We start from the raw sequence: 117,109 nt of genomic DNA on the forward strand, positions 1-117,109 counted from the left end.
TTTATTACATGCTTCTTAGATTTTGAAAATTGTCCTGGGTATATAGATTCAAGGAAGCAAGAGAATTCCGATCCTTAATGAGTTTACTTTCTAATGAGATCAAGATAACACATAAAAGGGAGCTGGAAAGGAGCAAGAAGTAAAAGACAGCATGGCTTGGAGCTGGTGGACCAGAAATATGATGAAGGCTGGTTTTGGGCAAAAGAAAGCCAGAGGTATCACCTATCAGAGCCCAGGATGTTTACAGATATGAAGTAATAAGAATAAATCATATTTATATATGGTTTTAAGGTCTGCAAATAACTTTCCATACATCACTTAATATGATCTTCACAACAACCCTTTATAATAATAGTAACTGTTCGCTCTCATTTTATAGATGAAGAAAATGAGACAGACAGATTGTGACTTGCCTAGGATTTGGAGGGACCAAATTCACATCTTTCTGAATCCAAATCCCCTAAAAGATCACACTGCCTCTCTTTCTGTTTTTTTTTTTTTTTTAATTTAAAGAAACTTGATAGAAAACTAAAACATGAAATCCAGATAGGATAGTTTAGAGTGATATGGTACAGCCCTTAGGAAGAATGTAACAATAATCCTAAAACCACCTGGCCTTGGGAATGGTATAGTTAGAAATGATATATTTCTTCCCTCAGGCTATGTTGCCCAGGTTACTCTATATTACCAGGATGCTAAGGCTGCAAATATTGCTGGCTGTTACAAAACAACCAGCATTAGCCTCGGCAATAAGAGCCAAGAAAGAGATTCAAGGAATTAGAGTAGGAAATGAGGAAATCAAACTATCACTCTTTGCAGATGACATGATGGTATACTTAGAGAACCCCAAAGACTAAAAAGCTATTAGAAATAATTCAGAATTTTAGCAAAGTGGCAGGATACAAAATAAATCCACATAAATCCTCAGCATTCTTATATATCACCAACAAAATGCAACAGCAAGAGATACAAAGAGAAATTCCATTCCAAACAAATGTTGAGAGTATAAAATATTTGGGAATCCATCTGCCAAAGAATAGTCAGGAATTATATGAGAAAAATTACAAAACACTTGCCACAAAAATAAAGTCAGATTTAAATAATTGGAAAGACATTCAGTGCTCTTGGATAGGCCGAGCGAATATAATAAAGATGACAATACTCCCCAAACTAATCTATTTGTTTAGTGCTATACCAATCAGACTCCCAAGAAACTATTTTAATGACCTAGAAAAAATAACAAAATTCATATGGAAGAATAAAAGGTCAAGAATTGCAAGGGAACTAATGAAAAAAAAGTCAGAGGAAGGTGGTCTAAGTGTACCTGATCTAAAGCTATATTATATAGCAGCAGTCACCAAAACCATTTGGTACTGGCTAAGAAATAGAATGGTAGATCAGTGGAACAGATTAGATACAAAGGACAAAAAAGGATACATATATAGCAATCTAATCTTTGACAAACCCAAAGATTCCAACATTAGGGACAAAAATTCATTATTCGGAAGAAACTGTTGGGAAAACTGGAAATTAGTATGGCAGAAATTATATATGGATCCACACAACACCATATACCAAGATAAGATCAAAATGGGTCCATGATTTAGGCATAAAGAGTGAGATAATAAATAGATTAGAGGAACAGAGTATAGTCTACCTCTCAGACCTGTGGAGGAGGAAGGAATTTATGACCAGAGGAGAATTAGAGATCATTATTGATCACAAAATAGAAGATTTTGATTACATCAAACTAAAAAGTTTCTGTACAAACAATACTAATGCAAACAAGATTAGAAGGGAAGTAACAAATTGGAAAAATATTTTTAAAAGTAAAGGTTCTGACAAAGGTCTCATTTCCAAAATATATAGAGAACTGACCCTGATTTATAGGAAACCAAACCATTCTCCAATTGATAAATGGTCAAGGGATATGAACAGACAATTCTCAGATGATGAAATTGAAACTATATCCACTCACATGAAAGAGTGTTCCAAATCACTACTGATCAGAGAAATGCAAATTAAGACAACTTTGAGATACCACTACACACCTGTCAGATTGGCTAAGATGACAGGAACAAATAATGATGAATGTTGGAGGGGATGTGGGAAAACTGGGACACTGATACATTGTTGGTGGAGTTGTGAAAGAATCCAGCCATTCTGGAGAACAATTTGGAACTATGCCCAAAAAGTTGTCAAACTGTGCATACCCTTTGACCCAGCATTGCTGTTATTGGGATTATATCCCAAAGAAATACTAAAGAGTGGAAAGGGACCTGTATGTGCCAAAATGTTTGTGGCAGATCTTTTTGTTGTAGCTAGAAACTGGAAGTTGAATGGATGTCCATCAATTGGAGAATGGTTGGGTAAATTGTGGTATATGAAGGTTATGGAATAGTATTGCTCTGTAAGAAATGACCAGCAGGAGGAATACAGAGAGGCTTGGAGAGACTTACATCAACTGATGCTGAGTGAAATGAGCAGAACCAGAAGATCATTATACACTTCAACAACAATACTGTATGAGGATGTATTCTGATGGAAGTGGAAATCTTCAACATAAAGAAGATCCAACTTACTTCCAGTTGATCAATGATGGACAGAAATAACTACACCCAGAGAAGGAACATTGGGAAGTGAATGTAAATTGTTATCACTACTGTCTATCTACCCAGGTTACTTATACCTTCGGAAGCTAATAATTAATGTGCAACAAGAAAATGGTATTTACACACATATATTGTATCTAGGTTATATTGTAACACATGTAAAATGTATGGGATTACCTGCCATCGGGGGGAGGGAGTGGAGGCAGGGAGGGGATAATTTGGAAAAATGAATAAAAAAAAAAATTAAAAAAAACAAAAAACAAAAAACAACCAGCATTGCTGGTCAATGATAACAGAGTTTCTGACACTAATGAGCAACAATTATGAGGTATTTAAAAGTTGATACAGGTACAGAACAAAATTGACATTTGACATTTCAGGCCTAAAAACACACCTTTGGAAGATTCTCTCCATCTCACACCATTCCCCACTCCGGTTCTGCCCAGAGAACTATAGGCACAAAGTAAGCATCAGACCTCTGCTCAACTTTACCTCTAAGCCATAAAATTTGCATAAAAGGGACATGAAGCACCTAGTTTCTTGTAACTTTTCCCTATAAATTTATTTTCTTGCTTCTGGTTCTCTGTTAACTTATTTGTTTGCTTTTGTATATATATATATATATATATATATATATATATATATATATATATATATATATATATATATATATGTTCATTTCTTTTTGCATATTTTCTTATGAAGCATGTTGGGAGAGAAAAATCAGAACAAAAGGGAAAACCATGAGAGAGAAAAAGACAAGAAAAAGAAAAAAAAAGTGAACATAGTATGTGTTGAATCAGTCTCCACAGTTTTCTTTCTGGATGTGAATGGCATTTTCTATCTAAATTTTATTGGGGTTGCCTTGGATCACTGAACTGTTGAAAAGAACAAGTCTTTCATAGTTGATCATTACACTATCTTGCTGTGGCTATGTATAATGTTTTCCTGGTTCTGCTTATTTTGTGCAGCATCAGTTCATGTAAATCTTTCCAGGCCTTTCTAAAATCAGCCTGCTCATCATTTCTTATAAAACAATAATATTTCATTACTTCCATACACCATAACTTATTTAGCCATTCTCCAATTGATGGGCATCTATTCATTTTTCAATTCTTTGCCACCACAAAAGGAGCTGCTATAAACATTTTCCCTCTTTTATGATTTCTTGGGGATACAGACCCAGTAGTGACACTGCTGGATCAAAGGGGTATACACAGTTTCATAGTCCTTTGGGCATAGTTCCAAATTACTCTCCACAATGGTTAGATCATTTCACAATCCCCCAACAATGCATTAGTGTCTCAGTTTTCCCACATTACCTCCACCATTTATCATTATTTTTTCCTCTCATTTTAGTCAATCTAAGAGGAACATAGTGGTACGTCAGAGTTGTTTTAATTTGCATCTCTCTAATCAATAGTGATTTAGAGCATTTTTTCATATGACTATAAATGTCTTTAATTTGATTAACTTAAAATTATTTGTTCATATCTTTTGACCATTTATCAACTGAAGATCTTTGCTAATTTCTTTGGGAATTTAGCCAATTGTAATTGGCATTACAATTATAGTAAATATTGCTCCTTGACTTGATGAGTCCAAGCCTGCAAATTTTTTTTGAGATATCTTATAACATTGGTCTGGAACCCCAACATTTTTGAAGACCCCCTTGAACCTTAACCAGAGGAATCTGCTATAGCACATTTTTATTCTTGCTAGGATTCCCTTTGAACTCAATATCTTGCCTTCCTACAGCCAAATGAAAGTTTAGGAAACTATGGCTGATAAGAGGGAGAAGGTACTTGAATAAGTATTAAATATCTAATATGTGCCAGGCATTATTCTAAGTGATTTCAGATATTTCATTTGACCCTTTTAACAGCCCTGTGAGGTATGTGCTAGTATTATTTCTATTTTACAGATGAGGAAACTGAAGCAAACAGGCTGAAGTGATTTGTCCAGAGCTACATAGTTAAGTATATGAGGCTAGATTTGAACTCAGAGTTCAAAGTTTTCCTTACTCCATACCTGACATTCTATCCACTTTACCACCTATAACTAGGAGGAATGGTGCTCTTGATCATACCAATTTTAAAACTCAGGTCCTTTCATTGCTTCAACTTATTCACAGCAATCAATTACACTCAAAAAGAAAAGTCTTTTCCTTGAAAAGGAGGTTCTTTTTATTCAAAGAGTTAAAATAACATTATCATTGTTTAAAATAATGCTATCAATAAAAACAGCTCTAACTTTGGAACAGAGGTCTGATAACTGCTTTGCTGTATTGCTGGCCATGACATGTACATGAGGAAAGCCATACTTTTAAAAAGTGATACAAATTTGCTGACATAAAGGTACCAAACTTTGGCAACTTTTAACAACAATTTGAATGTCAACCAGGCATATACTTTTTTGAAAGATGAACATACTTTTTTCCCTGAAATACTATTTAAATAGGAAGACAAGAATTATATTCGAACATAGCAAACATATTTGTAACCTAGGCAAACTATCATGAAATAGATACGTGCATTTCCTTTTAGCATTACAGAAGCTGTTAGAAGTGCAAGAGGTTTTGAGGATCATTTAATTTATACAAATTAAAGTAAATGCCTCAAGCTTTACTTATCAAACAGAAACTGCTTATTTTGTGACTAAAGAAGGCTTTAATCATTTCAGTAACCAAAAGACCAATTTTGTTTTCTTCCAAAAATAGTTCACATTTGTATAAATCTTTAAGATTTGAAGAACCTTTTACATATATTATCTTACCTGATCCTCACATCAACTCATCCCCATTTTCCAGATAGAGAAACAGGTTCAGAAAGGTTAAGTGATTTGCTCAGTGTCACATTCAGCTGGTTTTTGAGGCAGGATTTGGAAGCAGATCTTATTTTTTTAAGTTTAGAGCTTTATCCACTGTGTCTTCAAACATACTGCCTTTCTGGCTTGTTTTCAATCTTGGATTTCCAAGCGCATTTTTCCATCTCTGTGCCATTTAGATTATCTTCTGTGCAGAAAACATTCTGATCATGTGGTTCTTCTAGATTACATTGTATGCTTCTAATATTATTTATATATTTATAGGTAGCATGTTCCTCCCCACCCCGCCTCCCTTCTGCCATTGCTTAGGCATCAGTCATATTTCTTAACCCTACTAAAAATGCCCCCCATTTTTATTTATGATAAAGAGTTTGTGCACAGCACAAATCAATGCATATAGTATAGAATTTACAATTCATTGTTACTGTACTAATAACCCTTGCCAGTAGCTTATCTTTATTTTAACATGGCATATGTTAAAAATCAAACTTATGCAGAACATAGATCTGTATAAATTGCTTTATAATTCTTAATACAGTTAAATAGCTCTATAAATTGGAAAGAACCAAAGAATGTTTTAAAAAAATACAAATACAAAAATAAACACAATAACAAACTTGCAGCTGAAATGCTATCAAAATAGATTTGAAGAGAGGTCAGATAGTTCAAAATGTGAACAGACTTTAGTTAGCCCCCTTGGTCTTATCAAGCGGCTGCTACTGCTCAAAATGTACAAAGAATTTTTAAAAAAATTTCATCAGTGCAGAGAACTCCTTGTATGCAATTTACTTCTTTGGAAGTAGATCCCGAGCCTTAGACACGAAGAGGTTGAGATCTGCCTATGTCCCCCAGCTAGTATGGAGCAGGAACAGGTTATCCAAACCTGTTTTTTGCCTCTAAGGCAAGGCTCTTCATCCATAATGCCACACTGCCTCTCACAAATAACACTGTTTAACACATAGAACCTCTGTCAAATTGATTGTTATCTTAGGAAGAGGGGAAGAGAGAGAAAGAATTTGGAATTCAAAATTTTCAAAAATTAATATTAAAAATTGTTTTTACATAAAATTGGAAAAAAGTAAACAGATAACAATGCTTAGAAATGCATAACAAAACAATTATCCAGTTCCCTTTATTGTGAGAGACAATTAATATCACTCTCATCTACCTTATACAAAGTGCCCTAAAAGTCTTAAGAGGCATTGTAAACTTTGATAACTTAAAAATACTTTATCTAAACTCCAATTTCAAGCATTGACATAATAAACTATCCTAAGTATACAACACAATATTTCCTCCCTTATTATAACAACAATTGTTCTTTCTACTGGCCTTTCTAAATTCTGTCTTTAAGTTAAAAAAAAAAAATCCATCACAAACTGTCATGGAAAATAATTACAATATAAATTCTTCTTGAGGTCAAATTACTCTTTCCAATCTTTCTTCCTTATTTCTCTCTAGATATTCCTGAGATTTTGAACAGTTTCTGCCTCAACTCACTGCTTTAGATTCTTTCTTCTAGTGAACTAGGCACAGTTCTCTCGGATATCTGATGCCAAAGGAAAAGGGGGCATTCTTAGAATATCTCAATACTTATCTATTGCTTCAAAAGCTGTAGTTATGAAATGCTTAATATTTAGCTTGCCAAGGAAAATGGGAAAACCCTACAAACTCTTGGCTTGGTATCATTTTAGTCATCATCATTATCATAGTTATTTCCATTATTCACTGTACCCATTTTCATTTAGAGCCTGGGTGGCACTTTTCTATGAATCTAAAAGGACATTTGTTTCACTGAACCAGGTATACAATTTAAAAGGTCCAAAGCAAGACTCAAGATAAAGCTTCAGTATCTTAACAACTTACCTCCCTCTGCATTAACTTATTCCTCACACCTTCCAAAAAATTTTGATTTGGGACTGAAGTTTGTCTTAGCCATCTTATCTATTTCACTCTTAATTTGATTTCTCCAAATGAATCCTGAAATTAAACCAAATCCTGTGGATCTTAAGTTTTTGCCCAGAGTGATAATATATATGCTACTTGATGAGAAATTACCAATAATATATAATGCTATTTTAAATGAAAACTTATACTGTAGAAAATAGATTTGTGTCATTAATGGTTTGTTCAAACAAAAGACAACTATATGTGGTACTGGCAAAATTGTCTTTAGATTTACTATTATAACTTTAATTTTTTTGTATTTATTTGGATGAAGTCATCTTTTGTGATCAAAAAGATGACTTCTAAAATTTAACATGGGCCACCTTTGTTTTGAGAAAGCAATTATTTAAATATTCAAAATCAGTTTTAACATGTAAAAATATGATTTATTTTTATATTCTGGTAGTAGAATCTACTGTGGTGATTCTGAAATTAATTTTATTATTTAAAAAATCAGTGCATATTTGGCAACATTTTTCAACTGCCTGAGGCAATTATGTTTTCTCTATGAATACTCCCTTAAGGACGCTGTACCAATTTGCTCCTGTTGCCTTCCTGCTCACTAAGTTTAAAATGAGTATAGGTGAGAATGCCAAATAATGTGCATAAAATGCCAAGTCCCTGATTAATTGACAGTGGATCCTTAAATAAAACATATCCTCCAAATAAAGTAATACAGAATTTGAAGTGTCCAAACATGTTATACCTGTAGTTTTGGTTAAGGATGACATGCAAATTTCTGACACATTTAAATAAATTCATTCATAAAAAAAAACAACCTCAAATTGATATATCAATTCCTGAAATTTACACAGCCCATCATTTCCAAATGTTTATGTAGCTCTAGGGACTTCTGAATAATAATCAATCTACATTAGGTTAAAGGTGAATTTTTCTTGATGATTTAACAAGCTATTTATTCATTCAATAAGCATTATTAATTAGGCATCCATCAAGCAGGGCTGTATTCTGGAAATACAAAGAAAAAAGCAGTGCCTTCAAGTATCTTTCTACCATGGGCAAACAACACATCCCCAGAGAAGTAACTACAAAATGTACAAACCGGACACAATTTGGGGGTGAGGAAAGAGGCTGGGGAGGCCAAATGAAGACATCAGGACATCTTTTAATTAGATGTGGTGTTTGATCTAAGCTTTGAAGGAAATTAGAAAAATGAGGGAATGGATTCCAGACACAGGGAATAGATAGTATCTGCAAAGATATGGAGATTCAAAACAGAATGTCCTGAATGAGAAGCCTGTAAGGCAGGCTGGCTTATTCCAGGGGGTCTGTGAACTTGAATGGGAAACAATTGTATCTTTATTTGATATAATTAGTTTTTTTTGTAACTATACATTTTATTTAAAAACATTTTAAGAAAGGGTCCATAGATTTCATCATACTGCCAAAATGAGTCCCATGACATAAAAAGTTTTTAAAATTTTTGGGCTCTCAAAGCAATAGGAAAAGGTCCAACACAAACAAGAATATTTATAGTAACTCTTTTGGTGGTGCCAAGGTACTAGAAACCAAGGGGACGCCCATTAAATTGGTAATGGCTATTATGGTATCTAAATGTAATGGAATACTGTTTGTGCTCTAAGAAATCATGAAGGAGACAGTTTCAGAGAAACCTGAAAAGACTTGTGTGAACTGATGCAGAGTGAAAACAATTTATTCAATAACATCATAAAGACTTTGGAAGAATTAAGAATTCTTATCAATGCAATAAGCAACCACTCTGCTAGAGGACCCATGATAAAACACACCATCCACCTCTTGACCAAGAGATGTGACACAGGATGCAGAATGAAATATTTTATTGGATATAGCTATTCCAGGAAGTAGTTCTGCTTGACTATATGTACTGATTATAAGGATTTTTTCCTCTCCGACAATGTATGAGGAGACAGGAAGGACAAAATATAAAGTTCTGTTATTTGAAGAAAGATAAAATGGAAAAAAAAACAAACCACCTCTGAGATAGAATGTGGAGTGTGTGAAGGAGTAATATGTGCTGAGTAGGCTGGGGCCACATTCTGAAGAACTTCAAAAGACTAACAGAAGAATTTGGAGTATTTTATCCTTAAGGCAAAAAGAAACCAATAAGATTTCTTGAACATACTTCAGGAATATGAATTTGGCAACTATGTGGAAGATGGATTGAAGAGGGAGGGAACTGGAGGCAGAAAGATAAATTAGGAAACTACTATATCAGGCCACATAAGATATAATGAGAGCTATGAACAAGGTGGCCAGGGAAGGAATAGATGTGAGAGATATTTTGGAAATAGAATTATTAAACCTTGATAACTGATTGTGAGTTGAGGATGATTCTTAGGATTGCCAACTTTTATAACTAGAAAAAAGTGATGCCCTTGACAAAAGGTATCTAGGTATGGGGGGAAAGAACAGTTCTGTCTTGAATATATTGAATTTGCTTCTTCTTAAGGTAGATGTAAGACATGCAAACATATTTACTGCTCCCTTTGTCTGCCAGCTGCTAACAACACCAATGTAGAATTTGTCAGGACCAGAAAAGCCATAATTCACATTTATTAGCTATAACCAAGAGATCACCAACTCTGGTAGATTGTGGTGCCCTATCTATTTTTTTCATGTATGTGTAAGCAACTAAACAGTAGCACTGTACTTATTCAGATTCACCAACAGACAACCCAACACTTAGGAGCTCCAAAACTCATAAACTTTTCTTAATTTTAAAAGTAGGCCACTGAATGGAAAGAGCACTAGACTTGGATCAGGAAGATTTGAATTTTAATTCTACCTCAAACATTCAGGGTTTAAGAATCAACGATCTGATGTATGCAGAGAGGATTGCAAACTTTAAAAAGCAATATAATATAAATGTTAGCTATGATCATTTTTACTATTCAACAAATATTTATTATGCACTTTCTTCTATGTAAAGAACTAAGCTCAATACTGAGCCATAAAAGGTGTAAGGGCTGTTCCAACCACTTATTTAATTTGTATGAGAAAAAAAATTTGACAACAAATTATCAAATTCCTTCCTTAACCCAGGGAATGGTCAGTAGCTTGGCTTAAGTTTATACTGTGAATCACTGAGACATTAGGCTGTCTCTTCTAGGAAGGTGTGAGGTCTAGTAAGGAGAGCAAAGATGAAGAAACCTGGATGGTTTCCCAGATATTTCCCCAATATGCTATGATTTCATTATTTAGTTTGAAATGAAAACAGTCATGCTCATATAAAAACTCATCCCAAATTGAAAGAGAAGTAGTTTAGAGGCTAAGGAAGGGGGTAGCTACTTTCTTGGCTTGGCCATACCTTATTCTTTAGTGTGGAAAATTCAGAATTCTACTTAAATCTATTATTATGCTTATATTGGAAAAAATGGTATACTATTTAAGGTGATTGAACCAGTTGAAAAATATGAAATAACAAGTAGCATTTTTTGGTAATCATTCACAACATAATTGATAACAGTTATTGGCCCATTTTTCTGAGCAGACTTTTTAAAAAATTACCTAAATCTACTGACTCTTCAAATGAAAACATAAAAATATCTATAAATGTGTAGTTGGAAATCTCTCTAGAGCAGCTATGCCATGGAATAGATAAATAGCTAGACTAGAACTCAGGAAAACCAGAATTTAAATTCTACCTCAGATCCTTATTATCTGGGTGACTCTAGACAAGTCGCTTAACTTTTACCACCTCAGTTTCTTCATCTATAAAATAGGAATCATAATAGTCCCAACTTCAAAAGGTTGTTGTGAAGCTCAGATGCCTTAAAGAGGTATAACAGATGCTAGTTGTTATGGTAATTATTATATTTTATATTTATTATTATAATTATGATCATATTTATTCTATTACTATGAATCAGGAATTCCATCAACAGAAACAGCTTTCTATGTGACCTTATACTGCTTAACCTCTTAATAACTCAGTTTCTCCACCTATAAAGACTACTATTCCTACTTTTCCTAGTTTAAAGTATTATAATGAGGAGCAAATAAGATAATAAATGTGAAACATATTTGTAAAAATCCTAACATATCATACAAACTTTAAAAATTGTTACTATCATTATTAAAAAGGATACGTGACTGGTGAAGTATTTCCAATGATCCAGTATATGGATAAATTTACCATAAAGGCTATTATCCCAGATAGCAGAACCATAAGCTAGGAAAACAAAGAGAAAGTCATTATTATAGTACAGTCATAAAGCTATTGCAAGCATGTTTGACTCATCTTTTTGATTACTTTCAAATATAACAAAAAAGAAATTGAGTTCAGTTGAGACAGAGTTGAGTGCTCATTCTAGAGTATAAAAAGGAAAACTGAACAGCATCTATTATAATATACTCAAATACTCTAAAAGATTTGTGATTTCCCTTATAGATTCCACTCCAACAGCCAAGATCACATCCCCAACATATCTTGGAAAACGTTTTTTAAAAGTGCTGTGGCCAACTTTTTGGTGATGATCCTCACAAACCCATTCCCTTGTCTATTCTGACTTAGTTAAGCAATCCTTGCATTGTATTATAGTAGCCTATTTATTGAGCCTTTCCAACTTGAAAGGACCCGGGAGAACTTCAGCTCCAGCCTTTTTGAAGCAATAGAGTGGAAATATTTTAGTAGAAATTATTCTCATCTATGGAAACCCAACTTTACTTATGAAATTAAAATCAAAATATTGAAATATCTATTTAAATCAAATCAACAAGTGTCCATTTGTGTATCAATTAAACCATATAAAGTTACATGGGAAACAAAAATAATATGACATAATTCCTGTCCTCAAGAAAGTTACCATCTAGTTGGAGAGCTGTAACTTTTAAAAATTAAAATGTTTTAAATAATAAAGTGACAAAAGACCTGTTACAGAGTAGCAGTAGCACATAACAGCTAAGTAAACAACATAAACAGTAAATGCTCTAAGAGTTCACAGTGGGGAGGGGTCACTTCAGGCTTAGGTAGATAGGGAAAAGCTTTTTTGAAAGAGATTTTGACCTGATATTTGAAGAATGGATAAAATTTAGATAAGCAAAAAGAAGGCAAAAGGAATTCTTGGCAAGGAAATTGAGAAAAAGCACAAAAATAAGAAAATACAAAGGTTATTTTACAGGCTAGTCAGTAAAGTAGTACTTACTATATGTTGTGTTAAGTACTAGGAAAACAAAAAAAGACTTTTATTAAATATTTAATTTGTTATGGTGTTATTATTGCTCCCATCTTATAGATAAGGAAGCCAAGGCAGAGAGTCATAAAGTGATGTGCCAAGGGTCAATCAGTTCTTAAGTGTCTAATTTGGAATATGAACTCAAAAAAGCTTCAGTACTCAAGGCATTTATATTCTAATGAAAAAAACATCAAAACAATTTGGTACATAGAAGATGCATAAAGAATAGATGGAAGGGAATCTTAGAAGGACAAGTTCTTCAGTTTAGAGGGACGACAAGGCTAGAATGAAAATATTGGCTATGATTTAAACCACTGAGAAATTAAGTTATAAGAGACATAACCACATATGCTGGTCATTTCTGTTTCACATAGGTTTACTCAGTTAATTTCATCATCATTTTCTTCCTTTCCTTTTTTTTTTTTTTTTTTTTTTTTTGCTAAGGCAGTTGGGGTTAAGTACTTGCCCAGGGTCACACAGCTAGGAAGTGTTTAAGTGTCTGAGGCCAGATTTGAACTCAGGTCTTCCTGACTTCAGGGCTGGTGCTCTATCCACTATACCCCCTACTGTCCCTCATCATCATATTCAAAGCAGTATTAATAAATGTAACGTATCTAGGAGTCCACAAAAACTGCCCAGCAAAAATATGGAAAACTTCAGATCCCCATCTTGATTCATTAGAGTTGCGTTATGATAAAAAGCTACACAGTTACACTGACATTAAAAGTAAAGCCTCCTTCTACATGGCAGCCCCCTTTTCCATTGGTGAACCCTTTCTAGAATCCCATTTGGGCCTGTGGGCCTATACTAGCCGTCCTTCATGCACTAGATTTTCCCTTTGCCCAACAATCCTTCTTCTTTTTCTGTTCTCTATATCCCTTTTCTTAAGGGTAAAGATGATCTTTCTTTTTACTTGTGTTGATATCCCCAGCACTTAGCACAGGGCTTGGAACGTAGCATTTAATAAAGACATTACTTTAACAGGGTGTCTCATTTTTATTATACCCTAAACCAGGGATGAGGAACATCTAGGCTACAGGCCTTATCATTTGCTAAGGCAACCACAGGCAATGAGTTGAAAGCTAGGTAAAACAACCTCCCACTGATTGAGTTCTATAAGTTGGTAATTTGCATAGTCAGTGAATGATATTATAAGTATCCAAATGGCCTCTGGAAAAAAAGATTCCCCATTCCTGCCCTAAACAGTTTCTTATTCTGCCTCTCCTAGTCCAATTATTCCATTTCTGTAGGTGACATCTCATTCATGTAGCATCATTAGGGAAATCATGAAGTTTCTAGATCACTAAAATTACCCCATTTAAGCTTTTTTTCCTTAACTATTTTTTGATAGGCAGCTATTTGAAATATGCTATAATCATATTAAAGACAGTTTGCTGAAAATAATTCCTTAATAATTCAGGGTCATCATTGTGAACACCAATTATTTTATTATGCTTTTTTATGAAAGAGCTGTAGGGCTTTGTAGTATTTTTAAAGTTTGCAAAGCACTATACACAGATTATCTCATTTGATCATTGCACAATCCTGGGAAGAGACAAGAAAACTGAGGGAGAGAGTAGTAAAATAATGTGCCAAGAGTCACACAGCTATATCTGAGATGGGACTTAAATTCAGGTCTCCCTGACTTCAAACCCAGCATTCTAGTCACTTTGTTACTGAGCTGCATGATAGTAACAGCACTAAGTCTCCCTTTCCCTATAACTAGCTATTTTAACTCCTTTGGACACTGGAAAATCTAGCATTATTGAACCATCTGCTAAACAAGAGCAAGATGACTCTGAATGAGGCCTCAAAGGCCTCATTCATGGAGTCTGGCTACACAAATTCCAGGATGACCATTTTGACTACTGAGAAATCTTATCTATTTTACTGTTACTTTTTCAGGAGATTAAGGATGCCATAAATAATCAATAGAAGTAGGATTAAACTGCTTAAGAAAAAGAACACTTCTCAAAAATAACTTACCAAGGCAGAAAATGACCAGGGGCCAAAGATTCCTCCTTTCCCAAATACAGGTTCAAAGAAGGGCACGGCCATTAATAACATGGCAGAGGACATTGGTGCTTGATAGTATAGCAACTGCATGGAGTTCACCTGCAGCTCATGTTGTTTGGCTCCTACCCACTAAAAAATTAACAAATAAAATAATTTAATATAGAAATAAGACATCATTATTCAACAGTGCAAAATGGGCTACAAAGATGGAAGCTGGCTAGCATTATACTTAGCTACCTTGCAAAACAAGGAAGATACATAAAATATGTGAAAAGACATTTAGCCTTTTGGAGGAAGGAATCCATCCAAGACTTAGCCAATTATTTTATTTGGTAAAGAATAAAGAAAATTATGGTTTTTTTTAAAAAATATGCTTCTGATTCAAAAGTTAGTTCAGCTCATCTGCCAAAAGAAAAAGAAAAGACAATAATGGGATCAATGATCATTGGAGTTCATTGAAAGAGATGCTGAGAAGATAGCTGAGCTATAACTCCTTTTTTTAAAATGGCATAAGAGAGGAGATGAGGCTACAGAGAGTCTGACAACAAATTAATTTCTCATATCTTCCAGTGGAGGCAATGATGGATTTCTCAATGATTTGATTAACTGCTACTGCCTCTGTCCTTTCAGTTAAGACATCAGATGATAAATTAGTCATTTGAGGTCACAAATCCAATAAGTATCTGAGGCAGGCTTTAAACTAAGGTCTTCCTGGCTCTAAGTCCAGAGCATTCTCCACTGACCCATCTTGCTATCACATATACAAAGCTTATTCAACTGCATGCCCAGCCAGAGTTTGTGTATCACTGGTACTGACTCTAGAGAAGTCAGCCACCTTTATGCCACAATGAGGCATCAGAAGACAATCTGTCATAATTGTTTAAATAATATGATCACCCATCAAGTTTTAATGTTTAATGACTACAGTAAAATCTGGCAAATTCTTGGGATGCCCCAGTTAATTTTTATATTGAGATGTATTCCCCCCCCCCCCCAGAAATTGTTTTTGTGCAGAAAAACAGAATATGAGAAACAGGAAATTAGGAAACAAATCTGATATATGATTTCAAAAGATCTTAACTAATGAACAATATACTATAAAGGACTGATAGCAAGCTCCTACTCCTTTCCCCAGGCACCACACCATCTGTAGCTTGCATGTCAACTCCCTCTTTGTGCAGTTCCCCACTGATCCCCAAATCTCCCATTCTACCCTCCTTTTATTGTCATTGTAGGACATGTGGGAACACATTTTACAAATCACAGTGGGATTCAAGAAGACTGTATGATCTGATTAACAGTAAATTTTGCAGGATCATACTATTCTATGAATAAAAGCACTTTACTGAGAGGTGTTACCTTTTCCCCAGTAAACTGCTCAAGGATTAGCCCTTTTTCAATCTCATCTCAAATCTCCTAACCAGTGTTTTGGCTCCTGGCTCTTTGATAAGAAGGATTCCCTGTACAAATGACCTTTTATAGAATTTAATTGTAACCCACTGCAACTTTGAGTTACATAAACAGAATGACCATTATGAGAATGACTTGAAAGCAGGATTGCATTTTCTACTGTAATACAATGAATACAATAATAAATAAATTTCAATGTTTTTAACAGATACTGGGAAACATTTAATTTTTTAATTAATTAATTTTTAGAATTACATTCCTAATTTAATTCACTTCACTAAAAGAATACAATGTCTTAGCATCCCTCAAGTATCTTCAAAATATTACTGGTTTTAAATGACAAAACTAAGCATTTCCAACCATTCTCTTTAGTAAATGACATTGGTGTATAACTGATGTTATGTGTAAAGTACACAGGAGCTACTTAGTAAAAGCATGATGACTGATTAATACAAAGAAGTTTGAATTGTGCTGTCTACTATGCTTGTCCCTTATTTTTAAAATGCACCAGACTTATAGTGACATGGGTGTTACACAATATTAAGCAATGCCTCAGAAACTATGATCATTAAAAAAGTCCATTACTTCACTTTTAACCATACAAAATGATAGGTTGAGGGCTAGATGGAAGAATTCACTGGTAAAAACCAACAAAACTACCTATACCATGCTGGTCTATATCTTTTCTGCCCTGTAATTTTAGAATTGCCTAGAGCACTAAGAAGTTAAATGACTTACCCAAAATCACAGCAAAAACTGTCAGAGAAGGGACTTGGGTCCACCTATTCTACCTGTGAAGATGGCTCACTATCTACTACTAAATGCTGCCTCTCTCTCACAAAACTGGTAATGTGTTCATTTTAAATTTGTAAGTCTTTATGGGAAGTCACGTTTGAAACTTTAAATATTACATATATTGAATCTGATTCCTTAGGCCAATACACTCAGAAATTTCACTGCCAGAGATTTTAGTAAAAAGAGATTTCTATTTTGCAGGACACTCTCGCCCAAAACGTATCAAGTGGCAATATTTATTATCTTTAATAATAACAATAATAAAAATCACTATCATTACTATATAGTGTATCATGCAGATAAAAAGTAAAATTTTTACTTATAGAATTTTTATTACTGTTACCTAAATTATTAGAAAATGAAGTCAGTCTATAGTTGTAAAAGCAACATGATTTGGGAATGTGACTACTAATTTGAAATTTCTTTATAATTCACAATATATACTAAAGGATGCTCCCATATAATAATGTTGAGTTGAACCAGCATTTCTAACTATAGAATCTTCTCACCCATGTTTTATTGCTTCTTTCTGTTTTTCACTTTGTATCCAACAAAATTTAAAATTAGATTTTCTTTCCAATAGTCTGTGTCCTATCCTTGGAGTTAATAGCTTCAAAAATTAAAATCTGCTAAGGAGTTACAAAAGAAAAAAAAATTACCAACCACTTGATAAAGAGATGTAACTACCACCCCAAGGGCAGCAAACACCATTCCAAGAAAATTAAACTTCACATCGTAATAAGAATTTAGGATGACACCTAAAGTTATGGGTATCTGCAAAGAAAAAGATGTAAATATTAATTAGACAAAAATCAAAGAGATCCAAATTTAGTTCGTCATGAGATTTTAAATGCATGTATATTAATGCTTTTACAAAGAAAATTTAGTCCCTCTCAATAATTCGGGTTTTTAAAAAATGGCCCTATTGATCATATTTTTTTTTTTAAATGGAAAGATAAGACTTTCCTGAAAACTGTTTTTTAAACATAGGAGAGTAGCCACTATAATTTTTTTTTTTTTTTTTTTTTTTGGTAAATTCTCAAAAATCCATGATATTCTGTTCAGTCTCCTTGGGTTCCAAGGTCCAGGGACCCTAGTGACATGTCATCATGAAAACAGGTTATTATACAGTCAAATGCATAATTACACAAACTGATTGTTGTAGAGCATGTGTCTCCCTTTATCAAAAGCTCTTCCCTCCAGCTAGCCAATGAACAGCTCCAACCCCTGCTACTCACTCGGGGGTTTTAGCAAAATAACGACGAATATACTGCCACAAGGTCAAAACATGGATTTCTCAGTTCCCAAGGGAGCCAGTTTTCAAAGGGAGATAATAGAGGAAGTTGCAGCTGGGAGAGCCACTCCAGCCACCAGGAGCTGCAGCTGGAGCTACTCACCAGAGTGAGCTGTATTTTGGCGGAGAAGGTTTTCTTGTAGAACAGAGTCTGGATGACTATGATCACAGGGGTGGTCATGGCCTTGGCCAACTGATAGGTGCCTATCGTGTTGTTTTGGAGAGAGAGGTTGGTGAAGACCACAAAGCCACAGAAGCTGAGGGCCAGGAGCAGCAGCTTGGAGGGCTGCAGACTCTTAGGGGCAAAAATGTCCAGTTTCTGACAGATGTACAAGCCCAGCCCGGTCACCACGAAGTGCACCAGGGTCAGACTCATGTTGGGGAAGCCGTAGTGCACATAGATCCATTTGTTAAGAAAAACGATGCAGATGGAGACCAGCAGGTTGAGCAGGAGCCCGGCAGCTATGCGCCCATTCTCCTGCACAGTGTGGACCAGAGATGCCATGATTCCCTGACCAAGGACAACAGCTACAGTCGCCGCTCCTGCCACCTTCCGACCGCTTTCTTCCTGCTGCCGCTGCCGCCGCCGCCGCCGCCGCCGCCGCTCCTCCCCTCTCAGCCGCTGTCCTCACCACCCAACGCCTCCGCGTGCAACCCGGGACAGGCAGGCACTGGCCGCGACCCCAGCAAAGCGCCGCAGCGCGCTCATCCCGCCGCCGCCGCCGCCGCCGCCGCCGCGGCCACCCATTCGGCAGCGCCCCGGACGCGGCGCGCTCGCTCTCTGGCCCGCCCTCTGCCACGTTCCCGATCCTGCCGCCACGTGACTCGGGCGCCGTCGCTTCCGCTTGCTAAAGTGCACGCCGAGCCTTCTACCGGGACGGAAAGCGCCGTGGCGTGACCGCCGTGTCCGGGGAGGGGATCGCGGCCCGGGCCGGGAGCCTGAAGCCGTCCTTGTTATTGGCAGCACAGGCTCTTAACGGGGCGTTCCGAGAACTGCACTTCAGGATCAGTGGGCTCCCTTCTAACTATTACCTGTGCGCGGTACTTAAGAATTAAAAGCCCCTCCTCGGAGAAAGGGCCTTAGGGGGTCGCGACAATACCAGAACTCCTCGGGCGCCTGTTGTGTGCCCACGGTCGCGCTGCCTAGTTTCAGCTTCCATAGGTCACTTTCTTCGCCAAACAAGCGTTCGGCAGCACTTACTACATGACCGGCACGGGGCCAGATGCCGGGATACAGAAGCAAAGCTGTCCCTGCCGCGAGGAGCTTGTATTATAAAGTGGGGAAGGGCACATGCACGTATCTGCAAACAGTTATCCTTGGCCGGAAGAAAGGTCTGGCAAAGGGGAGTGGAAGGGTCTCAAGCAGAAGCTGGGATTCCAAAGCTAAAGTCAGGAGAACCTTCTAGGCCCGAGAGATCTGGGAGACGGGGCACCATGTGAGGGAGGCCCAGAAAGCGAGCTTGTGCAGTAAGAAAGGCAGGATGGAGCCAGTTTGCAAAAAGCAGCAAACGCCGAAGAGCAGAGCTTTTATTTGATCCCAGAGCTTCATAGGGAACCACTGGAGTTTATTGAGTAGGCTCAGATGAGCACTGTGGGGATGCCATTTTGGCAGCTGTGCGGAGGGCGGACTGAATGAAGAGGACTGGATTGGAAACTGATTTGGATTCGGATTTCATCATCCGCCTCCGAGTCTGGAGTGATCCAGGGTCAGAGCCAATGAGCAATGTCAAGTGAGGACCAGATGGGTTCGGAGCTGGCAAGGACTTCGGAGGCTGGATAAGGACACCCAAGTGAGGAAGGGATTTCTCCGGTATCGCAGGGGCAGAATTTGACTCATTTCCTCTGAGTCTGAATACACCCCATTTTCCATGATCACACTGCTTCTCAATGGGTGTGCTTTCTTGCCAAGGTGTAGGAAAAATTGGAATAAAGGAGCTGGAAGGAATTGTAAAAACCATCTAGTCATTTTCTAGATGAGGAAATAAGCCAAGAGAGGGGAATGACCTGGCTAACATCACCCTGATATGTCAGGCTCAGTCAGCCCTGCGGGAAGGGGAGGGGAGAAGGATTTCAGGGAGCAAGTCAGATTTTATTGCAAGGAGCAAGGTGGGTTTATCCTTAAAGAGATTAGCAGCAAGCTAGACTTAGGGTCTCACATTCATACACATTTCTGGGCCAGGTTTCAGGGGCTGTTAGTTCTTACATGGGCAGTTAACTACAAGGAACAGAAAAACAGGATGTGGTTGCCCATCCAGCCAGGTCCAGGAGGTTTCAAAGACCTGGGGCATGTTTGCCCCAGTCCCAAAAACAGCCTTTGTAACTAGGAAAAGTTTCTGTTGTTGCTGGGCAAGTTTTCCACAAGATAGGGTACAAGGCAAAGGCCAAAGCCAATCTGTTCAACCCAATAGTGATCTCCTACCTCCCCCATGAGTGGGAAGGGAAACAGGACTTCTCAGAATAATAACCTTGGGTAAGTCAAGACTCAACACCAAGGGTCTGTTTAATAATTAAGGCTCTGGGAGAAGAGCAAAGATTTACTCTTCCAGCATTTAGACCCTTGTTCAACTACTTAAAGAAGAACAAAAATCTGACTAGTTGTTTAATAGCCCAGAAATATCCAAGAAGTCTCCAAACTGGCAATCTCTATCTGTTAATTGACTATTTACTAAAGTAAAATAGACCAGCCTTTAACCCCTCTGGTTTAATTATTAACCTTTGAAGCAAAACAGATCCCAGACCCCTTTTTGTTAACATTTTGAAACCAGTATTCCAAAGAAAAATAAAAAAGATGGAGTTGCTCAATAATTTAAAAAGGATTAACATAAGATGAGTGGGCAAATAGTGTTTCTGTAAACCTTGACTATATAACTATCATTACTTCTGTAAAATTGGTTTTCCCTGCTCCAGACATGCTGGTGAAGGGAGTGCCCCGCTTCTCCAGAGAATTGAAATAAAGAAACTTTCTGTTTTGTACCATGCTTTTGAGCAGTCAGTTTCAGTTAGGATCTTTGCATCTCACACACCCACGATCTCACAGTGGCACTCTGAGGCTCTTTACACCATTCTGCCTCCTACAGACATGAAACATGAAAATTTATTCTCAGTTTTGTATTTAAGACTTTTCACCACAGTAATGAATTGAACCAGCTACACCCAGCAAAAGAACTCAAGGAAATGAGTGTGAATCACGACATAGAATTCCCAATCCCTCTATTTTTGTCTGCCTGCATTTTTGATTTCCTTCACAGGTTAAGGGCACACTATTTCAAAGTCTGATTCTTCTTGTGCAGCAAAATGACTGTTTGGACATGTATACATATATTGTATTTAATTTATACTTTAACATACTTAACATGTATTGGTCAACCTGCCATCTGGGGGAGGGGGGAGGGGAAGGAGGGGAAAAATTGGAACAAAAAGTTTGGCAATTGTCAGTGCTGTAAAATTACCCATGCATATATCTTGTAAATAAAAAGATATAAAAAAGATTAAAAAATTAAAATAAAATAAAATAAAAGACTTCTCACTGTTTAGCTCTGCAATTACCTATATCTTAAGTCTGTGTTTTATAATGCCTGCCCAGAATGTTATATAGTAAATTAAGTCTGTTGGATGGAATGGAATTCTCCCTTTTTCATAATCTCCCATTATCTGCTATATCTTTTATTATAGTCGGAAGACTTTTTTCTTCTTCCTCTTAAAACACCGGGCTTATTACTGTCTCCAAGACTCCTTCCTTGTCTAAAAATTCCTTCCCTATTTCATCTACCAGTCCAAAACTTATCCTCCTCCAAGGTCCAGCACATAGTATTACTTTCTTCAGGGGTCCTTCTCTAACCACCTCAGCGGTTTTTGATAACATTTTGATAAATGTTGAACTATCATTTCTCTGGAAACAAAAAAAATACCCATAACATTTAAAAAGTTTTGTCTGCATAAGCATTTTCTCTGTTAGTTAAGTCTAGGCATTTAAAACAACAAAATAATCCTGATGTATAGCCTTTGCCAGTTTCTGAGGTGTAAATACACTGAAATTGTAACAACTACTATCAACTCTCAATTGATCTGCTGTCTTCTGTTTCCTGCCTGTTACTCAGCATTTAATCACATACTGTTTTGTATTAGTATTTAATAGTTCCATATCTATATTTCCTATCATCCCTTCATAGAGAATTTTTCATAGATTATTAGAGGTAGAAAGAACATCCAGGATCATCTAGCCCAACCCATCATTTTATTTTATTTTTTCTAAACAGTATTTTATTTTTTCTAATTATATGTCAAGACAATTTTTTTAATATTTTAATTTTTGTATTTTTATTTTTTTCCATTTTCCAATTTATCCTTTTATTAAACTACTAAATTAATAATTCTAAAACACAGTCCTAACCATATCACCCCCCTGCTCAAAAATCTTCAGATTCATTATTGACTCTAGGATAAAACAAATACTCAGCTTTTCTTTTAAAGTCTTTTACTCCTTTCCTACTCTTCATTCCATTTTAATTTCATTTAACTTTATTTCTACTCTCTGCTCCAATAAAATTGACTTTCTAGCTGTTTCTAATACATGACACTCCATCTCCATGTCAGAGTCATTCCACCAATGGTCTTCCATGCCTGGAATGCACTTGTTCTGCATCTCTCTCTTGTAATCTCCAGCTCTCTGCTACCTATACAGATTTTTCCTGATTCAAAGTATAAAGCAATAAATTTTCATTTCAATAAAGCCTTTATGATAAATGCTAAATATTGTGTTTGGAGCCGTCCATCTTTTCTTTACTTCTTTGTAAGTTTCTTTTTTTTTTTTAATTAATTTTATAATTATAACATTTTTTTTTTTGACAGTACATATGCATAGGTAATTTTTTACATTATCCCTTGTACTCCCTTCTGTTCCAAATTTTTCCCCTCCTTCCCTCCACCCCCTCCCCTAAATGGCAGGCATGCCCATACATATTAAATATGTTATAGTATATCCTAATTACAATATATATGTGCAGAACCGAATTTTTGTTGTTGTTGTTGTTGCAAAGGAAGGATTGGATTCGGAAGGTAAAAATAATCTGGGGAGAAAAACAAAAATGCTCACAGTTTACACACATTTCCCAGTGTTCCTTTTCTGGGTGTAGCTGATTCTGTCCATCATTGATCAATTGGAATTGGATTAGCTCTTCTCTATGTTGAAGATATCCACTTCCATCAGAATACATCCTCATACAGTATCATTGTTGAAGTGTATAATGATCCCCTAGTTCTGCTCGTTTCACTCAGCAATTTTTGTATTTTTAAAATTAGTTTTCTTTTTATTTGCTGATTTATTTTTCTCTCTTTGCATTTTTAGAGAGAAAGTTATTGACACAGAGCAAGCACTTTATAAAAGCTTTGGACTAACTGTTGACCCAAAGTCAATAGTCTACATACTATTGGTATTTTTACCTGATTAACTATATTGGACCTTGAAAAAGGAAATAATTCTTCTGATCAAGGCTATAACATTTATTTATTATGTAAAATTTTGAGTTCTAAATGTTCTTCTTTCCTCCCTCCCCCTAAAATGATATGACAATTTGATATCAAGCAAATTTGCAATCAAAAATCAAAATACAATTTGCAATAAAGTAAAACATATTTCCATATTAGTCATGTGAAAGAAAAAAACAGAACAAAAGGGAAAAAAACATACAAAAAAGGGAAAAGAGCACACTTTGATCTGCATTCAGTCTCTATCAGTTCTTTCTCTGGATGTGGATAGCATTTCCATCATGAGTGTTTGGGATTTGTCTTGGAATACTGTTGCTTGCATTGCTTAAAGGAGCTAAGTCAGTCATACATAGCTGATCATTGCACAACATGGCTGCTGCTGTGTACTGTGTTCTTTTGGTTCTGCTCATTTCACTTTGCATCAGTGCCTCTAAGCCTTTCCAGGTTTTTCTGAAATCCACCTGCTCTTCATTTCTTATAGTACAGTAATACTCCATCACATTCATATACTAAAACTTCTTCTGGGACTCATTTGACGAGCATTCCCTCAATTTCCAATTCTCTGCCACTATAGAAATGAGTTGCTATAAATATTTTTATACTTTGAGAGCCTTTCCCCTTTTTTATGACCTCTTTAGGATATAGACCTAATAGTCAACTCTATCACTATTAGGAAACTGTAAGTACCTGAAGGTCAAGAACTTGCATATCATAGAACTAGAGATCTGGAAGAGGCCTTAGCAGCCATCTAGCTATAGCTCATACAAAAAAAAAAAAAAAAAAAAAAAGGAATCCTGGATAATAACCAGCAAGGAGTCATCCAGTCCCTACTTTAAGACCTCTGAGGAAAAAGGACTCACCACCTCAAGAAGTGCATAATATTTTTGAATAGTTCTAGTTATTTGGAAGTCTACCTGACTCAAACCTAAACCTCCCAAATGTTAGTCCACTGTTCCCAGTTTTGTCCTCTGAGACCAAACGGAACAAATCTAGTTTCTCCTCCAAATGCCAGCTCTTCAAATACTTGAAAATATTTATCATATCCTCCCTAAGTTGTCTTTTTTTTTTTTTTCCTAAGAGCTAATAAGAAAAAGCATCTTTGTTTTGGGGTTTTTTTTTAAAGACACTTTTTATTGATAATATGGTATTTTTATTTGACCTTAATTTCCAAATATATACCGTTCCTTCCCAGAAAGTTGTTGTTCATCCTTTGTTCTCAGAGATAACCAATAAAATCATCAGAATGATAACCTGCCTTGCAAATGAATTGGATTTAAGTGAGGCAGCCTTACTCTCTCTTCTGGAGTCATTTGGAGTTCAGGGCAAGATGAGTATGGATGGCCTTACCCACAGAATCAGTGTTGTAACAAAAAGAAAAAGAAGAATTCAACAAATCTAACAAAATCTGACCGAGTCGTCCATCATCTCCCACTTCTGCAAAGAAAGGAGGCAGTCTATCTTTTGTATTGATTCTTTCAGCACACAACACAGTTCTACAGATAGAGTTTGAATTTCATGCTTCACTGTGGCACGGTGCAGCTGAGTTCTGGAAGACATGTCCAGTTGCACCAAACATGAACTGAAATGATAAACTCTATGGTCTGTTATTCAAAGACTGGCCTAGGTAAATTTAGAGAAGATCATTATCAAAGCAACCCTCAAGGACAGTCTTAACCAGGGGTAGATGGCTTAGATCTGACACCATTGAAATCACACATCCTTGAATTGAAGTATTGTTGAATGAATAAAGGATAAAATGGTACAAGAAACATATAAAACTAAATACAACTAATTCTAACTTAAAATAGGTTGTCTTGTATTCTGAAAGTTTCTGAAATATGTCTTAGGAGAAAGTTGCATAGAACCTAGAAATCACCCCTCAAATGACTGGAATTTAGGATTCATTTTCTCATGGAAATAAACATAAAATTTGGTTGTTTACAAAAACCTGTTTAATTCTTAACATAACTGAAATCGAAATATTAATTTCTGAGCCTCAGCTCTCTTAAACTCAGAATCTCCTTAGTCTTAAATTCCACTAAGCTCCAAAGAAGCAAGAAAGCTTTCATTTGGACAGAGGCTGATGAGGGATAGACATACTGGTGGAAGCATAAGTCATAGATTTAGAGCTATCATCTAGTCCAATCTCCTCATTTTCCTGATGAAGAAATTGCAGCCAAATGACATAAAGCCCAAAAGTAGACAATTGTGGTGAGAAATCTCCAAAAATCAGAGACCTGGGAAATGGAAGTAAGCAGAAATTCTGAATGTGGAATTCTGGTAATGATTTAGTGGCATCTGGACAATGCTGTTAGCAGGAGCAACTACAGTTTGGGAGAGTTTGAAGAAAGAACTCTGGCAACAGGGAAGAAAGGTTTCCTGTTATGGATACAGATATCAGTGAGCCATTCCATACCCATAGTCCCCTACCCCATATTGATGTTGTTGTGGTGGTTGAGTTATTTCAGTCATGTCCAAATGTGTGTAATCCCCTTGAGGGTTTTCTTGGCCAAGTTACTGGAGTCATTTGCCATTTCCTTCTCCTACTCATTTTACAGATGAGAAAATGAAGGCAAACAGGTTAAAGTGACTTGCTCAGGATCTTACAGTGAGTATCAGATTAGATTTAAACTCAGGATGATTCCCGGCCTGGCACTGTGCCACCTAGCCATTCCCCCTGCCTTCCCTCGCCCCTCCATAATAACTAACATATATCAGGGATTGTGCTGAGTACCTTACAATTATTATCTCGTTTGGTCATTATAACATCTTCAGGAAGTAGATGCTATTATTAACCTTACTTCATAAATAAGGAGACTGAGGTAGAAGTTGTGACTTGCTTAGAGTTCTATAGTTGATAAAATCTGAGGCCAGAGTGCTCTTTCCTCTATGATACCTACCTGGACCTCTTCTCCAGAAGAGTCAATCATCATATTTTAGGGTGTGTCTACATAAAATCGAATGGCAAAATGTATAGAGTAGACAGTAAAAGTTTTAAATAGTCATGATACAGAAAGACTTGCTTGAGCCAGAGTAGGACCTTCTTGGAAAGGACAGAATTCAGTATTGGGCCTTCAAAGATAAATAAGATTGGATAGGCAGTTGCAGAATCCAGAAAAAAGGAGCATGCATACTAAGTCAGATTCTAAGTTTCATGAAGCTGCCTTCAGAGAGGCCAATTATCTTTGGATCTCCAGGGCCTAGGAATAAAAATAATTGATATCTATAGAGAGCCACAAAGGTTACAAAGCATTTTTCAGACATTATCCAATTTGATTCTTATAATAGCCCTGTGAGTTTGTGCACAAACTCAGTATGTACCTGTGTACTGTGAGGTAACACAGAAAAGTGACATGATTTGCCTGTTGTAACACAGTTACTAAGTGCCTCAGTATTTAAACCAAGGACCTTTGATTCCAAGTCTAGCTTCCTTTACTATACCAGTACTTTTGATTATTATTATCTATCCATAACAGCTGAGTAGTAGGACCCTTAGATACTTACTAGCTATGTGATCCTGGGCAAGTTGCTTAACTCTGTTTGCCTCAGTTTCCTCATTTGTAAAATGCGGTTAGTAACAGCACCTACCTTCCAGGATTTATCAGAGGATCAAATGTGATAATAATTGTAAAGCACTTAGCACATAGTGACTGGCATGTAGTAAGTATTATGTAAATATTAGCTATAATTAATATTAAATCAAGCCAAACTCACCTTAGCATTCGAAGACTTCTTAAATTCAAATAAATTCAATTCACATGAGCAACATTGGTTACGTTTCTTTTACATACATCTTTGCCAGATGATGGTTCTATCTAACTTTTTCAATTGTATTCTCACATTACTCTCCAAAATATATTCTTCTGCTCCATCTGACCATACCCATCACTGCCCCTTGACTACTGCATGCTCGTAGTGCTCTAAAAAGGTTTGTCCCCTTTTTAGTTTTTCCCTGTTGTGATACTGGTTTCCCTTTCCCCCCAAACTTCCTTGCCTTTAAGTAGAAAATGGGAAGATTCATACCTGAATCCACAGATATTTCTTTTTTCTAAGGTCTGACTCCTCCAGGCCTATAAGGACCCTCAAATTATTGGGGGGAGGTAAGACTCCCCTGCAAGGATAAAGGACTTGGTATTGCTGGAGAATAGATCCCCTTCCCAGAACCTATATAATCAACCTAAAAGCCACTTCTAATGAAAGGTTAAGGCCTGCTTTCCCATGACTTTGCCCAACTGCCACATTCTTGTTTCTGGCACTCACTTAATGCAAAAATTCCACTTCTTTCTATCAACTCTCAGCTTGGCTCGGGTATGTCACAGTATTCACTCACTGCCTCCATCTACTGCAACTAATCGGGCCACACGGTTTTCCATTGGAGAGGGGGCTGATGGTGTCTATGAATTCTTCAATTACTCTAGCTAACACGTATCCCTCTCCCCTTTCTCATGCATCATAGCACATTGCACATTCTAATACCTTGTGCTTATCTGATATTTTTATTGTTCTTTGTTTCATTTGTGGGTTCTGTATCTTCAACAGAGTATAATAGAAAGAACTTCAAATTTCTATGCTGATCATTTTTCTGTCCCGTTGGAAGTTGGCATCTCAGGCAAAGCTCTGCCAACCCTGCCCTAATTATGGACATGTTAAAACTCAACCTCTGTTCTAGTATTCTCTTCATTATAACATATTCTAATATGGGACAAAAACATGGAACAGTGGATAGTATGCAAGATCTTAACTCAAGAAGGCCTGAGATCAAATCTGGCCTCAGACACTTACTAGGCTGTGAGATTCTGGCTAAATCATCTCATTTTGTCTGCCTCTGTTTTCTCATTTGTAAAATGACCTGGAGAAGGAAATGGCAATCTACTCTAATATCTTTACCAAGAAAATCACAAATGGCTCATGAAGAGTTGGACACGATTGAACAAAAAAAGAAAATGAAAAAAAAGAAGACTCCCACTTGTCAACCACTGTAGGGCAGGAATGATGTCACACTTTTTGGACACCTCACTATGGTGACTTGCTAGTAATAGGTTAGTAAACATGCTGATAATTTTGTAAAACAATCCCCATGTTCCAAGGAGTAAAGTCTTTTTATTCTTCTTTATAATTCAACAAACATTTATCTTTTAAATGTCCCCACATGAATTAAATTATTCTAGTATCTGTAGCTTCAGCACCTTCCTTTTTCCAAGCTTTTCCTATACACTACTATTATCTGCCATGTACCTAAGGATTATTGAGCATTGCCCTATGTTGCTTCACTTTAAGGACCCTAAGGCTTTGTCATCTACCTTGTCCCTTTAGAACAAGGCCCACAAGATCATTCCTTCCCCCCTGAAGCTGAAATCTCAGCTTTATCAGTATTAAGTGACTTTCCTAGGATCATACAAGTGTCTGAGGCTACATTTGAATTCAAGGCTTCCTGACTTGAAGGACAATCAATGTGTATCCACTGGGCAACCTAGCAGCCTTAGGCTAATGAATTTCAATAGTATTTTTCCAAATATACATATAGTTTTCAACATTTATTCTTGTAAGACTCCGTTCCAAATTTTTCTTCTTTTCTCTCTTATCACCTCTCTTCTTCCCAAGACAGCAAGTAATCTGATATATATTAAATATGTGCAATTCTTTTAAATATATTTTCATATTTGTCAAGTTATACAAGAAAAATCAAATCAAAAGGGGAAAAAAACCACAAGAAAAAAACAAAAAAAAAGTGAAAATACTATGCTTAGATGCACATTCATTCTCCATAATTCTCTCTCTTGATGCAGAAGGCATTTTCCATCCTAAGTCTATTGAAATTGCTTTAAATCACTGCATTATTGAGAAGAGCCAAGTCTACTACAGCCGATCATCATATGATCTTTTTATTGTGTATAATGTTCTCTTGGTTCTGCTCACTTTACTCAGTATCAGTTCATGTAAGGCTTTTCTGAACTCATAGGCTAATAAAATCTTAAAGCTGGTTTCAATACCTCTGAAGGAAAAATTAGATTTGCCTCAGTTGAACAGGAATTTACCCAGTGGCTTGTTAACCCATCAACCTATAGAAGTCATGAGTTCCTCCCTCTTACCAGCAGACCAGCACGGTCAGCACAGAAGTGAGAAAGCTATGCTCAACTGAATCTCTGCAATATGTCCTTTCCCAGAGACTGAGTCAGGTTCAGTCTAAAGCATTAGCACCAGTTTTCTTGGCACACAGGATGGGGAAAGGGCTAGACCTGTGGTTTTGCTAGGTTAAGATATCTAAGTCTGGGATGGGGAAACTCTTGTCAGTGCAGTTTGGCATCTTCTATGGACCTTACAGACTAGAGAGCTACAGAGAGATGCTTGAGCAGAGCTTCAAAGGATACCTTTTAACCACATAACTAAGGGTAAGAGAGAAGCTTATTATTGCAGTTGAATACTATCAAATAAGTTCTAAAGTCAAAGCATAAGATTCTAGAGTCGCAGCCTTTTATTTAGGTTGGCCAAATTGGATGTTGGAGGAGTGAAAAAACAAGGAGGAAAAACTTGAAAGGCGTCTGAATCTCCTTCAATTTGAGGATGTCATTATAAACACAATAACAGCAGAAGTTCATGTCTGCCAAACATGCACATAGACATCTGAGACAAGCAATGTGACCAGTTTTTAATTCTCAAACAAAGGTCAACTCAAATTATTACGTGAAGTTGTGAGGCAGCACAACTTAATGGATGTTAGTTTCAAAGTCAGGAAGATTTGGGTTCAAGTTCTGCATTGTACATATGTAGCAGTTTTACCTAGGACAAGTCATATCAAAACTTCAGGGCAAATCACAACCTCTCCACGACTTCACTTCATTTATATAAAATGAGAAAATTGGATTAGACGAGCTCTAAAGGTCTCCTCCAACTCTATGGTCCAAGATATATTTTGATATCAAAAGATTAAAGAAGATGTGAAGAATATTAAATCAAGAGATTCACAAATCCATTCAAAGACATTTTCATAAACTTAATAACTGGTTAGTAGTTAATTCATAATTGATGGAGAATTCTTACTCGTTAACAATTAGTGTCAATATGCCCTTGCTGCTATAAGGAATTTTACCAATGTTACACTTTAAAAATGTGCCAATCAGAAATTAGATATGGATCCACACTTAATACCATATATCAAGATAAGATCAAAATGGGTCCATGCTTTAGGCATAAAGAATGAGATCATAAATAAATTAGAGGAATAAAGGATAGTTTACTTCTCAGACTTGTGGAGGAGGAAGGAATTTGTGACCAAAGGAGAATTAGAGATCATTATTGATCACAAAGCAGAAAATTTTTATTACATCAAATTAAAAAGCTTTTATACAAACAAAACTAATGCAAATAAGATTAGAAGGGAAGTAACAAATTGGGAAAATATTTTTACAGTTAAAGGTTCTGATAAAGGGCTCATTTCCAAAATATATAGAGAACTGACTAATTTATAAGAAATCAAACCATTCTCCAATTGATAAATGGTCAAAGGACAAACAGACAATTTTCAGATGATGAAATTGAAACTATTTCCACTCATATGAAAGAGTGTTCCAAATCACTATTGATCAGAGAAATGCAAATTAAGACAACTCTGAGATACCATTACACACCTGTCAGTTTGGCATCTTCTATGGACCTTACAGACTAGAGAGCTACAGAGAGCTGTGAGAGGTCACAAAGTCTTAACTTACCTACCTCTTCATCCCTTGCTAAATTCCAGCCAGATTACCTTCCCAATCTGTTTCTCTCCTCTGTTCTTATGTGCTGATGCATAGATTTGGAGGAAGTTATAACAAATTTAAGGTATTAATCCACCACCTGTGTCTCACTCTGGTAGGGAATTCTATTACTTTCTAACAGATTCCCTCTCATTTCATACACAAACTTTTTTAACCCTTCTCTCTTCAAGTCTCTCATACCACCTTTTCCCTCAACTCTCTCAGCAGAGGATCTCACTTTACTTTTATGGAGAAAACTAAAGTAATTGTTGTTAGTTTCCTCTTCCTCCCAAGACAAGGTTAACTTTATCTCTCACTTAAATTTCCTGCTGTTCAGCCTAATTTAGGGGGCCTTTTCCTTTGACCTTCTACATGTTTTTGACCATCCTCTCCTATCTTCTCCATCAGATTGTTCTTTCCTCCATCATTCTCTTGCTCCACTATTCATTCTCCGATTCCTTCTTTACTGCCTTCAAGCATGTCTCTTGAAAAACCTCCCCACCATCTCTCTCCTCTCATTTTCAACTAAAAAAAAAAAAAAACCAAAAACGGTCAATACTCATGACTTCCAATTATGATCCTCTCTTCAATCTTTTGCAATCTGGCTTCTAGCCTGTACTCAACCAAAAGCTTGGTTAACAGTGGCATTATTAACTGCTAAGTCTGATGCTTTCCCCTCCTCCCCCAGTTCCCCATCCCTATTGATCTGTTTCATTTGACACAGTTGATTACCTTCTCTCTATATATTTTTATATACACTATTTTTTGCAGGTCCCTTTGCTGGCCCATTGCCAGCATTTTACCCCCTAACTTGGTGTTCTCCAGGTTTTCCTGGAGTCTCTTTTGTGTAATTTCAATGACCTCATTAACCAAGATGGTGGGTTTAATTATCATCTCTATGCAAAGAATAGTGATTTTCTTGGTTAGATTTCCTAGCAAGCTTTCTGAAAATTGGTTTCACTCTCCACTGATTCTAATCAACTATTATCTTTGCTCACCAGATTTTTACAAATGAGTTTACATACAGTTGTTTAGTGTCCCCTTTGGTTCTTATTTCTCTGCTTGGGAACTAGGCTGAACATTTCCTCACTAAAGATGCTTTTTAACTTCATTTGGTTTCCTTCTTATGGTAATAGATTTATAGTGGTTGAACTTATGTATAAAACTTTTAATCAGTGTGGCCATTTTGGCTATGAGCTATTTTTAAAAATCAAATACTTATCTTAAAAGTTCAGGATTGAGTGGTTATTTCAGTAGCAGGTCATATCTTTTTCTCATGATCTTTTTGCTAAATTTGATATTTAGGGGGGAAGCCTGGTGGCAGAGTGGATAGAGTACTGTATCTTGAGTCAGGAAGACTCATCTTCCTGAGTTCAAATCAAATTTCAGACACTTGCTAGCTGTATGACCCTGTGCAAGTCCCTTCACTATATTTGTTTCAGTTCTTCATCAGTAAAATGAGTTGGAGAAGGAAATGGCAAACCATATCTTTGCCAAGAAACTTCAAATAGGATCATGAAGAGTCAGACATGACAGACCAACAAATTCTGATCATTTACTTTAACAAATCATTGGCCTCACTCTACCCACAAAGCTGGTTAAAACAGAATTTCTTTGGGAGGGGGGAGAATTTGTTATAGTGTTTACCATATATGAGCTTCCCAATTTATTTTTCCAATAAATATGACATAAAATTATGAGACTTCTTTTCAACCTACGGCCAAATTTTCGGCTGTATTCCTTCCTTCTGATCTATATTTTGCAAAATATTTCTCTCATCTATTCCTATATTTCCATTGAAATCACCAAGCATCAAAGTATATATTGGCTTCTTTGGAGAGTTTTGTCAAATTCTTTATAGGATTTTTCTATTTCTTTAATCAATGTTGAGGCATAAGCTAAAATAACTTTCAAAGTGGCCTATTTAAAAATGCTTGCAATGTGAAATAAATATCCTTTGAAATACTTATTTCCTTTGTGCATATGATAAAATCAACCCATATCAACAGCTTTGCTTAGCTTTCCAAGGAAAAGGAAGTATCTTTTCATTAACCACAACTTCCTTTCTTTTATTTTTATTTCAATTAGAAAAAAATTTTAATTCTTTTTTTAAAAAAAAAAAAAAATGCCCCCCCCAATCATGATTGATATAATTTATCTACTTCCAGTAGTATATTTGTAATTGCTAACATGTAGGGAACACACATCAATATTTATAGAGCATTTAACCATAGGCATTTACTATCTCTCATAGTCCTCACATTGTCACTGAAAAAGTAGAAGGGGCTAGATAGGAATGAGCACCATTTTGCATTTTTGTGTGTATGTGTTTCATGTGTTGCCATGGCCAAATGTTTTATTACCAACTGGCTATAATATTAGTGATGAGCCTTTGAATACTTAACTAGGCTGATCCTTAGAAGCTGCCTTTCTTTCTGTTGAACCACTTCTACCATGGTAGAATATGGCAGAGCTCTTAGAATAGCTTTCCAGCTTTAGGTCTGATCCTAAAACCTATTTAGAATGAGAAATTTAAAAGGTAAGTGCTGCTTGAGAAAAATTATCCCCTATCTACTTTATTTAACAAAAATTGACCTCTCTAGAAAGATATGAATGTATATGTGTGTGTGTGTGTGTGTGTGTGTGTATAGATATATGTGATTATAGATATCTATGTATATATGTACATATTTGTGTTTATATATATATGTGTGTGTGTGTATGTTCATGTGTATGTCTACAAATACAAATATATCCTCTTTTTTTTTTTTTTTTTTTCCCCCTGAGGCTGGGGTTAAGTGACTTGCCCAGGGTCACATAGCTAGGAAGTGTTCAGTGTCTGAGACCAGATTTGAACTCGGGTCCTCCTGAATACAGGGCTGGTGCTCTATCCACTGCGCCACCTAGCTGCCCCCAAATAGATCCTCTTTTAATTATATTCTTTTTGGGGAGGAGCAGGGAAAGGAGAAAAAAAGAATTAAAATAAAAGTACACAGCAGAAATTTGGAACTATGCTCAGAGTTATCAAAATCTGCATATCCTTTGATCCAGCAACATCATCACTGGACTTATATCCCAAAGATATTTTAAAGGGAAAGGGACCTGTGTGTGCAAGAATGTTTGGGGCAGCCGTCTTTGTCATGGCCAGAAATTGGAAACTGAGTGGATGCCCATCAATTGGAGAATGGCTGAATAAATTGTGGTATGTGAATATTATGGAATATTATTGTTCTGTAAGAAATGGCCAACAGGATTATTTCAGAGAGGTCTGGAGAGACTTACATGAACTGATGCTGAGTGAAATGAGCAGGACCAGGAGATCATTATAAACTTCAACAACAATACTATATGATGATCAATTCTGATGGACGTGGCCCTCTCCAACATTGAGATGAACCAAATCAGTTCCAACAGAGCAGTAATGAACTGAACCAGCTCCACCTAGCGAAAGAACTCTAGGAGATGACTATGAACCACTACATAGAATTCCCAATCCCTCTATTTTTGTCTGCCTACATTTTTGATTTCCTTCATAGGCTAATTGTACACTGTTTCAAATCCGATTCTTTTTGTATAGCAAAATAACTGTTTGGACATGTATGCATATGTTGTATTTAACTTATACTTTAACATATTTAACATGTATTGGTCAACCTGCCATCTGGGGAAGGGGGGGAAAAGTTGGAACAAAAGGTTTTGCAATTGTCAATGCTGAAAAATTACTTAATCATAAAATTACCGCAAAAATAAATAAATAAATGTTTTAAAAGTGCACAGCAGAGAACAAAAGAAAACCTACTAGGCAGCAAAGAAAAGATGGACAGCTCTGAATACAATGGATAGAATTTATTACACAGACTTTCTTGAAATAGAAATTTGTTGCTTTATATTTTATGTCTTTTCTTATGTTCTCCTGTGCACATGGCAGTGGTTTTTTTTTTCTTTTTCTAGTTTGTATTTAAGTTAAAAAATTTTTTTAAAAAATTATCCTCCTTAAACATTTACAACAATGAGGAAAACATGATAATTTTCGTCTTAAATATTGTGTTACAGGGCAGCTAGGTGGCGCAGTGGATAGAGCACCAGCCCTGAATTTAGGAGGGCCCGAGTTCAAATCTGATCTCAGACACTGAACACTTCCTAGCTGTGTGAGTGACCTGTCTGGGCAAGTCACTTAACCCCAGCCTCAGAAAAGGAAAAAAAAAAATATTGTGTTACACTTTTCTAATCCCTTTGCACCAACTTGAAAATGCTAATGTTCTATAGCTATAAAATAGAGATGAGGGAAAGAATCAATTAACATGAAGCTCATGGCTTCAATAGAAAATAGAACAATTTCTTCAGCCTTAATTTCACTGTTTGTTGTTCAGGAGTGTCTGGCTCTCTGTGATCCCATTTGGCCTTTTTTTTTTTTTTTTTAGGTAGAGATACTACAGTGGTTTTGCCAATTACTTCTCCATCTCATTTTACAGATGAGGAAATTGAAGCAAAGTTAAGTCATCTGCCCACAGTCAGAAAGCTAATAAGTGTCTCAAGCTAGATTTGACCTCAGGAGAATGAGTCTTATTGACTCCAGGTCTGGCACTTTATCTACTGTGCTACCTAGGTGTCCTGGATTTTCACTGGAGAATCTGAAGAAAAAATTTTCAGCTTAGATACAAGTTTATTAATAAACACAATTAAATAAATACGGTTCTATAATCACTTGAAAAAAGACTGCCATTATTTTTATTTAAAAGTACAAAAAAAAGTTAAATTTTACATCTTTTCCTAAAAATAACAATAACAATGACAACAAAAAAACAAACCATAAATGTGCATATTTAATGAAATCTGCATTATGGTGCTGTTAGGAAATTAATGGAATTATACAATAGAAAATTAAGATTGACTCTCATATCCCAGTGGATCAAATCCCTGATCTAAAAGCATTAATGATGATTCTCTCAGTTTTTGTAACAACTTCCTTAGTTCTTCCTTAGAAAATACCTGAGAAAAAAACAAATATAAATTAGAAAATTGGCCTTAAAAAAAAAACAAAAAAAAAAAAAACCTGACTACAAGCCACAAACTCAAACTTAGTTAATGAATCTAAATGGCATATATTTTCCTGGTGCTATATTTTAAAGAGAGGAAAACTATTCTTGAAGTTTTTATTTTATAGAATTCACTTTCTATAAATGTGTAACCAGAGTACTGCTTTAACAGACATTGTAAATTTGAAAAAAGCATGGTCAGTCTAAAGCTGCAACAATACTTTTGTTAAAATTCTCAAGTTCATTACAAAACATAAAATTTTTTTTAAGGGTATTTGTTTTTAACAATCACAAAGTGATAGGACATTTAATAAGAACTCCTAACTAACAAAAATGGAAAAATATTCAATGACCTTATTAAGAGGTTTTCCTTTTTGAGTGTTTTCTCTCCAACTCACCGTATAAAGCTTGTGACGCTCTGAAGAAATCATATCAGCAAGCTGCAGACATTCCTGATACTGGCCTGTGCTGTGCAAAATTGTGTGAAGCAGGAAGCATAACATTGGCAAACAAAGCCTTCTTAGCAAGACCATCTGATGGGCTCTTTCACGGTCATCTTCAACATCCTTCACACACAAAATGAAATCAGACATCAACTAAAGACTGGGCACTAGTTGAGGGGGGCTTAGTGTGTTCCATTATTGAAACTGAGATGAGCAGAGCAGTGCTCACGTGGGGACCCTGCCCCTGCCACCCTACATGACCTCAGGCAAAGCACTTAGTCTTTGAATTTTGTCTAGTCCTTTTCCTCATCTGCATAATGAGTTGCGTCTGATTTCCAAAATTTTTTTAAGGTCAATAATATGTGAGCAAAACCCAATGATTCTTTAAAGTTGAATCATCTCTCATACTTGAAAAGGCTTCTGAAAATTAAACTTGATCATCTTTGATGCTTCCTTTCTGATGTACTATTTAAGCAAGTGCCAGGTCCTGCAGCTTTCTAAATTCTACCCTATCTTCCTACTCCCTTTACTATCACTCTAGTCTAGATCATTCTAAACTGGTTTTTCTGGCTTCTATACCGCTATTAGTGTTCCTAAAGTACAGCTTAGATCATGTCACTCTTTGGCTCAGAAAACAAATAACTCACTATTCCTCAGCTCAACTCCCTAGAGAAATAATCTGTATTCTGGTTTAAGCATCAAGGTCCTTCACAACCTGATTCGATTTGATTCATTCTATTCTATTCTATTCCTTCTTTCCTTCCCTTCCATCCCTTTCTTCTTTCTTTCTTTCTTCACTCCGACCTCTATGTTAAGGTGAAGCTCAAGTATTATCTCTCAGTAAGGAAATCTACTTTCAATCTCTCCATAGCATGTGTGGTGAGAGAGAACATTATATATAGAGGAAAATTGCAGCTGCTGTGTGATATGGCTAGCTCTACAGGCTAGCTTTGTTTATTAAATGTGTTTAATACTAGGATGGGTTCAGTGGTCAGGCTAGAGAAGAGGGAAGTAATAGGGCAATATACCAGAGTATAAAAAATAAAAACAAACCCTCAGAAAAAAAAAAAAAAGTCGTTCTCTTTCATGTTTTCTCCGATTCCTTGAATGAGAAGTAAGCTCCTTTTCACTGAACTATCATAAAACCTTGTATTCACTATAATTTCCATGACAGGAGGGATTATATCTTCACCTTTATATCCCTCACAACAGTAACCCCTGAGCATAAAGTGGAAGGCATTACTTGCTTTTTGGACAGGCTCAAGCTCCATTATATAGACTCAGTAAATCTTCTAGGCTTACTGCCTCTATTTCTTTGCTTGCCTCTTCTCTACCTCTTTCAATCTAGAATCCTATTCCTATCACTCTACTGATACTTCTCTGTTTATGGTTGCCAATGAGTTCTGAACTGCTCAATCCAATAAACTTCTTTTGATCTTTCTCCTCCTTGACTTTTTGGGTCACTTTTAACATTGCTTACTACTCCTTACTTCTGGACATCCTTTTCTCTCTCCACTTTGGTGAGTTTCTTCCTGGTTCTCCTATCTGTCTGACTACTCTTTCTCAGGCTTCTGTGCTAGATTTTCAACCTATTAAGCAGTAGTGTCCCTCAAAGTCCTCTTATGGGCCTCCTTTCTCTCTAGACACTCTGTCAATGGTCTCAACCAATTACAGATTTCATTATCCTTTTAAAGCAGATGACTCATAAACTGTTCTCTCTAGTCAGCATTTCCAATTGCCCACAAGCCTCAGGCTAGTCCAGTTGGATATCCTTCTAGAACCTGATATGCAACATGTCCAATATGGAACTTATTACACACACACACACACACACACACACACACACACACACACACACACACTCCAAATCTGATACTTCCTTTCAACTTCCCTATTGCTATTGATAGCATTAACATCCATCAAAGCACCTAGGCTCAAAATTTTGGAATCTATTTGCACTCTTATCTCTCTCTTGAATTCAAGCAATTGGCAAGTCCTGTTTATTTTACCTCTACACCATTCTTCCCTCTTCCCTCATAAAGTTATGAGTCTGGTCTAAGTCTTTAGAAAACCATGATAACTGGTTTTCCTTTGTTCGGTCCATCCTTTACAGAATTTTAAAAAGAATTTTTTAAAAAAGTGTACATGTCACTTTATTGTTCAAAAATCTTTATAGCTTAAAAAGTATAAATTCCTTGTACTTGGAATTTAATGTTCCAGATAATAATGACTTCTACCTACTTTTAAAGTCTTATTTCCTATTACTTTCCCCACACTCTATACTCCAGAGACTATCAGATCTTACCTGATCTCAACCTGCTATCTCTTGCCTCCCTATATTTGTGCTGGGTATGCCACAGGCCTAGAATATACTCCTCCTCTCTTCCCAGTTCATCAAACTTTTTTAGGCCTCAGCTCAGGTGCCGCTTCTTCCCAGAGCCTTTTCAGTTGACAAGAAGATTCTCAAATCTTTCTGTAGTTCTCTATTAAAATCCCTCCTTTACCCCACAAGCTACCTTTTCTTATTCTTATTTGTGTGCATATTTTATCACCCCAATAAAAGTTAAGCTCCACAAAGAAGAGATGGTCTCATCTCTATAATCAAAGAATATACATGTAATAGATGCTTGATAAATGTTGGCTGATCAAAGCCCAGAAAAGGCTGTCTCTGTACAAATTACATTAATGCTTGATGCTGCTTGTTCTTCTGGATAAAAGTCATATTTTGTTTAGTTCCCCAAATAAGCATATACAATACATCTTAAAGTTCAGTTTAGAGTCTCCAGATCCTTGGAAATGGAGGGAACTCCAAGACTAGTAATTGAACTCCCTGAAGCATGAAGTCTTCTATTACTAGCAGCAAGGAATCATCTGGCCTCTACTTGAGCATCTCCACTGGTTCTCACTACCTCAGGAAAAGTTACCTGCCCTATCTTGGGACAGCTTTAATTAGCAAACTCCTCTTTACATTAAGTCAAAAAACTTATCTATTAACTTATGCTCACTAGTAATTTTTCATAGGATTAAACATTTTTTATCATTGGAAGGGATGTTAAGAGACTGATGAGGTATAACCAAATGAGGCGGTCTATATCTAAATAAAATTAGGATTAATTGAGGCCTAGTGGCAGGTTTGGGGTACAGGAAGTCAAATGGAGCTCCCCTGCAATTCCTTTGGATTCAGCCCAAGGATACAGAGTTAAATGAGGTCTAGCAGTGGTGAGAGTCCTCTGTAAATGAATTTACAGGCCTGAAAACCTAGATTGATAAAAGAGGTTTATTGTATGGTTTGGAAATAAGGTTAAAGTCTGGTTAGTAAAAGGTATTAGATAGATGAAGAAAGACACCAAAAGTGGCGGGACAGAGAGTCTGTGATGCAAAGTATGGTTGCCTGCATGTCTCAACTCTCTGCCAAGAGATGATTCCAGCTTGGCTCTTTTATTTGCCTGAAGGAGCCTAGAGTGGAGTTCCAGGTTGATTCCTTGAGGGCCAGAACCCACCAGGTGGGGATGGGCTACCTGAGCAGATCATTAGAATGGGGGCTGGGTACAGCCCAAACTGGCATAGATCTGGATCTCTTCCCTTGGAATACAAAAGGGTGGTTTTGACCAGATCTTGTAAATCAAAGGTCAGTCCCAAAGGAAGTTGGAGATCAGAAAAGGAATCTTAAAGGGGCCACAGCCCCCATCAAGATCACTTTACAGATTAAAGAAATGAGACTGAGAGAAGAGAAACATTGTGTACAAGGATGCTTCCTGGCTGAGAACACAGCTCAGACTCTAAATAATGTTATTTTGGACCCAAAGAAATTCAGACATGGAAGGCTCTGCACAGAAGGCATCCAAATCCAACTTCCTAGGGCAGGGTGTTTGCCCAGCAATTCACTGATGGAATCACCTGGCCTCTATTTGGACAATTCTAGGGATAGAGTTCAAAATATGCATATTAAGGCAGCCTATAGCCTATTCTATGTCTTTCTGTAAGTGTCCCTCTTTTTTTTTTTTTTTTTTTTTTTTTTTTAAATCCCGTCAGTTAACTAGCTAGTATTTTCAGTTTAAGGTCAAACAACGGGATTTACTCATTTGAGAATAGGCTGTGAAAGATTATTAGTCTTTTTTCTAAGAAGACAGAATGTCTATAGTTTTATTTATGGACAACAAACACAACTTACCTCTCTGACATCTACCATCCACCCTCCATCAACAAATAGTAAGACATTGTACATTTTCTCTTTTACTTCAGAGGTTAGGGCATCCAAATGACCTTTCCATATACCATAGTCCATCTGCAGAAGAAATATGATTTAAAGTCAATGCATAATCTGGATTAGAGAGCAAGATGTTGTCTTGGGAGACAATAATCCTAAAAAGCATATAACTCAGCCATCTAATAGTTAATACAACAAATTAAAGATTATATAAATATTTAGAATTCTTTTATTCATGAATGCTCTCTACCAACTGAAGAGGCTTTTTCCCCCATTCTATTTAATTATTGGAAAAAATATTAGCAGATGACAAAGCAATTAACAAAAAGATTAGAGTATTTCTTTTAGTTATTAACAGTTAATTTATTGTTAACTAATAACTAAACATACAAACTAAACAAAAATAATTAATAACTAAATAATTAGTGACTTCTATTAATAAACTGACAAGGTATTTCTGTTCCAATGGGTAATATACCTGTTGAACATATAGCATCTTAAAAAAACTATGTAGTTAAATTTAATCAAAAATTATATTTCATTAAAAAATACATTCTTACATCCACATTTTAACTTACTTCATATTTCTTTTCTTTGTGCTCATGAGCTACTTTCTCTGTGAAAGAAGCTTGTGATATCAAAGTAGGTTTTTGCGGAGCTGAATTCATATGCTTGAACCACTCATTAAAGGTTTCATGAGCTTCCTAAAAGTCAAGAAAAGGCTTTCAGAAACTTATTATCATTGGTTTTGAGGTTTAGCAATTTTAATATATTCTTGCAGGGTCCAAGTTAAAGTTTAAAAAGGGTATTTGTATTTGTATTACTAAGGAACTGCTCTGACAAACTGATTAGGTTAATATCATCAAAAATATTTAGTGTTTTCTAGGTGCTATTATTTTTGGGGGCACACCAATCACTGAAAACCTGAAATCTACTGCTGCTCAATTTATCTGACCAAAAGCGCAAACATCAAGCTAAGATTAATATAAAATCATCCAGGGGCAGCTAGGTGGTGCAGTGGATAGAGCACCAGCCTTGAATTCAGGAGGACCCGAGTTCAAATAGGGTCTCAGACATTTAACACTTCCTAGCTGTGTGACCCTGGGCAAGTCACTTAACCCCAGCCTGGGGGGGGGGGGGGAATATATATATATAAAATCATGCAGCATATTAACACTGTCAACTCCTTTTTTTTTTTTTTTTTTTTTTTTAACCCAAGAATAAGACTTAGTTTTTATTTCAGAGAAAAGAATTTTAAGGAAAGACTAGAATGATTACGTCTTCCTTGACTAACATTCATTATAGACTATGCTTTACTATTTGTGTGTGTCATATCTCCCAACTAGATTATAAATCCATAAAAATGAAGACTGTGTTTCATTTAACCTATCAGTCTCCCAGAACCTGGAGCACAGTGCTCTGCACATAATAATTACTATGTAAATATTTTCGGAGCTGCACTGGACACCAAATTCTGGTTTCACAACACCATGTAAAATGGCATCATGTTGATTAGGTCAAGGTGAGATGGCTCTATGGCCAAAGGTTGTATCCTTAATTCTAGTTTCAAAAATATTGGGTTGATCTCCATTGTTCCTGGAAAATTTCTAAGAGTGAACCAATAGTGTCATGTCTAGGAAGGACAAGACATTTGTAAGGGTTTTTTCTCTTCAAATTCTCACCAAATAAGCTCTAATGCATAAGTGTTCTCTGATAGCATTGTCATCTTCGGCTGGAAGTGGACTTTCCATCCCTTGTTCTTCCCACTGATTATAAATTTCTGCTATCGAATCCTGGGGAATTTTTACAAACACTTCTTTTGCAGCTTCATGTTTTTTAGATGCTACATAAAGAACAAAAGTGCAGAGCATTTTAATATTTATCCAGTCTTTTCAGCAAAAAAAGTTTACTAATAAGCTAAGGTTGTACTTATCAGTTCATTAGTAGGCGATTTTATTCTGATGGGGAAAATGACACCCATATATTAAAGTCCCTCGTGAACTCCTAATAGACGGTGACCTGATTTTCCTTCATTTCACTTCCCAATGGTGCTCTTGCCCCACCATTGAAATTGGGAAAGGATCCCAAAAGTTTAGGGTCACAGAACAGTGTCCCTAGGTGTCTCAAAAGAACCTGCAGGCTTGAACCCATTTCCTAGTCACTGGCAAAGTTTATTGTAATTGTAAAGTTATTACCGGTGGACTAAATTCCAAGAGAATTTAGCAAAGAAAGAGGATCAAAGAGACAGTTTATCTAGTTCTTCATGTTATAGATATTCTAATTTTATGGCCCAGAGTCCGGACTAAAGAGTGGTCTCAGCAATTGGTTCTTACTGACCAACAGGTTATCACTATTGTCTCAGGAGTGATCTGTGGAACTCTCCTGAGGCCAGAAACTGTGGGACAGTCAGCAAAGAACTGAGGAGTGATCCATTCAAAATCAGATAGACTGTTATTCTTAGATTGGGTGTGGGAATTCCCTGAGGCAAACTCCAAAGCCAGAAAATTTTAAATCACTGACTTATTGTTAGAACAGAAGCAGTGTAAGATCAGGGAGCCTCAAAATCATTGCTGTCTCCCCTAGAAGCTATATTACATCACTACCACAGTGCACCCTTGTAATAAATAAGCAATCAAGTGAAAAACAAAACAAAACAAAACACAATTGTCATGTCTGAAAACAAAATGTCTTGTTCAACTATAGCACACTACTTTCTGTGAAGAGGAAAGACTACTGACTTACTGAAATCACTGCTAAGGACTTTTCTTTTTTCTCAGGTATAAAAAAACAACAAAACCATAAAAGAGAATATACTGTACCCAAGAATTTTCTCATGATAGCATTGCCTTGCTTTAGAGCCTCAGCCCTTTGTGCAGGATCAAATACCAACCAGTCAATCACATCAATCTTTAGGCGGTCCTCCTTAAAAAGAAAAAGGCAGTGATTTAGTCTAAAATTCATGTTCTTCTCAAAAAGGTAATCCCTTCCATGATTTGGGTCATGCACTCAAAAGTATATTTTAAAAGTCTGGAAATTAGCTCTCTGGTCTCTCTATGTGGTCCCTTTTTTCTAAGTTGGCTCAGAAGTGCTACCAAGATTCTGATGGTTATTTTTAAAAATGAGAATGATGCTTCCTAGTTTCATTATAAAATGAAGGATTTTTATTAATTAATTTAGTGATTGTAATGACTTAAGGAAGAGTAATCACCAGTATTTAAGAATCAATTCATCAGAACAATGCTGTATTTCTTTAAGATAAGCTTTGGCATCTCTGGTATTTCTATGGCCATGGGCAGTAGAAGACCAAAACTATATTTGTTTCACCAATAATTTGTAAATTACTTTTCTCATTTAGATGACCTAATGGCACTACCATTCAGCATGTGCAAAACAGAACTTATCACCTTCTTTCCAAACCTCCCCAACTTCCCTGCTGACGGCATTAGCATTCTTTCAGGTGTCCAGGTTCAAAATTTTGGAATTACCTTTGACTGTTCACTATCTCTTGATTCAAATCAGGTGCCAACTCCTGTTGAATATATCTCTACAATGCTGCACACAGACTCCTTTCTCTCTACTCGAACAGCAAACTACTCCAGTCCAGGTTCTCATTACTTTGTGGAACTTTGATGATTTCTTTATTTCCCTTTCTCTAATCTCTCCTTCCCACAGCTTTCAAGGCAAATTTCCTAATAGATATGGTCAAACTCCTGGGCTCAAATATCAAACAAGCTGATCTTCAAAGGAAACCAGAGAGTTTTAAGAGGTGGAAGATGTTCATTGTGGACATAGGGGGACAGTTGATACAAAAAAAGACAGGAAGAGTGTTAAGTGTCAGGAAGAGCAAGGCCACTCTGGCTAGACTAATAAGTGGAGGAAGGAGAGAAATATATAAGAATGTGAAATGCCAACTCAAGAAGTTTGGATTTGGGAACTATTTTCACTGGCTTTTAACTGCCTACAGGATGAAATAGAAATTCTTTAACTCAGCATTTAAGATCCTTGTTAATCTGAATCCAACTACCTTTCTAGCCTTATTTATTTATTCTTCATATGCTATCTATTCCAGCCAAATGGCTTATCACATATTAGATTAAATCAATTAGATAAAGAATTCTAGTTAATTCAGACTGAAAATAGATCCATAAATTAATGTCACAGAGTACTTTTGTGCTAGAAAGGTTCTGATCTATGGATCACTTAAGTTATTTCAAGGTTTCTATAAATAATCCACATGTGCATCAAGTCCTCTCTGTTCTTTATATATCTGCACAACAAAATGTATATAGTGTGAATGTTTTTTTTTTCCCCAAATGCAGCTGATATAAATATTAAAAATCATTTATAAGGGCTACAGAATTCATAATAATCTTTGCTTTTGCTATATATTTCCTCAACTCATGGATATTAGAATTAGAACTATAATCATGTTGGAGGAAAGATCTGAAAAATCTATGAAAGTTTTCAATGTGTTAAAAGAGATTCACACATTTGGAAAGGTTGGGAAAAGCTGTGTAGTATTTCGGGTTTTTATACATATAGTTACCTCTGTGGTGACAGTATCTAGAGAAGGTGCCATATCATGATGACTAAAGTCACCAGTATCTTTCTTTCGAATGTTCTCAACAACAGTTTTTGTAATTATTGCGACATCCAGACCTAGAGAATTTAAAAAAAAAAAAAAAAAATGCTTATGACCAACTCAGGATCAAAGGAAGATTTTATTTTATTTTGTGCCATCTTATAAAATTATATAGAATAAGGTGAACAAAAATCCCCAATGACAGTTATTACCAGCAGGCTCCAGGAACATCTGTCACAACACTACTTTAGCAACTTGTTGGTTTAGAGGTGATAAAAGTAAATGATAGACTCTAAAAACAATTAAATTATCTTCATCCTAATCTTAAAACATATCTACAGAATAGATAAGGATTTCTCTCAAAAAGAACATTTTATAAGTTTTGTCACTACTGAGATAGATGTTACAACCAAACAGGGCACTAAACAATCTCTTGGCCACTTGTAAGAAAAATGGGCAACATTCCTCACCTGCTTCTTTAGCCAGCTCCAAGCAGCGATGACGCTGTTCAAATTCTGTTACACCTTCTAAAAAGGCCGCATATTGAGCAACAGCTAGATCTTGAGGCAAATGGCAAGTATAAAATGCTATGAGGCCAATATGTTTTTCACTTATTAACAGCTGCAAAACAGAAAAATGTTCAATATATACCATAGAAATAAACAAGAGCAAATCAAATTGACATTAAAATGCTAAAGAGTCACAGCCTTCCGACTTTAAAAAGCATTTAATGATAATTAAATGACCTTCCCTGGTCCACAAGTATTACTTTGGTCACTTTTCTATCTAAAATAAGCTAAATATTACTTTTGATTTTATTTCATTTAATGAAGTTTCATATGTGAGTCATTTACCTGAATGTAGGCTTTTAAAACTTCCACAGACACATCTTCCTTCATGGGGAAAAAAAGTAGTATACATATTTAGTGAAAAACACACAGAAAAGCTCATGTACCTCAGCAATATAACAGAAATTCTACTAGCAAACAAGGATCTTGAAATTTTTACACGGATGCTAACACAAATTAAAACAAATATTAAGTATAATTTAAGTACCAAACATTAACCATTTAAATCACTGGGCTTTACGAATCTAATCACTGCTGTGAACTCAAATTTAGAATTGAGGTCAGGAATTGGAAGCTTACTCTCTTCTCTGGCCAGAGGTCATTCAGCTCTATATGTGTCATGTCAGAATGACCCAGAAAAAATGTGCAGATGTTTTGTAAACCTGTTATTATTGACAGATAAGTCTCAAAGCATGTCCTGATGACCTACTATAAGTAACACAGTAACTGTTTTTCTTCTTTCCCCCTGCCTGTAAGCCCAGATAAAGGCAAATACCACAACCTTCTGACTTTACTAACATGATTCAGGCTGTCTATTAGGTGTGATCTGCCTCATGTCCCCTTCTCCATTTCTCTCCACTTCTCCAAATCAACTCTTCCCACTTGAGTTATAGGAAGCTTGATTTTCAGACTCAGGTTTAATCTTTCATCTTCTCTCGTTTATCCCCATTCCCTCTCATTTCCTACAGGACTCCACTGATTATGTATCATCCCAATGGCTCTTTGCTACCTAACTACAAAGAAACTCAGGCCTCCCCAATTCTAAAACAGTTTTCAACACTTAAACTCCATTTGGCAATTGTCATATATTCTGCCACTGCCAACTTTATACCTGAACTTCATTACCTGCTCTTTTCTCTTTCCCTACTGCCAAACAGTTTGCACTTCAGGGCCTTGCTGCTTAAAGGTCAAAGATATTTCAGCAGCTAAATCAAAGCTCATTCTCCTTGAACCATGCTCAGTACTTGACACCACTAACCACCCCATTTTATTTGATACTCTATTATACTTCAAGACATGATACTTCCTGGTTCTCATTCTAAATATCTAAATCACTTTCTCAGCTTATACACTCTCACTGGCTCCTCAAACTCTTTCTGACCCTGTTCTTGGCTCTTTTCTTATCTCTATCTACCTTTGGTTCCATAGTTTCAACTATCACCATATAATATTAATGTCCAAATCTTTCCATTCAGTCCAGAACACTTTTCTGAGCTCCAGATTCAGGGCTTCAACTACATAGTACACAATTCTGCCTGCCTGTTTCACTGGTACCTTACATTAAAAATGTTTAAAACTCAACTCACCAGATGGGGTAGAAAGAGCATGGACCCTGAGCACTCGAGTTACTGACCTCATCCCCCTAAAAGTTCTATTCCTTTTTAGTTAAGGATCTCTGTGGTCCCACTCTTGCTTGGTTTTACATTTGACGTTCCTCCAAATCTCATCTGGCCAAGTCTACCTCTGCAGATTCTACAGCATTCTCTGTTCCCACCTTTGTCCAGGATCCCTTACCATAAACCCAGAGCACTGCAGTTGTCTTTGGCTAGGTTTCCTCACCCTAATCACAAGCTATCATGGCTGCCAGAGAACTCATTACTCCTCTGTTCAAAAAGTCCTTTGCTGGTTGGCATACACAGGCCTCAAGGATCTGGTGCCATCCTATCTATCCAGCCTTTTCTGTTACTTTTTTCCACTCTTGTCAAACAAGACTGTCTATTCTCTGACCATGCCTTCTATTCTCTTAGTTCTATGCCTTTGCTTAGGCTGGCTATAAAGCATGAAATGTCATTTCTCCTCATAGAGTGACTAACAAATTCTTACCCTTCTTAAATGCCATCTCAGCTGAGGCTTCTTTCTTGGAACTTTATGTAAAGTACTCTGAATTTATGTAAAGTACTTATCGCTACCCATCATGACATTACTAGCATTCTCCCTTGACACAAAGAGCTTGTTTTTTTCACCTCTGTGAAACAGATTATTGTGCAACATTTTATATTTTCTTTTATCTACACCACTGTCTAATCTCCTACCACAAAAGCTCCATGAAGGCAGACTGTTTCTTACCTAACTTTGTACTCTCTCTAGTGCCCAACATTCTGCTCTATATTTAGTAGACACAATATACATATTTGAATGAATATGAAAGACAGACTAGCCATTTTTGTTTACTTTGGTCTGTATTCCTAGTGTGCGAAAAAACAAAATGAGATGGGTCATGAAGCGGAGAAGGTGTCCTGGTAGAATACTTCTTCCTTTGGAAAGCCATTTATTAAATTCATCCATCAAACCTATAACAAATTAACCAAATATTCAGCATTAGTGCTAAAACCAAGAAAAAGGACATAGTTAACATCAAGAAATATTGGTACTGTTCCCCCATTGCTCCAATAATTTATCTGTATAATTTAACACCTTGTTAATCTTTTAAAATGCTGCTAAATGTGTCTTCACTCTCTAAATTCGAATTCCACATAACTATTTTTTTCTGTATCTTTTGGGACACAAAACTTGATGAACATACAACTGGAAGAAACAAACACTGGGAACCAACTAGGTTGATTTTACAAAGTTTAAATGTTTGTTGCGAGTCAGCCATACAGTTTCCCACTCATTCTTAGTAAAGAATATTATAAAAAATACAATAAGAAAATCACTCAAACAAAATAATAAGAAAGCTTACCATCAATGTCACCCAAGATAAGAAATTTCTGAATTATATGATAGTGCTCTTGATTCTCTTCTAAAACTCTCTGAAAAGTAGTTCATATTTTTTATAAATCATTTACTTATCTACAATGTCTATTCAGCAATATAATATTCATTAACTTCTGAAGGAATTTAGGTCAAAAGAAAGTTGAATGAGAAGGGTTATCAGATAACTTCAAAATAAAAATCAGAAGACTATTAAAATACAGAATAAACAAAATTCCTAACTTCAGCTAAAAAGAACCCCACACAACTAACACATCACAAATCTTAAAAGTAGATTCCTAGAACTGACATAATTAAACTAGATAGCTTTCTCTGTGGCAACTAGGTAGAGTGCAATGGTTTAACTCTTTAAGATTCTTTACATTATTGAGGATCTCCTCCAAAGAATTTTTGTTTATGTAGATTACATCTATTAATATTTGCCATACTATACATTTAAATGGTCTAATATTGAAAGCAATTTTGATTTTGTTCTAGAAGCCTCAGGGGCAACCCAGAACCTACCATACTCTGAGAATTACCAATATAGTGCAATAGACAGTTCCAACTTCAGAATTAGAAAGATCAGAATGCAAACCATGCCTCAGATCCTCAATGTATACTGCTAGGCAAATCACCTAACTTTTTAGCCTGAGTTTCCTCATCTGTAAAAAAGACAAGGAAATCAAGCAAAACTGTATTTATATAAAGTACTTCTGCAAACTATGAAGTATAATATCAATACTAGTGTTTATTATTATTTTAGGACCCAAGTAAGCAAACAATCTTTTCAAAGACAACTTCTTATTTACTCTGAGATTTCAATGACAATTGGCTTTTACATCCAAAACATGTTTGGATGTGAATTGTATTCAGTAAAGAAGCAGAATAAAGATTAATCATATCTCCACTACATCTAAGCTGGAGACTAAAGCTAAGAAGAGAGCATGAAACAAGAAGAGAAAGAGACTGGGGAGCTGTCCAATGCCCTTGATTTTGAAAGCAGTAGCATGAAAATGAGGATGGGACAAAGACTGAGCTTCTAATTTCTACCCTTCACCAAATTATCTATTATTAACATTAGTTTTTATCTATTTTTATCCCAAGGTATAGCCTAAATATTGAGCTTAAATAGTTACCTTTTTATCTGTAGCTTGGAGCTCTTCAAAAACTTTTTCTAAAGTCCAACTTTGAAAGAAAGAAAGAAAGGAACAGGGAGAAAATGTCAATAGTATTAAGGAAGCCCATAAGACATACTTCAAAGAAATTTATTGTGTCACTGAAAGACTCACTTTGCTTCCACATATTCTCGAGGTAGTTCTTCAGTTTCATCTAATGTTACAACGGAGGTCCGAACTTCTTGTTCCACCAAACTGTCCACCATCACCCTAAAGTAGGCCCATACTGTATCTTCCCAGGTTTCGCAGACTGGGAGAAGCTTTTTCCCCCACAACCCCCCCGAAAAAAATAATTACAAATACATAAAAAAATCATTTGCAATATAATTTGCCTAAAACTAAAAGTCATCAATAAATGATTTTTATCCAATTTTGTGGAAAATAGTTTTTCATATTATAAACATCTTCTAAAAAGTCTGCAATGCTAAGAAATTTTCCACTTTTCCCCCCCCACAAAAGAATGTCCTTTTATTATCATTTCAAACAGCTAATTTAATACCTCCCATGAAAATTTAGTTTAGGGGCAGCTAGGTAGCGCAGTGCATAGAGCACCAGCCTTGAATTCAGGAGGACCCGAGTTCAAATCTGATCTCAGACACTTAGCACTTCTTAGCTGTGTGACCCTGGGCAAGTCACTTAACCCCAGCCTCAAAAAAAAGAAAAAAAAAAAATTAGTTTAAACAGATACATGGATTTATAGCTCCTGAATACTAACTGGGATATTTGTTACTACCAATAATAAAATTTGGTATTAATCTTCAGTAATAAATTCAAACAGGGAAATTGCTTATTATATCATAGTGATAAGATAACCAGTAAGAGACTGGAGTATTCTACTGTGAATATCCTTTATTTTTCTACTCATATATAATATAGCATAAGTTTATAAAATGAATTATGTATAGATTACTAAATAATCTTATGTACCCAACTTTGATCAATGGGAAAACATTGCAAGCTAATATAAAAAAGGCTTTACGTACTTGTTTGAGATTCCCACTTAAGGCGGCATAGATTGCTCTCTCATATTTGTTAAACAGCTCCTAAAACAAAATTGGGCATAAATAAATTTAAATGATTCAATTTCATCTAATTTGTTCCCTTAAGATCAACTTGGAATTTTATACTACACTGATTTTTATTTATTTAGTAGTTTCCAAATAGCACATCTACCAGAGCAGTTGTTTGGTAGAAAAATCAACATTGGAAATTCAAATAAATACAACATCTAAATTTGAAAATAAGGAAGTGATCTGTGAATAGTGAATGATATACATATTTATTCAAATTATCATTCAGACATCTGTACACAAGTTGTTAACAGTCAAATATAAAATGTAAATTTCTGTAGAAATTCATTAAAAACAATTTCAATACTGAGCTACATTTTTATGGAAATACGAAATAAGAATGCTATATTTAAGACTTTCTACTTTGCAACTAATTTTTCTTTGCCCTGATTTACCCATTATTAGAAAAGGAAGCGTTTTTCTCCTAATCACCCAGACTTGAAATCTGTCATATCTGACTTCTTACTAAATCTTGTCAGTCCTTCCTTACAGGTCTCGTATTTGTCCTTTCAGCCCTGTTCTTTTTACTTTTAATCTTTTTTCTTCAATATATTTGTTATACTGTTCTGAGATTAGTCTTCTTAAAATACTCAAGTTTCAATTGCCCTCCCCACTGAAACCCAAATTCACAACATGAACAAGGTAGTATTATATCCTGACTACTGCACTAAATATATGGAGAATAATAATATGAAATAAGGCTGGAAAAAGGGAGGAATGCTGAATTGTTGAGGGCCTTAAATACCAAATACCAAAAGAGCTTGAACTTGCTTTCATAGGCAATAGAAACCACTTAAGATTTTTGAGTAAAGGAATGACAAGAATAGACCTGTATAGCAAAAGTACTATTTGTTTAACATTAATATTTATTATCTATAGTAAAAATAATATTCTATCAATTACACAATGGAAAATTTGGAGGAAGCAGATTGGAGATAAAAAGTTTTATGATAGATTGTTGCAATAGTACTTGTTCTACAGTGGTGGCAACAGATTTAGAGAAAGGACAAACATGAAAAATGTTGTAAAAAGGACATTGATAGAGCTTAGCAACTGACTGAATTAAACGTACTTCATGTTCCAAAACATGAGTGACTAGATGAATGGTAGTAACATAGAGTGAAAAGCGTAATACCTGCACATAGTAAGTATTCAACAAACAACATAACAGTAGCAGTGTTCTGCATGTAAAAAGTCTCCATTATTACATTATTATTACAATGATTATATCTTACATCTTCTGCCATTCTCCAACAGCTTATCTTCCAAATGCATCTATATGGATTCCCTTCCACTGGTTCTATTTCTGTTCCTAGAATAAAAACAATAAGGGAAGGCAACTGGAATATAATTTATAATACTAAGTCCTTCTCTGAGACTGCCTGAGGCTCAAAAAAAGGGCATAAATCCTAGAAACAGGCAGAAAAATCCCCACAGTACCTCCATCAACATTAGGATCATGATATAATTTCCACCCTTCAAGTGTTGCAGCTCTCCATGCTTGACCACAACGTTTACAAAGACGCTGTGCCTATGAAAACAATAAAAAGAGATTCTTTTTCTTTAAGTGTTTAAAAAGGAGGGAAAAAAAGGTCAGCAATAATTAGTATATAATATGTTACATTACATGTCACAAGTGAATGTAGCTATTCAAAAAGCACAACAAAGGGGAAACTGGACAAAACAGGGATTATGAAAACAGCTGAGTTTCAGGGTGACATTTGAGGCTCCTTTAAGATTTCTAAACTAGAGTCCCTTTCCTTCTCACTGGAAGAATCATCAGGGTAACCAGTCACCAGAGGCTCCAAAATTTAAACAATCATCAGATATATAATCTAATTCAATACATAATTAATATCTTATATGAATAATTTTAAATAACACAAGGAAGTGCATAAAAAGAGGGGGAGTCATAGTGGGCAAGTGAAGGGTTTTCTTTGATTCACCTCTTCTGTCATCCCAGAACGGATAAGTGTGAAAAGGTATTTGAGCAATCTGTTATCATCTTCTCGATCCAAATCATCAAGTGGCATTTTTTGTCTTATGGGTGCATCAGGGTCCTGTAACAAAGATTTAGCTATTAAAATATATCACAGTGGTGGCAGAGGCTATACTAGAGACATCTATATGATAATAAGACCTTTCATAATACTGTTTGAAAAAAGAATGATGGAAGAGAAGTGTATCATTAGCCACAGTTATCAAATCCTTTATAAAGAACTTTTCTCACAAGAACCTTATGAGGTAGATAAATAAATCAATTGGTCCACAACTTGTAGCTGGAGGCCTAGAACCAAAATATTGGTCCTCTGCTCTTTCTACTACCCAAAAAAAGAGGAATATAATCCTACTGAATCAGGGATGCAATGGCCACATAGTGGTCACTACCTGATAGCATGGTTCCCTAAGAGGAGGGCTGAGAATTCAAACAAGAAGGAAGCACATGTAGTTGAGCTGTCATTGAGCCTTTAAGAGTAGCTCTGAAAAGATAAAGGAACGAGGCCTTGTCCACTGTAGCAGCTACACAGCTCAGAAACTAGATTTTCTCAGTACTTTTTCTTCAAAAAAAACTTAGATATATGCCAGTACAATTTTCCCACCATAAAGTATTTATTTTAAAAGCCTGTATAATGAAAAATGTTACAGAGATAAGAAATTTTCAAAATTTCATTACTGTTTTTCATCAGAATCTTTCTTGGATGAACTTCCTGGATCTAAGACCACATATATTAATGTACCTGATTTTGACAGTGGGGAAGCTGCAGTATAGTATATGATCTGTGTGTTAAATTACAACTGAAAAAATCGCAGTAGTGGTTATAAAAGCATGCTAAGTCTATAAATGGTCAATGGACAGTTCTCACAAATAGATGTGAATACTACATTCCAAAAGCTAATAGGAAAAAAAAGGAATAACATAGTTCTTTTAAAGATTCTATTAATTTTGGAACCTGGCCTTTAACTTGCTGATTTTCAGATACTAAAAGTCAATTGTTCCAGTTGTTTCTATCATAGAATGGTTCAACTACTATTATATATTATGTATTTTGCAGACCTATTATATCAGCAATCCCCAAAATTTCAGTAAAGGAACATCTTTGGTACCTATCTGGATGTTAAAATCTGAATTCATAAACATACTCCTTATTCTTCACATTTTAAACTCCTTCCATCTACATCTCCATACATTCTTCCTGTGCACTTTATGCTCCTATTTCTTCAGAAATTCACCACACAGACCCTAAATTCTGGTTGTTATCTATTACTTTAGGATTTGTATAAACTCCTGTTTGTTCCCTTCACACCTTGACCTGTTGTAGTTTTCCTCAATACCTCACCTTAAAATGCCACTTGCAATAGATCTTCCTGGGTCCCCAAATCACTAATGCTATCCCCTTTAAGGTTGCTTTCTATCTACTTTGTATGTAGCTTACATGTTCAGATAAATAGATAGATAGATAGATAGATAGATAGATAGATAGATAGATAGATATAGATATCATATACTGTTTTTCATCAGAATCTTTCTTGGATAAACTTCCCGGATGTTAGAATGTAAGCATCTTGAAAGGGTTATTTTTGGATATATATATTTGTATCCTCTGCACTTAACCACAGTGCCTGGCACAAAGCAACCATCTAATAAATGTTTATTGACTAATTGCTCCTGAAACATCTTAGGGTGCTGAGGTACCCTCCAGCTATCTATATATTGACTCTCATTCTTGCTAGTTGACCAGCCTATATGATTTTGTCCCATGATACACAACATATACAATATCCCTGAAAGAATAATGGGGTAAGAAAATAGGCTTTTGTAGCACACTGCACAATTTCACAAATGAAATTCCAGTCATACTGGATACTCATTCTGGATTCAGTACAAATGAATGTCAAATGTCAATGAATGTCAAAGCTTTTTTAAAAAATCCACTTTGTATTTACAATTTGTTTTACATGGCTATGAAGAGGTCTAGTCTATTTCCAAAGATAAGAAGCTTAAGAATACCATATTATCTGTAAATAGGGACAGTTATCCTGTGGCTCCATTCACAATTTCTGTGACTCCTCACCAGAATTCTCTTCTCTAGTTTCCTCTCATATGTGTTGGAATCTACGTTTAGAATGCTAACTATTAGGCTGACTTCTGTCTTTGTATCCCCAGAACATGACATATCTTCCCTCCCTATCTCCTTCCTCTCTCCCTCCTTCCATTCTTCCTTTCTAGCAACTGAGGGGGAAGAAGAGATCAGATTTCTGGAAGGACCAATAAAGCTAATGAGATCAATAAAGACAGTGATTAATTTGGGCCTGGAGAAGATGGCAGGTGCTAAAATCCATTAAGCAGGACAGAACCCTGAAGATCTAAATGTCAGGACTTAGACAGAACAATATAAAATAATGGCATCAACTTCAAAGGAGGATAAATTGTTGGGAGAGATGAAAGATAAGGGAACAGAAATGGCAAAGAAGGGGGTAAAACAAGTCTTTCTGGTCCTGTCATTTAGGGGCCTATTAAGGGAGCACTTTTGGCAGAAGTGATGCTACTTTGAATAAATGTGTACCTAAGCTCTTTAAAAATATTGCTAAGTAAAATGTAATAACAAACGTTGGATCAGAGTGAGCTAAGAGGTGTATTACAAACTTTTCCAAATACAAGACAAACAAGATTGCCTGGCATAGGTTGTTTATAAACTATCATAATTACTTGTCCTCAAAGTATATGTCAACATTAGCATATTGGCATAAATACCCTTGAGTACTGACTAGACATTGAGGAGATAATCCTTAAATTAGAAGGCTAGACTGATCATAAAAACCACGCCATGCCAAACCAAAGTTACTATTCCCAATCCTGGCATACTGGGCTGATCTGGCAGTACTGACTATGGTGAGTAATCCACATTAATATGAACCTGATGAACAAATGATAAAATATACTCTGACCTCTATTTTCCAAAAATCCCCAAGAGAACTGAATGTAGCCCCAGTCAGGGTCTGGTCCCCATTCATCATTCTAAACTCCAATTCTGACTTCCCAGAACTACTGAGCACTAAGCTTCAGTCAGTCTTTTTTTCCTACTAAAAGTGATAACATTGTCCCATGGGCAATATAACTGATGCCCAACTGGGAATCCCTAATTTTTTAAAATTCTACTGAAATAAAGAAGTTTTCATTGTGTGGTATGGAAACATAAAAAGTGGGCTTTTCTCTCCTTTAAAAAACAAAATAAAACAATATATTACATGTATTGGCTCAACTGTAGTCATTAAAGTAAATCTAATAATTAAATTCAGTGTGTCCCATCTCTGATGGATACATGTTGAATATCAGATACATATATATATATTTCATAACTCCTTAAGTATCTGTATCTCAAGAAGTCAATAAAAGAACCTACAATGAGGTTATGAGGGAAAGAGCAGACAGTAACAGAAAAGGAGAAAGCACAATTTCAGTTAGTTCTAGGAGACAGAAGAAGCAAATAAGTCAGAGAAGATGAAAGGGATGCCTTCTTTTCTCCACATGCAACTGTTTTTTTTTTCCTTTTGTAATTTAGGTCCTATTCTTCCCATATACTACTCCTCTCTGAACCAGCCTTTCTACTCTTGGGCTTTCAACAGGACTTTTTAAAATGCCATTTTATATAACTCTACATCAGTATAACTACCAATAAAAAAGTCTGTAGTTGAAGATCTGACAGGCCATACACCTAATTTTTTTTTCTGATGACAAGTACTGCTAGATAATAATGTTTAAAATGCAATTTAAATAACAAAGTTTTTTTTTTTTGCTACAATTCTTTCAATATAAATATAGTACAAAGAAGCAAATTAAAAGATTTTCATTCTTACTTAGCAAAATAAATATAAGGAACCTACAGAAGACAAACACACTCAATCCCCAAAACATCAATTAACTGTTTTATAGCAGTCTTTCCTTCAAGTAACACTTACCAATTCAGTAACGAGAGGACGAACACTTCCAACATATGACATTAACTGTCTTTGTTTCAAGGTATGCAGAGTGTTTTCCCTGTAATTAAAAAGCATGTCATATTAAAAAAAAATTTTTAAGACATCTAATTTTCTATAATGTTAAAAAATTTAACCAAGGGAGTACAAAGACACTAAAAACTTTCAAAACCCTTAATTCAAAAAGGTTATTTTACCTTAAAAAAAAATTGCTGAAAATGTGAATATTTTTAATATCTATAAATGACTATATCTTTATCTTTCATAACTATTTCATATTCATTCTTTACATAAAAATCATGTAACACAAAAGTGAACCATAAAAGTTCTATTCCAATGTATTATCATATTGTGGAGATAGCCTTGGGTTCTCAAAGGCTATGCTGGCTTTAGCCCATGCCAGATAGTCTTGATGTACAGTTCTGGCAACAAATTGTGTCTGCTGCTTGAGAACCAGCTAGTTAAGTACAAACAAACTCATCCATCCATCACTAAAGGACAACCACTAGTTTATCAGTATTTTTGGTCACAGCAACCCATGATCCAAATTAAAATACAAAATGGGCTTCCCATACTGTATCTACACTGTCTGTAGAGATAATGGCAAATGACAGAAAAAGGAGCACAGGAGTGCTAAGAATCAGATTTAGACAGTCTATAAACTGTTGGTATTACATGCAGAAAGTCCCTTTGAGAAATGAGAAATCATACTAACAAGACAAGTGAATCACATCAATCTTGAAGTTCTTGTTATAAATTAAATTAGAAATTGCTGTGTTAGCTCACAGCCTCTCCTTGGAGTAGCAAATGAAAAGTTAGCAAAATTTGTTTTATCATGTACCCAAAAGCAACAAGAAATATTTCATGAAAATCCTCCCTTGCATGATAAACAAAAAGCAAAAAGACCAACACAAACTGCAGCTTATATACATCAACATCTATTGCAGAGAATGAAGAGTCAGAAATTCTTTAAAGAACTTGACAAAATCTTATAGTCAGAATTAACAGGAAATTTAATATTCAATGACATCAATGTCAAGATGGGCATGAGAAAAATGGTAAGGGAATAAGTATTAGCTCCTGTTGTGTGCCAGGCACTATGCTAATTACTTTTTACAAATATGTTGGAAAATATGGTCAGTGTTAAGAAATAAAGGAGATTAAAGACTTTTAGACTACACATAAGCCTCAAGCCTATATATCATGAATATTTTTTTCCAAATAAAGAGTAAAGAAGTGATAAGGCATGTTGAGTATTGAATACTATTTACAAAAAAATTAAACTGACTATATATTGACAGGAAACAGCTAGTTGTATACACTTAAGCCACTAATTTAATGGGCAAAAATACATCAGAATAAAGACAAGATGTGGTATGCAATTATAAAATTGTTCAAATAAATTCCACCAACATTGTTTCAATGCAAAGCAATACCCAAAACAAGGAGGCCAAAAGAGCCCCTAAAATGGCTTAAAATCTTGACCTCTTTGCTAAGCAGAAAAAAATGACAGTCAATAGCAAAATAGGCTTAGAGTATAAATCCATCTGTAAAGATTATGAAGTAATATAAGAAAACAAAAAAAATCATCCCATAAAAAGGCAATCCCCACCACCACCACCAAAAAAAGAAACAAAGCAAAAACAGGTTAGGAGAAAATGAGTTTGCAGAAACCCAAGCCTTCCAACTTGTTAATACCAAAATTCTGCCAATAATCTTATAAGATTGTGAATCATGGAAGATTTTAATCTTGGAATGAATAAAAAAATATTTACTAAGCACTTAATAAGTACCTCATGTTGTATTCCGTTTTGAGGGTCTAAATACATTGTCCCAATAATCAAGGAGCTTACTTTCGTGAGAAATAATTTTTTTTAAACAAAGATTTTTATTTTCAAAACATATGCAGGGATAATTTGAAAACATTGACCCTTGCATAGCCTTGTGTTTCAGATTTTCTCCTCCTTCCCTGCACCAACTCCTCTAGATGGCAAGCAATCCAATATATGTTAAACATGTTAAAATATATGTTAAATCCAATATGTATAAACATATTTGTACAATTCTCTTGCTGCACAAGAAAAATAAGATCAAAAAAAGAAAGTAAATTAATAAGAAAACAAAATACAAGCGAACAACAATAAAAAGAGTGAGAATGTTATGTTGTGATCCACATTCAGTTCCTATAGGCCTGTCTAGAGAAATAATTAACAAAGAGGAATGGTGATCAGAAAACATTATTTTGGTGGCAAAGTGACAAGGATGGGGGTAGATCCATAGGAGAAAAGATGAAATGCTACATCCAATAACAATGGTAACATTGATCTCAAAAAGTAGGTAAAAAATGGACAAAGCAATTGAAAAAAATTTAAATTACAAATAACTCAAGGGAAAAAGGACTGACACAGGGCAGGCCTTAATAAGAGACTGATACAGGTAACCATAAAGAAACAGAATAATGTGTAATTAGCAAAAATATGCCACAGCACATTTCTAAGATGGCCTTAATAAGATGTAGATAGAGATCTAATCCAGAAGATATATAGCAAGAGTGAGATATAACAAATGGAACAGGCTAGTACCATATTGGTATCCACAAGTCCTAGAGTAAGGCCTCCCCTGCAAAGTGTAGACATTTAGAGAAGACATGAGTTAAGAATCAAATTAGGTAAGAAGAGGTGATGGGCTGTGATGTGGACTGCATCAATAAGATGATACATTTACTGAAGTGTTCAGAAATGAGGATGTGATAAGGAAAATAAGAACATATCTTAAAATTGTTTTTTGCAAAGAGTTTGAGTAAGAGAACCACTTCTCATCTGGTACCAAGATTAACTAACTCCAGAAAAGCAATACTACTTTTACTGTCATAGCAGCTGACACTTATTACTAGAAAATTAATGTAATATCAATTGACATTTGCAGAGGAGGTTTTTTCCTCCATAGGCAAATAAATGCTCTGAGTTAGGCTAGAATTATAATTAAAATAGTTACTTCCCTCCAACTTCTAGCAATGTTATATTTATTAGAACCATTCCCATGTTTCAACTAGTATGGCACCTTTAATAGTAAAATTCTGATGGTCAATTAATCCAGAATACAAGTAGTTATACAATATATCAACATAACATATAAAGGGAGTTTTACTGGCTTTTGTCTTCCAGTGGACATTACTTTTTTTTCATTTTGCAAACAGGGAACCTAAGAGCACGATACAATTTGATGACGAACTACTCAAAACATAAGCTAGTTCCCTTGAAGGGAACGGAAGTATCTTCAGCCAATAAAGCTGTTTTCTAATAGTAATAAGAAATTTGATCACTTCACTACCATCAAAGTGATATTATTTTTTTTTTTTTTTAGATTGTGGGCTTCTTTTATTTAATTTTATAATTATAACTTTTTTTTTTTGACAGTACATATGCATGGGTAATTTTTTACAACATTATCCCTTGCACTTGCTTCTGTTCAGATTTTTTCCCTTCCTCCCCCAACCCCCTCCCCCAGATGGCAGGCAGTCTTATACATGTTAAATATATTACAATATATTCTAGATACAATATATGTGTGTAGAACCGAATTTCTTGTTGCACAGGAAGAATTGGATTCAGAAGGTAAAAAATAACAGTTTACACTCATTTCCCAGTGTTCCTTTTCTGGGTGTAGCTGATTCTGTCCATCATTAATCAATTGGAATTGGATTAGCTCTTCCCTATGAAGATATCCACTTCCATCAGAATACATCCTCATACAGTATCATTGTTGAAGTGTACAATGATCTCCAGGTTCTGCTCATTTCATTCAGCATCAGTTCATGTTAAGTCTCTCCAAGCCTCTCTGTATTTCTCCTGTTGGTCATTTCTTACAGAACAATAATATTCCATAACATTCATATACCATAATTTACCCAACCATTCTCCAGTTGATGGACATGCATTCATCTTCCAGCTTCTAGCCACTATGAAAAGGGCCGCCACAAACATTTTGGCACATACAGGTCCCTTTCCCTTCTTTAGTATTTCCTTGGGATATAAGCCCAGTAGTAGTATGGCTGGGTCAAAGGGTATGCACATTTTGATAACTTTTTGGGCATAATTCCAGAAAAGTGTTAAGTTATTTATTAAAGAGATACTTATTAATGTGGTGTAGCATAAACCTAATTTATAAGTTATATTAATTTAGAATGAGAAATTTTTGGACATGAAAATGCCTGACTATGAATATTTGTTACAAGGGTTTTTATCCTTTCCCTGCCCATCCTGCTTCATTGTACAGAGTGGGTGGAAGGAAAAAGTATTCTTTAATTGAAAAAATTAATTTGAAAAAAGTGGTCTTCATTCTAAAAGGTTATTTTAATTATGAACTTTGTAAGGGGAAAAAATAGCCAAAAAATAATTTGGCCATTTTTATTCACGGGGCTTTCAGATATTTAAGGTACATTAACAAATTCTTTTCAAAAATATATAACAAATATCATGGCTCTAAAATTCAATAATGGTTATGCTACAGAACACCTCTAAGTAGAAATTATTATTTAACTCTTAGTCCCAATAATTCTTATGTTTTCTTTCTTCCACCAATTTTATTTTGATGCCTCACCAAGACATAGGAGCCTTGAAGACCATACCAGCAGATTGCAAGCTCTGGCAAATCCCATAAAGCTGGAAAGACTTCAACTATGAGCCTGGTGACAGAGCTATGCTGTGAAGGACCAACCACCTAAGTCTGGACAGGTTCAACAAAAAATACTGACCAGAGAATCTCCTCTCTTCTCTCTCTCTTTTAAAGAGAATTAGACAAGAAGCTAGGGCTGTTTTATTCATCTCTGGAAAACTGGGACCATATGTTAAAGAAATCTGCTAAGCAAAACACTTAATTCAAGGTTCTGTTTCTTCCATCCACTAAAGCAGACCTCAACTTCTCAGTAAGAGGTCTTCAAGCATTGTTCAAGATGAAATATCAATTATTCTTTAGCCAAAGTGCTTGTGAATTTCTCCCAACTCAACTGGGCTAATCCTAATTTTAATTATTACCTTTAGCCAGCTTGTTGTAATTTTCTTATTGAGATACAGGCTGATAATCCTGAAGCAATATTCTTTTATCAGACATCCTTTAAAAAGTTTTCACATGATTTTAATCTTGTCTCCAAGGATGAATAAATGAATAAAGCATTCATTAAGTATTTCCTTTGTGCAAAGCACTATACAAAGCTCTAGAGATACAAACTGAAAAGTATCTGCCCTCAGCAGAATATTTTTACAGGAGATAACATTATTGGAAAGTTTCCCAGGTTCTTAACAGTACAGATAAAAGAGTAGACTGTGATACCTCTCCTCTAATCTCTTTTACACTGATAAAATCATATAAATTTCTGATTGATTAATCTGAAAATGCCAAGAATTTTGGTGCTAAGTATTCTTATGTGGGACATCTTAGCTGGGACTAGACTACCTGTAAGAATAGCTACTACGTTACTTTTCTACAAGGATGATGGCAGTCTGTTAGGGGTGGTTTGACTTACCTGAAACATGCTACCTCCTACCTCAGGGTACCCTGCTGCTTAAGCTAAGCCACCTTGCCTACCCTGAGGGTGGTAGTTGGTTGAGATGGCTGGCTTCTCTACAGAAATTAAATATATTTCATATACTAAGATATAGAATAGTAGTGACTCACAGTGGTAGAAGCAGTACCCATCTTCTATATTCATGTCACATCATGTCCCATGTCATGTTACTCACTAACTCAAAACCAGCAATAATTATCATCTTCATAGATGACCCTAGTATGTATTTTTTTCATATCTGTTCTTCAATCAAATAGGACTATTTGCCATCCCCTATGAACTCCCTAAGATTTCCTGCCTTTATATCATTGTTTACCATTTTTCCCTAGCCCTAAAAGACCAACAATTTTCTACATTCTTTAAATAGCAAATCAGATGTTTTTCTTTCAAAGTTATTTTCCTTAATCAATAAGTATAATCCCCTTCCATTTCACACACCTTCTTTAGAGTGATAATTTGTGATTTTAAATTATAAGTATTTATGTAATTATTCTGGAGATGTCACATGGTATAATGAATAGAGTACTGGCCCCAGTCAGGAAGACTTAACTTTCTAACATCAAATCTGACTTCAGACATTTATTAGCTATGTGACCCTGACTAAGTCACTTATCCCTTTGTGCCACAGTTCTCATCTGTAAAATGAGACCTGAAGAGTTGGATATGAATAAAATGACTGAGCAACAATAGCTATCACCCTTCTAGATCATAAAATTCCACAAGGGCTGTAACAAAACTATATTTTCTTTAGCACTCTGCAAAAGACTACATACATAAGAATTACTTAATAAACCCTGAGTTGAATGTTCAGTGACTTACCAATATACTGATTTTGCATAAAACTCGATGTTATCCGAGAAATCTCCAATATCATCCTTGGCAATACTCTCTAACCAATCTACCACCAGCTGGGAAAAGAAACAATTTTATTAACCACAATTTTAAGATCTATATTCTTTGAAGTTAAACAAAAACTTGACAAAAACATTTAAATTTCCTTCTAATTTATCTAGACATGACAAATATCTTTGGCTTAATCAGTACTATGCTAGGAAATAGGTATATACTCTTCAGTAGTAAATCCTATAATGAGCTATGTTCTCAAAGCTTACTTAGAGAAGGACTTCTGGAAGAAACAATATTTTTCATTTCTTCCACATAAAGAAACCTGGGAGGTCATATTACAAACAAGGAGCAGGCCTAACCTCAAAAAAATCAAGTAAGGTTTATCCAGACAAAGAATGTAGTGCAAAAACTTTAATCTTATATATGTTGTTGATTTTTTTTAAGATAAGTGCACACAACTTTAAAAAAAAATTAATTTTCCCCCCTATATTAAAAAAAAAATAAAGCCCCATTTCATACCTGGCTTTGTCGAATAAGTGAATCTCGCTGAAATAGTGTATCGACAACTGTTTTTTCACTGGCATTTAGAGACTGTTTAAAAACAAACATTTCCATTAAATTAAAAACTGCCATTATAATATTAATACAATAAAACAGTATAAAAGAGAATTTTGAGAATTGGGAGGAAGCATCTTCAATAAGTTATTCTATTGGATTTAATATTTTATAAAATAACAAATACATGTTTTTATTTCCTTCTTGTAAAAATTTCTTCTTATAGAAATGTTAAGATTACATCTCACTATTAAATCCATGTGTACCTACTCAATAACTATTTATTAAATGCCTATTACTACTATATCCAGGCACTGGATACAAAAAAATGAAAGATGTTAACCTCAAGGAGCTTGCATTATATCAGAGGAAATAAAATATACTAAATATGTATAAACAAAATATCCAAAATACAAAGTAATGGGGAGGAGTGGAATAGGAATTCATGTAGAAGTGGATGCAGTTTTAAAGGAAACCAAGAATTCTAACAGGCAGTAAGGAGGGGATATTTCCAAGCATGGAGGACTACCAGTACAGAGACATGGATTATGTTGAAGAAAAACAGTCTAAGGCCAATATGGCTAGACTGCAGAGTATGGAAAGGGGAACGTTTATGTAAGATGGGCCAAGTCATGAAGGGCTTTAAAAGTTGTATAGAGTAGTTCATTTGACTCTATAAAGGTCACAGGAAGCCAATGGTTACTGAGTAGAGGAGTGATATGGTAAGAACTACATTTCCGAAAAATTATTTTAGCAGCTATATTTTGGAATGGAGAGAAGAGGCTTGAGAAGAAATCAAATAGGAAGTTGTAGTCCAGGAGAGAGATGATGGGGACATGAACTAGGAAAATGGTTATATCAGCATTAAGAGTATTAGTGGAAGAGATGTTAAGATAGAAAAGGATAATTTCACAACCAAATGAACACGTGGGATAAGGGAGAATGAGTTAAGATAAAACAAAATTATGAATGCAAGTTATGAGAAGAATGATGGTGTCTGACAAAAACACAGTTCAGAAAATGGGTGAGTTTGTGAAGAAAGATGAACTGTTTTGGACATACTAAAATGATATTCCAACAGAATATCCAATTTGAAATGTGCACTATATTTGGAGATGCACAACTAGAGTTGAAGAAGAGAAGCAAGGATTCCCTCACAGATGTGAACAGAAAGACACAATAGAACAGATATGAAAAAAATACATACTAGGGTCATCTATGAAGATGATAATTAAACCAATGGGAGATAACAGGAACAGGATGGATTTTCCTTGACTTATATCTTTCAAACATTTAATTTTCCTCAGACTTTAATTTTTGTATAAAGGGGAAAAATCTGTAACTGAATTGGCCACAGCAGTATTACATATTTAAAAAGAAAGAAAAAACAAGTAGCTTAATATTAAAGATCTCTTATTGTTATTTTCCTTCCCCTGCCTTTACAAAAGAGGGTGTCTTAACCAAATTAATCAAAGGTTTATCTCTTTTGTTGTTTTTTTCATAAAACCAATTCTTAGTTTTGTTTATTGGTTCAATTATTTTCTTGCTTTCAATTTTATTAAGCACTCTTTTAAATTTCAGAATTTCTAATTTGGCATTTAATTGAGGGTTTTTAATTTTTTGTTGTTGTTGTTGCATGCCCAATTCATTGATCTTCTCTTTCTCTATTTTATTCATGTAAGCATCTAGGGATATAAAAATTTCCCTAAGAATTGCTTTGGCTGAATACCATTAAGTTTTGATATGTTGTCTCATTATTATCATTCTCTTGAATGAAATTATCAATTGTTTCTATGATTTGTTGTTTGAGACATTCTTTCTTTAGGATTAGCTTATTTAGTTTCCAATCAACTTTTGATCTCTTTTTCCTTTATTAGCATAACTTTTATTGAATTATGATCATGAATCTGAAAAGGATTTATTTACTATTTCTACCTTTCTTCATTTTATTGTGAGATTTTTATGCCCTAATAGATGGTCAATTTTTGTGTAGGTGCCATATATCACTAAGAAAAAGATATATTCCTTTCTATCCTCATTCAATTTTCTCCAAAGGTCTACCATACTTAACTTTTATTTCTTCTTGTAACTCATTTAAGTTCTCTTTTAAGAATTTGGATGCTAAACCACTTCGTGTATATATGTTTACGTAATGATAGTACTTAATTTTATCTATGGTACAAGATGTAATTTCCTTCTTTCTTGTAATTAGATCTATTTTTGCTTTTGCTTATTAATCTGAGATCATGATCACTAACCCTGCTTTTTTTTTTTTTTAACTAAAGCAAAAGCTAATAGATTCTGCACGAGCCTTTAACCTCTACTATATATGTATCTTTCTTTTTCTTGTAAACAACATATTATAGAAATCTGGCTTTTAATCCACTTTATTATCCTTTTCCATTTTATGGGAGAGTTCATCCCATTCACATTCACTGTTAAGATTACTAACTCTGTATTTCCTGTCTCCCTTTTTTCTCAGATTATACCTTTCTCTCTTTTCACCTTTTCCCTCCTTGCCAGTGTTTTGCTTGACCACCACCTCCCTCAATCTGCCCCACTCTTTTCAGTCCCTTCTCCCATTTTTATCCTTTCCCCCTTCCACTTCTGCCCTCTTTTCTAATTAGTCTCCCCCCTTTCCCTCTTACTTCTCTATAAGGTGAGACAAATTTCTGTACCCAAAATAAGTATGTATGCCATTCTCTCTTTAAGCCAAAACTGATGAGACTAAGGTTCAAAGAATGCTCATCCCTTCTTTTCTTTCCTTCAATTATAATAATTTTTTGTGCCTTGTCATATGACATAAACTTACCCCATTTTACCTCCCTTTTGCTCTTCTTCCAGTATAATCCTTTTTCCACTCCAAATTCTTTTGTATATCATAACATTAAAGGTAACTAATACTTACACCACCTAACTGCTCTGACAAAGATAAATTCAACAGAGGATCTTTTATGACAGAACAAAAGACCAATATTCTTAACTATATTAAATTTATTGAATTAAGATCATAGAATCAGGTAGGACTTCAGAGTCCAATTCCCTCATTTTACAAATGAGGAAACTAAAGTTTATAGTGGCTAAACAACGAGCCCAAAGTCATATAAGTTGTCATGATTAGAGATAGATTAATACCCAGGTCCTCCAACTCCAGAGCCAATGACAGCCCCTTTCCACCACATACAAAACAGAATTTCAAATTCCATCATTAAGGAACACATTTTCCCATTCTGAAAGTATAAAAGAAAGGAAATCTCCATTAAAAAACTATTTCTGCCATTCATTATTTAACACCAATCATAATACCTAATTTAAGACTTACAGCAATTTCAAATGCATTTTCTTCTTCTAGTACAGACTGTATTCTGTCCCTACAGAAAAAAGCACAAGAAAAAAATTAATTCATACTTGCTCACCTAATTAATAAAACATGCAATGAAACTAATGCTTGTTTAGATCACAGAAGTTCAAATAATATATATACACAATATATTAGATATTTAAGTAGTGAATATCTGATCTGACATAATACATATTGATGCCAAAGAACAAGACAATTAACATCTTATTAAAAAATAAAACATAAACTAGTATGTTTTGATTGCTAACAAGATGCACTTAGATATTAGTGTACCCTCTAATGTTCTAAAAGGGAGTACTATAACACATTAGTGTGCTACCAAAAAAACATACTCATAGCTGAAGTTCACTTCCATAGTTCTGAGCTTTTGCTTAGAAGAGAGATAGAGGGCTCTAAGGCCTAAGGAATGTGTCCTGGAGATTAGGAACCTTCTTTGTGGCCATCTTAAATATTTATTGTACTGTTATTCTTCATGGTAAGTATAATGGTATAAGCAAAAAAAAAAAAAAATTTGAGAACTAAGACTGTCATCTATACTTCTAGATTTTAAAATACGCTTATGTATATATCCTTGTGTATGCAAATCTTCCAAGCTATACTCATAATAGTGAAGCAATGGTATAAAATTGTGATATGTGAATGTAAGAATGATAAAATAAATACAAAATAGAATAGAAAGATATGAACTCATGCAAAGTGAAGCAAAATCAGAATAACAATATATTCAATGGCTATAACAATACAAATAAAAAGACCAACCAGAAACCATTTGAAATTGAGTGCTTCAAAATAAGATTGACTGAGCTTGACTCTAAAGAATAAAGATATGACACTTTTTTTGCCAGGGAAGTGGAAAGTATTTCATAGGTGTTGAACAATGTATATGGTTGGATTGTTTTTGATGGTCAATTTGATTTTCCTGATTTTTCTATCTTTTTCTTTAAAAACTTTGTCATAATGGACAATTTTCTGAAGAGGATAAGGTGGAGAGATACAGTGGGAAATATAGCAGATATAAAAATATATTTTTTTTAAATAATGACACTAAAATTAAAATTGATAGCAAAGTCTTTTGACAAACTCACTCCTATATTGTAAGCTTAAATGTATATTTATTCATGATTTGTTATTTATCTCAATCTTGTCTATTACCTGTAAAGGGAAGATAGCAGTCTCCATGTAACCATCTCCTGCTGAAGAAGCCACAGCACACTAGCTGTTTTTGAAAACTTTTGTAGTCCAGGTGTTGCTCTGCTCACTATTTTACCTAATATATTCACCTGAAAGAAATAGTTGCATATCAAGATTACATCATCTTCTGCCATCATGACCTCTAATTATTTTCTATTATCTATTTTCTCAAGCTTATTCCATGTATCATTTAAACATATTATATAAATTAGAACTGACACTTAATTGCTAATCTGTGACATATATTTTCTTGTACATCTAATAATTTATTTGATACATAACTAACAATATACACATACAATATTTATAATAGTCCCATCTATTTTTTATTTTTTAAAAATTGTATATTATTTTTAGTGAGTAAAAATGTGTCCTCTCTCTTCTGTTACAATCAAAAATAAAAGAAAAAGAAAATTGTTGGAAACACCAAGTTAAGCAAATTCCCGCATGGGCTATATCCAAAAGACAAATGTATGTGTATACATACACATGTAATATGTATTTTGTACATTTGTGTGTGTTGTTTCATTCTAGACTTCTGTGTCACTTCTCAATCAAAAGGCAAGTGGTATATTTCATTCTCCCGGTTCTATTCTATATCAGTTCATACAAGTCTGCCCAAATTTCTCAGCAACCACCCCCTTCTTTATTTCTTAACAGTACACTAGCACTCCATGACTTCTATACACTACAACCTATTCAAGTCACTCCCCAATTGATGACCACCTCCTCAGACTCCAATTGTGTGTGTGTGTGTGTGTGTGTGTGTGTACACACACACACACACACACACACACACACACACACACACTCTTCCCTCATTTAACCAGTTCAGATAATACTGAGGTTCAAGCATCAACTGCTCCCCTTATATTCTTTTTTGTAAATTTGTCAACCTTCACATTCTGATTATATGATAATTTTCTCTAACCTTTCTTTTCCCTTCCATCAGTATTCTTTTCTCCTTTGCTTTCTAGATTTTTGTAAAAAAGAGGATCAATATGTAACAGAGCCATTTCCAGACTCCCTCTATTTACATATGATATGGATCAGAGAGGATAGTTATTATCTCCCCATATCTGAATGGAAGTAATTTTTTCTAGTCCCTTCTTTTGTGGTTATCTTTTAATATAAGTTTCTCTTAACTCTTGTGCTTGAACTATCAAGGTTTTACCAAGTTCTAGTCTTTCCCAAGGCCCCCACTTCATTAATAGTCTATTTTTTCCCCTGTATAATTATACTCAGCTGTACTAATCGTTATGGTTATATAAATCCATGTTCTTTGCCTTCTGAAATATATTCCAAGCTTCCTGCTCCTTCAAAGTGCTGACTTCTAAATCATGTGTGATTCTGGCTGTGGCTCCTCAATAGCTGAATTCTTTTTTTCTGGATGTCTGCAGTATTTTTCTTTGATTTAGCAACTTTAGACTGGCTCTAATATTCCAGGAAATTTTCATTTGGGGGTTCCTTTCAGGAGTTAACAGTGTACTCTATTTCTTTGACTTTTGGTTCTAAGAGATTTGGGATAGTTTTCTTTTAAGATTTTGTAAAATATGATGTGCAGACTTTTTTTGATCATGGTATTTAGGTAGTCCTTGATTCTTAAATTTTTCTCCTTGCTATGTTTTCCAAGTAATTGTTTTTGCTCAGATATCTTACATTTGCTTCTATTTTTTCCTGTTTTTTTTTTAAACTGTTTTAATACTTTTTGTTGCATGAAATCTTCTATTTAGTCCATTATAATTATCAGAAAATTTATTGTTTGTACCAGGTTTTGTACCTCTTAGATGAAACTATTAATTATATTTCCCATTCTTTCTTCCATTAGTTCTCTTTTCTTTTTTTTTCAATTCATTGATTAAATTAAAACAAACAAACAAACAAAAAAACCAATAACAACAATTAAACCTTTGCAGCCAGGAATTCTAGTCAAATTTGTGTTCAAGTTATATTTTTCTTTGAGCTTCTCCTTGTAGGTATTTTGTAGTCACTCTTCTGCATTTGAGTCTTGAGTATCCCTGTCATCACAACATTGGGATTCTTTTTTTGTTTGTTCATTCTTCCACCAACTAACTTCCTGATTTCAAACCTTATGTCAGGGTCAGGCTTTGCACATGTCTGAGGGGAAGAGCTGAGTTGATTCCACTACAGTTCCTTTAGGAGTATTGTTGTGTTATTGCCGCATCTCAGGGACATCTTGGACTGGGGAATCTGCAAGCTTTGCAATGTTCCCAAAGTGGTCCCAAAGTTTTAATGTTCCAGAGAAGGTCCTGACTAATGGCCTTCCCTGGTTTTAGTACTGTAAAATCCTTACCTGGATTTGGATGCAAGCAACAAGCTGCTAGATTCATCTATTTGGCAGTTGAATCTTCCATGTCCTGATATAGGTCTGCCACCTCCTTTTGCAATGGCGCAGTCTTTCTCTGAGCACTGGGGTGCTGCACACACTGTGCTCCTAGCCAGACCCTGTCCTCAGTTTTTTATATCTGTTCATTTTCTTGTGTTAATCTGAGTTAGACAAATAATTTTCTTGGATTTATTCATTAGGATTTCACATATTATGTTTTTTACATCTGTTTAGCATTTTCTTTTGATAGGGGAAGAGGAAATGGGAGAACGGAGGTAGTGGATTCTTGCTTTTCCAACATCTTGCCCCACATCCATAAAGACACTATCTAAGCAATGCCTGATAAATCAAATAACTTAGCATAGTACCCGACACAAAGTAAATGCTTAATAAATGCTGTGCCTTATCTAATATCAACAGATACCCACAAGGTCTTTTTAAGGTTCTCTCAGGATCAGCAACTATCATTGTAAAAACATAAAACTACTGAGCAACTGAGAGGAAATGAAGAATTTAGTTCACTAAAACTTTTTAAAAGCAAAATTATGACTAGTTACTCAAACAATAATCAAGAGAAGTAGGATAAACTCACTACATTTCAAAATGTTTGGGAGAAGATGTGGCAATATTGGACTTGTAAATTGTGGAACTGTAAAATTTCTGGACTTGTAAAGCATAATTAGGAATACAAATCAATTTCAGTAAATGGTGGGGTGGTGTTATAATTTATTTAAAACAAGAAAACTTAAATGCTTCTCCTTCTTTCCCACCCCCTTTTTTGAGAGGAGATTAGGCAAAGAAGGAAGAGTTTCTAGACCCATGAGTTCATCAGTAGAGAAAACTTTTCAACTGACTACAGCAGAAACTGTTCTGCAATTTAATCTTACAAAAATCTCTGAGGTACTAGGAGTTCAGATGATCAAAAGCTTAGAGCTAGAAGGGAACTCAGAAGTCATACAGTTTAACCTTTTAATTTAAAAGATTAGGAAACTGAAGTCCGAGGAAATTAAGTGACCAGCCTAACACGCCATCAGTAGAAAGCATTAGAAGTGGAATTTCGGGCCAATGATTTGCTGATGGTCACATAGCTAGTGTGTGTTGACAGCAGGACTTTTTGACTCAGGCTGATTACCCTTCCATGCTGCTTCTCTCTATACATTCTCAAAAGCTAATTCTGAAAAATTCTCTTTTCTAAAACTCCTCCTTTTATTACTATATGAAGAAAACAGTTATCCTACCTATTCAATTATGAAGTATTTTTTTTTTTAAACTCAGAATATTCATGTCACTGTAGAGTAAAAAGTGTATAGTCCTTAAGGACAAAGACTATGTTTTATTAATTTTTGTAACTCCTATAGGGGGAACCATGCTTCTCTCAAAGAGAAGTTTAATGAATATGTTTAAATGAATTGGTGAAAGTGAACTTTCCTTCTGTAAGCATTTCTTTGATAATATTCTTAATCTTGCAAGTTGATTGATAAAAATTTTATCTGTCCATTCATACTCACTCACAAAAAAAGATTGTGAGAATGCAAAATGTTAGTTTCATATATGAATCTAAGTGAATTCTCAAAGTAACTACTTTATAAATTTACTTTAAAAAAAAAAAAGCTTAAATTAGTTCTTTTAAATCCTAAATTAATCTCTATTTAGAAATCAACATCCATCAAGTAACCTTACATCAATTTTTAAGACTTTCCTAAATTTTATATCTAATTCTTTCAATGACTTATCCAGACGACCAGGAAAGGAGAGGGATGACTCTCTTCATCTAGTGAAAAGGTGATTGCATGACTACTTTCTTCATAAGATGCTTCCAGGATTAACTGAAATATTATTTTAAATGTTTTAATAACAAAAGTAGTGGGCTTAGGCAACATAAAGTTGAAATTGCTTACCTGGCTATCACAAATATTCTCATACTCTTCTACTAGTTCAAAAACTGTAGTCGAAGCATGCTTCAGAAAAGTGTGCAAGAAGTCAGAATACATACTCATTGTTGCTAAAAATATATCAAAAAGAAAAGAAAATGTTTGTGCTGAGAGTCAAGTGTCCAGGCAATTTGATTTAATAACAAAGTTTTATTGAAACAATTGATTACCTATACTAGTATTAAGTAACTGGCTTTATTTTCCTCTCTTCCTGACTCTGTTAAGAAAATCTGGGGTCAAATTTCAAAAACATGATTTATGCTCTATTTCAACCTTTACAAATCAGAAATATTTAAAATATTTGAAAAAACTACACAAGCATACTGAAATATCATGTCTTCACATAAGATAGCTAAATTTAGCTGTTCTCAGAAAAAATGACAACATGAAAATTCTAAATTGTACCAAGGTTCATGATAAAATGGCACTTTGAAAAGATTTTAGATAATAAGTATGTAAACGGAAAAATATTCATTAAATTCATTAAAACATAAACAGCAAAAACAGTTACATGCTACCAAAGAAAATGACTGTTAATTTAGACCATCAGGTTGGTGAAAAGGCAGCATGATAGAGACCACAAATCCCTGGTGTGAGGTCAGAAGGCAAAAGATTATAACCATGGCTCTGCTACTAGATGGCTGTGTGATCTCAGCTTCTTCAACTACAAAATGAGACCTAAATGATCTCCAAAATCTCTTCCTGCTCTAGGTTCTAAGATTCTAAATTAACTTATATAACCTATCTGGCAATCACAAATATTCTCATATTCTTCAACAAGTTCAAAAAAGACAAGAAAGTCACTACTAGGACAACCCTTCATGCAAAGAAGATACTTGTAAAAATATACTATAGAACATAAATAGGGAAACTGAGTTCCTTTCAAAATTAATAGAAATTAGTTTCTAAAATAGGGGAGCAAGTTGGCACAATTGATAAAGTTAGAATGACTTGGTTTCTTTAGTTCAAATGTGGCCTCAGGTACTTATTAAGTGTGACCCTGAGCAAGTCATGTCACTGTTTCCCTCAGTTTCCTCTCCTGTAAAACATACCAAAGAAGAAAATGGCAAACCATGCCAATATCTTTACCCAAAAAACACCAAGATGTTTTATTATTTTAAAATAAAACATTTTTATTGATTTAATATCACTTATATTTTCCACTGTATTACTTTTCTCTCTCTCTCTCTCCCCCCAGCCCCCACATCTACAAAAGAAATAGGGGAAATATGTCTTCTTTGGCCTAATTCAGAATCATTATAATTCTGAATTTTTTTACTGTTCTGTTGTGCTGTTCATTTCATTCACACTGCTGTAGCCATTATAAAAACTGTTTTCTTGGTTTTGCTAACTTCTCCTTGTATCAGAGAAGTCCTGCTTCTCTGTATTCATCACACTCATTTCTTACATTACAATATTATAATAATTCATATACCACAATCTGTTTAACTATTCCCTAATTCATGGGCATCTACTCTATTTCCACTTCTTTGCTGACAAAAAGTACTGTTATAAATATTTTTGTGTATATGAGGCCTTTTGGTAACTGAGCCTTGGGGTATATATACTCTGCAATGAAATCTCAAGATCAAAAAATATGAACAGCTAAATCACTCTCCACATGCTTTCTAAATTGGTTGCAGCAACTCATTGCTCTACTAACAATGCACTGATATCTTTGAAATTTGTTAAACTACGAGCAAACCTCAGTTATTTCAATTTATATTCTTCTGCTCATATTTCTTTAATAATAGCTTTTTATTTTTCAAAATACATGCAAAGATAGTTTTCAACATTCACCACTGCAAAACCTTGTGTTCCAAATTTTTCTCCCTCCCTCCCTCCCTTCTCCTTCCTAAGACAGCAAGTAATCCAATATAGGTTAAATATGTTTATATCTTCTGATTTATTCTACAAGAAACTAATTTTCTAAAAAATTGAATACAAATGATTTTTAAATTTACATCAAAAGACAAATCTACTAAGAAAAAGAGGAAGAAATAGGTATTTCAGATGAAACAGAAAGGTAATGCCTGAATTAAGCTTGCATAAAGCAAAATTCTTCATCCTTCTCACTTTATCTTTCTTGAGTACTTTTCTACTTCCTCAGAGTATATTTGGAACTGTAATAGTAGCAATTCCAAAGTATTGACTACAATGATAATGACAGTAAAAAAAGGATGGTATAAAAATTTTTGCAAACCTATTTCCATGTTCCTTTTGTTTCCTGTCCTCCCATTTAATGCCTCTAGGCTGACTTTAATTCAGTGGATCTCTTTTTTTTCTATTACTTTATTTTCCTCTCTACTGCTGCTTGCTGTTCTATGAGTGTTTTATCCTCTTCCTCTACATGAAAACCTAGAGCAGATTTCCAAAAGAAGAAGGATTTGTTGTAAGTCTTGGAGCTTTCTAGGAAGTCCTGTCAGTAGGTGACATTGGATGATTGCTTCAAATCCCTGTAGCACTGAAGAATCTCCTAAGAGCTGTATCACTCAAAGGTTATGTGGTTTAAATAGTCACAGAAGGTAAGCAAAATGATACACAAAACCTGTTAGCCAGACATGGATATATGTAATAAGATGGAATTAGTCCATGAAACATGTTGCATATGGTACAAGTAATTGCTCAGGATGTGCTGGACAGGAAGCAAGGAGAGAGAAACTGACTGACAGACTTTGTGCTCCATGGGCATCCATACAATGTTAAAAGATCTGCAGCAAATATCCAATATGTTGAGTGAACTCTATAGAGAACCTTAAGAAAACATAAATACTATGATAGTTGAACTTGATGGACAGATTTGAATGGTTCATCATCTAAATTTTTGGAAGATTTATCAAAATATAAAGCTTGTATAAAGCTCCATCAAGGCAGAAAACAGGAATAAGATCCATGACCAAAACTCTTGCTAGCTTCATCAACAAAATTACCATGAAGTTTTATTTATGTCTTTTCACACCCACTTCTGCCTTAAGCTCCAAGAAAGCACAGGAATGCTGCTTCAGTTAACTCAGTATTTTCCTTGATACTTGGTATATTGCTCTACACAAAGTAGGTGCTTAAAAAAAGTTTGCTAAAGAACTAAAGCGACATTAGTTACTCCTAAGAACTAAATCAACATCATCACAAATGAAAGTCAAAGCCATTTTACCAGCTTCTCCAGGATCATCCTCACGTAGCATAACAGCACTTAAAGTCACATCTTCCATATTAGAAGGATCTATGTTTGTGAAGAGCGCCGAGCGCTGTGGAGAGAATGCTGCTGTCCAGTTACTCTCATCTAGATTAGTTACCTTTTAAAAAATGAGAAAATGATTTAAGATAATAAGCTAAATAACTAGAGAATTACAAATTGAGTCCTACAAATTATTTATAATGAATTTTGAGATTTTATTTCCCACTTTGACAACTTTTATTTGATGCAGTATTGGAAACACAAATTAGAAAAGACAGGGAAGAAAAATTAGATGGATAAATGTTGAAAATGAATTTGCTGATGCCGTGTTAGTATATCTTTGTCTACCCAAAAATAGTAAGATTGGAGATTAATTCACAAAAATTATTTATATACTTATTTTCCAACAAGAGATAAAAGTTTTAATAAAAATTTATAAAATCATCAAATATTTTATAATGAACCTAGTTAGATATTCACATGATCTGTGCCTGTGCAGCTATAAAATTATAATGACTGAAATAAAGGAAGGCTTCAAGAAATAAAAGGATATTCAAAGAGGAATTTTTTTTTTGTTAAAAGATACTAAGAAATAATAAAATTAGAAAAGAGAATCTGTCATTTCTCAAAAAAAAAAAAAAAAAAAAAACAACCAACTGATCTGAAGAACAGACTGAGGAGAGAAAATATAGAATTGTCAGATTACCTAAAAGTTATAATAAAAAAGAAAAATCCAAATACAACATTACAAGAAATTATTAAGGAAAACTGCCCTGAAGTTCTAAGTTCTAGAAAAAGAGGGTAAAGTAGAACAGAAAACATTTTACAATTTACCATTTGAAGAGATCCCAGGAGGAAAACGTATAGAAATTTCATAGGTGAGTTTCAAAACTCCTAGCTTAAGGAGAAAATATTGCAAAGCAAGAAAAATCCAATTTAAATACTGTGAAAACACAGTATTTCACAATATTGAGTAGTTTCTACCCTAAAAGACTATAGGTCTTGAAACACATTTCAAAGAGGAAGGGTTGTATCCAAGAATAAATTATCCAGCATCCTGAATGAAAGGGAAAAAAGGAAATCTTGTATGTTTGTAACAAAAAGACCAGAACTCAATGGAAAATTCAATTAAAAGATCCAGAAGAAATAACGAAAAAGTTAAAGAATAATTAAAAGGCATTCACTGCAATAAGAATGCAATAAAACTGTTTCTTTATTACATATATGAAAAGTTATTAGTCATCATTACGAAAGTAGTTTGAAAGAAAGGCTCAGGCTGGGTTGTGCATGATGAAGTGATCCTAAAAAGCAAAACTAGGTGCAAAAAAAATAAAGGGGAACATTATATTAAGAAAGAAAAAATGCAGAAGGGGATGGAGGGTTAGTCATTCTGGAACCTTAACTCTCATCTGGGTTGAAGAAGAAAGTCTCCTGAAGATATAGAGAGATGAGAAAACTAGGATTAAGAGGGAGTTATAGAGGGATGTGTGGATTGAAGTTGGGAGGCTGGATTCTGGACAGCAATTTGGAACTAGGCCCAAAAGGCTACCAAACTATGCATACCCTTTGATCCAGCAATGTCTCTACTGGGCTTATATCTCAAAGATCTTAAAGGAAGGAAAGGGACCCACATGTGCAAAAATATTTGTGGCAGCCCTCTTTGTAGTGACCAGAAACTGGAAACTGAGTGGATGCCCATCAGTTGGAGAATGGCTGAATAATTTATGGTATATTAATGTTATGGAATATTATTGTTCTATAAGAAAAGATCAGCAGGATGATTTCAGAGAGGCCTGGAGAGACTTATATGAATTGATGGTAAGTTAAGGGAGTAGAACCAAGAGAACATAGTACAAAGCAACAGCAAGATTATGTGATGATCAACTGTGATAGACAAGGCTCTTTTCAACAACAAGGTGATTCAAGCCAATTCCAAAAGACTAATAATGGAGAGAACTAAATGCATTAGAAGAATTGCATATGTTTAACCTATATTAAATTACTTGCTATGTGGGGGAGAGGAGATGGTGAAAACATAACATTTTTAATTTTTTAAAAAATTTTGATAATAGCTTTTTATTTTCAAAATAAATGCAAAGATAGTTTTCAAGTTTTCAACATTCACTCTTGCGAAACCTTGAGTTTAAATTTTTCCCCCTCCCTTTTCCCACTCCCCCCCCTACACAGCAAGTAATCTAGGTTAAACATGTTCAATTTCTCTAAAAATATTTCCACATTTATCATGCTGCATAAGAAAAAAATCAGATTAAAAAGGGAGAAAAAAAAGCAAACAGTAACAACAAAAAAGATGAAAATACTATGTTGTGATGCATGCTCAGACCCGACAGTCCTCTCTCTGGGTGCAGATCAGGGCTCTACGTCACAAGACTGTTGGAATTAACCTGAATCATCTCATTGTTGAAGACAGCCACATCCATCAAAATTGATTATTGTATAATCTTGTTGTTGTGTATAATGATCTCCTGGTTCTGTTCATTTTACTTAGCATTAGTTCATGTAAGGTTTTCTAGACTTTTCTAAAATCAGCCTGCCCATTATTTCTTATAAAATAATAATATCCCATAACATTCATATACCATAACTTATTCAACCATTATTATTTAGTTTTGAGTAACAGGCACAAGCAATTTTTAAAATTCCACATTCAACATTACAGTAAGATTCAAAATAATAGTGATTAGCTCCATCAGACTTTCTAAAAATTTATCATCTGAACAATGTCATAAATCTATTTTAAATCAATGAAATAATACATACTTCAAATTATATGAAATACAAAAATGCTAATGATATTTACACATACTCTAGTCTGTTGATAATCAGTTTATCTTGTCTGGAAAGGCTCATCAAAAATTAGCTATAAGAAGCTAAGTCTAGATGGCAAGCTGTGAAACTAACTGAATCACTATTAGTCTATTAATAGAGGTTAGGGTTTACAGTGGTCTAAGAATAAAATCATTTTTCTATTTTTAAAAATAGATGTCTGATGGAAGTACAAAAAGCATAATGGAACCATAAAAATGTTTTTGCCATTTATGAATGATCATTAAGTAACAGGTATATGCCATAAATGAGGTAGAATCTGACAGGTTTTGCTAAAATAGAAAAATTTCAGAAATGCTACAAGATTATTCAGAAGACAGAAAATGACAATAATGGCTGACATTTATATAGTATTTAAGATTTACAAGTCACTCCACATATTATTTCCTTTAATTTGCAAAAAATACTTTGCTCTGCAAGTATTACTATCTCCATTTTCCTGACTAGGAAATTGGGGCTCGGAGTGGGCAAATAAGGGACTTGCTAAGGCTAGCCAGTATCAGAGGAAGGATTTACACTCAAGTCTTTCCTGAATCCAAGTCAAGAACTCTTGGCATTTTGTTGTTTTTAGAACATATTCAGATATTAGATTAAAAAAAAACACACACACAAATATATTTGTTCTGAAGTTTTATGGTCAACATAATTTTTCATAAGCTTAAAAATAATAAAACCATCCTTTAGGAAATGCAAAAGGCTCTGCCAGTTGGATTTATTATAAAAAGCCTTTATCTTTTTCACAAATAATGAGCCAGAAATAGAGACAGCCTCTGATCTTTTACTTGAGAACCATTTGTGTACAACATAGTTTAGTTCCTCTTCATCTATGGACAGAGAATAAAGGTGTTCAGTAATTGTATTGGATTTAGAACTATTAAAAAAATCTTAGCAACTGTCCTTTACCAGTTGGAATGTAATAGGATATTGATCTATACTGTCAAAATTTTCTTATTTTATCTTTCTCTTTTCTTTGTAATGAAATTTTATTGTTATCTTTTGTTTTGTACATTGAGACTGAGCTGTTCTTTGTAATTTTGCAATACCTATTTCTAATTGTTTTGTGTTGATAATGTTTCCATTTATACTGTTGTGTTGATTGTGTGTATTTTTTTTGACTCTCCTTACTTCACTTTCTATCACTTCCTGTAAATCTTTCCATCCTTCTCTGTATTCATATTTGTCATTTCTTACAACATAGTAATCTTATATTTCATTAATATCCAATAATTTGTTTAGTTGTTTCCCAATCTATGGTTATCTACTTTGTTTCTGATTCTTTACTATCACAAAATATGCTCCTCTAAAAATACTAGTAATTAGAGGCAGCTAGGTGGTGCAATGGATAGAGCACCAGCCTGAAGTCAAGATGACCTGAGTTCAAATTTGGCCTCAGACACCTAATGCTTCCTAACTGTGGGACCCTGGGCAAGTCACTTAACCCCAATTACTCCAGCCAAAAATTGTGTGTGTGTGTGTGTGTATAAAGGTATTTATGAGACTCTTTTTGGTTCAGTATTCTTACATATTTATCAAAGCATTAAAAAAAATTAACAAAAATGTCTCATAAGTTTTCTTTTTTTTTTTCTTTAATTACGTGAAACTTAAAACTCACAGATAAAGATGTAATTGTTAACCAATTCTAGCTTTTCACATACCGCAGATAGATTTCCCAAGAAGGCTGGCGAATGTGCAATCCGTGGAGACTTTATTCCTGTTGCAAGAATAGCAGAAACATCTGGCTGCCTTAATAAACTTCGACTCGATGAAGGATCTGACAAGAAAAGTGTGGTAAAAGAATTTAAGGTTTCTGTTCATTTAAGTTTTTTGTGGTTAGAACATCCAATTTGATTTTTTCCCTCAACTATTTGAGGACTGAGAAAATTAAGAGGAATCCTTTATGGTCTTCTTATTGATCCTATTTACAATTAATTGATTTTGAACTATATCTGCTTAAGTCAAGGTTCTTTGTCTATGCTTTTAATTCAGAATTCAGCTGGCCTGTAGTGAAATAATTTTAGAGATCCAGCTCTTCTGCTCATCACTGATCTATCCTTACCTCAAAGAATTTTTGCTAATCTTGGGAAATTAAAGGGAATTGGGCCTGATTATTTTTATTCCACCAACTATCCTTCAAGAATATCTGGTTTATTGTTCAAATGCCTGCATTCAATGAGAACTTCTTAGTCTAACAAGACAAGAGGGGGAGAATTGTTGATAAATCCCCATTATTAAACTTCCAATCAATCATGTTGTTTTCTGTATCCCAGCTTTGTAGTCAATCGTATTTTCCTCAATCCCATGATACATACATGTAGTCAATCATGGTTTCTTCAATCCCATGATACATACATGTAGTCAATCATGTTTTCCTCAATCCCATGATACATACAATCTACATTGTTGTATTCTCCTCAAACCTATAAGAGGGAAACTGTTCTTTGCTCAGAGTATTTGCCACATAGGAAAGCTACTGACCCACTTATCGATAGGTAGCATGCCCTGTTACCTTGCTTGAAGATCTGCCTCAGTTTACCCTTTAAAAAAAATCTCAATCACAAGAGGACCAAGCAGATTTATCTGCCTAACGGCCAAAGGATTTTCTACATTAATTAAGCTACCAAGAGGCTTACTAAAAATTGAGAAGTATTTTAATTATAGAAAAAAAAAAAAGTAAAATTGATAGAAAAGCTAATATGATCTTTCTTTGTACCTATGATTAAAAATTTTTTAAAGCAACAATCTTACAGGTTTGGCGAAATGAAGTAGGAGTTCGAGGAATTATTTGGCTTCTTGGTGTGGTGTTAGCCAAAGTATCTTCTTGGGGAGTCAAGACTGGTAGGCAAGTTAGTTAAGAAAAGCTATTCATTTGGATGGAAGATGTCTTTCAAATTACAATTAAGCATGTTTATACAATATGTATTTAATAAAAGGACAAGAAATTCTTCTATATCAAGAACTAAACAAGAACAAATACTTGAAGCACCTACTGAATACAGAGTATTATCCTAGATACTGAGTGAGCCAAAGTAAAATAAAAGTATATTTACTGAAGACAGAAAGAAGTGTAGATAATCATAATATACAACAGAATATAACATGGCATCCTACAATTGAATGTATCAGGAGAAAGGTAATGACAGCAAGGTTATCAGGAAGGCATTCATGGAGATGACTTGTAGCTGGTGTCTGGAAAAAAGGACAATTCAAGAAATACAGTGGGAAAGAGAGGATCTTTCATGCACAAGAATAGGTAAGGAGGCATAAAAGTATAATTTATAATTTGAGTTGAGGAGGCAGGGAGCAGTTCAGTTTAGGCAAAGCACAGATCATAGAATGGATCTCTTTACTTTTTAAATATAGAAACTGAGGCGCAGAAGGGTTAAATCACTAAAAAGTAATAATAGATATGACTGGGAAAATATTTTGTCAGTATTGTAGGGAGTTTAGAAAGTCAAGCAAAGAAATGTAAATTTTATTCAACAGATACCCACAGAAATGTTATGAGTACTCAAGTAACATGATGGTCCTAGAAATGATAATTTTGGCAGTGGTACAAAGGAAGAAATGGTAGGAGGAAAGAGCAGCAACAGAAAGACATGTATGGATCCAAAAGTTGCAAATGTCATAATTAAAGAAACTAGAACTGAATCAAAGGGGGAATATTAAGATAGCTATTTCCCAAAAAAGGGAGAGCCTCCTCTTACATTGCACTCAGGAACAAGTGGACTTGTTCACACCATCTAGATTAACAGAAGTGAAGTGTGACCCAACACAAGTTCTTAATTGAGAAACTGAGGTTGAAGATAGGAGCAAGCAGAAGAAAAAAAAAAGAATATTTTGAACCACAAGAAACCAAAAGGATTAACCTAAAAGAATAATTTCTTTTTTTTTTTTGGGGGGGGGGGAGAATTTAATCATTTTATTAAGGTCAACAGGTTATTAAACTAAAAGAGATGGTCATTTGGCCATTGAAAAGAAACATTCCACAAGTCCAGATAGAATCCCAGAGGGGAAAAAAAAAAAATTCAGGTCACAATGACTAAGTGAGTGCCTAGAAGAAATAAAATAAGAGATAAAACAGAAAAGCTACATAGGAAAAAATGCCAAGGAAAGTTAATACCTTACCAAGAACTGAACGTCCTGAAAATGAGAATGGACCAAATAGAAAGCAACCATTAAATTAGATAAGAAATATTAAAATAAAATCAAAACATTGGGAAAAAACAAATCAAAACTAAAATATTAGAAACTGACTGGAAAAAAGAAAAGCTCAAAAAGATAATATAAGAATCAATGGACTACCTGAAAATCATAAAAATCATTAAAAAAAAGTAAAAAAAAAAAAAAAAAAAAAAAAGATACTCTATATTTCAAGAAATCATAAATGAAAATTGCTCAGATCTCTCAGAACTAGAAAAGTGAAAACAAACAAAACAAAACAAACAAACAAACAAAAAAATCCACCAGTCCCCTCCTGAAAAAAACTTTTTGTCCAGAAAAAAAACTCTTAAAGAATGTTAGAGCTCAGGTCCACAACTTCCAAATTAAAGTCAGATAATAAGTTTAGACATGCTGTGTTTGAGATTTTGGTGGAACATCTAGTAGAACTGTCCTGAAGGCCTGTGGTGCAACAGAGAAGTCAGAGGTTAAAGTTGGCGGTACAGATGTGAGAATCTTCTACATCAGGCCTTTTTAAACTGCTGTGTGTCATAGACTCCTGTAGTAGCCTTATGAAGCCTTTCTCAGGATTTTTTTTTTAAACAAAGCTTTTTATTTTCAAAACATGCATAAGCAAGATAACTGTATAAATATGTATATATTGCATTTAGCATATATGTTAACATAATTAACATGTAGAGGAAGGAGTGGAGAGAAGGAGGGAAAAAGTTGGAACACAAGTTTTTATAAGGGTCAATGTTGAAAAATTACCCTTGCATAGGTTTTGTCAATAATGCTATAATAACAAAACAAAACAAAAACATATGCATAGATAATTTTCAACATTTACCCTTACAAAACCTTGTGTTCTAAATTTCTTCCTCTCCCTCCTCCACCCCCTCCCCTAGACAGCAAGTAATCCAATATATGCAATTCTTCTATATATATTCCCACAAATATGCTACACATGAAAAATCAGATCAAAAAGGAAAAAAATGAGAAAAAAAAAACAAAATGCTATGTTGTGATCCATACTCAGTCCCCCACAACCCTCTCTCTTGAGTGCAGATGACTCGCTCTCCAACATAAGACCACTGGAAGTGGCCTGAATCATCTCATTGTAGAACAGAGTCATGTCCATCAGAATTGATCATCACATAATTTTGTTGCTATGTACAATGTTCTTTTATTTCTGCTCACTTCACTTAGCATTGGTTCATGTAAGTTTCTCCAAGTCTCTCTGTATTCATCCTGCTGGTCATTTCTTACAGAATAATAATATTCCATCACATTCATATACCATAGCTTGTTCAGCCATTCTCCACCTGATGGGCATCTACTCAGTTCCCAGTTCCTTGCCATTACAAAAAGGGCATTTTTTGCATATATGGGCCCTTTTCCCTTTTTTATGATCTCTTTGGGATACAGGCCCCATTAGAGAGACTGCTGGATCAAAGGATATGCAGTTTGATAGACCTTTGGGCATAGTTCCAAAATGCTCTCTAGAATGTGGGATCATTTTACAACTCCTCCAACAATGCATTAATGTCCCAGTTTTCCCACATTTCCTCCAACATTTATCATTTTTCCCTGTCATCTTAGCCAATCTAAGAGGGGTGAGGTGATATTTCAGAGTTTGTTTTAATTTACATTTATCTAAATACTGATTTAGAGCATTTTTATATGTAACTATAGATGGCTCTAATTTAGTCATCTGAAAATTATTCATATCCTTTGACCATTTATCAATTGAGGAATGAATTACATACATTGTTATAAATTTTTTCCCCCCCTGAGGCTGGGGCTAAGTGACTTGCTATCACACAGCTAGGAAGTGTTAAGTGTCTGAGACCAGATTTGAACTCTAGTCCTCCTGAATTCAAGGCTGGTGCTCTATCCACTGTACCACCTAGCTGCCCCCCATTGTTATAAATTTGACACAGTTCTTTATATAATTTAAAAATGAGACCTTTATCAGAAACATTGGCTGTCAAGATTTTTCACAGCTTTGTATTTTCCTTTTAATCTTGTTTCTCTTGGGTTTGGTTTTTTTTTTTTTTTTTTTTTTTTTTTTTTTTTTTTTTTTTTTTTTTTTTTTTGTGTGTGTGTGCAAAATCTTTTTAATTTAATGTAATCAAAGTTGTCCATTTTGCCTTTCATAATGTTCTCTAGTTCTTCTGTGATCATCCATTCCTCCGGTCTCCAAAAATCTGATAAATTATCCCTTGTTCTTGTAATTTGTTTACAATCATCCTGTATACCCAGATCATATATCCATTTTGACCTTATTTTGGTATGGGAAGTGATATAGGTCTATATCAAGTTTCTGACATATTATTTTCCAGTTTTTACAGCAATTTTGGTCAAATACTGAATTCTTATTCCAGCAGCTGGAGTTTGATCAAATACTAGATTGCTATAGGTCTAGATTATTATGCTGTACATATCTAATCTATAAGTAATGAAGAAATCAAGAAATGCTTTGAGAAAAATTATAGCCCTGAGTGCAAATGCAAACTGTTATTTTTGTTATAACATTTAAAACTGAAAGGATACTAGACACTCTCTTGTGTGCACTTTGTCTTCGAGCTGTCCGTGTCACTTCCACATCTCGGACAGCAGGAGAAGACATCTCCCCAAACCCATTCCTGAAACAGTATAATTAAGAGAATTGTGAATATTAAGGCAATACAGTACTCATCAAGTTTTGTTTCAGTGGAGTATTCAAATTAGAGCAATCTTCTTTTTCACTGACCAAGGAATGTGAACTTATTTTCCAATCTATAATATTCAAAGGGAACTCAACTTGGAAAGCCAATTCAAAATTTCTGTCCATGGAAACGTCTTTGACAACTTTAATACTTGCAGATCTCCATGTCACATGAACTGAACAAATGTTTGTAGAAGACCTACTGCATAAAAGACGACTTACATCAGATAATTCAGCATTTAGCATCTTATAGTCTATGGCACAGTTTGGCACTGATACCCATGGAATCTCAAATCACTTTCAAGGTTCTAGCACTAAGTCCTAGAAAAAGTCTTTCCTGATTTATCCATAAAACACCAATGATCTCTCCAAAATTACTTCATTATCTCCATCTCACTCCACAGGAACCTTGGATTCTATTCATAGGATCCTAGACTCTAATCAATCTTTCTTTTGCTCATCTTGCAGGAGCCCAAGTTTCTATGACACCACCCAGATATCTCCATACCATGTCTATTTCCCCATGGAACTTAGCACACAGAAGGTCTATCAATGTAAAGACAGACATAACAACTGGGAGATGTATGCTGAATCGCCAAAAGAATAGAAAACTAAAAGAGTGAAAGAAAACATTTACTTGTTTTTTAACTCCTTGAACAGAAACATTGTTGGGCAATTGGGTCTGCAAGTCACTACACACATAGCTACTGAAGACCCACTTCTTGCCCCCAAAGTCCTTGGCACATCAAAATGATCAACACCAGAAAGTTATGTGATGTTAATAGTAGAAATGACATTAAATGCTGTACCCTAAGGAGCCAGGGACTTTCCCAATCAATTTGCAACTGAAACCTTCCTTATAGATTGTCTAAATGCTTAATAAATACTTCATTCACTCACTGATTAAGATGACAATTGCAGCTGTGCTTTGGGAATACCAGTTGTTGAACAGTTGAGACCTTACCCATTTCTACTGCAACTTTCCTCAACAGGTCTTCTCTAATCCTTCTATAGGATAACAGCAATAATGATCATCTATGAATGACTTAGCTATTCACAGCAATGCAATGATACAAGACAATTCCAAGACTCAAGATAGAAAATGCTATCTATCTCCAGAGAAAGAACTGATGAAAGAATTATACTGCAAACTGAAGCATACTATTTTTCACTTTCTTAATTTAATCATGGTTTTTAGAGGAAGATTGGAATAGGGGAATCTGTTTTCTTTCACAACATGACCAAAATGGAAATGTTTTGCATAACTGTACATGTAACACATCAAATTGCTTACTCTCAGAGAGGTCACCATTTGATACAGATATATAGATATACCAGCAAAACCATACTCTGCATACTTCTACTTATCAGTTCTTTCTTTGGAAGTGGATAGCTTCTTCTTTCCTAGATCCTTTGCAGCTGATTTGATTAAGAATAACTTGGTCCTCGACAGTTGTTCTCAGAACAATATTATTGTTACAATGTACAATGTTGTCGTGGTTTTGCTCACATCACTCTTCATTATTTCATCGTCTTTCCATATTTTTCTAAAGTCAATGAAATTATCATTTATTTTTGTCAGAATAGTATTCCCAACTGATGAGCATCCCTTCAATTTCCAGTTCTTGCCACCAGAAAGAGCTACTATGAATATTTTTAAAAGTATGGTTCTTTTCCTTTTTCCCTAAAGACTGTGAAACAAATCTAAGGATGCTATTGCTAGGTCAAAGGGCATGCACAATTTTATAACTCTTTGGGCATTTTAATTCAAAACTTCTCTCCCAAATTGTTGAATCAACAGTTCACACTTCCATCAGGTTCCATTTTTTTTTTTTACATCCCTTGCAACATTTGTCATTTTTCCTCTTCTATTATTTCAGCCAATCTGACAAGTGTGAGATATCGCAAAGAAGCACGCAATTTTCACTTTTTTTGTGTTTTTTTCCTCGAGTCTTTAATTTGCATTCTTTAATCAGTAATGATTTGAAGCACTTTTTTACATGTGACTATAACATAGCTTTTGATTTCTTCAAAAATTCCCTTCGTCATTTTCAATTTAGGGAATGCCTCATTCTTGTAAATTTCATAAAATTATATATTTGAAAGGACACTTTTATCTGAGAAACTGTCTAAAACTTCCCCTCCCCCCATTTTGTTTTCCTTCTAATCTTGCCACGTGGGGTTTATTTGTACAGTAGAGCTTAAAGTCAGAAACGCCCGGGCCTCAGTTTCCATCTCTGTAAAATGAGCGTGCAGGACCAGAGCTCTAAGAACCTTTGGCCCCGGGGTGCCCGGATTCTACGTGACCCCTCCCCCGAGATGTCACGACCCAGGCGGTGAAGATCCCGCTTCCCGCCTCCCCCCGATCCCCAAACGCCCGCACTCACGTATTGTCCATGGTGCCTGCGGATCCCTCGCCGCTACGGATCAGGCTGGATGTTTCAGGATGCTCCAGCCGCGTTCCAAGCCTCCCGCCTTCCGGAAGTGTATACTCCAACCTGGAACTGCTTCGCAGCCACAACCGGAAGCCTGAAAAACCGGGAAGTTCAACGAGTGGAATGAATGCGCACGCGCAAACACACGAATGTTCTTCCTCTTCAATTTGAAGACGCAGCTACTAGGAAGATTACTGGAATTTCAGCTGCGCTTGCGCGTAGGAGCCGAGCACCAGCCCCGAGTGGCGCGGAGGAATCGTTGATGAGTGTTGCGCTCTGCCACAGCGCTCAGCCGCGATTGGTTGGAAGAGGTGGCGCTGCATGGGGTGACCAGACTTTTGCCAGGGAGAAAAAAGAGTCCCCTTTCCCTAGTCAGGAGCCGAGTGTTTCAGGAAAGCCTGAATGTGGGTAAATTCTCCCAGTCTTTTCGGGCTGATGGAAGAACAAGAGTAATTATTTTTAATCACTTGTTTTGATTAAGAGTTTTCGTCTTTGGTGGTGGGTGCGGGTTTTTGCTTTTTTTGTTTTTTCTTGGGGGTTGGGGTGGTTTGGAGGATCCCTCATAATAAGAAATCCAACATATGATGGTGCAAATTTTTAAAAAAATATTACTATTAGGGTGTGATTATTCCCTGAAAGGCAAGGAGAGTTAGCTTTGAATTCTGTCTCAGGTGTCTCCCTGCTGCATGTCCCTGGGCAGGTCACCTAACCGCGGACCACTTAGGAAAACGTCGCCCAACTCAGAGAGCCCTTAGCAGGAGCGATGTTATCTACATGTGTAAACATGTGCGTGTGTTATACACACGGAACTTAGGGATGTGCAAGATCTGAGTAATAGTAAACCTTCTGTAACCGATGTCCGTTACATTTCCGGGGATTCTTTAACAACGCACAAGTGAATTATGTGTTACTTACATACATATAACAACATGATATATAGATAACAATGTGCAGTATGTTTGTGTGTGTGTGCAGTCATTTTTTGCATCCGATCCTCCGGAGCTCCTTGGGCGGTGGGCGGGGGGTGCGCTAACATCTATTTACCGTATAAGTAAAATGAAACTGAGCAGGAAGTGTCTTTAGGCAGAAGTCAGATCCAGACCGCTCTGCCTGCTATCAGGGAAACTTGAACCTTCATATGTGCCTGTGGGGGGTGTATTAATATTATGTATCCCTCAGCAAATCTGAAAGCATGCAAATGTCAGCTGTTTTTACAAAATGTTTATACTTCTGAGCTCTCCAAATATCCCTCGATCATGGGAAATTATTTGCTTTATTAGAAATGCATAATTTGCACTTGACTTATTAGGTGCCTAGCCAGTACTTTAGTATGGCATTGCTATGATTATCGGTAAGAATAAGAAAGGAAAGGCCTAGATTAGAGTCACATAAGAGGAAAAAAACGCCTGTAGAGAGATTTTATTTGTACTGATAAGGATGAAATCAATGGATATCAAAGATCTTTTAGTGTCAAAGTAAAGTGAAAATGTGAGTAGTATAGTGATCCTTGGCTCTTAGAATCTTTTGAATGAATAAACGAATTAGTGATTTGGGCTTGCCAAAAACTGAGGATACATTTTATTTATTTATTTTTGCCGTATTTTTTTTTTCATAATTTTATAATTATAACATTTTTTGACAGTACATATTCGTGGGTAATTTTTTACATTATCCCTTCTGTTCAGAATTTTCCCCTCCTTCCCTCCAACCCCTCCCCTAGATGGCAGACAGTCCTATACATGTTAAATATGTTGTAGTATATGAGGATACAATTTAAAGAGATAGTCTCAATCCCCAAAGAGATTACATTTTAAAGAGAGAGGGATATTTTCATTTGAAAAGTTACAGGTAAAATGAGTGGAGCCACCGGAGAATAGATTAACACATTATTTCCAAGTTCACTTTTATCAGTCAAGTCTGACAATGACCCCATTTGGGGATTTCTTGGCAAAGATAATTGAGTGATTTGCCATTTCCCTCTCCAGCTCATTTTATAGATGAGGAAATTAAGGCAAAAGGTCAAGTCACTTAGGGTTACCCAACTAACCAGAAGCTAGATAAGAAATCAAGATGAGTTAGGGTTGGCACTTTTAATTGTCCAAAAGCAACATCTTTACTCTGATCATAGATACTGACTTGTAAAACCAGGATGTGGGACAGTTGCTGTTCCACTGAAGCAATTTTAAGCCTGTTTAAGCAAACAACCATCATTAGCAAGGTATGTCTAATGATTCTAATATACCAGCATAACTCAAAAGGGCTTAAAATGAAGTCTTTTCCTCTCTCTTAACCCTTTCTTCTAAGGAAAAAAGAGCAGTAAAGGATGACTCAGACACTCCTGAAAATTCCTTTTCCTTTAGGCTGTAGTTTTGCTAATAAAGCAGTCTGTCCAGACAACTGACATGGAAGCAGAATTCAGCTCTCCTCCAGGGAGTTTCCAGCAGTAGCAGATCCTCTCTAGCTTCAGTCAACTCTCTGTCTTTCTCTCACTTATCAACTCTCAGGAAATCAGCGTCTCCTGAACAGCAGGATCTGTCTGAGCCCAGGGTTTCAGTTTATAAGGCCTGAAAGCCATGCTTCTTCATGAGTACTTACCTCTTTCTAACAAGTGATGTGAACTTTAAGAAATGCACCTTTCCATCATGTTTGATCCACAAGGCCCTTATATAATATTCTCATAATCTCCAAATACTTATTTGTTTATATAATTTCTCAGTTTTCAAAATGCTGAGAATACCCAAGTGAGTAGCTGGTAAACCACCTGTTCTTCAGCCAGGTTTAATTCTGCCTTCATACAGGGCCTCTCAATACATTTATCTGGGGGCCACTTTTAGGTCCCAGCAACAGTCTTTTCTCCAAACGCCTCTTTATATGAGGGGCTGTTTCTTCTCAAGCTGATTTTCTTTAGTGTTTTTTAAACTAATGTTGTTTTTCTGTCTTTTCCAGCAAAAAGAAAGTCCACAGAACGTACCATCCACCATCCAACATTTGCCATCTCCTGCAAACTAAAATCAAGATGGGAGTTTTGCTATCTGCAAACTACTCCCTGTCTATGTGTCAAAAGTAAATATAATCAGTAATGTTGATGGACTGAGATAGAGATAATAATTTGTGAATCATTATGAGGATCACGTGAACAAGTATATGAAAGTACTTTCTAAAGAAAAGGTTTAATATATTTTTACCATGTTTAACATATATTGGATTATATGCCATCTAAGGGAGGGGAGGGGGGGAAGAGGGGAAAAATTGAAGCACAAGGTTTTTCAAGGGTCAGTGTTGAAAAAAACTATCCTTGCCTGTGCTTTGAAAATTAAAAAAAAACTTCAATAAAAAATAAAAATTAAAAAAAAAAAGAGTATTATTTTTAGTATTCTTTTCTTTTTAAATTTTGAATTCCAAATTCTCTCCCTCCCAGTTTCTCCCTTGCCTATGAGGAAGGTAAACAATGATATTAACCTATATGTAAAATGTAAAGTTTGTATGAATGTACTTTTCAACCATAAATAATATAACTGAAATTCAGGTCTTATGTATCCCTGTTGTTCTTCACTTCCTGTGTAACTCAGCTTAGTTCCATTACTCTTCAGCAGATGGATGCTATCAACTTTCTCAAAGGACCAGCTTTCTCATGTTTGAAGCTTTGGAAAGACCAGTTTGGAATCTTGGCATTATACTTCAAAGCACATATCTGAGTCAGAGTACTACCATTCTTTTTTAAACCTTCTTTTTGTTCACTGAGGGTCCCCCAGTCTTCATTCTCACTCATGCAAAAGGTCCCTTGTAGATTGATGATAATGTTACCTTTTTGCACTGTTTAGATCACTGGATGATCTCCCATTCTTATCAAAAGTTCACATTGAGCCTTGGAATTCAGAGGGGCATTCATGTTTTCTCCCCCATTGCCTTTCAATTCTCTTCCTTTCTCTGGAACAGCTGGACTGAGTGATTTAAATTACTAAGAAGCTACTTCCCAACCTAACCACAAAAGGGCACTTACTCTGTAGGAGAAAGAGATTTGTACTCCACCTAATAGCTAGCTATCTGTAATACTGTCAAGGGAATGAATGAAGGGAATGACCCTTCCCCATACCCATTTCAGACAGGTCTAACTGTCTCTTAACTATTTCATATTAGCCATGTAGTTACTAGGTAACTCAGTGGATAAAGTGCCAGGCCTTTGTTCACATCTAACTTTGGACACTAGCTTTGTGACCCTGGGCAAGTCACTTAGCCCTGTTTGCCTCAGGTTCCTCATCTGTAAAATGAGCTGAAGAAGGAAATGGCAAATACTGGCATTTTTGTCAAGAAAACCCCAAGTAAGTGGGGCCATGAAGAGTCAGGCACAACTGAAAAATAATTTTACTACAAAAGAGCCATAATAACACTTGTCTGTTGAGTCAGTATGAGTATACCATGAGTATACTAAAGAGGCAATTCTTTACTATTGTTCTGTAAGAAATGAGCAAGATAGTTTGAGAAAACCCAGGAAGACATATGAATTGATGCAAAATGAAGTGAGCAGAATCAGGAGAATATTATGCATAGTAATAGCAATATTCTAACAATGATAAATTATGACTTAGCTACTCTGATTCAAGGCAAGTCCAAAGCAATCATAATGAAAAGTTCGGTCCATCCCCAGAGAGTGAACTGGTGACTTTTGAATGCAGATTAAAGCATTCTTTTTTCACTTTAACTTTTTCTTTTTTTTCTGTTTGTGTTTTCTTTTGCAACATGATTAATATGGAAATTTTTTTCAAGACATAAAATCAATATATTGCTTGCCTTCTCAAGGGTGGGTGAGAAATGAAAGGGAGGGAAAGAATTTGGAATTCAATTTTTAAAAATGAATGTTAACAAGATTATACACATACATGTGGCTCTCTTCAACAGTGAGATGAATCAGACCAGTTCCAAAGGTTCATCCATGAAGAGAGCTATCTACACCCAGAGAGAGGACTGTGGGAACTGAGTGTGGATCACAACACAGCTTTTTCACCCTTTTTGTTGTTTGCTTGCATTTTATTTTGTTTTTCATTTTTTTCTGTTATGATTTGACTTTTCTTGTGTAATTGTATAAATATATATGCATATATTGGATTTAACATTTATTTCTATTAAGTTTAACATATTGGACTACTTGTCATCTAGGGAAGGGGATAAGAGAAGGGGGGGAAATCAGAACACAAGGTTTTCCAAGGGCTAATGTTGAAGAATTGTCTGTGCATGTTTTGAAAAATAAAAAGCTTTAATAAAAATTAAAATGAATGTTAAAAATAATTAAAATGGGACTTGATAAATGGACAAAGGATATGAACAAACAGTTTTCAGATGATTAAGAATGTGCTAAATCACCACCTCATGCCTCTCAGATTGGCCAAGATAACAGGAAAAGATAATGATAAATGTTGGAGGGGATGTGGGAAAACTGGGACACTGATACATTGTTGGTGGAACTGTGAAATGATCCAACCACCTTATATTCCAGAAGTCCCATTACTGGATCTGTATCCTAAGGAAATCATAAAGAAGGGAAAAGGATCCACACGTGCAAAAATGTCTTTACAACTCTTTTTGGGGTGGCAGAGGATTGGGAAATGAGTAGATGCCCATCAACTGGGGAATGGGTGAACAAGTTGTGGTACGTGAAGATAATGGAATATTACTGTTGTATAAAAAATGATGAATAAGTGATTACAGAAAAGCCTGGAAAGATTTACACTAACTGATGCTGAGCAAAACAAGTAGAACCAGAAATACATTGTACACAGTAATAACAAGAATGTGTAATGATTGAAAGACTTTGGTTCTTTTCACTGGTTCAGTGAGCCAAAGAAATCCCAAGAGACTTTGGACAGAAAATGCCATCTGCATCCAAAAAAAGAACTAAGAAGACTGAATGTAAATCAACATATGTTATGTTCAGTGCTTTTTTTCTGGTTTTGTTTGTTTGTTTGTTTGTTTTTTTTAATCTCCCATGGTTTTTCCCTTTTGCTGATTTTTCTCTCCCAACATGATTCGTAAAGCAATGTGAGTTTAAAATAAATGTAAAAAAAAAATTTTTTTTGAAATGCCATTGGAAAAATTTTAACAAAATAAAAATATATTTTAAAAATAACTTTAAAACTACAAAAAATAGAGATAATTACTTTTCTTAAAGCCTTTTCTTTCTATCAGCTTTAGGGTATAAAGAAGAGATTCTGAGTTCCTAAGGGACTGGAAAGGGGAATTTGCTATTCATGGCTTCCTAGGCAAACCTGTTTCTGGTATGGGGCCACCTCCAGCTCCTCTTCTTTCCTTAAATGAGGGCCTCAGGGTATCCTTATTTAATAGAGCAGCTGTAGTAGCAGTAACGGCTGGAGCGCTGAGAAGGAAAGTTGTGTCTATTCCATACTTGATTCAAATTTGTATTCTGGGTACCTTTTTAACAACCCTTTCTTCTCCTTAAAAATCCCTTAGAGCCCAAAATAGAATTGTTCCTCAAGAATTTGAGTGCTGGGGAAACCTAGTATCCACAGAGAAAGAGCCCTTTGATTATTGATCTGGCTATAGTCATTGGAGATGAAATGTTAACTAATATGCAATTCTTATAAAGAAGTTGTTTTTAAATATTGTAAATAAGCAATTCTGATGAAGGAGCTGTTTGCAAATGTCCCCACAAGACTTAGGTATTAACTTCTTAACCAGTCATAATCATTCAATGATTCTTTTGCTTAGAATTCCCATTTCTGTGTGTGGGAATAAAATTGCCAGTTGTAAACCTGATTCATGTTTTTATTTTGGGCACATTTCAACTTCTCTCTTCCCCCTTAAACTAGGGCCCAAACTGGAGTTGGGGGAGGACCAGGGGCTCAGAAGAGGAGGAGCTCTGGTTTCCCTACAGAGGAGATCCAGGTAACCCCAAAGCATTGAACCAAGAGCAAAACCTGGAGTACAGGATCTGGCAAAGGTTGCCAGCCCAGCCTGGGACCCAGCCAGGGGTGCTTAGTTAGCCGCTGTTTCAGATATTATCATTCATACAAAGGCAGTAATTTTCTTTGGCAAAGTAGAGCAGTCACAGGGGATTGTGATGGCTGACCACAAGTGTTTTCCAGGCTGTAATATGAAAGAGGAATTGGTTTATTCCATTTGGCTTCTGGGGCAGAAAGGAAATTTCAGAGGCAGATCTACAGCGTGTCAGGAAAAACCCTAAAGCAGAATGGAACAGGGAGATGTTTCCTATCACTGGAGGCCTTCAGGTGGACCACAAACCAGAGATGTTGCAGAGGTCATTGAGGTATCAGTTGAACTGGATTGTGAATGAGCTCCCTTCTACTTTTGTGTTTCTGTGACTGATCTTGTGATCCTAGGATCGTCCTCAGTGATCTGTTATTAAAGAGCATGAGCCCATTTCACATGGAGGACAGAAGTTTACATACTGCCCATAATTTCCTTCAAACATTTCATTTTCGAGCAGAACCAGGAGATTATTATACACTTCAACAATGATACCGTATGAGGATGTATTCTGATGGAAGTGGATATCTTCAACATAGAGAAGAGCTAATCCAATTCCAATTGATCAATGATGGACAGAATCAACTACACCCAGAGAAGGAACACTGGGAAATGAGTGTAAAATGTCTGCACTATTGTCTTTCTTCCCAGGTTACTTTTACCTTCTGAATCCAATTCTTCCTGTGCAACAAGAAATTCGGTTCTGCACACATATATTGTATCTAGAATATATTACAACACATTTAACATGTATGGGACTGCCTGTCATCTAGGGGAGGGGGTGGAGGAAAGGAGGGGGTGGAGGAAAGGAGGGGAAAATTCGGAACAGAAATGAGTGCAAGGGATAATATTGTAAAAAAATTACCCGTGCATATGTACTGTCAAAAAAATTATAATTATAAAATTAATAAAAACAAACATTTTCTTTTCCAAATGTTTTTATTTAATGAAAGTATTGTTTTTCTTAGGCTAGAGGTGGGGAGTTGGGAAAGCAATAAACATTTATTAAGTGCCTGTATAAATTCCTGAGAATCCTCAAAATAGCTCTCTTTACTGAAATTCATACTGCATATGTCTAACATTCATATTTTATGTTACTAGAACTTTGAATAGTACAGATTAAAGTACATGTTACCACTTCAAGGAATTCATTTCAACTAATTGGGATTTATTTATTTCATTTGATACTTCTAACAACTCTGAGGAGGTAAGTGCTATTATTTCCAACTTTTTACAATTGAGGAAACTAAGTCACAAGGAGGTTATGACTTTGCTCAGGGTCAGGTCACATAACTAGTAAGTATCTGAGGCTGCTTTTGAACTTGAGTCTTTCTGACTCCAAATCTAATAGTCTATCTAATAGTGTTAGATAGCAGCCCAGGAACAATGGGGCTGGACAACCTATTGTAGTTATGTATGGATTAATTCATAAAAGGAAAGAGACAATAGTTACAAAAGTTCTTTGATTTTTTTTTTTTTGGAAAAAAAAAAAAAAAGAAAAAAAAAGTCAAAATAGTAAGGCTGTCCAGAATTCCATGAGAGGAGCAAATTGTTGGCTTTCTTTCTTAGAGACAGCAAGGAGACCCAGGTAGGATATAGCATTGGTCTTAGAATCCTGAAGAAAGGAAATTCAGATCCTGTCTGACATTTGATAACTCTATGGCCCTGGGCAAATCACATAACCTCTGCCTCAGTTTCCATATTTATAAAATGGGAATAATAGTAGCATCCATCTCATTGTAAAGACTACTAAAATAATATGTGTGTGTGTGTGTGTGTGTGTGTGTGTGTGTGTGTATAAAGCATTTTGAAAACATTTGTAAATCTAAGGTATTATTATTCTGTCATATTTTGCTAGTAAACACTTCACTAATGCTGCCCACAAAATTTTCAGGATTCATCCACTCTATTTTCTTTATGATACTACTAATTTGGTATGAACTTCTTGAGTCTATAAGAAAATACTGATGATAGAGACTACATACATGTATTAAATGTGTACCAGTAAGATTAGAAATTTTTCTTTTAGGATGCAACGATGCAGTTCCATCCAGCATACATGCACATACTCAGTATGTATAAAGCCAAAAGTAGTAAATAGAGAGCCAGCCTTGGAGTCAGGAAGCCTAAGGTGACATCCTGCCTTGTTGTGTGAGCCATAGGGTAACCTCTTATAGTGTTCCAAGCAACTCTCTAAAAGTAAACATCTCAGAGAATGGATGGTTGGTATTGGGGGGGGGGGGAACTTTCTTCACCAGGAAACAAAGACTTTCCATTTGGATCAAACAAAACATTCCAGGATGTTCTCCATATCTGAAATGCTCTCCACCTCATCTCCATAGCTACCTGGCTTCCTTCAAATGCCAGCTAAAATACCACTTTCTACAAGAAGACTCAGTGAATCTCTCTAAAATCTAGTACCTTTTTTTAATTGATTATTATTATTTTTTATCCTGTATGTAGCTTGTTTGTATTTATTACTCCCATTAGATTGTGAACTCCTCAGGGCTGGGCTGTCTTTTGCCTTTTTTTTTTTTTTTTTTTTTTTTTTTTTGTATTCCTAGTTTTTAGCTAGGAACACAGTAGGTGTTTAATAAATGCTTACTGACTTAACCTAATAGAAGGTCCTTATATCAGAGTGTGCTAAATAAACAATAGGCTTTCCAGAAAACCAAACGAAAAGGCTGGCCTATCCCAGTCCCTATGCCATTGGTCTCCAGTGTTGTATACCCCAAAAGAGGTTCTTGAATGATCCCAGGGGGGTACCGAACCAACCAATTACAGAATGAGCCATTGTGAGGGTACCACTAACATTCATTTCTTATAGACAGCAAAGAAGGGGGTACCACGTAGAGCAGAGGTACCATATTATGCAATAAGATAGACTAAAAATTGGGGTAATTGTAACGAGGTATGGTTGGTTCCATTTCCAGAGATTGGGAGCAGGGGAAAAAGGGAATAAATAGAGAAAAGATACTACCCTAAATCTTACTACCCTCAGGAACGTTATAGGAAAGCCCTGGAATGGCACCCAACCAGAGGGAAGAGGAAGCAGTACTGGTGGCCAAATGTACTCTCCATAACAGCACTCGTGACCCATCATTGCTTCAGATGGGACATATGAAACGTTACAGCAATGCAGTACGGTAAAAAAAAAAAAAAAAAAAAAAAAAAAAAAACCCGCTAACTTTGGACTTAAGAGAACCTGGGTTCATATTCACATTGGCTTATTGCCCTCGGCAAATTTAGTTATTCATTCAATTCAATAAACATTTATTAAATGCCTATTATGTGCCCAGTACAGTGCTAAGAGTTGGAGATACAAAAAGATGCAAGAGACTGTTCCTGTTCTCATTACAATCTAAAGAGTGAGAAATCATGCAAACAAATAATTTACAAAGCAATCTATGGACAGAATAAAGAAGAAATGATTAAAAGAAAGACAACATTGAAATTAAGAGGTTGGGAATGACTTTCTTTAGAAGCTTGTTTTTATTTATTCTGATAGAAGGTAGGATTTAAAGACTGAGACTTAAAGACAGGGAACTCAATGTACTTGGGCTTCTATTTTGTCCACTGAAAATGAGGAATATGGTCTAGATAGGCTCGGAGGTCCCCTTTTAGCTCTAGTTCTGTGCTTCAGATAAGTTTGCCCAGTTCCAAATGTTCAGTAATGAAGAGAGCCATCTATAATACCCAAAGAGAGGACAGTGGGAGCTGAGCGTGGACCACAACATAGCACTTTCACTCTCTGTTGTTGTTTGCTTGCATTTTGTTTTCTTTCCCAGTTTTTTTTTCTTTCTTGATCCGATATTTCTTGTGCAAGATAACTGTATAAATATGTATACATATATTGGATTTAATATATATTTAACATGTATTGGACTACCTGCCATCTAGGGGAGGGAGTGGGGAGGAGGGGATAATTTGGAACAAAAGGCTTTGAAACAAGGGTCAATGTTGAAAAATTAGCCATGCATATGTTTTTTAAATAAAAGCTTTAATTAAAAAAAAAAATTCATTTGCAACCATCCTTTTGGTAATACAACTTTCATCTCTTATTATCTTATATTACTGCCTTATCTATAATATCCAATTCACTTCCTCCCACTTTTTCCCTCCACCAAAACAAAAAAAACAAAAAAAACCCTTAGAAATCCCCCCCCCCCCCATGACCTATCTATAAAACACTTAAATTTGTATAGTTAAACTTGGAAACAGAATTTTGTAATTGAAAGACTGGACTTTGAACCTACTTTTGAAAACATAAAGGAATATAAAAATCTCCTGGGTAAATTTAATCAAAAACCTTTATATAATTAGTGAATGGAACTGAAAAATGAGAAAATGATTAATAAGCACAATTAAGAATACTCTTCTTCCATTTTGAGCTACCTTTTTATTTCATCCAAGATAACTATTAAACCAAATACCTCAGTGAAATGAACTTAAAACATCTACAGATACATGTTAAATAAATAACATATATTTGGAGTGTATGTTCAAAATTGTTTACTAATTAGATTGTACAATCAAAAGGGCCCATTGTCTTACATACTAATGACATGACAGATCCAAACTAAGATTTCAGGAAAAAATGCATGCAATGTTATGCTAAGTTCTAATATGACCAAAGAGAATCCCTCTTCTCAAGAAGCTTGCATTCTACTGGCCACGAAATAAAGGTATGGAAATTAACAGAGTTGAGAGGCATCTTGGCGCAGTCATTTCCAATACTAATCAAAATCCAGGGGTGAGACACTTATAAGAAAAAAAAAAAAAAAAAAAAAAAAAGCTTTAGCTTTTGGTTTCTTGGTTCTTAAGTAATTTTCAGAAAATCAGAAAATTGAATTTTCTGTACAGATCAGGTTTAGTTCCTCTCATGACAAAATAGCCTTGATTGAAGACCTCAATTTACTCTTGAATTAAGGTGAAAAAATTGGTAATGAAGCAGAGCTCATCTGAGATACAGCCCCAAATGGTTAAGAAGTTCCCAGGCTTTCCTTTCCACATATTTTATAACTCAAAATCTGTATAATCATATAACCAGTCAACTGCAACTATCACATGCCTTAATCATATGATTTTTTTTTAAACTCAACTCTTATGATTTAAGGTTAGAGCTGGTCTACAAAAACTTTAAAGTGTAGAAAGGGCAATAATACCAAGTTAAGGAAAATGGAGATAATGGTGTTTTTTCATAGATGAATAGATAGGTAGAACACACACACACACACACACACACACACACACACACACACACACACACAAGAAAGTGACTCACTAGTACCATATATAAATTATTCATTTAAAACGGTGTGAATGTTCCAACATAGAGACACTTGGCAGCTGCCAGAAACATTAATATTAACTTTTTATCTAATGCTTTTGAAGCAGCAACATGTGATTAGGAGCATTTATTTAAAAAAAAAAAAAAAAAAAAAAGAAAGTCACCAACAATAAACCTCGTTAAAACCATAGATTTAAATAAAGTTTGTCTTGATGGTATTTAGGGATTTCTCTGAATACTCAGAGAACAAGGCCTCTGAACAATTAACTCTCAAATACCGTTAAGACCTAGCTCTAGGAGGTTCTACCTTTATGCATTTGCAGCCCCTTTTGTGTGCTTGGAATGTCTTTCCTCCCACTATTAGGATCATTAGCTTTCTTCAAGGTTTAACTCAAATGTTATTTTCCACAGGAAGCCTTTCCTGATTGTCCCTTAATTGTTAAGTGTTCTCTCTTTTAAAATGATCTCATATTTATCTGGGCTTTGTTAACCCACTAGAAGAATGTAATCTCTTTATGGGGAGGAATTCTTTTTCATTGTCATCCTTGATGCAGGTCCTTCCCAACATTGTGCTCACATAATCTGGGTCTAATCCTAGAGACTTCCTAAAAGTGTCATTTTCTCTTTTTTGATTTGTTATGTTTCCACCTAGAATTTACTCTGGGAAAATCTCTAAACATAGCTTAGTGATAGTTCATATTGGTAAGCACTGCACATGGTAATTAATGGACAGAATTGCAAAAAATGACATTCACTACATTTTAGCATTCAGGAAAAGACTTCTTTCTTATGGGTGTAGGAGTTATCTGTGAGTCATCTATCTGAACTTAGAAATGTCAGAGCTAAGATCAGAATTTGTTATAAACAGCAAGAAAGAATAGTAATAAAAAAATTTTTAATTAATAATTAAGATCTCATCCTGAATTATTTTTAAAAATATGTTGAAAATTTAAAAAAAGAGAAATGGACATGAGCAATGACATTAACACCAACTATAATTTCATTCAGAAGTTAAAACAATTCAAATCAATTGCTACAATAAGGAAAGACTAAGATAGGTCAAAAAGTATCTTAACAAACATTTGCCTTACTTGCCATACAAAGAGAAATGTCTGCTAAGGCAAGAGCAGTTCACAGTATTATTATGGGAGAAATATCTCCTTTTTAAATTCATGTGGTAGATAATTGCTGCCAAAATAAATCTACCACAGTGTGCAAAAGTTACAGGGGGAAAAGCCTAGTATTTTATGCATAAGCCCAGGTTTGGACGGGTAGAAAAATGGCTCCGGAACATTTATTAGGAGTCTGGTAAGTATTCTTATAGATAAAAATCACATCAAAGTGACAGAGAAACAATTCTTTTACACACATCTTATATGTTCTTTTAGGCTATAAACTTTTTTTGTTTTTTACAGAAAGATTCATAATCTCATGATTCCTTCAATATCATAAAAATTGACCAGTCAAGCAGAATCATAATCTCATATATACCATAAGGAAACAACTTTAATTAAACTAAATCAAATTACAAATTAAATCACATTTAGGAAGTTCACAATAAGTTGATTGAGAAAGGAGCCTTACATGTTACTAAGATAGCCAAGAAAATTCATTATTAGGGAAATTCTTCCTTACATAGTTAGCTAGAGAACTAAGAAATAACTAAATCACTTTAGGGAGCTCAAACTCTCCTTTGGCTTCTAACAGGAATGTCAAATAGCTTCCCATCAAACATTATTATTACACAAGTCAGGTTTTGGGCAGGTTAGGTTAACATTAGCAGAAGATGGAATTTCAGTTAATTAAAAGTTGCAAGAAGAATGATCCTGAGCCCCAAATAATAAAAATCAATAAAAAGAAGTTTTTAAAAATCCCATAATAGTAAAATCTAATTTATAACATTTTATAAAGAAAATTTATAACTTTTTTTTCTTTTTCCTTTCTGAGGCTGGGGTTAAGTGACTTGCCCAAAGTCACACAGCTAGGAAGCATTAAGTGTCTGAGATCACATTTGAACTCGAGTCTTCCTGAATTCAAGGCTGGTGCTCTATCCACTGCGCCACCTAGCTGCCCCAATTTATAACATTTTTATAAAGAAAGATGATTATGAGCAGTATCATCTCATATCAGAGAAAAGCAGTAGAAGATTTAAAAAAAAAAAAAAAAAGCCTATACATACATATACAAAGCAATACATAGAACTAAGGAAAGTCATTTTAAGGGCACTTGAGGATTACCAGAAATTACTAGAAAGCTGGGCTGGGGAAGACTATGAAGGATGCTTATGGAAAATTAGAATCATTGGGATGGAATGCTCTACTGGCAATCTCAAATCCCGTTTTCTAGGTAAAGTATGTGAATTATTAATCTGACTGCTTTAGATGTTTATGTTTATTTGCAAGTGGCTAGATGGCTAAGTGGATAGTGTTCAGCCTGGAATCAGGAAGACCTGAATTCAAATCCAGCTGCAGACACTTATTAAGGAGGTGACCCTGGATAAATCATTTCCTCAGTTTCTTCATCTGTAAAATGGGAATAATGATAGCACCTACCCCTTAGATTAGGTGAGTGAAAATAAGACAACATGATAATTGTAAAAGAGCCTGGCATACAATAAGCATTATATAAATGTTAACTATCATCACTGTTAACATTTTGAATGTATTAAGCATTCTCTGTACCTGTTTTGAAGGTGTTGCAAATTTTTTCCATCTCCCACATTTTCTTTCTCTCTTACCATGTGACAAGCCCATATTCTTTTTTGTCATATAATTCTTTGATCCCATTTATGGATGTCATGGATGAAAGAAATACATAATTCAAAATGGAGAAATAAATTGACAGCACTTATTAAATCATGATACTCATGATTCAATCCTATTCAACAAATATGCAAAGGTTTTTTATGTAATTCAGTTAGTAAATTTTCATCTTCCCTTAAAGTCAAAATAAATTAGGATCAAACTCCATTGATTTTTTAAAAATATTTTTTAAATGAAAAAAAAAATTATTTTCTTTCCCGACCCCTGAAAAAGTAAATACCAAATGCTTATAACAAATATGCTTAGGTAAGAACAAATAATAATGATGATAGCATTTATATAGTACTTTAAAGTTTGTAAAACATTTTTGAAATATTAGCTTAGTTTATCCTTACAACTCAGGGAAGGTTGGTATTACTATTATTTATTACTATTATCTTCACTTTATAAATTAAGAGACTGAGTAGAGAAAAGTTAAATAACTTGCTAGGTCATATAGCTGGTAAATGTGTGAGGTTGGATTTGAATTTAAGTCTTCATGACTCTTAAATCCAATGGTCTATCCATTGTCACCCACTTGTAAAACACAGTACCTCATTGTCCATGTTTAAATATACATATACATATATATACATGCACACATATATATCTATACCCTGAATAGATTTTTTTTTTTCTGTCATGAGGTTGGTTTATCATGGATCTTCTGGAATAGCGGTTGGTTATTGTGTTAGGAAGAATTCTTAAATATTTTAAAGTTACTTATTACATGAATTCTTCTGTTTCTGTTCATTTCATTCTGCATCAGTTGATACAAGTCTTCCTAGATTTCTCTGGAAATGTCTGTTTTTTCATTTCTTACAATATAATAGAATTCCATTATATTCACATCCTAATTTGTTCAGCCATTCTTCAATAAATGGGAAGCTCTTAAGTTTCCAGCAATGTTAGTTGTTATAATTATATAGCATTTTGTTTCCTTTTTCTGCATTTATATTCCAACATTTTCATTTTATAAATGGGGAAAGTGAGGTCCACAAAGAGTAGATAATTTACCTAAGATCCCCTGGATTCAAATCTAGACTGATTCCAAATCTGTTTTCTTATACTATCTTCAATATCATCCAACTGACAGTTATAGAAAGTTTTAAATATTATTCACTAAGAATTATTGTGAATCAGGTCCTAGCAGATGCTGAATATGTGAATCTGATAAGTCTCGTTTTGAAAAACAAATGGATCTATTTTGAATAAAGCATCAGGTATGAATAGTCTTATATCAAATTAGGAACAAGTGAAATTGTCTTAGAGTCTGACCACATTAAGTATTTATGATAGGGCTGTATATTTACAGAGCCACCTTTTCCCCCCGATTAACTTAAAGTACTTTACAAATGTTTCCTTAATTGATTAATTAATCTACTAAATATAGATTAATTGATATATTCTAGACCAGATGCTTGAACTGAACTGAACTATGAATCATATCAGATGAAACTTTCTTTGATAAAAAGGGAGATCCAACTTTTAAAAACCAAAATGTGAAACCAAAATTTCCTTTTTAAAGAATTAAGTTTAGTTCTGTTACATATTAAATGTAACATTTAGTGCTATAACTCAGACTGGGCAAAATAGGGCCATAAAATCTTAACAACAATAACGATAAATAGTGGGAGAATTAAAGCAATTCCTATTGTTTCTTTTTATTCTAACTTTGAAGTATAACTGTCATATGTGTGAACCTATATATTAACACTTCAAGATAATTATTTTTTAAAAAGGGATTTTAAAGGAATGACTTTTGTTTTTATAGTATCCTCTCTGTAGAATTTACTCTTTCCTTGTAACCATATACACAATATTATGATCCTGTAGTTCTTTTACCTTTCTGTTTGGGAGATATATTTCATTGTTTATTTTCTGAGACCATGTCTAATGATTAAAATTAGAGTTATTTTCCTTTGCATTGTTGTAAGCATCCTGTTTTATCTGTTTCTGCTAACATTACATTGAGTAGCATGATTCATTCTTTTTATAAAAATTTTCAGCAATAAATAATTAATGAAATGATAATTTTCATTTTGACATTTCAGTCATTTCTACATTACTTTTCCCCAACATCCCTCCCTTCCTCCTAAACACATCTGAGTAAAGATTGCCTTATAACAAAGGAAAACAATTAAGCAAAAATTAACTTATAGAAGACCCCAGCCTGTTAATATATGCAATGTTTGACATCTAGCTTCTCCAATGAAAAGACTAAGATACATATTTTCATATCCTTTCCAGGGCCATATTTCATTTTATACACATAGTCTGACTTCATTTGACTGTTCTTTTCATTTACATTATTATTGCCACTGCATCTATTATTTGCCAATTCCCGCTTTACAATGAATCAGGTCATACGTCTTCCCCCAAATAATTTATTTTTTGTAGAAATGTATAGAAGCATAGTCATAAATCCTCCTGTAATTCAAAAAGAAAAACTATTTTTGCTAGAAAAAAGTGGGCAATTTGCAGTCTTTCTTTCTAATCCAGTTTTTTTTTTTGTTTGTTTTTGTTTTTGTTTTTTGCTGAGGCAATTGGGTTTAATTGACTTGCCCAGGGTCACACAGCTAGGAAGTGTTAAGTGTCTGAGGCCAAATTTGAACTTGGGTCCTCCTGACTTAAGGGCTGGTGCTCTACCCACTGCGCCACCTAGCTGCCCCTTCCTTCTTTCTTTCAGAAAAAAGACAGAGACAGAGATATTCTAAGAGTCATTTGAAGATGTAAATTTGTACAGATAATAATGCTTTAGGAAAGATCCCTGGTCTGGTCTAGATAATACAAAAACATCCAAAGTACAATATCATTACATGCGAAGGAGGGATTCATGGCTCAGAAATGAAAGAGTACATCTGACTGAGGAGTAAATCGTGTACACATTGGATGAATGAGTTATTTGAACCTGATGTGGGCACAAAAGGAAATCAAGTGATATGGCTGTATTGAAGAATGTGGTGACAGGCTAGGAAAGGAAGATAATGATCATGGACATTACAGAATTGACTGTCTCCGCGCCTGTGAGTCTGGACTGCTTCACTGACAACTCAGAAGAGCCCAGCTTTTCAAAAGGGGGTTCAGGATTGACCAGCACACCTGCCTTCCAAATGATCTAAATGTGTTCAATAACACATTCATCAGGCTATTATCTAGCAACAGGTAACAAGACGACTACATTTTCGGGAATGCTCATTAACGTACATTTTTTTTGCTGAGGCAGTTGGGGTTAAGTGACTTGCCCAGGGTCACACAGCTGGGAAGTGTTAAGTGTCTGAGACCACATTTGAACTCGAGTCCTCCTGAATTCAAGGCTGGAGCTCTATCCACTGCGCCACCCAGCTGCCCCCACACACCATATTTTTCAAATCCATCTTGTGGCTGTCATTGCTGCTCAAACATTTCCTTTCCACTTAGATGACCACTCATTTCTGCTGGGCCCAGAAATTCTCAAACTCCTCCACAGCTGATCCATCAGGTGACTCAGGAAAACTTTACATTCTTTATTTCTAAAAAGCCCCTCCTTAAAATTTAATTAAATTAGCTTATCAGTTTATATTTTGCTCTTAAATTTAATAAAGGGAAGATCTGTAGTTTTATCAGTGCAGGGAACACAGATCTCTGTCAACGTAGACTGCAAATTGTCCATGACTTAGAATACTGCAGAATTGTGGATTTAGACTTGAAAGGGACCTTGCTATTGTCTGTTCCTTCTTTACAGATTTAGAAACTTAAGCTCTACTCCCTGAAGATCAGACTAGGAACAAATAGGATTCAATCCTGGCCCCCATCTCAGCCTCCTGGCTTCCCTGGTTTCCTCCAAGTGCCACGTTCTACAGGAAGCCTTTCCCAATCCTTCTTCACCTTGGAACCTTCCCTGAGATTATCTCCAGTTTACCTTGTCTACATCTTGTTTGTATAAAGTGGTTTCATTTTGTATCCTCCATTACACCACCATACAATAAATATTTATTAAGCACCTACTATTTGCCAGTCATTGTGCCAAGTGCTGGAGACACGAATTAAAAGAAAAAAAGTTTCTATATTCAGGAAACTTGTAATCTAATGGAGGAAACGAATACACAAAAGGAAGTCTAAAAGGGGGTACCTAGGGGCATGTTGAAGTAATAGTGGAGTCAAAACCAAGCAGAATGACTGATGACTAAGAGATGGCTGGATTTGTGAACTCTCTTTGTCCATTTGTTTGTTCCTTCCTTTTCTCTCTCTTTTTTTTTTTTCTCTGTTTCTCCAAATCCAACATTCTTTCCAGCCAGTCAATAAACATATGCCATTTGCCAGGTTCAGTAGAGACTTGAGAGCTCAGAGGTCAAGTGACTGGCTTAGCTCCAGGTTCAGGGTCACCAGGTAGTTCCTATTTGAGATTAAATGGGAACTCCATCCTGATTCCAGATCCTGCTCTCTGTGCTCTGCAATTCATTGCCTCTTTAAAATGTAATGAGACCTAAAAAATGAGAGTCCCTGTGATGTGAATACAAGGGCTGCCTTGGATCAAGGCCCACTGCTGACATACTAGCTATGTGACCACTAGCCTGTATGACTTCACCTTTTGGTATCCTAGGCAACTCTGGGAGTTGGTAATTTATTGATGATCTGTCAGTTTATATTGGGGGAGGGGGCTTCCACACTGGAAATATCTCCACACTAGTAAAACCACAATTGGTGTGGGGGGAACTATAGTAAATAATTTATATTTTGAACATGTGCTTTGCATGAATAAAAAATTCTTAATTATAAATGAATGACAAATATGTGCAGAAGGTTTAAAGAAAAAAATTCTGAAAATAGGCTCTGATATCATCTATCCTAGTGTTTAAAAAATTTGCCAACTTAAAATTCATCTGATCATATTTAGATCAGATGTTCCTTGGGGAGAAAATATTCTAGAATATCCTAAATCCTTTTTGAGACACTTCAAAAATATAGTAGTTTCTATATTTTTGAAGTGTCTCAAAAAGGATTTAGGACAGACAGAAAACGTTGCAGGAATGTATTTTACATTAACACAATAAAATAAACAATAGCTTAAGGTTTGCAAACTATTTTATCATCTATATTATTTCACTTGATTCCTACAATAACTCAGGGAAGTAGTTGCTATTATAATACCCATTTTACAAATGACAAGCTGCAAAGAGAGTTGAAGAACAAGTTGAGACTTGTCTATCAATATTGCTGAGGCAAAGAAAAAGATAAAATTTCTAGAGGGCTGGATTTAATAAACCTGAGTTTGTGTGTGTTATTGCTTCTGGAAGATATTGTAAAATCTACAGCAATAACCTATTTACAATGTAAATAATTAACTTTTAATCTTTAGGCCTTAGCAATACAGGCCTCTGAACTGAGACCAATAGGAGCTTTTTAGCTCAATTTTTTTTTAATGCTTATCTTTTTTGAAAAAAAAAAAAGTTGTTTTTTTTTAAACATTAAAAAAAAAATTCTTGAGTTCCAAATTACCTTCAGTTATAAAATCAAATTATACTTCAACCTTCGCTCAGAGTTCATTAGCTCTTTCTTTGGAGATGGATAGCATTTTTCATCATGATTTTTCTTGGATCATTGTGATTGATTATAGTAGTTAACTTTCACAATTGATCATCCTTAAGATGGAGCTAATCTTCTTAAAGTTTTTATATTTTTGTTAGTATGAACTTGATAATAATCAATAAAATGAATATTTCTCTCTACATCTTTTAAATTTTCTTTTTTTTTAAACTGGAAAACATCAAATATGAACAGTCCATATATAAAGAACAGAAAAAAAGAAGCTGGCATATGAAATAGGGAATCTATTAAAGTTCTTCTCCCCCCCCCCCAGGATGAGGTTAAGTGACTTGCCCAGGGTCACACAGCTAGGAAGTGTTAAGTGTCTGAGACCAGATTTGAACTCGGGTCCTCCTGAATTCAGGGCTGGTGCTCTATCCACTGCACCACCTAGCTGCCCCCTAAAGTTCTTTTAAAAAGTACATATTAAGTTAGTTCCAACAGTGCCCTATATGTGTAACCTCTGCTGAACTTCGTTCTGTTCTCCTGTTATTTATATTTTATTCATTTTTTTGTATCACCTTTACTAATTCCCATTATCTACCTATTTCTCTGTTGGCCCAAACTATGAGGATCCTAGGCTGCATCCACCAAAAGAGGCAATTATTCCAGGAACAGTTTAGTGGAATTCTCAGTTCTCTAGTCCTTGACCTAAGAAGAGCCAACAGAGAGAATTAGGGCACTAAGGTATTACATTTTAACAAAGAAAATACTTTGTGTGAGGAGGGTCTTTAAGGATAAGCTGTATTTACAGTGAGGAAAACACGCCAATGGATCTATGATTTTACCTGAGTGAGTTTTCCACCCAGTGATAGTAATTTCTACCCATTCATGCCTGCCTATCCTATTGGATACTGGTATAAACCGTTCTATAATTTCACTACAAGGGTCCACTCAGGATGGTAAGGGCCCTCTCACAATCTTTACAGCATGAGAATATCAGCAGAACACATTAAAAACTCTCCACCGACGTACTCTTATCTTCTCATCAACCCTTTTTAAAAATCACATTTCTTTGGTGATATTTATTTATATGGCTCCTGCTAATTTCTTGTTTGTAATGTACTGTAACCGGCTCATACCCACCACATACTTCTGAATCCTTCCATGAGTCACAACTGCAGTATATCACCAGAAGATTAGTATTAAAGGGGCGCTTATGTTTCAGGGAGATGCTTGGGGGGATTGAAAGAATTTAGTCAAATAGTCTCATTTCTTGTTCAATTGTGAGCCCAATTCACTATCCATTCTTAGCATCTGTATATGATATTTATGTATCTATCTGTATAAACACATATATACATATGCCAAAGGACAAAGCTTTATTTTAAGCTGTGTGTCTACTCTAAATGAGAGGTAGTTTACATTCATTTTGTTTTTCCTGTTGCATAGTTAAGCCAAATTGCTTTGAGTAATGTCATTTATGAGGTTCATTCATACTTTCTTGAGGAGAGCAGCACAATGACCATAGCATTCACAAAAAGGAACATTTGAAGATCTTCTCCATCTACTAAGAATCCATTCTTTTCTGTGCCTCTGCTTTAATCTCCTCCACAAAAACAAAAACCTTTGGCAAACATATCTATTGCCCTGTTTTGCTTTCCCTGATATGATTGAAAAGTTGGTAAACAAATTTGTCTCTTACAATTTTGAGACAACATATATAATTTTGTATGAGAAATGGCCGGTTGAAGTAGAGCTTTTAAGGTAGCATTTTGCTTTGTTGTGGTAAAGTATTTTTTTTCACATTTCCTTTTTATTCTAAAATTAACACCAAATGAGAATGAGCACTTCCATGTATAATGTGGAAAAGAGAAAATTGTACATGAAAGTGAAATTTTCTATTATATGACATAGTTTATTCATTTTATGTATATATTAACATATAAATTTCAAAGTTGTCCTATTTATCTGGGATTCCTTTTATCCTTCTCTTCTCATTATTTTTTTCTTAAGTAGGAGTCAGGGGATGGATGCTATCTTGAGCCTATTCATGTATTTTTTCTGAATGAAAAAAAAATTAGCAAAGAGAGGTATTATTCTCAACACCTTTCAGAATGTAAAGGTACATTCTACTACGGAATATAACTTTTGAAAGCCTGCTTTATTTATTCCCTTCTTGTGTTACTCTAGGTTTACTGTTCTCATAAATATTCTTAGTATGAAAATTTGAGCTTTTCTTATTCAATTAAAAACAATCTTGGTAGCATAAAGTTATGAGTGTAACAAATACTATCTCGATGTGCAAGCAGCAGTAAATGAATACTACTTATGGTTCCCATTTAAGGGTCTATGGTTTTCATTTAATTACAAAGCATCAATCAATAAACATATATTAAGCTCCGATGTGCCAGGCACTATACTAAGCATAGGAAATACAAAAACAGGCAAAATATAATTCCTGACCTGAAGGGGCTCACAATCTAATGGAAGAGAACTAGCTGTGTGACTTTGAGTGTTTCCTTGTTTCCGTCAATTTCCTCACCTGTAAAATAAGCTGGAAAAGGAAATGATAAATAACTTCATTGTTTCTCCAAATGGAGTCATGTAGAGTGAAAGAAATGAACAACAAAGCTATTTACAGGACACATAGGAAATAATTAACAGAAAGAAGACACTAGAATTAAGAGGGTTTGGGAAACTTTTCCTGTAGAAGATGGGCTTTTAGTTGGCAGTTAACAGAAGCTAGTGAGAGCCATCTCCAATTATCCTGATTTATATCTAGCCCCTGGTTTCAGATGGCTCAGGAGGAGAAAATGAAGCTGGTGCCTTACTTACATTCAACTCACTTGCATGTCATGCCATCGCCTCCCAGATGTCAAGGCCCTCTTCCAGAAGGAAGGACAAACAACAAAAGGAGCCAATAAGGAAGAAGAGGAGGGAAAACATTCCTAACATTACAGTAGTAGGATCTTACATCACAAATGTTCAGCCCTTGCTAAATTGGATTTTAACTTAGAAAATGAAAAATCAATATTAAATGCACCAAGATCCAATCTTTTTTTGTTTCCCTTTAGAACATTTAATCATTTCAAGTTTTCTCTTGAAATAGACTTTACTTATTTGAAACAGAATCTCAATGTTCTAGATGCTAGAGTCAGGGAAGCAAATAGGTGACTTTACAATCTAATTAGCTAACAATGACCAACTTTTGATAGAATGGTTATAATTTATCTCCCAGGTTTTTATATTTAGGTTTTAATGTTCCTATTAAAGCTCTTTTTGTAATGACAAGAAATTGGAAATAGAGTGGATGCATATCAGTTGAGGAATGGCTGAAAAATTTATGGTAAATGAAGGTAATGGGATATTATTGTTCTACATGAAGTGAGGAACAGGATTACATCAGAAAGGCTTGGAGATATTTATGAACTGATACTGAGTGAAGTGAGCAGAACCAGGAGAACATTGTACATACTAACAAGCTTATGTGATGATTAGCAGTAAAGGACTTGGCTCTTTCTCAACAATGAGGCGATTCAAGGCAATTCCAATAGACTTGACATGGAAAATACCAATCATCCAGAGAGAAAACAATCGAGATTGAATATGGATCAAAGCATAGTATTTTTTTTTCTCCTTTTTTTTCCCTCCAGTCTTATTTTTCTTATTTATGACAAATATGGAAATATGTTTAAAAACGATAGCACATATTAACCTATATGAGGTTATTTGCTGTTTTGGGCAGGAGGGAGCTGAGGGAGAAAAATCTGTAATAAAAGTTTTACAAAAATGTTAAAAAAAAACTATCATTACATATATTTGGAAAAATAAAATACTATTGAGATTGCTCAAAAAAAAAAAAAAATTAGTGCTCCTGCAAAAGTACTAATTACTATAAGGACTGGAGTTGTTTTATTTGGTATTACAATCATTATGAAACACGTTTTGAATCCTCCTATCACAGTTCCAGAACCTGCTGGATCTGGGAACGGCATTCACCAATACAAATGTGCTCTCATTCTCCATACAGAACAACAGCTTCTCATAATACTTGTAACCTTATGACTTGGAGCGTACAATTAGGAATCCATCCTCAAGGTCTAACCTAGTGAGAAATTAAGTCAACATTTTTTTCTGGGTCTTAGTTCCTTACCTATCAAATGATATAGTTGGCCATGATCTTTTTTTTTTGGAGAGGGGGGCGGGGTTGTGTCTCACTGTTTCATCCACCCTCAAAGTGGAATGGCCATTCAAAAACCCAATTCCACTATCCATTCTTTGGAAGTTTTCAGGGCTCCTTTTCTGTTTGTTCCTTCTAAGGCAGAGAACCCTCCTCTCTACCATACTGGTGCTGGATTTAATTCTGACACTGGTTAGGGTTTTTTTGGGGGGGTGGGAGTGGAAACAACAATTGGAGTTATGTGACTAGCCCAGGATCACAATGCTAGAGTTTCTGAGGTCCTCCTTACTCCAGCACCAGTGCCCTGTCCACTATACCACTAGCTCTCTCTGGGATAGGTTTTAATTCTACTGCAGGTGGAACGCCTGGGCTCAAGCTTTCCAATACCACCAGGCTTCTCAGTCGCAGGAATTAGAAATGTGTACCACTTTAATGATCTTTTAGATTCCTTATGGCTGTAGAAGTCTATCATCATGGACATAAGACACTGAAAAGAACACTCAGGATTCACCCTCCCATTTCCCAGCTTTCTGAGGGCTTTTGTTCTTCACCTAGAAATGCCTTAGTCTTCCCAAGAGCCAGGTCAGCTTCTTAGATAAAGCAGCCCCTAAAGCTCATGGTGGCGGAGGTCTGGGTAACTGCTTCTGGGACTGAAGGCAGGGACAATTTTGAGATTTAATGCTTCACTGTGGAGATGTAGAGAACCAGAGTTGGGGGAAAAAAGTGCTAGTTGAAAAAGTAGGAAAGTCTATGCCAACTTTAATGGATGTTGGCTCTGAGGACAATAACAAAGCTATTGACAGGATAAGTAGGAAATAATTAACAGAAAGAAGGCAGTAGAATTAAGAGGATTTGGGAAAGCCTTGGAATGGGATATTAGTTGGGACTTAGAAGCCAGGAGGGGGTCAGTAAGTAGAGATGGGGAGAGAGATCATCCCCGGCACCAAAAATAGTAGAATCTTCCATCCCAGATATTTAACACTTAGTAAATTCAACTTTAATTCAGAACACTGGAAGCTTTTCAATGGAAGGAAAAAATAATGAGCTGAATTTTGGAGGAGACTGTTTAGGGCTGTCATTCTATCTCAGTGACTTTACAATAGGATTGCTGCCTATTCCTGGAATGTATTCAGGTTTACTTCAGAATTATCCTTAACTTCTTCTCACATATCCCATATGGTCATTTATGTATCTCCACAGCATCTCTCATGTAAGTTCCATTCTTTTTACTCACACAGCCTCCAACCTATTCAGGCTCTCATTATTTTCCCTTTTTGCAATATTGCAACTAATGCAATAGACTTATACCTGATCTCCCTGCCTTAAATGTCTCACTTCAATCCACAAAGCTTCCCAAAACAAAACTCTGTCACGTCACTTACCTATACAATAAATTCCAGTGGCCTTTAATGGAATGCTACGATTTCAGCCAAAACTCAGTGCCACATTCAGAATGAAGCTTTTCAGGATCTCCCCCAACAACTAGTGTTCTCCCTTTCAAACAAGATAAATGTGTGCCTATCTTGATAGACTATAAGCTCTCTGGGGAAAGAATTTCATTTTTTCCCCTCTCTATCTGCAGTGCTTAACACAATGCTTGATAAAATAAAAAGTCCTCGGTAAATGCTTTTTTAATGCCTGATTGCTTACCCTTTGGTGTGGCTGGTTCATAGGCTGATACTTATATGGAATTATACCTGTAAGTGGCTGTGTGGGAGCTTGATTACTCCTTGACTATTGCTCATCACTAAGGGACGAGTGAAGCCATTACCAAGAATAGACTGAGGCTGAGGGAAAAACCATTTCTTGTTCATGTCTTCTGACTCCCTCTCCTTTTTTTGTAGTTTAGTTGTTCAGTCATGTCCAATTCTGTGACCTTGCAGAACAGCATGCAAATGTTGTTTATAGGGTTTCCTTGGCAAAGATCTTGGAGTGGTTTACCATTTCCTTCTCCAGATCATCTTACAGATGAGGAAACTGAGGCAAATGGGGTTAAATGATTTGCCCCAGATCACTTAGCTAGTAAATCTCTGAGGCTGGATTTGAATTCCAGTTTTCCTGATCCTGGGCCCAGCATTCTATCTACAGGAGACACAATAAATACTTGCATAGTTCTTGAACTGAATTGAATCAGAGAGCTAGAGAATTTAGAGATGAACTAACTATAAGCTGCTGGTTTCCTTTTTTACTGTCCAGTTCACCCCTGCTAGGAAATAGGTTCATTAAGAAACCAAAAGGAACATAATTAGCAAATTCTACTTCCCATTAAGAAAAAGACAAGAGTTAAGTGCCTCCTTTCCCACATCCTCTTGAGTTGCTTGGAACACACATTCCTAATTACTCCTCTGGTCTGGGATGCTTGACATTTATTCTCAGCAGGAACACTCTTGGTTGTGCCTGACAGCATAGTCTTATTTGTCTGAAGCATGGCCAACCCCCATCTTACACTTGACCCCTTTACCCCTCACCCTTGACTCTTCTCTCTCAACCACATTGAATTATATTTGAGCAATCTGGTTAAAATGAATATATACAGCTCTACTAATACCTCTCAAGCTGAGTAAATTTCCATGATGTCAGCAGAGCTATTAGGGAGGAAATAATTAACAAAGGGGTCTTCCAGGGTACAGAATCTCTGTCATTAGTAAGAGGAATTTTAGTAGATGAATAACCATTGCTTCCTCCATTTCTGACTAAGGACAAGTCAGTATTAGCTTGAATTGAGCTAAATTAGCCCAGTCCTGGAAAGAACCCTATGATGTGTTTTCAAGAATTTTTGCTTTTTGAACAAATGTGATCATATAAATCACCTTACATATAAAACTGAACAAGTCTCTAATTGAAAATTTTTGTATAATCAAAGCTGGATTGCCAAGTTATCAAAACGGAGGGAACAATTAAACAAATGAATGAATGGAATATAAATGCCTTCCAAAATCCTATCTAAAAAGATACTGGAGTACTCAGCACTATATTCATATTTTAAACATGTGAACCACACAGATGGTGTGAGTCTCCTACACCATTAATTCCACTCATTAGTTGCAAGCCATTTCTGGAGAGAATCCAACTTTGTTTATGAGAAAAGATTAGAAAACAAAATAAAACAAATCATTACACAAAAAGCTGGATACACCCAAGAGAAGACATTTGCATTTCAAAAAGTTAGGGTTCTACTTCTTTTTCCCTTAGCTCCCTCATTCCAAACACAGTCAATTATTTGCCATCAATATTAGCTGCTCATGTCCATCCTCTCCCACTCCCTCTTTTTCAGGCCAACAATGAATAAAACATCCAGTTCAGCAAGAAAGGCAGTCCAATGAGATGTCACTTCAATTAAAAAAAAAATTAGCAAGCTAAAGGGGTCCAGTATAATGGAATGACAACCAAAAAACCCAATCAACAACTCTAGAGACCTTAGAAGACATGAAGCAGAGAAAAGTAATTAAGCATAGAAAGTGTGGGCTGAATGGAAAGTTCAGTGAGGTAAGAGCTTTCTATGGTTTGAGATGGGCTTGGATACAAGCTGGTATTAGGAGTATTAGTTCAGAATAGGCCAGAATTCCTAGAGAACCTCAAAGTTTAGTTTTATTTTAGGTTACCCCAGGATAAAATCTCAGTGTAGGCTCAACTTTTTTTTTTTTTGCTGAGGCAACTGGTGTTAAGTGATTTGCCCAGGGTCACACAGCTAGGACTAGGAAGTGTTAAGTGGACTCAATTTTCATATTCAGTCTCAGCAATTTCCACCAAATCTGGTATACAGGAAGTGCTTAATTAATGTTTCCTAATGAAACAGATTAAAAACATATGGCTTAGTCCATAGAGTGTAGGAATTGAATGGAGTCAATATTCAAATTCTGTGTTCAAATCCATCAGATTATGCGTTG

At 35.2% G+C, this 117,109-nt stretch overlaps 2 protein-coding genes and 1 long non-coding RNA gene across 3 annotated transcripts; 1 reads left to right on the top strand and 2 right to left on the bottom strand.

Moving 5' to 3' along the window:
* Positions 1-7,755: 7,755 nt before the first annotated feature.
* On the bottom strand, positions 7,756-18,830 carry SLC35E3 (solute carrier family 35 member E3). The gene is made up of 5 exons (XM_074269688.1): positions 18,181-18,830; positions 17,447-17,557; positions 14,549-14,707; positions 11,477-11,559; positions 7,756-8,091 (listed from the first exon to the last, which is right to left on the bottom strand). The coding sequence occupies exons 1-5, from the start codon at positions 18,580-18,582 to the stop codon at positions 7,905-7,907; spliced, it is 942 nt and encodes a 313-aa protein (XP_074125789.1). The 5' UTR covers positions 18,583-18,830; the 3' UTR covers positions 7,756-7,904.
* A 17,164-nt stretch (positions 18,831-35,994) lies between these two features.
* On the bottom strand, positions 35,995-88,542 carry NUP107 (nucleoporin 107). Its single transcript, XM_074269689.1, has 28 exons — positions 88,397-88,542; positions 85,856-85,947; positions 81,887-81,973; positions 80,797-80,912; positions 76,274-76,415; positions 73,090-73,193; positions 68,806-68,933; positions 67,615-67,663; positions 64,257-64,328; positions 63,711-63,799; positions 57,311-57,389; positions 53,299-53,412; positions 52,793-52,883; positions 52,588-52,664; positions 51,266-51,325; positions 50,397-50,542; positions 50,244-50,292; positions 49,094-49,163; positions 48,583-48,701; positions 46,417-46,455; positions 46,033-46,183; positions 45,527-45,639; positions 43,800-43,902; positions 42,663-42,823; positions 41,559-41,684; positions 40,945-41,058; positions 36,729-36,896; positions 35,995-36,283 (listed from the first exon to the last, which is right to left on the bottom strand). The coding sequence occupies exons 1-28, from the start codon at positions 88,405-88,407 to the stop codon at positions 36,176-36,178; spliced, it is 2,778 nt and encodes a 925-aa protein (XP_074125790.1). The 5' UTR covers positions 88,408-88,542; the 3' UTR covers positions 35,995-36,175.
* A 169-nt stretch (positions 88,543-88,711) lies between these two features.
* On the top strand, positions 88,712-91,965 carry LOC141544034 (uncharacterized). The gene is made up of 2 exons (XR_012482524.1): positions 88,712-88,848; positions 91,391-91,965. It is a non-coding gene; the product is annotated as an uncharacterized LOC141544034 (long non-coding RNA).
* Positions 91,966-117,109: the final 25,144 nt, after the last annotated feature.

Source organism: Sminthopsis crassicaudata, chromosome 5, assembly GCF_048593235.1.
Source record: "Sminthopsis crassicaudata isolate SCR6 chromosome 5, ASM4859323v1, whole genome shotgun sequence".
Taxonomy (NCBI): Eukaryota; Metazoa; Chordata; class Mammalia; order Dasyuromorphia; family Dasyuridae; genus Sminthopsis; species Sminthopsis crassicaudata.

Excerpts from the sequence above, each read along its gene's own strand:
- SLC35E3 (XM_074269688.1), bottom strand. The coding sequence starts at position 18,582 with ATGGCATCTCTGGTCCACACTGTGCAGGAGAATGGGCGCATAGCTGCC. Across the intron at positions 14,708-17,446 it reads TTACATCTCTTTATCAAGTG|TGGGTAGGAGCCAAACAACA; the intron begins GTTGGTAATTTT and ends TTAATTTTTTAG. Across the intron at positions 11,560-14,548 it reads CCTGGTCATTTTCTGCCTTG|CTTATGGTTCTGCTATCTGG; the intron begins GTAAGTTATTTT and ends TTGTTTTCCTAG.
- NUP107 (XM_074269689.1), bottom strand. Across the intron at positions 51,326-52,587 it reads GTTGGAGAATGGCAGAAGAT|GAGCTGTTTAACAAATATGA; the intron begins GTAAGATATAAT and ends ATTTTGTTTTAG. Across the intron at positions 45,640-46,032 it reads GGAGCTGGCTAAAGAAGCAG|GTCTGGATGTCGCAATAATT; the intron begins GTGAGGAATGTT and ends TAAATTCTCTAG.